We start from the raw sequence: 144,179 nt of genomic DNA, 5'->3' as shown, positions 1-144,179 counted from the left end.
GGGAATGAGAAGCTTTCACAGAAGGGGATACTTTTGAGCTGGGTCTTGAAGGATGATTAGAATCTCAGAAGGCTGACAGCTGAAAGGAAGGACAGTCCAGGCAGAGAAAACAGCCAGGGAGAAACAGCTTGGTGAGCAAGCATGAGCTTTGGGGAAAGCTGGAGAGCTTGTTGGGGGCAGAGAATACAGTGGGGATGGGTAGGAGGTGGCTACAAAGGAGGATCGGATGATGGTGCAGAGATCCAGGAGACCAGGGTCTGGCTTCACCCAAAACGCTATGGGGAGCCTTGAAAGTTGTTGTTGTTTCACTAGAGGCAGGAAAAGACCCATGAAGCATAAAATTTACCATCTTAATTACTCTTAACCATATAGTTTGGTGATATTAAATATATGCATGTTGTTGTGCAAAAAAAAACCTCTAAAACATTTTCATCTTGCAAAACTGAAACTTTATATCCATCAAACAACAAATCCCCGATGTCCTCTCACTAGAACACCAGGTAACCCTCACTCAATTCTGTTTCTATGAGTCTGACTACTTGAGAGGCCTCGTATAAGTGGAATCATACAGCATTTGTCCTTCTGAAACTATTGGTGTTGTTTCCATGGGGGCTCCAAAGAGCTCTAGTACCACACTTGTTTATGTCTCTGTGCGGAGATGAGCTGAGTGAGAGCAAAGTGGTAGCTAAGAAGTGATTTATCAGGATAGGATGCTGTGAGACGTACATGTGGGCGGGCGAGAAATACCACATCCTGAGAACAAGTGGACTACAGCTTTATAATCAAAGGATAAGGCGGGAGGGGGAGAAGACCTTCCTTGTCTTTCCTGAGTAGATGTCATGTTTTTATTGTAGCCACGTGTTCCGGGAAACAAATTCAACTCAGAAGGACAATGCAGCTAGTGGAGTGCAGTTTATTACACGGGAGGGCGCAAGGCAGAGTCTCCTCTTAGCCAAGGACCCTGACCAGTTTTTGTAAAAACCTTATATACCCTAAGTGTATAAGGTTCCCTGAAACTAGTCTAAACAAAGGAAAAAGAAAGATACAATCAAAATTAACCTGCGATCATATGCCTTAAGCCTAGGTAGTTAACAGTGGACAATTATCAATAGGCCTGTGGTCATACCCCAATAAGCATAATAGAATGTATGATTCGATTCTTCTGGGCAACAGAGAGCCCTGGGGCTCTTCCTTCTGGGGGCCTGGTTTTCCAGTTGGGATGTCGTTTCCATAGATACTGGGCATCTAGCTCAAAGTCCACAGTCCGGCCCAAGACAGAGTCCTGCTTTCAAGATACGAGCCTGTTCTATTTCCTCCTTCATTTTCATCCTGAGTTTCTCCTCCAAGTTGAGCAGGGGAGTTTTCTTGTGTCTGTGTGGTCAAGCTACGTCCACAAAGTATTGTTTTCTATGTGTGCAGGGAGCACGTCTTAGGGAGACTTGATTTACTGAGTTCACGGGGCAGGATGTGGGGCTAATGCTACCATTGTTTTATTGTTGTGGGTCATGTCCCATGCTCCAGTTGCATGGCTTTGTCGCTAAGCAAACCTGCTTGGGTTTTGTGGTTAAGAAAGCCTGCTTTCTTGAGTAATCGTTAACTTACAGGGGCCTCCCATACATATATATGTATTTTTTTTTACTTACAATCCCCTAGTCAGATTAACTATTTAATCACCTATTTTGTCCCTTCATTCTGTACCTATTACTTTTGAGACTGGCTTATTTCACTCAAGCTTTATCTGTACTCTCTCAGGTGACAGGTATTTCTTCCTTTTGAAGGCTGAACAATATCCCATTGTATGTATATACTGCATTTTCTTTACTCAGGCATACCTTGGAGGGTTTTAAGGATGGTGACCCAATTTGGTCTGTGATTCAGAACAAAGATCGGTGGTGGGTGATTCTAGAATGGTATGGTGAGCAGCAGGCGGCATCAGGGAGACCAGGGCGGCAGTGGTACAGATGTCCAGGCATAAGAGGAGAGTAGCCTAGTCTCAGATGTGGCCCAGGGCTTGGATTCCAGAGACGTTCTAGAGGAAGAATTGGAGGGATCTAGTAATGGTGACAAGATATGCGTTGTAATTTTAGAAATCCGGAGATGGCTCAGATCTTACCAGCTCTCCCATCACAAAAAGTAGGAAAAGCTGGTCCCCTTCAAGGGTGAGAAGGAGGACAGGGGAATGCTGTGGTGGGTGCAAGACGAATGCCCGCTCTCAGCTCTGTAAACCTTCAGAAGACTCCTTCCCTGAAGACTATAGCCACCACCTCCACCCCCAGTGTGTGACCGGGTTCTTACAGGATGTAAGGGAATACAAATAATCCTAAGAAAAAGATACTCAACCTCTCTAGTAACCCAGGAAATGAGAATTAAAGCAACAAGGAGATGCCTTGGAAGATTCTCAAGAAGGGGCCAATGTGGTCAGATACCTCCAACTAAACTCGTCCCTCCTCGATTTGGAATTTGAATGTACTCGAACACTGTGCAGGCGTGCTCAGTCGCTAAGTCCTGTCCAGCTCTTTGCGACCCCATGGAGCAAGCTCTCTGTCCATGGGATTTTCCAGGCAAGAATGCTGGAGAGTTGCCATTTCCTCCTCCGGGGGATCTTTCCAACCCAAGGATCGAACCTACAACTCCTGCATTTGCAGGTGGATTCTTACTACTTGAGCCACCTGGAAAGTCCACTCAAACACTCAAGAATTAAATTATTCCACTTTTTCTTAAGGGAGTGGGAGTGCACACTATCATATTAGTATTAGATCCCCAGATATCCTGGCATTTGGTTATTTTTTGAAAGGACAGCATACTATCAAACTAAATACCAACAAACAGTTCACTAACCACTTTTCACCATTTTTAACCTAAAGAAGAGCTCAGAAACACTTCTATATGTACACAGGATAAATCTCATAGACAAAGCAGATGAGTGAAAGAGGCCAGACAGAAAAAAACTTTAGATACCAGGTGATTGCATTTATATGAAATTCAAGAATAAAATTAACCTGTGGTGATAAAAGTCAGGATAATGGTTATCTTTGGAGGGTATTGACTAAGAGGGAAACTTCTGAGGGGCTGGAAATATCCTGTGTCTTGACCTAGATGGGGATTAAGGGGATGGACACAAAGTAAAGATTCATTGGGTTATACATTTATAATATATGCACTTTACTGTGTATAACTCAAACCTTAATACAAATGTTTTGAAGAGTTAGATTGTTGTTTCTTCCTGGCGATCCATGTCTTTCACTGAAGTTCAGATGATGAATCAGTACTGACTGAGGGCCTACAGTGTACACAGCCACGCATATGAGAGAAGTAGCAGAAGTAAAGGAAGGTTAGGGATTGACTTTCTATCCCCAAGGAGCTGGCACGTGGCTCTGCAGTTAGAGCAAGGCTCATTGCTACCCAGGACCAATTGTGTCTGATGCCATTGAGAACCTCACTCCCACACACACATGCCTAAGAAGCCACGACCAGGCCTGGGCAGCCTGCTCCATCAGGCAACAGGACCAAACAGAAGGTAGCCCGATGCTGGAGGCCAGGATGACTTAGGGTCACTTTTTTTTTCTGGTCACACCACACAGTGTGTGGGATCCCAGTTCCCCAACTATGGACCAAATCCACACCTCCTGCAGTAGAAGCATGAAGCCCCAGCCACCGGACCACCAGAGAAGTCCAAGGGTCACTTAGGATGGGAATAGGTGAAGCGTTAGTCAACAGATGCTCTGGCCACGGGGACCTTTCTGGATCAAAGACAATAATGGGTCAGTCCCAGTTGGCAATGGTGAGGCCAGAGCAGGCAGGAGAGTTAGAAAGTACATCAGGTCAAGTTGCACAACAGCTCAGAGATAATAGGATTCTCCTCTCCTATTGGGACCACATGCCAGGAGGCAAGAGAGGCAGTTGGTTGGATGGAAGATGCTCAGCTGGCCCAGATAGAGACCAGAAACATCCCGTCCTGCTCAAGCTTACACAGCAAGAGAGGGACTGACCCAGGCTAAGACTCCACACATTCTGTGCCCTATGGGCTTCTCCGAATCACCCTAGCAATACCCCAAGATCATTTCTATTTGACCATTTGGGTGCTCTACGTTCTACATACGCTGTGTTTTCAGCTTTAAAAAAGCCAAAAAGGCTTACTTCCTGATTCATATGACAACTTACATCTTGAAAGTGGCAGAGAAAACTATCCCACACCACCCACTTTTAATACAGATCTTTGCCATATTGAGAAGTATAAGCAAACCTAAAGAGCGATAATTAGCTCTAAACTCAAGCGAGGTTTATGGAACGTGAACCGTTTGGGTAATCGGTTGGGGTGGTGCCATGAAGTGGTAATTAATTTGTTTTTTTCCTTAAAATGTTTTACTTAATTAAGGGAGGAGCTGATTTATATACACCCATCCCCTGGGGATGGTTTGTAAGGCAAGAGAAAATTCCAACTGTCTCCTTGCCATGTTTCTCATCGAATTATTTCATTACATTCAGATACACTTTTGCAACACTGATTGTGACATATCCTGGAGTTACGAGCTCATAAATACTGGGGGGGGTGGGGAGCTGGAGAAGCACACTTAATGGAAAATGTTCTCATAATCAAAAGAATATTTCAAGCTGTGACAATGCAGGCCAAGAAGGGGAGAGGGAGCCACTTTTTCTTCAAAGAATAATGGGATGCAGAAATCAACCCAACACCTGCATCTCTGTCTCTTTCCAAGTCAGCTGGGCTTCAGAATCTCAGCTTGCAGATGGTGGAAGTCAGGAGCATTTGGATCTAGTCCTAGCTCCACCGTAACTTACTTAAAATTTTGTTTTAAATTTATTATTTACTTATTTTTGGCTATTCAGGGTCTTCATTGCAGTGCACAGGCTTTCTCTGGTTGCAGAGAGTGGGGGCTTCTCTCTAGCTGCAGGGCACATGCTTCTCCTTGCAGTGTCTTCTCTTGTTGCAGAGCACAGGCTCTAGAGCCCACAGGGTTCAATGGTTGTGTACTTGGCATGTGATGGTTGTCCCTTGGCATGTGGAATCTGCCTGAACCAGGGATCAAGCCCACGTCCCCTGCATTGGCAGGTGAACTCCCAACCACTGGACCACCAGAGAAGTCCAGCCATTACTTACTTTGAGCTGATGGTAGCTTAGGTTTGTTCTTTCATTTATTCAACAGATTTTGATTGAGCACCTACAATGTGCCAAGCACTGTGCTACACGCTGGGAGTCCAATGGTGAATAAGACAGGCTGTTCCTACCTTCCAGAACTTAGAGTCTAATGGGAGGAAAATAATACAAACAAGTAAAAGAGTAAATAGCTGATAAGCATATTCTTAGTTTATGATCTAGCAATTCCACTCCCAGGCATAACCCAAGAGACACGAGTGCATATCTCCCAAAAGATATGCATAAACATTTTCATAGCAGCGCTTGTTACTCAGGAGTTCCAAAGCAGGAACAACTGTCAGATCTGCCATCGGCAGAATGGGTAAGTAAAATGTGGTCTACTTACATAATGGAATAGAAAAAGAAAAGTAACAGTGAACATCGCTCAGTTGTGTCTGACTCTTTGCCACCCCATGGAATATACCGTCCACTGAATTCTCCAGGCCAGAATACAGGAGTGGGCAGCCTTTCCCTTCTCCAGGGGATCTTCCTGACTCAGGGATTGAACCCAGTTCTCCTGCATTGCAGGCGGATTCTTTACCAGCTGAGCCACAAGGGAAGCCTAATGGAATACTTTATAGCAATAAAAACCAGCAAACTGCCATTGTGTGCATCCATGTACAAAAACATGGATGAATCTCACAGAGATGAATGAAAGAATTTGGACACAAAGAGTGCAAACATCTGATTCCATTAATATGAATTTCAAAACAGGCAAAACTTATCTATGATAAATCAGATGGAAATTAGAATAGTGGTTACCTTTAGGGAGAAGAGGCAGAAGGAACTATCTAGAGTGTTGGAAATAAGCTGTGCCCTGATACGGGAAGGGGTTATTTGTATAACATTTGTAAAAATTCGTTGAGCTGTACACTTGAGATGTGTATGCTTTACCATGTGCGTATCATGCATCAACTAAGACAAACTTTTAAAAGAGAGAATGAGAGAAGAGAAAGAATTTAAATGATAGTTTCAATTAATTTCACATAACAACGAGAGACATGAAGAAAATAAAACCAGATAACACGGAGAATTACTTGAAGGTGGGAGTAAGGTGTGAGCAATAATGGGTGCAGAGACCAGAGGGGGCTTAAATCTGAGACCAGAATGTCAGCAAGGAGGCTGCCCATGAAAATCTGAGGAAAGAACATTTCAGAAGAGCATTCCAGCAAGAGTGAAGGCCCTGAGGTGGGGGGGTCATGGGAAGTCTCAGGAAAAGCATGGAGGGGCCCGGAATGGCTGGAGAGAGAGGGCAATGGAAGCAGGGGCCAGAGGTGCGGTCAGGAGCTGGTCAGGAAGTGCCCTGGAGGCTGAGAAAGGGTTTGGGTTTTATCCTAGGTGTGACATGAGCCGCTGGAGGGTGTAAGTAGAGGAATGACATGACCTTATTTTAAAAATTGAGGCCACACACCTAGCAGAATTGGAAAACAAAAAACAAACCCTGATACTACCAAGTTGGTGAGAATTTCGAGCAATAGCTCACACACGTTGCTGACAGCAATGTAAAGCGGTGGAGCCTCTCTGGAGAACACTTGGACCATTTTTGACAAAAATATACACTTATCAGGGTACCCAGAAATCCCTCTCTTTGGTATTTACCCAAATGAAATGAAAGAGTACTTTAAAGCAAAGCCCCGTATGCAAATGTTTCTATTACCTTTATTTACAATCATGAAAAAACTAGAGGCAACCTAAATACCTAAATGTCCTCAGCTGACGAATGGATAAACAAACTGTAGTATATAGCCACACAATAGACTCAGCACTAAGAAGCAACAAACAATTCATACCTGCAACAACTTGGATGGATCTCAAATGTACTGTGTTAAGTGAAAGAAAAGACACGAATAACCTATTGTGTGATCCCATTTGTAAGACATTCTGGAAAAGGCAAATAGATTCTGGTGATGAAAAACAGTGGTTGTCAGGGGTTGCGGGGAGGGGGAGGATTTGACTACAAGGGGGCAGCTGAGAGAATTGAGGGGGCATAATGGAACTGTTCTGTATCTTGACTGTGGTAGTAGTTGCCAATTGCATATACTTTAAAAAATTCTAAGAGGGACTTCTCTGGTGGGCCAATGGTTAAGACTATGCTTCCAATGCAGGGGGTACAGGTTCAAACCCTGGTCAAGGAACTAAGATTCCACGTCACGTAGTGCAGCCAAAAAATTTTAAAATAAATAAAATAAAAATTAAAAATAAATTTAAAAAGTCTGTGTAAAGTTTTAAAACACAAACAAGTAAATAAATCAATTCTAAGGATGGCATCACCGACTCAATGGACGTGAGTTTGAGGGAACTCCAGGAGTTGGTGATAGACAGGGAGGCCTGGGGTGCTGCAGTCCATGAGGTCGCAAAGAGTTGGACACGACTGAGCGACTGAACTGAACTGAACTGAAGAATTATATGCCAAAAAGAGTGAGTCTAACTTTATGTAAGTTTTAACATAATTTTTAGTTTTATGCGTTTATTATTTTTGGCTGTGTTGGGTCTTTGTTGCTGCAAGGGCTTTTCTCTAGCTGCAGCGAGCAGGCACACTCTGGGTGTGGTGCACAGGTTTCTCACTGCAGTGGCTTCTCTTGTTGCGGAGCACAGGCTCTAGTAGCTGTGGCACATGGGTTCAGCTGTTCCCCAGCTCTAGAGTACAGGCTCAAGAGTTGCGGCACACAGGTTCATTCGCTCCGCAGCATGTGGGATCTTCCTGGATCAGGGATTGAACCCATGTCTCCTGCGCTGGCAGGCAGATTCTTCACCACTGAGCCACCAGGGAAGCCCTAACATAATTTTTAAATGTAAAAAGTAAATACTCAATACATTGGGTTATACTTTCCTATTGAACATAAAGACTATCTGAAAAGTTGAAGCCATATTGATTTAGGGCACCCATCCAAGAGTGGGGCGGGAATCTAGGCTCCCCAAAGCATGAGTTGAAGAAAGAATCAAACGCTAATACCCTACTTTGCTTCTGGATGTTAAATATTGCTACAGCCACTGACCCCTTCATAGAGGACTGTCTTAGAAACAGCTCCAAAGACAAGGATTCCCTGCAAGTAGCTTTTTAAGGAAGTGCTCCTATAGGAGCTGGACAGGTGATGTGGAAGGAAAGAAGGGAGGAGAAAATGGCAAGCAAGAGTGGGATTTCAGGGGAGTCTCAGCATCAGCCTAATCTCACAGGAGCCAAGGAATGTGAGTTACACCTCAGGGTTTGCACCTGGAGGCGTGGGAGCTGGGTTTTCACACTCCTGCACCAGCTGGTCTAAGGCCAAGGGCCACCCAGAGGAAAAACCCCCAGACACTTCTAGATCCCTCCAGGTGAGAAAGTCTTGGTTTCCCTGGAGATCCAGAGGTTGAGACTCCGTGCTTCCATTGTAGAGGGCACGGGTTCAATCCCTGATTGGGGAACTAAAATTCCACGTGTCTTGCAGTGGCACGGCCAAAAAAAAAAAAAGAAAGAAAAGAAAGTCTCACAGTCTTTCTTCTGTCAGAAGAAAGCCCCCAGAAGTTAGGGATGGGTGTGCAGAAAGGGGCAAGTCAGACCTGAGGGCGTTTGGTGGGACACCAACAGCGCCCACTCTGCTAACTGCAGCACCCATGAGATATTTGCTCCCAATAATTGCTTGCTAGAAAATATCAAGCCTGAGAGGATAGCTCTGGAATAAGTAGCCAAACAATCTGGGTTGGAATCCTGGATCGGATTAGCTGTGTCACTTTAGGCAAGTCCCTTTACCGCTCTGAGCCTCAGCTTTTCATTTGTAACATGGGGACGACAATAAATCTCCTTCTCTGGGTTCCTAGAAGAAGTCTTGAAAAGTATCTGGCTTGAGTTTTCCTTCTGTTTTTCAGAAATTATTTGTTCCTGCGCTGGTCCCTACACCTTCAGAGACACAAGAAATCACTGGAACTTGTCGCATGGGTAATGAAGCTGGCACAAGTACTCCAAACCATCTGTGTGTGATTAATTGGCTTACCATTTGGAAAAAAATTTTAATGATCCACTTAGATCCTCTCCTCAAAAAATATACAAAAAAAAAAAAAAAAAAATTCCAGGTAGGATACAATTAATCCACAGTCAAACATTTAAAACCTAGGAGAAAATAGAAATAGATATTCATCAAATGGGGAAAGACATCCTAAATTCGAAAGCAGTTGGGGGAGGGTGGGAAATCGCAAAGGTAAAGACTGATAGATTTGATTCATGAAAAACCACCTTCACAGAAACTCTCAAGTGAAACATACAGGCAAACAACAGATTGGGATGTTGGTGGCAGAAACATCCTTGGTAATTAGAGAGAGTTCTTACAAATCACAAGTAAAACACCAAGACTCCAACAGATACATGGACAAAGAGCATTCACAGTGGATACAAGAAAAAATATAAATGACCAATAAGTAGTGTGTGCATGCTCCATCGTGTCTGACTCTTTGTTAACCCTATGGACTGTAGCCCACCAGGCCCCTCTGTCCATAGGCTTCTCTAGGCAAGAATACTAGAGTGGGTTGTCATTTCCTCCTCCAAGGGATCTTCCCAACCCAGGAATTGAGCCTGAATCTCCTGTGTCTCCTGCACTGCACTGCAGGCAGATTCTTTACCAATGAGCCATCAAGAAAGCATGACCAATAAATATTAGATTTAAAATGTCCAGTCCTACTAAAACATAAGAAATCTGAAGAAAATAAAAAATGTAATAATCCTTTTTACCCATCAAGTTAGAAAATACTTCAAACAAATAACACAATGTTGGAAAAGGTACATATAATGGACGTTCTAATACAATATTAGCGTGAGTAAAAATTTATTTTAAAAAAGTGGATTGCTTGTATAGATTTTTTGACTTTCCCCTCTGTTCTTCATGGGACACCTCAGTCCTAGATGTTACCCTTGGGGTCTCTACAGCTGTTATGTGACTAGTAATAAGTGATGTTATGGTATAGGCTCTTTGTAAAAAAATTGAAAACAAATGCAAAAATTTATAAAAGGAGGCAGTCCAGTGGTTAGGACTCCATGCTTTCACTGTCAAAGACTGGGAGTTTGATACCTGGTCGGGCAACTAAGATCCCATAAACAGTGCAGCCAAAAGAAAAAAAAATTATAAATAGACACTGCATACATTATTATAGCCTGGCCATCAGTCTGACATGCTGAGGCCAATATATTTATCAATCTGCATTTATCATTTCATCAAAAAATTTAATGTCTTCAAAAATAGGAGCTATTATCTCTAAAATGTTTACAACCCTTGGACCCAGTAGTTACACTTCTAGGATGTGAGTCTAAGGAAATAATTTGAAATACAGCAAAAAACACTTTACACACAAGGTTTGTTTTAATCACAGCATTGTGATGCAATGGTAAAAAATGTAAAACAACCCAAATGTCTAATTGGGAATGATCAATACATTTCTTAGACAATGGTGTATTACACAATCATTACAAGTAAAAATCATGTTTGCAAAGAGCTTTTTTAATAGTGTGGAAATATTATATATTCACTCTGCACTCAATTATGGGGAAAAAATGAATAGGAAAGACAGAAGTAAAAGTTAATAGTGGTTGTTTCTAGGAAGAGGAATTATAGGTAATTCTTATCTTCTTTCTACTCTGCTATACATTTCCAAAACCTTCCATAATGTATACGGATTACTTTTCTACTTTTAAAAAGAAGGCATATTTTTAAAAGGGAATTTAAAATAAAGAAATGACAGATACCCTGTCCTACATAAGGAACAAATTTATCCTTGTGGGAGGAGCAGATCACTTCTGGATGATTCCTGGGAGCAGACCAAGGACTGATGTGGTGGATGGGGAGAGAAGCCGGGAGGGGACCTCAGAGAGGCAGATGACAGCTGATTATTAGGAGGAACCCCAGAGGGACAGAGTTGTCCTCTGGTGGAGCAAGCTGTCCCAGGAGCAAGGGAGCACCTCGTGGCTGGGGCATTCAAGCAGAGACTGGATGATTCCTTGTCAGTGGTGTCATAGAAGAGATTCAAGTATCTGAAAGAGGATTAGAACAGATGAGGAATGTCTCCAACCTGAGAAGGTGGGCAAGTGTGAGTGGACAGTGGTAGAATCTCAGGCAGCAGGGCAAGGTGGCCAGGGAGATGTTTTTGCTCAGAATGGGAAACTTGAAGGGTCAGGGTCCTTCCAGCCTGGGAGCAGGAGTGACCTGGGATGCCCAGGTGCTTTAGGCTTTCCATCCTGGAGTCTCTTCTGGCGAGGGGAGGGGCCCTGAGTGTGGGCTCTTAAACTTACTGAGCAGGTTTCAGTAGCAGGTATTTTTTAGGGTAAGCGGCATGACTCTGTCCTGCCTCAACTTCCCCTTGTGCAGAGGGTCTGTTCATCTGAAGCCCAGGTCTCAGGGACAGGATGAATACAGCTCTGTCTTTGGGCTCCATAAGAAGAAGTGTGTGTGTTAAGTTGCTCAGTCATATAAGATGCTTGGTGACCCTGTGGACTGTAGCCCACCAGGCTCCTCTGTCCATGGGACTTCCCAGACAAGGATACTGGAGTGGGTTACCATTTCTTCCTCCAAGGGATCTTCCTGACCCAGGGATTGAACCGAGGTCTCCCATATTGCAGGCAGATTCTTTACCATCTGAGCCACCAGGGAAGCCCATAAGGAGAAGGTCCCAGCAAACAGGGACAGCACACTACAGTTTAGCTAGCACCACCCCTCAGCCCCTTCCTTAGGACCTCACATTCCCCCTCAGCCATAGCCAGTAATGCAAGCAGATAGGTAGGGGGTCCCCAGAGAAAGAGAAATAAGCTTTTTTTTTTTTACTTTGGCTCTGCTGGGTCTTCTTTGTGGCACACAGGGGCTTCTCTAGTTGTGTTACACAGGTTTAGTTGCTCCTTGGCCTGTAGGATCAGTTCCCTGACCAGGGATCGAACCCGCACCTCCTGCATTAGCAGGTGGATTCTTAACCACTGGACCACCAGGGAAATTCCAGGCGTGGCTTTCTTGGCATAACAGAAGGCCCCCCCCACTTTTTTTTGGCCATTTAAACCATTTTGTAATCTAAGCCTGGCCACAACGCTTGCCCTTGAACAGGTCTCAGTAATTACTGATCTTAAGGGAAGTAAGGGAAAACTGTCATGAATCAATAGCTCAGCACAAAACAGTTCCTCCTCTTGGGATAAACATAACAATCTGATACAGTCTTTGAGTTCTGCAGGAACAAAGGCCCCCAGCCAGGTGGAGGATGGAATGATGATATTGACCCTCAGTGACTTCAATCAACTAAAGCTTGGACTCTGTTGACCTTGGCCCCAGTTCTGTGATGAATTCTCTTCTGATCAAGCTTGTTCATGAATATGCATGCATACTTAGCTTAAAACTTCCCCAATTTTGCTGTTCAGGGAGACACAGCTTTGAGAAAGATCCCCTATGTTCTCCTTGCTGCAAGTAATAAGTCCTTCCTTCCTTCTTTCACTCTTTGCCTTGATTGTCTCTTTTGGCACAGCAGCCACCAAGAGGCAAACCAGTTTTTTGGGTAACAGTATGTTTATTACCCAGAAAAATCAACAGAAGCCCAGTCAAGACTGGCTATGACAGTGAGTTTTATGTGTCAGCTTTATTGGACTGGGGCTTCCCTTATAGCTCAGGTGGTAAAGAATCCTCCTGCAATGCAGGAGACGCCAGTTCAATTCCTGGGTCTGGAAGATCGCCTGGAAAAGGGATAGGCTACCCAACTCCAGTATTCTTGGGCTTCCCTTGTGGCTCAGTCAGTAAAGAATCTGCCTGCAATGCAGGAGACCTGGGTTTGATCCCTGGGTTGGGAAGATCCCCTGGAGAAGGGAAAGGCTACCCACTCCAGTGTTCTGGCCTGGAGAATGCCATGGACTGCATGGTCCACGGGGTCACAAAGAGTCGAACACGACTGAGTGACTTTCACTTTCTTGGACTAGGGGATGCCCAGATAACTGATAAAACAGCTTCTGGGGAATTCCCTGAAGGTTCAGTGACTAGGGCTCCACATTTCCATTGCAGAGGGCATGTGTTAGATCCATGGTCAGGAAACTAAGATCCCAAAAGCCACATTAAGTAGCCAAAAAAGAAAAGAAAAGAAAAAAAAATATTGTTGGGGATTCTCTGGCAGTCCAGTGGTTAGGGCTCTGCTTTTACTGATGAGGGAGAGGGTTCAAACCCTGAACCAGAGTTCAATCCCTGGTTGGGTCCCACAAGACACCTGGTAGGGCCAAAATAAAGAAATTAATTAAAATAAAAGAAAAACACTGTTTCTGGGTGTGTCTATCAGAGTGTTTCTGGAAGTGATTAGCATTTGAATTGGTAAACTGAGTAGAGCAGACAGCCCTTCCCAAAGGAGGGCGGGGCATCACCCAATCTGTTGAGGGCCTGGATAAAACAAAAAGGGGGAGGAGGGGTAAATTTCTCTGCTGGAACTGAGACCTGTCCTCACGCATCACCACTCTTGATTCTTAGGCATTCAGACACGTTGGGACTCAGACCATCAGCCACCCGCTCAGTTCTCAGGCCTGAGATTTCACATGGAATTACACCCACAGCTCTCCGCGTCGCTGGGACCTCTTCGCTACCACGCTGTGGGAACCAGGATCGGGTTCTGAAACAGGAGGGAAGGGGACAGGGCACGACCTTTAAAAGAATGATATAGCCCAAGGATGCAACATAAACTTGTTGTCAATCAGTCCCTAAGTCACATTGGACTCTTTGCAACCCCATGGACTGCAGCACACCAGGCTCCTCTGTCCTCCAGTATCTCCCAGAGTTTGCTCAAATTCATGTCATTGAGTCAGTGATGCTATCTAACCATCTCATCCTCTGCTGCTCCCTTCTCCTTTTGCCTTCAATCTTTTCTATCATCAGGGTCTTTTCCAATGAGTTGGCTCTTTGCATCAACTGGCCAAAGTATTGGAGCTTCAGCTTCAGCATCAGTCCTTCCAATGAATATTCAGGGTTGATTTCCTTTGGGGTTGACTGGTTTTCTCTCCTTTAAGTCCAAAGGACTCTCGAGAGTCTTCTCCAACACCACAGTTCGAAAGCGTTAATTCTTCGGCACTCAGCCTTCCTTATGGTCCAACTCTCACATCCATACATGACTACTGGAAAAACCATAGCTTTGACTAGATGGACCTTTGTTGGCAGTGATGTCTCTGTTTTCTAATACACTGTCTAGATTTGTCATTCCAAGGTTTCCTTCCAAGGAGCAAGCATCTTTTAATTTCATGGCTGCAGCCTCCGTCTGCAAGACTGTGGGCAAAGCCTAAATCTGAGGGTAGGGCAAGATCATTGAGGAAAACACCACCCAGCAACCCAGCTCCCATCCTAATGTCAGAGGAATGGGAAGCCTGTGGTGCACTGAAGAGAACTATGGTCACAACAAAACCTAAACCCAGCTCAACTACTGCCCACATAGATCGAACCCTCTATGTTAAAAACTTGGCAAAAGAAAAAGCACAATCATCTCCAGGCATGAATACTACTTCCTTCAACCTCTACTGTACTACATATGATGTCTGCTACTGCTGCTGCTGCTAAGTCACTTCAGTCGTGTCTGACTCTGTGCGACCCCATAGACGGCAGCCCACCAGGCTCCCCCGTCCCTGGGATTCTCCAGGCAAAAATACTGGAGTGGGTTGCCATTTCCTTCTCCAATGCATGAAAGTGAAAAGTGGAAGTGAAGTCACTCAGTCGTGTCCGACTCTCAGCGACCCCATGGACGGCAGCCCATCAGGCTCCTCCGTCCATGGGGTTTTCCCAGCAAGAGTACTGGAGTGGGGTGCCATCGCCTTCTCTGACATATGATGTCTAACTTACAGCAAAAAAAGACACAGGAAGCAAGAGAAAATAACCTACAGTCAAGAGATGAAATAGTCAACAATCAGACTTAGATACCACACAGATATTGGAACTAATTACACAAGGATAAACAATTATGATTCAATAACTATGATTACTCGGTTCAAGTCTCCAGTGGAAAATGTAGGCAATATGCATGAACAGACAGGAAATTTCCACAGAGAGACAGAAACTAGCAAAAGGGTCTAGTGGAAATGCTCCAAGCAGAAGGCACAGTAACAAATTATCTTCAATGGGCACATTAGTAGATTTAATATAGAAAGGAAAGAATCAGTGGACTTGAAGACAGGCCGGTAGGAATTACCCAAATTAAAACACAAAAGGGATGGGAGGTAGGAGGGAGGTTCAAGAGGGAGGGGACGTAGGTACACCTATGGCTGATTCATGTTGACTTTTGGCAGAAACAAATACAAAATTATAAAGCAATTATTCTTCAATTAGAAATAAATATATTTAATTATAAAAAATTAAAACACAAAAAGAAAAGAGTTGGGGAAAAAACTAAAGCAGGATATCCAAAAGGTGTGGGATAATATTATGGAATATGGAACAATATAATATACATATACTCTGAATCCCAGTAAGAGAAAAGAAAGAATGGGACAGAAGAAATATTTGAAGAGATTAATGGTGGAGAATCTTCCAAAATTAATGATGGACACCTAACCACAGATCCAAGAAGTTCAGAGAACAATAAACAAAACTAAAAAGGAAGAAAAGAAGGAAGGAAGGGGGAAGAAAGTAGACAAACAAAAAACACACAACCCTGAACACATCATATTCAAGCTGATGAAAGCCAAAATAAAGAGAAAATCTTGAAATCTTGAAGGCAGCCGAAAAAAAAGGTACCTCACAGTCAGAGGAATAAAAGTAAGAATTGCAGCAGACTTCTTGTCAGAAACTATGCAGAGCAGGTATCTTTCTTTCTTTCTTTTTGGCTGCTTCAGGTCTTAGTTTTGGCACACATGCTCCATTGCCCTTTGGCATGTGGGATCTTAGTTCCTTGACCAGGGGTCAAACCCACGTCCCCAGCACTGGAAGGTGGATTCTTAACCATTGGACCACCAGGGAAGTCCCAGAACAGGTATCTTTAAAGTGCTGAAGAAACTTTCATTTTTTAAGTTTGGAGTGGAGTGGCATCTTTAAAAAGCTGAAAGAAAAAACAATAAACCCATGAACCCCAAATACTATGCCCAAGAAAAATATCTTTCAGATGTGAGACAGAGGGAGTTCTCTGGTGGCCTAATAGTTAGGATTATGGGCTCTCACTGGCATGGCCCAGGTTCAATCCCTGGTTGGGGAAATGCAATTAACTGAGATGAAGTCACAGTGGAGTAGCTGGGACTGCTCATCCAATGTGACTGTGTCCCTGGGAGCCCAGAGCCCTGGCTCTGCTCAAGGTGCTCTCAGCCTCCTGCAGGGCCGCTGGGTCTGTGACTTGGGGATGCATTGCCCAAAGCTGCCACTTGTGTAAAAGGTGTGGGGGATAGACAAATATGACCACTTATCTGGTAGTCATATGTAAAAATGTAAAGAAACCAAATGTTTTTACATTTACATGAAGAAACTCTGGAAAGAGACACAAGAAACTGAGCAATACAGTGGGTGATGAGAGCTGGGTAGTTAAGAGATGTGGGAGTTAGAATTTTTTTCACTGTGCCCTTTTTAATTTGATTTGTGAAATCTGTAATTGTATGTCTCTGGAGTGTTTTTCCAGTATCACCTAGCGATTCTCCAATTCTCAGTGGGCACTGGCCAGTGTCCTAAAATTTAGCTCAACTCTGACACTATGTACCTAGAGATGGCATCAGACCCCACAGGTTAAGAGCTCAGTCACACAAACTGCCCCCAGGTTAGTCACCAGCCTCAAGTTCAGGCTGTCATCTGTGCTTCTGACCAGCTGGCGGTAAAATGGAGGGGCCCATGACTCCCTCCTCAGGTTCCATTAATCTGCTAGAGAAATTGGCTCAGGGAAACATTTACTTGTATTTGCCAGCTTATTATAAAAGATATTAGAAGGGATACACAGAGCGAGGTCCAGGAGGGCGCTGAGCATAGGAGCTTCTGTCCCCATGGAGCTGACCTTCCTCCAGGTATATGAATGCACTCACCAACCTGGAAGATCATCAAATCCTGTGCAAGTGTTTTCAGAGAGCTTAACTTCTGGCTCCATCCACTTCCCAGAGGTCGGTGGGGTGGAGCTGAAAGTTCCAACCCTCTAATCACTTGGCCTTCTGTGACCAGCTCATCCTACGGGACTTTCCAAGTCACCTCATTAATGTAATAAACTCAGGTGTGGTTGAAAGGGGCTTGTTAAAAACAGCAAAAGACACTTTCATTGAGCTTATCACTTAGAAAATTTCAAGAGTTTTAGGAGCTCTGTGCCAGGAATAGCATAAAGACCAAGGAGCTCTGTGCCAAGAACAGGATAAAGACCAAAGATGTATTTCATAACATCACAATAACCCTTTCCAAAAAGTTGAACAGCAAACAGAGCAAAAGTACAGAGAATGAGGGACAAGAGCTGAGGTCAGCAGGGCTGAGTTTACTGTTTTGTTATGCAGGCAGTAGGGAGCCATCAGTTCAGTTCATTTCAGTCGCTCAGTCATATCTGACTCTGCAAGCCCATGGACTGCAGCACGCCAGACCTCCCTGTCCATCACCAACTCCCGGAGTTTACTCAAACTCATGCCCATTGAGTCAGTGATGCCATCCAACCATCTCATCCTCTGTTGTCCCCTTCTCCTTCCACCTTCAATCTTTCCCAGCATCAGGGTCTTTTCCAATGAGTCAGTTCTTCGCATCAGGTGGCCAAAGTACTGGAGTTTCAGCTTCAACATCAGTCCTTCCAATGAATATTCAGGACTGATTTCCTTTAGGATGGACTGGTTGGATCTCCTTGCAGTCCAAGGGACTCTCAAGAGTCTTTTCCGATACCACAGTTCAAAAGCATTGATTCTTCAGCGCTCAGCTTTCTTTATAGTCCAACTCTCACATCCATACATGACTACTGGAAAAACCATAGCCTTGACTAGATGGACCTTTGTTGGCAAAATAATGTTTCCGCTTTTTAATATGCTGTCTAGGTTGGTCATAACTTTTCTGGGAGCCATAGAAGAATGTATAAAAGGAGGAGGAAATGAGTGTGATCCAACCAGACTTGGAAGGGTCAGTCCAGAAGGTGGTTGACAGAGAGCTAGGGGACTTCCCTGGTGGTCCAGTGGTTGAGAATCCACCTTGCAATGCAGGGGACATGGGTTCAATCCCTAGTCTGGAAACTAAGATCTTACATGCTGTGGGACAATGGGGCCTGTGCCAAACAATGACTGAGCCCTTGCTCTAGAGCCTGCGAGCCACAACTGCTGAAGCCCTCACACCCTAGAGCCTATGCTCCACAATGAGAGAAGCCACCACAGTGAGAAGCCTGCGTACCACAGTAGAGAGTAACCCCTGCTCACTGCAGCTAAAGAGAGCCTGCAAGCAGCTAGGAAGAGCCTACACATCACAGTGACGACTCAGCACAGCCAAAAAAAAAAGACCAGAGCTGGAAGATCGGTGCATGGCCACTGATCCAGGGCAGAGATCCAGGGCAGGCAAGGGAGTCCAAGCAGAGAGGGACAATCAGAAATAGGTTGGGCGGGGAGGAACACATGGTAGAAAAACCAAAAGGCGAAGTTAAGGAGGCCTCCCCTGTGGGCCAGGGAGGTGTCAGCCAGCTCCTTCCCTCTCAGAAGAGATGTGAATGTCAAATCCCGAGCTCCCTACAACTGTACTGGCCCCTGATAAACACCCATTCCCTCCCCAGTGGCCAGCATTACTCATCCCCTGTGCGACCCCCTCACTGCTGAGAGATGAAGTGACTGAAGCTGCCCTCTTGCCATGTGACAGATGCCTGTCTGAGCAAGAACTGGGGGAGGGAGGGAACAGGACAGATGGGAGTCCGGTTCAGCTCCCCTTCACCCAGATCCCCGGGCCCTGCTGCTCCTGTGGGCTTTGGAAACCAAAAAAAAAAAAATCAAACCTGTGTTTAATGAGGCTGCCTGGCCATCCGTCATGCATAGCCAGTACATTGTGACCAGGGAAAACCCAGTAGCCAAGATCCAGACCAGGATCTCTGAGTCAGAGCAGGGTGAGAGTGGGGAGGACTCAGAGAAAGACAAAGGGCCCATAACAGTTAATCTGGACTGTGGACATCACATCTCTCTCACCTAAACAAGGATAACATTCTCTGTGGCAGACGTTACAAGTTAGCCACTCCATACCCACTTGCTCTACCACCTTCCTAAGAGAACCACAATTGTTGCATGGTGGGAAGGAAAGGTACTTACTCCTTCAGCTCCCCTTGCAGGTAGAGGTCACCACATGACCCAGTTCTGGACAGTGAGGTGAGAATCCACGGGGGCATTTCGAAGATGGATGCCTGGAAGACAAGGGGGAAAACACCATCCTCTGAGGTGATGCAGTGGGAAAATCTAAGGTGAACGAGGGGCTTCCCTTGTGGTCCAGTGGTTGAGAATCTACCTGCCAATCAGGGGACATGAGTTTTATCCCTGGTCTGGGAAGATCCCACACGTCTCAGAGCAACTAAACCCACATGCCACAACTACTGGAGCTTGAGTTCCCAGAGCCTGTGCTCCACTAGAGAAGCCACCACGATGAGAAACCCCTTGTACCACAACGAACAGTAGCCCCGGTTCACCGCAGCTGGAGAAAGCCCAAGCACAGCAACAAAGACTCAGGGCAGTCAGAAACAAATACATAAAGTTAATTATTTTTTAAAAAGGTGAATGAGTTCCAGCAGCTTCATGGAACTGAAGACCACACAAGACCAGGGCTGCCACATCTGGACTTCCAATTGGAAAGTGTTGGGGTTTTAGGGTTTTAAGGTTTCCACCTCTGTAAGGGTGGAAGATGAAGCTCTAGACTCTGTGAAAGTCTAGGAGCTGGAATTAGGTTTCCCATATAAAGTAGAAGTTGGAAATTAAATTTCTTCCTTGAATGATGACTGGATAAAAACTGCCCAATAGCTCTGCACGAACTGTGATGTCGGAGAGAGTCCCTCAGACTGCAAGGAGATCCAACCAGTCCATCCTAGAGGAAATCAGTCCTGAATATTCGTTGGAAGGACTGATGCTGAAGCTGAAGCTCCAATACTTTGATCACCTGATGCAAAGAACTGACTCATTTGAAAAGACCCTGATGTTGAGAATGATTAAAGGTGGGAAGAGAAGGGGACGACAGAGGATGATGGTTCAATGTCATCACCGACTCGATGGACATGAGTTTGAGTAAGCTCTGGGAGTTGGTGATGAACAGGGAAGCCTGGAGTACTACAGTCCACGGGGTCTCAGTCAGACACGACTGAGCAACTAAACCAAACAGCCTAGAAACAAATTTCCTACCCTGAACCATGGAAGGAAAAAAGTCATCTAAGATAAATTGAAATTAAAGTAAACTTCATAGATGAGTTTGACAGTAGCCTGGGCACAGCTGTTATTTAGATCTAGGTACACTCAGGCTACTGCCCAGAATAAAACACACCGAAGAATAAAGAGATACGGAAAATAAAAGATAAGTTAAGGGAATTCCCTGATGGTCCAGCTGTTAGGACTTGGCACTTTCACTTCAACCCACTCCAGTGTTCTTGCCTGGAGAATTCCAGGGACGGGGGAGCCTGGTGCGCTGCGGTCTATGGGGTTGCACAGAGTCGGACATGACTGAAGTGACTTAGCAGCAGCAGAGCCCAACTGAAGTCTAGGTTTTGAGGATTTGAGCTAGTTGATTATTTCCAGCTCCAGATTCTGTGATTCCACAGAATGCTAAGTGCTCTCCATAGTAGAATCTGGAAATGATTACAGACAGCGATTAATGATAGCTAGTGGGATAAATTGGAGAAGGAAATGGCAACCCACTCCAGTGTTCTTGCCTGGAGAATCCCAGGGACGGGAGCCTGGTGGGCCGCCGTCTATGGGGTCGCACAGAGTTGGACACGACTGACGTGACTTAGCAATAGCAGGGACCTAAGATCCCACAAGCTGTGAGGAAATTCAATGTGAAAAAGACCAGCAAAGAAAAAGCAAGTCCCTCAGCCAACAGCTTCAATCAAACTCCCAGCCAGGGGTGAACACAATTGCCAGTCATGTTAGGGGTAGAGAGGCTTTTTTGTTGTCTCAATACCTCAGTCACCTGAAGCAGAAGAATTGATAATAAATTGTTGTTTTAAGCCACTCATGTGGGATGACTTATGCTGCAAAGGATACCTGAAACAATAAAAATAATACATATGTATATAAACAACTTCCAAACAAATAGACGAAAACAGCTAAATAAAGAAAACTTGATTAGTCCAGAAGGAAGCTCTGAAGAAGAAAATTTAAAGAAGCAGAGAACGGGGACTTCCCTGCTGGTCCAGAGGTTAAGACAGCCTTCCATCACAGGGGATACAGGTTTGCTCCCTGCTCAGGAAGCTAAGATCCCACATGCTTCTTGGTCAAAAAAACAAAACATAAAACAAAAGCAACAGTGTAACAAATTCAACAAAGACCAAAAATGGTCCACATTAAAAAAAAGTTGAGGCTTAAAAAAAAAAAAAAAAAAAAACAGAGAACAGAAACTTTTTACTGGTCCATGTTAACCGCTCACAAACATCCTTTCTAAAAAACAGTGAAGACTGGGGATTTACTCTGATTGGGGTTTTCAGGGAGGCAGGGCCTGGCTGCGAGGATGGCGTTGGAAGAGTGAGGATTTGTGTCCTTTCTCTGCGACTTCCTAGGCTCCCAGCTGCTGGCCACAGCTCTGCCAGCAGAGCCACGAAAACCCTCTGGCCTAATTAAAAAATAAAATCAAAGAGAGAAAGAAAACTTTTTATTATACTTCCCTAATGGTGGAAAATAGTTTCAGGCATAAAAAAGCATTCAGCTGGCATCAAAAATTAACAGCCACTACATTTTATTCTGAGGAATTAATGGAAAATTTTACATGGTGGTGTAAAATGTAGGGGACAAGATGAAGGACATGATTCTTCATTGAAGAGCTCTCTCCCTCACTTGCAGCAAAACACGGGTTGGCCACCAGCTCTCAGTAGGAGCTGTAGGCTCACAGAGGACCAAGTGTCACGTGGGGCCTTGCTGTGATGGCGGGGTGTGTGTGGGGGCGCTGCGGGGGCAGGGGAAGGGGCAGTGACAGGACCAATGGGAAGGTTCCGAAAGCCTTGTTGCACAACATTCGAACCCTGGCCCTGTCAAACTGGCATCTTTCCTGCCTTCCAGCCACTTGCTCTGTGCCACTCAGTCCATCTTCTGCCAAGTGATAGCTGGTGGTGAGCACATCAGACTCGGGGGCAACAGACCTGACTTCTACTGTCCTTTCTGCTGTGGACTTGCTGGGTAACTGCTCTCAGGGCCTCAGTCTCTCCACCTGTGAAATGGGCACAAGAGCTCTGGGATCCCTCTGGATTCACCCAGTGTAAAACAAACTTGGTCTTTGTCTTCACCTACGAATATGGGTAAGAACCTGGGCTCTGGAGCCAGGCAGTGCCGGCTTTGAATCCCAGAGCAGACACTTTTTAGCTTCATGGCCTTAGGCAACTCACCGCTCTGAGCCTCCATCTCTACCTCCGTACAATGGGAACAACAGTACATGGCCCCCAGAGTGACTGTGTAATCTAGATGTCAGGCTGCATCATCTTCTTGGCTCTGGGATCCAAACCCCCGTACCCCACCCAGGTGAACTCCCAGTGCACAGGCCCAGGCTCCTCTTCTTTTTCCACAAATGTGTTTTTTGTTTGTTTTTTTGGCCATGCCAGGCAGCATGAGGGATTGAACCCCATGTTCAGCAGTGGGAGTGCAGAGTCCCAGGGAAGCCCTCCACAAAAGCGTTTACTCTAAAACATCACTGTGAGCAGTGAGACCTCCACGAGGTGGGGAAGGGGGGTTTTATATCACCCACATCGCAGCAAACAACTGAAAATCCCCTTTGGAGCAAATGCCGCTTACTCTCTGGGGAGCAGGATGGAGGTGGTAGGAGCAGCACAGAGAAGGTTTTTCGTTTGTTTTCATTTAAATATATTTGGGGAAAAAACAACGCATAACTGACTGCTATATCGAGTCCTTGTTCTTTATTTGAAATGTTTCTTAATCAAATTTTAAAATTTCAAATATGTTTATCTTAAAAATAAATATTTCTATTTTCAGTAATGTTGATGATTAATTTATCAGAGGAGCAGTAACCCTGAGGCAAAGCCACTCGCCTCCTGGGGGTTCTGTCTGCCTCCCACACAAGGGGCCACATCTGCTCCCATTGTCTACGCCCAACCCCAGCTGCAAGGGCCCGGATCCTGGGGGCTCCTGACTTCCCCTTCTACTCCGACAATGCCAACCACATTGATTCTACCTCTGGAACCATGCTGGAGTCTGTCCCCTGCTATCTAGGTCTGCTGCCCGCTCCCGAGTTCAGGCTCCATCATGGCTCATCCCCTTCCTGGTTGTTGCCCAGCTGGAGTGAGCTTTCTAGACACAACATCTGATCCGCCCTCCCTCCTGCCGCTGAAACACTTTCACTGGCTCTGAGGACCCCAGGACAATATCCACCTGAACACCAACATCAATACTCTCAGACCCCGAGATCCTGGGTCTCTCCAGACCCCTCACTCATGACTCCAAGCCTGGACATAACATAGGGCTTCCCTGGTAGCTCAGAGGTAAAGAATCCGCCTGCCAGTGCAGGAGACACAGGTTCATTTCCTGATCAGGGGAAATCCCACAGGCCCTGGAGCAACTAAGCCCATGTGTCACAACTACTGAACCTGTGCTCTAGAGCCTGGGAACCGCAACTACTGAGCCCATGTGCCTCAGCTACTGAAGGCCACGTGCCTAGAGCCTGTGCTCCACAAGAGAAGCCACAACAGCGAGAAGCCTGCACCCTGCAACTGGAGAGTAGCCCCTGCTTGCCACAACTGAAGTCCAAACAGCAACAAAGACCAAGCACAGTCAAAAATAAAGAAAGAAAATTATTTTTAAAAATACAAAAAAACCCACCTAACGTAGCCAAAGAAATCAAAGAAGGCTTCCTGGGAGAGGCGAGATTTGAGTCAGGCCTAGAAGAGGAGGAGGTGTTCAGCCAGTAGAGACGGAAGGGACAGCATGATGGGCAGAGAGCACAGCCTCCAAAAAGTCCTGGGGGCCTTACGAGATCCTCTCCCGTGGCTCCTTTGCTGTAACTTGGGCTGGGAGTGTTTCCAGGTCTTTGGAGCACTGCCAAGAGGAAAGAACTCTCTGGGGACAGAGATTTATTTATTTGGTTGTAAAGTAAAAGCCAGGTTGGGGTTGGGCATAAAGAGGAAAGAAGGGATAATAAAGAGGCAGGCAGAGGACGGGCATCCTCCAGCCCCGGGGACCTGAGCCAGCAGCTCCCCTGACTTGATGCTCCTCCAAAAGGGTGCTGCCTACAAGCACGCAGTGAGCACTTACTGTTTACCAGCCCTGTGCCCAGCGCTTGGCTGCAGCTGAGTATGAGGGGTAAACAAGTCAATAAAGGCCGCACTGTCAGCCAGAGACAGACACATCCTAGGCAGAGACAGGCCTGAGGGGCTGGTGCTGAGACCCCTGGGGGGGTCCCAGCCTGGTGGGTATGGGGGAAGGGAGAGAGCAAACAGAGACAGCTTCCGGGGACAGAGCGCCAGGAAGAGGAAGAATGAGTGCAAAGATGCTCCCCAGCCAGGTGCTGATCCCTGGGTGGGGGCAGGCCTGCAGGCCTCGGGGGTACTGACGTGGGACGTGGCTTTGGCCCCTTCTGCCCCCCAGCTCCCTGGCAGCCCCTCCCAGACTGCCCGATGCCCCTTGAGTCCTGTCCCAGCAGACAGCTCCAGCCACCCACTCAGGGTCTGCAGTCTGGCCGCAGCCTCCTCTGTACAGCCCTTCCCTACCTGCCTGTATCTTGTTCAGAGTGGAGAAGCCATGTGAATGTCTAGGCAGAAGCCATCCACAACCCCTAACGTGGCACAGGATGCCTGCCTGACCTTCTGATGGGCCCCCTCTCTGCAAGTACTCCCTTAGAGATCCCCTCCCCCCTCCCACAGAGAGAACCTACGAACCCCCCCACCCCCAGGGCTGACAATTTACAATCCAATAATTCTCTTCTCTGTCTCTCGCTAATTTTGTGCTTATAGAGACGGGACAAGGCAGTAGGGGCTGGCGGGGTGGAGAAGCAAGATAACGGAACTTGCTGGACTATCTTTTATAAGTTCTGAAGGTTATATCTGGCCCCAATTTTAACTGCACTCTTTTTGTTGTTGTTGTTATTTTTTTCTTCTTATTTATGTTAAACCGCACTCTTTATTTATTATTATTATTATCGGCCATGCCATGCAGCATGTGGGATCTTAGTTTCCCGACCAGAGATCAAACCTGCACCCCTTGCACTGGAAGCTCGGAGTCTTAACCCCTGGACCACCAGGGAAGTCCCTAAGTGCACTCTTTCTTAAAATGTATTTATTTGGTTGTGCCAGGTCTTAGTTGTGGCACGTGAACTCTTAGTTGCAGCATGAGGGACCTAGTTCCCTGACCAGGGATCGAACCCAGGCCCCCTACATTGGGACCATGGAGTCAACCACTAGACCACCAGGGAAGTCCCTTAACTGCACTCTTGAGGATGTATGAGACTTGCTGCCTTTGTCTGTAGCTATAGTTTCAGTTGGGCTTCCCTAGTGGCTCAGATGGGAAAGAATCTGCCTGCAGTGCACGAGACCCAGGTTCAATCCCTGGGTCAGGAAGATCCCCTAGAGGAGGGCACGGCAACCCACTCCAGTATTCTTGCCTGGAGAATCCCATGGACAGAGGAGCCTAGCAGGCTATCATCCTTAGGGTTGCAAAGAGTCGACATGACTGAAACAACCTAGCACGCATGTTGGTCTCAGTCGTTATTGTTGGGCCAACAGGAAACCCTGTTCCATGCCTCATCCTGGCACATGTGCAAAAGCATTCACTGCACCATTGCTGGCAATTATAAAAACTGGCAACAACTCCAGCGACTATCAGTAGGGGAGGGTCATAAACACAACAAGAGCAGGGGCAACACCTGCCTAACCCTCAGCTGTTATACCCTCAGTGCCTAATGTGGTGCCTGGCACATAGTAGGTGCTCAGCAAACATTTGTGAAAGGAGGAAAGGAAGGAGAGAGCGAGGGGAGCAAAGTGTTCAAAGGGTCTTGCAGGATCCCAGAAAGCAAACCCTTCTCCCTTCAGCCGGGTGAGAAAGACGCACTTTGGGGGCTGTTATTGTTCATTTTAAAAACTTCTATCAAATGACTTCAGAATTCAATTCCCTCTTGAATGTTTCTCTTTTCTCATTTTCATCATCTCCCGTCTTTTTAATACTCGTTGTTGAGTTCCCGTTTGCAGCGGTTGATTGAATTGAGGCTCTGGGGACTTGCGACAGTCACTTTAGACACTTAGAGTTCCAATCACGCTGTTCCATGCTCCCCCGCCTTTAGCACCCAAGAAACCATCTCTTATGAGAGCCGAGAATATCTTTACAGCCCAGAACGCCACACTCTAAAACACAGACGGTAAATGTCAGAATGCTCCGTGACTAATGTGTGTCCAATGAAAGTATTAAAATGCCCATTTAATGGGAGAAGGCTGATTGAAAAAATCCATGTGCTGGTGAAGTTCTGTGACTGATGTCATATGGGGTCCACGCCTGGAAAAGACACGGAGCTCATCAGTCCAGGGGCCAAGCTGTCCAATGTCTCCAGTTCCAGGAGATACCCATAGTCCCCCTCCCACAGGGAGTGGCACCCCATGGAGGCAGACAGAGGGAGGCACTCACGTCAGCTGGTCACTTCCTGGGACACGCCTGGTGGTCCCATGGTTAAGAATCCACCTTCAAAGTCAGGGGACTCAGGTTTAATCCCTGGTCGGGGAGTTAAGATCCCACATGCCGTGGCGAACTAAGCCTGTGTGCCGCAACTACTGAGCCCAAGTACTCTAGAGCCTGTGCTCCACAACGAGAGAAGCCCCTGTTTGCCACAATTAGAGAAAGCCTGTAGGCCACAACAAAGACCCAACACATAGCCAAAAACCCCCCACAAAACACAAACAAAACAAACCACAAAAAACAAACAGGCAAAACTGGGGCATTTCCTGTGTGCCGGGTCTTGTGCAAGGCACAACCTCATGGACTCCTGAGAACAACTCTGAGAGGTGAGATTTATTATCACCCTCTTGCAAAGGGCACTTCCTGTGAGGTCTCAAAGGTGGAAGAGGAGTTAGCTAGGAGAAGAGGAGGGCCCTGGAAAGGAATTACCCAGAGGAAACAGTACGTGCAAGGGCAAGAGGCAGTATATAAAAAGAAAAGCAGTTTGGTATTGCTGAGGCTTAAAGTGCCAACAGTGAGAGGAAAACGATGAGGCTAGAGCTGTGGGTGGGAACAGATGACAGTTTCACGGACCTTGCTGGATGGGGCAGGGACTGGGAGGCAGGAGCCAGAAGCTGGGAGACTCCGGAGTGGCTGTCAGAGTCATCAAGGCAAGAGATGAGGGAGTTAGAGAAACTCACAGAGGCATAGATAGCAGGACTGGGTGGCTGATTGGACTGGATACCTAAGGAGGCTGAGGGGAGGAGAGGACCCAAGGATGATGTCCAGATTTCTGTCTGCAGAGATGATGGTGGGGCTGCCTGACTCAGGGACCCAAGGCAGACCTGGGGAATAATGTAGCAATGCACCGTGGACATGCTCAGCTCTTGGCAATCAAAAGACAAGAGCCCAAGAGGAGAGGGTCTGGCCTATGTGTGGCCTGGGCCCAACTCAGAGGCATAGCTGTTGATTGTCAGCTTGGCAATGATCCCTGAAGCCACAGAGCAGCAGGGCTCACCTAGTTCAGTTTGACCTGCACTGTGTTTAAAATATGAGTCCATGTTTAGAAAACAAGGCATGCTCAGTTAAAACACAAACATTTGTCTTCTCTTGGAAAATCAGAAGATTTGGCCACATGGGCTAGAATCCCATGAGGGCAACCATTGCTGAGAAGTAGCTAAGAAGTTGAGCTTCCCTGGTGGCTCAGTGGTAAAGAATCTGCCTGCCAATGCAGGAGACGCAGGTTCAATCCCTGGGTCGAGAAGATCTCCCACTCCAGTATTCTTGCCTAGGAAATCCCATGGACAGAGAAGAATGGTGGGCTATAGTCTGTGTGGTCTAAGACAGGAGTTAGTGACTACACAACAACAAAGCTAAGAAGTTGGATAGCTAATAGGACTTCCCTGGTGTTCCAGTGGCTAAGACTCTGCTCTCCCAATGCAGGAGGCCCGGGTTCAATCCCTGATCAGAGAACTAGATCCCACATGTCACAACTAAGAGTTTGCATGCTGCAAGATCCTACATACTGCAACTGAAATTACCCTGTATGCTGCAACAAAGATTCCATGTGCCGCAACTACGACCTGGTGCAGCCAGATTAATAAAAATAAATATTAAAAGAAAAGGAGTAGTTCAGAACTAGGTAGTTAAGTCAGAATACATGCTCTTCCATTCACCACAGTCCCCACTATTCCCTATGGTCTCGTAGAATCCGAGGCTAAGTAGTTCTGTTGTCAGTTACTGCGCTTGCAATGACTTCAACATCCCACACTTTTATCATAAAGGATAGTCTCAGAGAGTTGAAGTTCAGTGTTTCAAGTAAAACAGGAGCGCATATATCTTTGCAGACACCAAGACAATTCCTTTGCCTTTAATATGCAAAACGAGTCTGTGTCAAAAGCCTAAGCCAGGCCAGACGCTCTTCTCTCATCCACGGGTCTTGCTAGCAATCCGTGGCCTAGAGGGAAAAGAGAAGAGGGACACAGGGAGAGAGTAATCAGACAGGGAGGGCGACAGGGGGCATCACCAGGAAATAGACTTTTAAGGAGAGAGTGATCAGCAATATCCAGCGCTGACGGAAGTTGAGTTAGACAGGCATGGCTCATTTGTGACAAGAGTTTGTGCACACAAGGCCACACATGCATCCACATGTAAAAATGAGTACACACGCCCATGTGCACACAGGCACATGTATATACACACATACACAAGAGCAAGCACACAGGCCATTTACACTCCTAGTATACCTGCCTCTGCACACACAGAGACACATGTTCAGTTAGTTGCTCAGTTGTGTCTGACTCTTCGTGACCCCATGGACTGCAGCACACCAGGCTTCCCTGTCCATCACCAAGAGTTCCCCAAATTTTGTCAGAACTCTCCACCATGACCCATCGTCTTGGGTGCTACACAGTATGGCTCATAGTTTCATTGAGGTAGACAAGGCTGTGGTCCATGTGGTCAGATTGGTTAGTTTTCCGTGATTGTGGTTTTCATTCTGTCTGCCCTCTGATGGAGAAGGGTAAGAGGCTTATGGAAGCTTCCAGGTGGGAGAGACTGACTGAGGGGGAAAATGGGTCTTGTTCTGAAGGGCAGGGCTATGCTCAGTAAATCTTTAATCCAATTTTCTGTTGATGGGCAGGGTTGTGTTCCCTCCTTGTTTGACCTGAGGCCAAACTATGGTGGAGGTAGTGAAGATAATGGGGACCTCCTTCAAAAGGTCCCATGCAGGCACTGCTGCACTGAGTGCAGCAGGCCACCGCCGACCCATGCCTCTGTCAGAGACCCCTGGACACTCGTGGCAAGTCTGGGTCAGTCTCTTGCGGAGTCACTGCTCCTTTCTCCTGGGTCTTGGTGTGCACAAGGTTTTGTTTGTGCCCTCCAAGAGTCTGTTTCCCCAGTCCTGTGTAAGTTCTGGTGGCTCTATGATGGGGTTAATGGCAACCTCCTCCAAGAGGGCTTATGCCATACCCAGGTCTACTGTACCCAGAGCCCTGCCCCTGCAGCAGGCCACTATAGACCCGTACCTCCACAGTTGAGTCAGTTCAGTTGCTCAGTCGTGTCCGACTCTTCACGACTCCATGAATCGCAGCACTCCAGGCCTCCCTGTCCATCACCAACTCCCGGAGTTCACTCAGACTCATGTCCTTCGAGTTAGTGATGCCATCCAGCCATCTCATCCTCTGTCGTCCCCTTCTCCTCCTGCCCCCAATCCCTCCCAGCATCAGAGTCTTTTCCACTGAGTCAACTCTTCACATGAGGTGGCCAAAGTACTGGAGTTTCAGCCTTAGCATCATTCCTTCCAAAGAAATCCCAGGGCTGATCTCCTTCAGAATGGATTGGTTGGATCTCCTTGCAGTCCAAGGGACTCTCAAGAGTCCAACACCACAGTTCAAAAGCATCAATTCTTCGGCACTCAGCTTTCTTCACAATCCAACTCTCACATCCATACATGACCACAGGAAAAACCATAGCCTTGACTAGAAGGACATTTGTTGCCAAAGTAATCTCTCTGCTCTTCAATATGTTATCTAGGTTGGTCATAACTTTTCTTCCAAGGAGTAAGCGTCTTTTAATTTCATGCTGCAGTCACCATCTGCAGTGATTTTGGAACCTGGAATGTCAGGTCCATGAATCAAGGCAAATTGGAAGTGGTCAAACAGGAGATGGCAAGAGTGAATTTCGACATTCTAGGAATCAGCGAACTAAAATGGACTGGAATGGGTGAATTTAACTCAGATGACCATTATATCTACTACTGCAGGCAGGAATCCCTCAGAAGAAATGGAGTAGCCATCATGGTCAACAAAAGAGTCCGAAATGCAGTACTCGGATGCAATCTCAAAAACGACAGAATGATCTCTGTTCGTTTCCAAGGCAAACCATTCAATATCACAGTAATCCAAGTCTATGCCCCAGCCAGTAACGCTGAAGAAGCTGAAGTTGAATGGTTCTATGAAGACCTATAAGACCTTCTAGAGCTAACACCCAAAAAAGATATCCTTTTCATTATAGGGGACTGGAATGCAAAAGTAGGAAGTCAAGAAACACCTGGAGTAACAGGCAAATTTGGCCTTGGAATACGGAATGAAGCAGGGCAAAGACTAATAGAGTTTTGCCAAGAAAATGCACTGGTCATAGCAAACACCCTCTTCCAACAACACAAGAGAAGACTCTACACATGGACATCACCAGATGGTCAACACCAAAATCAGACTGATATATTCTTTGCAGCCAAAGATGGAGAAGCTCTATACAGTCAACAAAAACAAGACCAGGAGCTGACTGTGGCTCAGATCATGAACTCCTTATTGCCAAATTCAGACTTAAATAGAAGAAAGTAGGAAAACCACTAGACCATTCAGGTATGACCTAAATCAAATCCCTTATGATTATACAGTTGAAATGAGAAATAGATTTAAGGGACTAGATCTGATAGATAGAGTGCCTGATGAATTATGGACAGAGGTTCGTGACATTGTACAGGAGACAGGGATCAAGACCATCCCATGGAAAAGAAATGCAAAAAAGCAAAATGGCTGTCTGGGGAGGCCTTACAAATAGCTGTGAAAAGAAGAGAAGCGAAAAGCTAAGGAGAAAAGGAAAGACATAAGCATCTGAATGCAGAGTTCCAAAGAATAGCAAGAAGAGATAAGAAAGCCTTCTTCAGCCATCAATGCAAAGAAATAGAGGAAAACAACAGAATGGGAAAGACTAGAGATCTCTTCAAGAAAATTAGAGATACCAAGGGAACATTTCATGCAAAGATGGGCTCGATAAAGGACAGAAATGGTATGGACCTAACAGAAGCAGAAGATATTAAGAAGAGATGGCAAGAATACACAGAAGAACTGTACAAAAAAGATCTTCACGACCCAGATAATCACGATGGTGTGATCACTGACCTAGAGCCAGACATCCTGGAATGAGAAGTCAAGTGGGCCTTAGAAAGCATCACTACGAACAAAGCTGGTGGAGGTGATGGAATTCCAGTTGAGCTCTTTCAAATCCTGAAAGATGATGCTGTGAAAGTGCTGCACTCAATATGCCAGCAAATTTGGAAAACTCAGCAGTGGCCACAGGACTGGAAAAGGTCAGTTTTCATTCCAATCCCAAAGAAAGGCAATACCAAAGAATGCTCAAACTACCTTACCTCCACAGGAGACACTCAAACACAGTTCTGGCTCAGTCTCTGTGGGGTCTCTGGGTCCTTTTGCACACAAAGTTTGTTTGCACCCTCTGAGCATCTCTGGTGGGTATGGGGTTTGACTCTAAATGCGATTTCACCCCCCACTACCATTTTGCTGGGGCTCAATGGCACCCCACTCCAGTACTCTTGCCTGGAAAATCCCATGGATGGAGGAGCCTGATAGGCTGCAGTCCATGGGGTCGCTGAGAGTCGGACACGACTGAGCGACTTCACTTTCACTTTTCACTTTCATGCATTGGAGAAGGAAATGGCAACCCACTCCAGTGTTCTTGCCTGGAGAATCCCAGGGACGGAGGAGCCTGGTGGGCTGCCGTCTATGGGGTCACACAGAGTCAGACATGACTGAAGTGACTTAGCAGCAGCAGCAGCACCCTTTGCCCTTGGACCTCCAAGATGGCGGAGTAGAAGGACATGGGCTCATCTTCTTCTGCGAGAACTCCAAAATTACAACTCGCTGCTGAACAACTGTTAACAGGGGAATGTTGGATCCCACCAAAAAAAGATACCCCATGTCCAAGGGCAAAGAGACACATATGCACACACACCAAGAAGAATGTGATGAAGAGGTGTGCACACACAAGCGGGCATGCAAACACACACGTACGCGTGTGGACACACCTACTCAGGCACAAAGACGTAGTGTCTGCACAGACGCAGGCCCACGTACATCCCCACTGCCGCCTGACTCCGGGCACCCTCCCGGGGATCCACGCTCACACCTAATGAAGCCCTGCCAGTTCCAAACCAGCAACTCGTAACTAAATAAATATGATAAACAACTCCCCTCCAGATGGCTCCGCACGCACACCCACTCCTCCCGCTTGGAGGGATGGCACATTCTATGCCAATAAATCCTCCTGTTTGAAAACATTTGCCTTCTTAATTGGCCCGTTTACGGGTAAAATATGTTTCTGGGTAGTGCTCTGCCAGAACGGGGTGCAGAGATGCCCCACCCTGCCTGGGGCTCAGCCAGGAGACAGGCCTTGGAGCTGCAAGTGCACCTCTGCCCCGGCCCAGGAGGACAAGCTTGACCCCTGCCAAGACAAGGCTGAAGGGAAAGGCTCTCCCCATGGCTTTTTTCCTCCCTGTGTCTCGAGTTTTCTTTGGGTTCACATTTATCGAGCTTGCTGCATGCAGCACTGCCATCAGAGACACCCTCTTCTCTCCATGTTTGTGTTTCTGGCCAGGCGCTTGTCAGGTGTGCTGACTGTGCTGACCCCCATAGTGGGGTGAAGGGTGATTCCCCCAAAGATATACCCACATCCAAATCCCCAGAACCTGTGAATGTGACCTTCTTTGGGAAAAGGGTCTTTGCTGGTGTAATTAAATGAAAGACCTTAAGATGATATCCTAGATTACCCAAGTGGGCCCTAAATCCAATGTCTTACAAGAGACCACAGATGACACATGCGGAGAGGAAGGTGATAAAGGGCTGGTCTGTGGCTCAGCAGCCCGGGTCAGAGTGGGTAGATTGTTTGATTCACCCACTGTGTGACCTTGGCCAAGTCACTCTGTACCTCTGAGACTCCATCTTCTCATCTGTGAAATGGGGGACATAATAACAGCCACTCCTAGGGTTATTGAGAGGACTGATGGGAAAAAAAAACCCCAAAAGCACTCCAATAAATAATATAAAATAAAACAAAGTGAATAATTGTTGAAAAAAGACCTCACAGAGCCCTAAGCAGTACACTGATTACTCAGTAAGTGCTGGCTGGTGTTAGGGTGAGCTTAGAGGCCAGAGAGAGGGAGCACATAGCCTCTGGCCACGGAAGGTCACTTTATGGCCAATGTGTGGCCAGGATGACAGCCTAGTGGGCCAAGGCAGGCTGGTGCCCTGACAGATGGGGCCGTGGCTGTGAGCCTATGCTCACCACGAGCATCCTCCCCAGAGCACACCCAGTCCTCTGCTCATGACAGCCCAGCCGCTGTTCTGAGAGCTGAGAGGTAGCAAGGAGGGTCTGCATGGCCAGGGACAGGGAGAAGGCAGGCTCCCCGCACTGACACAAGCCCATCTTTCCTGGCAGTGTGCAGTAGGCGCTCAGAAGAGGCAGCCTCAGTGACTTCCTCTCCGTCCTCATGAGAACATTACCTAGATTTATAACCAATGTGACAGCTAAGAGTTCAGAGTCTGGCCAATATAAACAAACCTTAGTGTTAACCATGAAGGGTTGGCTAAGGTTAAATGCAGGAAGAGAAGGGAAGTGACAACATTGTCACCAAACCAGATCCATTGAATTATCATTGTTCTGCAGAGACTTGATCATGTAGGGTCCAAGGTCAGGGCCCTGGTCCTCCCTGCAGGCTGTTTTGATGAAAGCAAATGTCCACGGATAATTTGATGAAATTATCCTTTTCCTCAAATAATTCATTTCTTCAGCTAGCACGTACTGAGCACCTCTAAGTGCAGGCACACAGGGGTGTTGAGCACAGGAATACAATAGCCTCAGCTGTCATGGAATTTAGGGCCGGGAGAGAGAAACAGACGTCCGACAAGGAAATGGAGGGCCTCTAAGGTGATGAGAATGAGACAGGGCTATGCGTGGAGCTGTGAGAATATGGAGCTGGGGAGTCAGGGATGGGAGAGCAAGCCAGGCAGAAGGGCCTCTCTGCTGTTAAGGATAAAAGGCAGGCAGGGAACCTACAACACCTGGCCTAGATATTAAGAGGTACCCCTGGCAGCTGAGTGGAGAATGGTTTTATAGGGGATCAGGGAGACAGGGAAACTGGTGAGGAGGCCATGACAAGCAAAGGAATGAGGGTGGCCAGAATCAGAGCCAAGGCAAGTTCATGGGTGTGCAACCTGTGCAACCACACAGGGCCTTCATCCAGAAGGGCCCCCACTTGGTTTAATACTTGTCACTGTCTTGAAATTGCTAATAATTTTTGAAGAAGGGGCCCTGTGTTTTCATGTTGCCCTGGCCCCTACAAATTAAATAGAGGGCCGAGGAAAGCAGAGAAAGGATCTTTCTTAAACACTCAAAATCATAAACCTTTTTGCACCGGTGCACTGTAATAGGGCTTGTACCATCTCTGAGAGCCAACTTCGAGGAATTTTGTTGTCTTGTTAGTAGCCTGAAATTGGCCTTGGTGGGAGTACTTACACCATGGAAATCAGCTAACATTACAAGTCAGTCTTATTTTTTCAAAGACATTTATTCATCAGCATTTCCCAGAGTGTGTCCAAGGCCACACTTGAGTAGTGTGCTAAAAATATAGTTTCTAGGTGATGCCAAAGCCCCCTGAGGCTGCAGGGCCAGCGCAGGAAGGCTGGGGCCCACCACAGCGTCTACACGCTTCATAGGAGGGAGGGCTAGAAAAAACCGGATTTGTGGAGTGAGAGTGTGGGGGCGTCCTGCTTGGGGTCAAAAACTGAAGTTCTGGGCCTGGGACCCAACCTCACCCTCCCACGTGGAGGCTGAGCCCATAGGGGAGACATCACCCACAAGGTTGCCCACTTTGCGGGACTCCTGGGGCGAACACGGGACCAATACAGAGCCCTCCTAGACCACGCAGGAGCAGCACACACCAGCCCCCATCTCCTCACCCGCCCAGCCCCTGGCGCTCAGTAGATAATGACTATTACATTACCAATGTTGTGGCTATAATGGCCCCACCTCCTGGCTGGCTTCCCTCCATTCTGTTACAGCCTTACCTCTCATCCCCACTCTGGCAGGAGCCAGGACCTCCACACATACATCAATCTCATCCGGCCCCAAACCCCCTGTCCCTGCCCCCGTGTCTGTCTCCTCAGACCCCAGAAAGCAGGCAAGTTGGGATGGCTGGGGGTGGGGATTCTAAGCCCATTCCTAGCCCATCTTCCCCACCCCTCCTCCTCTCGCCCTTCCCTCCCGGAGCGCAGACCCTCCTGAAGAGCCGCCCCCCCAACCCCCATTCCCCACCCCTCACTCCCCGCCCCGAGGCTCTAGCGCTGCACGGGGCCTCACTTCCGGGGAAATGGCGCCACCTTCAGGCACCCGGGCGCGCTGCGGCGTCGGCTCCTCACCCCCGGGGCCTGGGCTCCCGCCCTGGTCCACAGGGTCACCCCGCCTGCTGGCTGGAGCAGTGGACCGCGTTTCCCATCAAGTGTCCGGTGGAACCTACACACGCTGATGAGATGCTTGGAAAACGCCCCCTGGAGATGCTCCGTGGACATTTGCCCTGAAGTCCGACTTGAGTTAACCCTTCAGTTCCCGGAACATGAATGCTGAGGCCATGGGAAAGTCATTCTTCAGTTTCCTCAAATGCAGCATGGGGGTGAGGGTTAGAAGAGATTATCTCGAAGGCTTGGTGGAATTCTCAAACTTTCATGAAGAGAGAATCATTTGGAGGCGTGTTTAAAATGCAAAATCCAGAACTCCAAGAAATTCTGATCCATGCAGGAGCTTGCGTGTTCAGTCAAAATTAGAGATTCTGATGCAGATGGTCTGTCTACCCCAGCGTGGGAAACACTGCCGAAGGAATGAGCCTCCGGAAGCTGGAAAAGCCGGCAGCGGCCTGCCGGAGCACACCTTGAATGTGGACGCTGTGACTGCACAGAAGGCGGTGGAAGCTGTGTGTGTGCTCAGTTCCTTCCGTGGTGTCCGACTCTTGGCGACCCCATGGACTGTATGTAGCCAGCCAGGCTCCTTTGTCTATGGAATTTTCTGGGCAAGAATACTGGAGTGGGTTGCCATTTCCCCATCTAGGGCATCTTCCCAACCCAGGGATCGAACCCATGTCTTCTGCATCTCCTGCCTAACAGGCAAATTCTTTACCGCTGAGTCACCTGGGAAGCCAAATAGAAGCCATGAGAGCTATTGTAAGCCATGGGAGCTTGCTACATTCTGTGCAGCAAGGCATGCAAGAGTGACAGCTTTTTAGAATGATCACACTGGCTCTGGCTACTATGAAGAGAGAGTTGGTAAGGGTCCATCATGGTGGTGGCAACGACCTCAGAGAGGTAACTGCTGAAGTTGCCCAGATGAGATTCAGTGGTGTCCTGGACCAAGTGGAGGGGAGGAAAGGGGGACAGATTTCAGAGGTAAATCTTTTGCCTCCTTTTGAACACAAGAAGAATAGATTAGAATTGCTGATTATATTCTTATCCCAGCGTTTTAAAACTTCAAGGGGTTGTGTATGTATTATGTGCACAATATACCACTCTGTGTGAGTGTGTATATATAGATATACAGATGGTAGAGATACAGATTCAGATATAGACGTGGCATGGATTCAAAAAATTTCTCTGGATGGTGTATCAGAGACCAGATGAGTTAATTCAATACCTGGCACATACTAAGCATTCTGTGTCGGCTCTCACGGCAGATTGTGCCTCCCAAATATGGCCCAAATGATATCTCCTGTCCCCCATGCTCTTTTTTCTTTTCTTTTAAAAAAAGTTTTATTGGAGTACAGTTGATTTGAAGTTTTGTGTTAGTTTCAGGTGTATGGCAAAGTGAATCAGTTATACATACACATATATCCACTCTTTTTTAGATTCTTTTCCCATATAGGTCTTTACGGAGTATTGAGTAGAGTTCCCTGTACTATACAGTAGGTCCTTATTTGTTATCTATTTTATATCAGATCAGATCAGATCAGTTGCTCAGTTGTGTCCAACTCTTTGCGACCCCATGAATCGCAGCACGCCAGGCCTCCCTGTCCATCACCAACTCCCGGAGTTCACTCAGACTCACGTCCATCGAGTCAGTGATGCCATCCAGCCATCTCATCCTCTGTCGTCCCCTTCTCCTCCTGCCCCCAATCCCTCCCAGCATCAGAGTCTTTTCCACTGAGTCAACTCTTCGCATGAGGTGGCCAAACTACTGGAGTTTCAGCTTTAGCATCATTCCTTCCAAAGAAATCCCAGGGCTGATCTCCTTCAGAATGGACTGGTTGGATCTCCTTGCACTGTGCATGTGTCTTCTTTATGTCAATAAGTGAGTGAGTGTTAGTCACTCAGTGAAAGGTTGTTGTTGAATCACGCGAATACAGCAGGATTCTTGGCCCCCGGAGGAGAAGAATTCAATCCAGGGCCAGAGACGAGGCTTGATCGCTCAGAGCTTTTGTGTAATAAAGTTTTATTAAAGTATAAAGGAGATAGAGAAAGCTTCTGACATAGGCATCAGAAGGGGGCAGGAAGAGTACCCCCCTGCTAGTCTTTAGCTGGATGTTATATAGTCACTAGCAGTCTGTTAATGAAAGAAAGGAATGTCTTAAAATTCAGAATGGCACCAGGCCCTCACCCATAAGATGCATTTTGGGATAATCTTGGCACCAAATGGTTTATCCTGGGCCATAAAATGATTAACTTGAATCTTGAAGAAGGGCAGACCACCATACAAATAGTTTCATTTACATAGATTAGGGGAACAATATCTATACTGGTTTGTCAAGTAGGTTCTGGGCCAAGAGGTGGAACCGACTTGGAGACAGAGTTTGGGTAAAGGCATAGTACATTAGCATAGCTTAAGACAAACATTTCCATAAGAAAAAGGCATTGGTTATCTCTAGACTCGAGAATAGCTAACTTCAGGCGAAGCCGGGTGTCATTATGGCAACACAATATTTTAAGAGAAACCTCCCTTTAAATTTGTATAGAGAAGGAAAAAATATTGCTAGTTTGTTTCCTCCTGCCGCTTAAGAGAGATAAAAATGTCTGACACTTGCAGGCTATTTCCTCTATTTGGAGACCCCTGGCCTTCCTGCTGTTACCCTCTCATCAGTCATATCCAACTCTTTGAGACCTCATGGACTGTAGCCCACCAAGCTCCTCTGTCCATAGGATTTTCCAAGCAAGATTACTGGAGTGGATTGCCATGTCTTCCTCCAGGGGATATTCCCGACCCAGGGATCAAACCCATGTCTCCTGTGTCTCCTGCCATTCGGGTGGATTCCTTACCTGCTTAGCCAATGGTTAAGCCCACTATATGTCTAAAGTAGTGTGTATATGTCAGTCCCAATCTCCCAATTTATCCTTCCCCACATCCCATGCTCTTTTAGAACTAACCCTGCCCTCATCAGGAGGTGGAGTCTAATTCCCCTCCCCTTGAATCTGCAACTAATATAACCAGTAAAACACAGCAGTGTGACTTCACATGACTTCCAAGGCTAGGTCATAAAGGTGATAGATACATCATCAACAATATTGGCTGGAACCATCAATTTTAGAGCCCTGACCTTGGACAACACCAAGGGCTGCATGCTGTGAGGAGGCTCAAGCCACATGGAGAAGTCATGTGTTCCTGCTGAGCCCCCACGGGAGGTCCCAGCCCCCACCAGCACCCATAGCCACACATAGCACGCAACTGAAGAGGTCTCCGAATGTTCCAACTGATGACGTCACCAGCCTTCCAGGGCTTGGCAGGGGAGGCCCTAATTACCATGGAACAGAGATAAGTCATACCCTCTGGGTCCTTTCTGAGTTTCTGAACACAGAATCTATGAGCATAAGGAAATAGTTGCATTTCACAACTAAGTTTCAGGGCGGTTTATTGTGAAGCAATAGGTAAGCGGAACTGCCGTAGTGTATACCACTGTGTCTTTGTCCACGCTTTCTGCGAGGGAACCAAGTGCCCACATGTAGCTGCCCAAGCAGAGGAGGGAGAGAAGGAAACCAGGTAGTCCCCGTGAGATGGTCTAGGGGAAAAAGGTCAGGCCTTCGGGTGGGAAGGGGAAACCAGCCCCAAAGGAGTCCCATCTTCAAAGCCCCTGTGGGAACCTACTTTGTAGCTCAGGGAACTCTATACTCAGTGCTCTGTGGTGACCTACGTGGGAAGGAAATCCACTCAAAAAAGAAGGGGTATGTGTATTCGTACAGCTGACTCACTTTTCTGGGCAGTAGAAACTAATACAACATTGTAAAGCAACTATACTCCTATAAAAATTAATTAAAAAAAAGCCCATTGGGGAAGGAGTGAGGAGCCCAACTCCACTGTATGACTCTGACTCATAGCTCCATTCCAGGTCAGCTGGATGATTCCAGATCCTGTTGCCTGTGGCCTTTCTACTCTCAGTAGGATTTCCAAGAGAGTTGGCCTCCTCTTTGGGCCTCCGCACTTGGTCACATTCAGGGTTGGCACCTTCTAAGGGAGACAGGAGTCTGTGAACCTAGCCCTCCCGCCATCACCACAGCAGGGAAGGGCTTGGGGCTGGATTCTCGTGGCTCTGCTGCTCACCAGTTCAGTGACCTGGGCCCCCAGTCACTTTATCCCTCTGAACCTGTTTTCTCAGCTGTAAAATAGGGCAGTGAGTGGTCCACCCCTGAAACAGTTCTTGTGTGGATTAAATGAGATGAGATGAATGCAGATTAAGCGCCTGGTCTTAGTAAATGCTCCCTTAACGTTTGCCATTCTTTTGAGACTGTTGTTCTTGTTGAAAACCAAAAAGTCCAGGCAAGTAACATCACTGTGAGCAAGCGTACACATATTTGCTTTCTCCTGCTGTGGCCTACATTGCCCTGTGGGAATTTGGGCCCAGGTTAGCCAGAGCCTCACAGAAATCTAGCCTGGGCTTGGTGCAGAGCCTGGGCTGCAGGACCCAAAGGTTTATGTGTCTCTCCCAGCTCCACCTGCTTCCTCTGTTTACTGGGTAAGGTCAGAATGCAGCTTAGCAGGAAGGAGGGAAGCTCTTTCTGCAAGGTGGGTACCCAGGGCAGACAAGAAGAGATCTGGTTGGAGAGACAGGGACTCAAGCTCGGCCTCTACTTACTATGGGACTTGACGTACCTTGGCACCTCAGTTTCCTCACCTGTCATTCACTGAATAAATACTTATCAAAGGTCTATTGATTCTGTGTCATTGTCCTGCTCAGACCCACAAGAAAGCCCAAGATGGCCTCCAGGCCTTTGCACGTGCTGTTGAAAACTATCCTCCTAGTTCCAAGTCTTTCACAACTTTTCCCTTGCTGAGTCCTTAGCACCCCTCAATCTTGGTTGAGAGAGCACTTCTTCCCACAAGCCCTCCTCAATCGGGTGCCTCCTTTTTTAAAAATTCTGACCACACTTCAAGGCACATGGGACCTTAGTTCCTGACCAGGGATTGAACCCATGCCCCCTGCATTGGAAGGTAGTGTCTTAACCATTGGACCGCCAAAGTCCAGTCTCCTTAACTGGTTTAACTGCATTGATTACCCAGCCTGTGGTGGCAATGATGATGATGAGGAGGATGGCAATGGCCTAATTTCCTCACCAAGAGCCTTGTGAGAGCTGGCACAAAGCTGCCCAAAATACAGATGTTGGATAAATGGCCTTCATAGGACAAGAAACTCATTAGCTGCTTCTGTCGCTTATTAGCATGGAACCAGAAGCTTGTCTAAGCCATAGTTTTCACCTCTAGCAAATGGGGCTCATAATAACCTGTTCTTCCCACCTCTACCCACCTCACAGAGCTGCCAAAGCCCTGATGGGTGCTTGCAGGCCTTGACCTCACAGCTGTGTGAGGCACCATTGTGCACTGACTAGTGTCCCCCAAACTAATGTCCACCTGGAACCCTACAATGTCACTTTGCTTGGAAATGGGGGTCGTTGCAGATGTAATTAAGGATCAAGATGAGATCACATTGAATTAGGGACCCTAACACATAATGAGAGGTGTCTTTATAAGTGACAGAAAAGGACACACAGAGACAGGGAAGAAAGTCATGTGAAGATGGAGGTATAGACTGAAGTGATGGAGCTACAAGCCAAGGAATGCTAGGAGCTCCCTGAAGATAGAAGAGGCAAGGAAGGATCCTCCCTACTAGGCCTCTGGAGTGTGGCCCTGCTGATACCTCGATTTTGTACTTATGACTTCTTGAACTGTAAGAGAATAAATTTCTATAGTTTTAAGGTACCTGTGCACTCAATAAATATTTGTTGAGTAAGTTTTGAATGGTTAAGTCAATGTCTTTACTGTTTGTACCAGTTGAAATCTTCTGGAGCTTATAGCCAAGGAATCCTGACATGGTCACTTCTCTCTCCATCCTGAGAACCTCCAGAGAGCAGGAAGGGGGCTGGGCATTACTGAACACAGCATCCCACAGGCCTGGCACAAAGCCCACATCAAGTAGGAATAAGCAGCTGTTTCTCACAGGGGCCCCAGACACTGCCCAGGAATTAGCTGCAGGCCTGCCAGAGCTGGATGCTTGGGTCTGCCAGCTCCTCTCTCCAAATCCCAGGGTGAGATGCCCCTGAAGCAGCTGATGAGAAAAGTGTAATGTCCACTGTGCATTTCCCACACCAGATGATGCCTGCCAAACACCAACTGCAGCTGAGAAGGGGGAATCTGGCAGCAAACACTGCCATTAGATTCTTCTTAAGGTGGAAAGAACTTCTGAGAACACCACAGGCAACATCCACTCGAGCCATAAATCTTCAAGCCACCGTGGTGAAGTCCCGATTCTAAGTGTGGCGGCTTGGGTGGAGGAGCAGTGAAGGGTGAGGAGCAGGGCAGGAATAGCTTCGCAGACGGGACATCTGAAATGATCTGGTCCAGCCTGGCTGTTTCACAGGTGGGAAAATGACATTTAGGACAGGTGGGCAGCTTGCCACAGGGCACCCAGTGAGCAATGGCATGTTTAACTGTGAACTCAGATTGAGGTTTTTAATGACATTTAAAAAAATTTTTTTTTAATTGAAGTATAGTTGATTTACAATGCTGTGCAAATTTCTGCTCTGCAGTTAAGTGATTCATTCACACACATATATACATTTTTTTAGTCTTTTCCATTACAGTTTACCCAAGGATACTGTGCTACCCAGTATATCCTATACATATATATACTGCATGTGCTATACAGTATATGCTATGCAGATATCCCTGTGCTATATGCAGGACCTTGTTTATCAGGTTGGTTTTAATCTCAAAAGGTGTAGGGATGGGCACTGGAAGGGGATCCTCTTGACTCTGCCAATTTGCATGCAGAATAAAGGATTAACGTGCATAGATCAAATTTTTTGAAGGAGAGGGTCCATAGTGTTTATCAGATTCTTTTTTTGATTGATTGATTTTTGGCTGGGCTGGTCTTCATTGCTGCATGGGCTTTTCTCTAGTTGGGGCGAGCCGGGGGCTGCTCTCTAGCTGCGGTGTGCAGACTTCTCATTGCCGTGGCTTCCCTCGTTGCGGAGCACGGGCTCTAGAGCACAGACTCAATAGTTGTGGTGCACAGGCTTCGTTGCTCCGCAGCATGTGGGATTTTCCCGGACCAAGGATTGAACCCGTGTTTCCTGCATTGGCAGGTGGATTCTTTACCACTGAGCCATCAGGGAAGCCCTTCATCAGATTCTTAAGACAGCGTAAGACTACAGAAGACCAGCAACAGTGGAAGAGGCCGGGTCAAAATCACAGGGCAGGTCACAGCGGACCTGAGACTAGCATCTGTGTCCTCAATTCTCGGTCACTGCCCTACACCTTCCACCCCACAGGAAAGACTATTTTCTTCAATACACAGATGGGCCTCGTCAGTGGGCACACCAATGCTTCCAACAGGTGGAGGGTCTGTGGTCCTGCGGGCACTGCCCATGGACGTGACAGAGAAGAACGAGAGAAGATCCTGGAGCCCCACAAGCACCAACTACTCCTGAACTGTGCCCAGGGGGTCCCCAAACAAGGTGAGGGCTTCTGGAACCTAAACATGTTTCCAGTAAGACACACTCTGCTCTCAGTTCAGATTGTTGATACACATCACGCTTGGGTCTTCCATGTTTCCAGACTCCCCTGGACACCACACTGGCCCGGAAAGGGTCACCTCCCAAAGCCAATGATCGATTGATTAAAGACAAAGGCAAAGTATGAAAATTAATCGAGATATTTAATAGACAGTGCAAACCATAATTTCATCTGAATATAAATGTATGCACATGTTGCCAATGGGTTATCTATCAGTTATCACAAACAGCAACAAGGACCTTAGAGCTATGTTAGAAAAATGTATAGCTGGAATTTAACTCAAACAATCTCACACACTCTCAAGAGAACACCATCCATTTCAAATCAGTGTCACAAACTCCAGAAAGACCAGGGGGGTGGGAGTGAGGAGTGGGCCAGGGTGGGGAACACAGGGGCCAGTACACAGGTGATGGACAGAAATACAGCTCTCGAGGAAACCAAAATAGATGCATTATTACAGCTAAGGACAAGGAAAAGCCTATGGCTTTTAAAAAACGACTCTTCTGCCAGTACCATACACGTCTTACAAAGAGATGTGCGACAAGTCAGCTGACTTAAAAAGACAGAGGCTACATTTTCAGGTCATTCTGACTGCAAACGGTCGACCCTTGCCATTGAGGTTCAGCAGTGGAGTTAGCGTAGTCCAGAAGCTCAATGTTGGATTTGCAAATACAGTTTATTTTACAGAAATTCAACATTATAAACAGCAGGCACCTCCCCCCCACCCCACCCCACCCCCTCCCCCCCACCTGTCCCGCTGGGTGCAGACCATGCTATGCGGAGTGAGCAGTGATGCGGCCCTACTGCTTTGGAGGGAGATTTGAGAGCGATGGAACCTGCCTGCACCACATCCGGCCTGCCCCGCACACGCACGCGCCTGCCCGCTGCGCAGGCCACCAGAGTCTGTCTGGGCTCAGCCCGCACTGGACCGGTTAAATGGTTCCAGCCCAGGTCTCTAATTCCTTCATGTCCTCGTCTTCCTCTTCCTTCTTCTTGGCTGTGTGAAGACAGAAAAGGCTGTTTAGGAAGGCTGGTCGCTGTGTTCTCCACACGTTCTGGCTGGATGCCAGGGCTGTGCTACCCCGTGTCTACAAAACGGCCCTGCCCGTGCAGCCCGCCGCGTCTCCAGGCTATCAGCAGACTGCCCCTCTGTGCCTAAAAGCTGCAACGCAGAACTCCAGGTAACCAGGCACAGCTTTTCCAGCACCTCCCCTCCCCGACACCAGAGCCAGACAAAACGGGGAGGATTCAACACTGAGTCCATCAGGATCCACGCGTGGCCTCCGGCCAGAGCATCCAACGTGGGAGAGAGTGGGAAGAACCCAGAAGAGCTCTAGTCTAAGCCACTCCTCTCCACCTCAAGGGCCTAAGCCGCCTCTCCACCACAGGCAGTTGGCCGGACAGCTTTCAGACCCGCAACCCACCCTGGGCAGCAGACTCAACCAGAGGATCCACTTCCCCTTGACCTATGGGAGGATGAGAGGACACAGCCTGGTCACACCCTGCTCCCTGGGTTCTCTCTCCGTGCCAAATCAAGCTGCTTCACCTTTTCTAGAAGTTCTGGGTGGAATACTTCTACCCAAAGGTAAAATAATGGGGGAGGAGGGGCTCAAAGAAGGAAATGAAGGATTTATAAACAAGGTCTCTAAAAAACCCAAAGCTGTTTTGGCTACCTATGAGCCCCAGCTGTGCACTGCACGAGACACCAGACGGGGAGAAAGCGCCGTCCTGGACGTGGACTCTCACCTTGCTTGGTGACAACAGGGAAAGCGATTCTAAAATAGCGGCTCTCAACCGGATGAGATTTCTCCCCTCCCCCACCCCACAGCCCTCAGACATCTTGCAAAATCCGGTGACATGTTTGGTTGTTAAAACTTGTGGAGGCGGATGCCACTGGCATCTAGAGGGCAGAGGCCATAGGTGCTGCTCACCATCCACAGGGCACAGCACAGGCTCCCTCCTAGTCCCCACTAAAAGAATGATTTGGCTATGTCAATAGCGCCAAGGTTAGGAGACGAGGAAAGAGCGGGTGGCACTGTCTTCAGGGCTGTCACAACAGATGCCACCTGGCTCTCAACTCTGGGCAACTCAGGACCCACACTGAAGCCAACTGACCACAGGATCACCTACCCCATGGGTCGTGGCTGTGTCATGACCATGGATAAGAAGTACTCACCGGGTTTTGATGGTAGGGATATAGAGGGAACACTCGGTAGAGGGACTGTTTCCGGTCCACTGATTTCCAGCAAATTCTTGTCTAGTTCCTCCTGTTCTAGTTCTTCTAATTCTGCCATGAGCTCATCCTGGGAAACACAAACACAAAAATGAGAGCGACACCCTGGGGAACCCTAGCCCCTCCTGTGGTGCCTCCTACCCGATGGCTCAGGGGACACATATCCCTTCTGAGAAGGTCAGGGCTGATGGACTCCAAGTGCACACTCTGTGACTCATCCTAAACACACTTCTATGGTGAACGGAGCACACTATCGAGCAATTACTGATGTCTATGTGGGGTCCCTGCACCAGGCAGGGAGCATCTTGAGAAAAGGGGTCGTATGTTTTCATTTCTATCTCTATCTCAGAACTGGGTGCACTGAGTGAATGTTCAGGAACATCTGCTGAATTGAAATGAACTTGAATAGTCCATCGAACTCCAGTCTGAAAACATGGAAACTCTGGCACTGGGAGCCAAGGGAGCTACAGGCTGCTTTCTCAGCTATACGGTGGCAATCAGCACAAAGAATTAGGTTCGGTGGAGAGGCCCTGACCTTCAGTGGACTCAAATCTAAGGCAGAATGAGGTACAGAGCCTGTAACTGTATTTTAAAAACCTAAGAGCTTCAAGGTTCCAATTGCTATGGCAGAAATTGGTAGCTGACCAAGTTCCAGATGAATCCTTCAGGGATCAGTTGCAAACATTCCTTCCTTGGTTTTACCTTTATCTCCCAGCAGAGCTGTCTGAGGGCAAACCCTGTAAATTCCTCAGGGCATGGTGACCTCGGCTGCCCCAGCTCTGAGCCCAGGGGCCCACCATGGAAGGGTGCAGGGTCATTGCTTGCTGAAATCAGTATTGACCTGAAGTCTGCTGAGATGTCCTGACGAAGGTCCCTTTACTCCACCTTAGCTCCCCCCAAAACTGAAAGCATCCCTCAAAACCCAGAATTCGGGAGGGTGCATGCCATACCTTATGTCTACATTCAGGTTTCTGGAGGGAGGAGACCTGGTGATTTCCAGACCACATACTCCCTGCTGGAGAAGACTCAACTGCACATCAGAGGCAGCCTGGGCATCAGCTGAGAAGCTGGTGTGGTCGGCATGAAATCACTCACCTCGTCAAACTCTTCTCCAAACCCTACGGGTTTTGAAATAGCTGTTGAAATCTCTTCTGCAAGTTCCTGCTGGTCAGCAATGTCCTGCATTAACTCATCAACTTTGTCGATGTCCCTTTAAATGAAACGAGTGTTGTGTTAAGTCTATGTACACAGGCTCTGTGAGGCAGAAAAAAGGATCTGCTGCCCAGCCCCAGCCCCACAATCACTCCCTCTGAGGAATTCCATTTTTTTTTTTGGCTGCGCTGAGTGGCGTGTGGAATCTTAGTTCCCCGACCAGGTGTCGAACCCAAGCCCCCTGCAGTGGAAGCATGGTGTCTTAACCACTGGACCACCAGGGAAGTCTCGTGGAATTCCTTTTTTGTCTTTGTCTTCTTCCCCCTCTTTTAAACTAGAGAATCACAGAATCAAGAGGACAAAAGCATCCCTAGACGTCACCCGGTCTAACACCCTGAGGAAATAAAGCTGGCAAAGTTAGATGCCATCGTGAGAGTCTCTCATGCAAGCTGGTAAACATATTAGATGAGACCGTGGGACTTGGGAACTCCTGGATCAACAGCTCTTCAAGTTCAAGGGCAACTCTGCACAGCAATAGGTAAAATCACAAATCCTACAACAGAACCATGCAACGTGACCAGCCCTTCCCATCTACACAAATCCACTATGGCTCCTGCACGAGGCCCCAAAGGAAAAGCAAACAATGCAGAGTATTCCCTATGCGCTGTCACTAATGCCAAAACACTTACAGTCGGTCAATATCATATACACACGTTATCTCCAAGCACAGTATTTACTAGGAGGTGTTGTGCTGTGGAGAGCATGGCCCGAAGGGGACACGCACCTCTCTCAGGAAGCTCAGTCTGATGAACATCCCCTCAGACAGTAGCTCAGTTATCTGAAGGCTGCTTTTCCCACAATCCCACACTTCTAGGGCAGGGATCAGCAAGCTTTTCCCGTAAAGGGCCCCAAAGAGTAATAAATGTTTTAGAATCTGTGGGCCACACGATCTCTGTTGCAAAAATTCAAGCCTGCTGTGTGCCACAAAAGCAGCCACAGACAGTATGTATTAAGGGACACAACTGTGTTTCAACAAAATTTTATTCACAGAAATTGGCAGCAGGAGACTTGCCTGGGGCCCACAGGCCACATTCTGCCAACCCGTTTTAGAGCATGGCTGAGGAACCAAAAGGAGCAAAAAGGGGCTCCAGCACCCCCAAATATATGATGCCAAGTTCAAGCACTAAAACAAATGCAGAATTCTGTTCTATTTGGAAGAAGTCCTCATTTGGGGCTTAATGTCAACCTGGCCTTTAATTACAAATGTAACAGCTCAGTTATCTGGTTTTTTAGGCCACAGGATATGAGAGCAGCTACATAAAGGAAGTAATGCAGAGGTCAAGAACACTTGTCAGTATGAGAGCCAAAGCCCAAGAGTGACGAGGAGGGAAAATTCCATCAAAAACAGACCCAGGAAGAGAAAGAGCTAAAGCCCTCAACTGTACCACACCTTTCAGGGCCCCGGACAGCTTCAGGAGAAAGTCACGGGAACTGATTCTAATCCCAGTTCTATTCAAGTTTCCCCATAGCCCAGGGCAAGTCACCTCCCCTCCCTGGGACAAACTTCTCCACCTAGATGATCAGAGGCCTGGGTAAGAGAACCTTCTAAGAAGCCAAAGCTTTCCAGCTTAAAACTCTACATTCATTCCAATAACCCTGAATTACTCAGAAAACAGTTTCATTCCATCAGATCTGCTTCTAGGGGTAGCAGGGCACCATAATCCATTTAAGAAGAGTTCCAGAAAAGATGAAAATTAGAACAAACTTGGGTGCCTGAATGGATAAGTGGAGGGGTCTGGGACTGAGGCCTTGCACAGCCAGCATGCCCTTGCGCGTGTGTGCCCCTCCACCAGCGGGCGCCACGTACATGTTGTCGTGGGCAGCCTTCATGGCCTTGGCGGCATAGCCCATGTTCTTGAGCACCTCGGTGTTGGTGTTGGCATTCTCCAGGGCCTCTCGCTGGAACTCGATTGTTGACAGCGTGCCGTCGATCTGCGCCAGCTGCTTTTCATACCTCTTCTTGCGCTTCAGGGCCTGGAGTGCCGCTGCATTGGGGGAAGAAAACAGGGTTTCAGAGAGCCCGGACACAGGGCAGCGTCCTAGAGTTCACTGAGTCGTCTTCCTAATTGGGATGGATGCACTTCAGTTTCTGCTTCACTACAACAGAGGGCTAATACTCTCTTCTTCACAAACAGCATATTCAATATTCTGGGAAAACTATACAAAATTCACATTCTTCAAAATGCAGCCAGGCACTAAGCCAAAATTCACTCTCTCTGGTAACCACACGCATAAACCAAAGCATGGAAGGCACCCCAAACAAGAGACTGCTTTGAAGTCAAACTGCCTTAGGTTGAAACCCCAGCTCTCAGCCGCAGTGAGCTGCTGAACCTCCCTGATAGGTTGATATGAATGAGATAACATATATGCAAACGCTTAGCACAGCATTTAACATGGTGGACACCCCCAAACCCCTCTAATTATTATAAAGCAGCTTTAAGGTATCATTTTATGTCAACTAAATTACAAAATAATAAATAATGACTATAGCAAATACTGGATCATTCGGGGTTAAAATGCTATCTCACACACAGCCCACAACTGTACATTGTTATAGTGCTTCTGAAAAGTAACGTGGCAACACACAGCAACAGCCAGAATGCTGTTCCTGCCCTCTGACCCAGTAATTTCCTTCTGGAAATGTATTCAACAAGAGCAAAGACCCCATGCCTGAAGATGGTAACTACAGCATTCTCTATCATAGAAAGGACTGAGCAACTGAAATAAAGACAGAATTCCCTGTCGGGGCCTCATCTAGAGTCTGACCACTGGGTCAAATCAATGCCACCACCTCTCTTGGCCTCCCAGCGTGTTAAGGCTGCAGCGATCACCTTGTCTTAAGATCCAGTCAGGGTGAGCACTTTGGTCAAGGCAAACTGGTAGCAGAGCAAGGGCCAAACCACACCTCCCTACTCAAAGCCCAGGCTTCCCTCTCCTTACTATTTTAGTTCCCCTCTTTACGCTGAAAAGTATCTTAGCGGAGCATAAAGCGCAGGAAGGAGGCTCTGCACAGACTCAAGCAGACGGAATGATGGGTCAGGGAAGCTGCCTGGCACCTGCCTTGGCCTGGACAGCACCAGCCTCACATATGTATGTAGACACATACACTCGTGCACTTGTGCCCGCTGTGTCCCCAAGCTCTGCAGGCTGCTGGCCACGGCTAATCACCTGCCCAACAGGGCTGTGGTTTCTCCACATGTCACCTGAATTGGTCCTGCACTCCTTCCACTAAAGTGCCCTGTGAGCCTAGGACTGCCCCCTGAAAACCATCTGCCAAGGGAAAAGGGCCTTGGTTTGCATGTAAGCAATCCTTAAGTCCACAGTTCTTCCAAAAGCAGCAGACAAAACCCCCAGGAAAATTCCTCCAGCCAAAGGATAAAGCAGGCTAAAGAAACACTGCAAAAAATCCAAAGAACAATGAAATGTGCCTCATTAAAAGCTGAAAAGCCATTCCACTTGTTACTTCTCTATCCTGGTGTGAATGGTCAGAACAGCCTATGACGGTAAGAAATTCAACCTGCAGTCACATCTAGATGTCCCCAAGACCCTTTACTGAATGCCTGCGCCTTCTGCTAGTACTAAGCCACGCCTGCCAAGTAATTACCTCACAACAGCAACCCTTTAAAGCAGAAATGACCACTCTTTATCAGAGGAGGAAACAGGTTCAGAGAGGTAACTCAGGTTACCAGGTGGTAGTCGGCAGAGAGTAGATTAAGCCAGGTATGGAACTCCACAGTCATGGGCTGCCACGCTAACTGCTACGCCCCCACTGAACAAACCGGGCAGGACCCTGCCGCGGAGGCGCAGTCCAGTCTAGCAGGGAGCGTCAAGGGAACTGGGGATCACAGAAGAGGGAACACAAATCCAATCATGTCATTCCTCTGCTTAAGAACCCTCAATCGCTCCCTCTGCCTGCAGGACAAAGCCTCTGAGTGGTTTAACGAGGCCGGCAATGGACTTGGATGCTCGCCTTGGAACAGGTTCTGGAAGCCCCAGACCCAGGTTCGGATCCCTTTGCCACTGACCATCGAGGCACAGGGACGATACCCTGGGAGTGTCCTGTTGTACAATGCCAGGTCAGGGCCTGTCATTGCTTCCTCCTGACTCCCTGGTGCTGAAACTGGCTCAGACACACCCCAATCAACAAGTGATTCTCAAACCTTCTCAGGTCAACACCCCATACGTGCCCCCTTCCCAGGCCCTCCTCAGCTGCCCTCACCACCTTCACATAGCCCAGCCTAGAACTTGTTCATCAGTTGAAATTCAACAGGTGTTCTGAGCGCCTGCTGTGTAATACCATCCGCCTCCTCATTTAATCCTTCCGCAAAGTCCTGGGACACAGATCAGACAGATCAGAAAGGTGGAGTGGCTCAACCGAGTCAGCCGGCTGGTATGAGAGGAGCAGAGAGCTCAACCACTGGCCTGTGTGAACCCCCAGGACCCTGCTTCCCACACAGGCTCCGGACAATGGTAAGCGACACGGGGATGGTTCTTAAGAACAAACAGCGAGATGACATCTGCTCTGTTTCTCAGTGTCCTGAGTACAGTAGGAGCCGTGATTTTACAGTCAGCTGTGTTCTGACTTTTAAAACCAAATTTATTCTTTCCCTGTTAACATCACAGCATATTTAGAACTGCTTTAACTTTTTCTCTAATACATTTTCAATTGGCAGGGACTCCTTGTAAGCCAGTCTTCCGTTTCTCTGATCTGCACCCCACTGCTAAAATCCCCCAGGCAATAAATTATCTGGAAGCAAATACCCAAACATATCAGGGGGCTAAGCCAGAGACCCCCATGAATGAAATAATGTTTATATTACGCATCTTTACAAGCCATCATCCAGCACAATGCCTGGGACACACTATGCTTAATTATATTAAACTGAATCTCTAATTTCATCTATTTTAAGTTCTTCATATATTCTCTGCAAGGTTCCTCATATAGGGTACACCCATATTTTATCTCCTGTGAATCTCTGATTCAACAGAGAAAAGATAACAGTCATCTGGCAGGATTCTTTCCCTGCATTTGTCCTGACCCATGAAACAGGAAATTTGGCAAGTGCTTGCCCTTCCCCTCTGTCCTTGCCAAGAGGTGTGCCCTGAAAGGAGGAAAAGGTTCTGAGCTAGAAGCCTCTAGGGCTCCCCCTCCAACCTGCAGGGTTCACATGGTCTCTCCACCTCTTTGCACAGAAATCTCCAGAATGGTTTCTGGCAGAGACAGTCCATTTGTTTACCCCAATGTAACTCCTGTTCTATTTCTCAACCCTAAAAAGAAAGGGTATGTGATTAATTTCCCCCTCCATACATGGTTCACCAGCAGAGTAACCTTGAAATGAGACATGGGGCCAGCCTTTGGGCTGCAAGATTATGTGTAAACATAAATATTCACAGCACTCGACCCAGCCCTCCTTCACCATCTGCCCCATGTCTAAACGTGTGGCACATGGTGAAGTGTAACTCAGGGCAAAATAAACGAGTAACATGCCACACTTCCTGCACACCGTTCCACTTCAAGTAAACAATCTCCACTCCAAGCTTATTGCTGACCACAAAAATTTGCTTCTATAGAGCCAAAGCCTAAAGGGTCAGACTCAATGTTTTACATATGTCTTGCCTTACTTATACTTCTCCAAATTCCTGAGTTAAAAAAACAAGTACTGAGTTCTCATTACGAGGTTTAAAAAAACGTAATCATGTGAGGTGATGCACGTTAACTAAGTGTATTTTGATAATTATTTCACAATATACACATATATTAAATCATTGGGTTGTGCACCTAAAAATAACATAATATTATATGTCAATTATATCTCAATAAAACTGGGGTAAAAGGGGAAAAAAAGATAAAAACAAGTACAGGGAGTTAACAAGGTCAACATCCAAACCAAGTGTTCAAAGAAGAGGTATCCAAATAGACCCTTTTCTGCCAAAGAACCCGCACCCCATGTCATTCATAAACACGATGCTTTAATGACTGAAATCTAACCCAGGCCAACAGAAGTTTAAAAGGCTGCTTTTAGCTGGAAAAAAATAGTCTTTGGAATCTCCATATTTAATTATGCCTTTGCTGGTTCCAAGAGAGTAATTACAGCAGCAATTACAGAATCTAATAACCAGCTTTATTGGCTCTGAAAGCTGAAGCAAAAACAACTCCAACCATGTTGAAATAAACATTGGTCTCCAGACAGTTGCTTCATTAGACACTCTAAAGACAGCTATTTGAAGAAAAAATACAGAAGAGATACCCAAAGAAGCAGAGATCAGTGGAAAAGACATTCACCCAGGACAAGAAACTCCTTCTGCAAGGCATCTGTTAGTGACTGGACAGAAACCATTCTCAAAGAACACATCAGTTCAACACAACCACCAGGTGGGATGTTCCTTTCTCCTCAACAAAGGCAGACACGACTTCTCTTTGAAGAGTTGCCAAGGAGGGAAAGTTTGCCTGCCCTGATCTGGGGGCATTCAGAATCGGGGCCATTAGCCCAGGGTATCTCAACAGATGCTAAGATGTCACAACTGTATACTAATGACTGAGATTAGTACACTGAGATTCAGGCATTGGGGAGAAGGAGGGTGCGGTGATAGCCTCTCACTGAATGAATGATGATGTTTAGAGTCCTTTCAAAGACTCAAAATTCTACAACTGAATTCATGCAGCAGAAGGTCCAAGAGCTGGGAGAGGAGGCGAGGGCTGGTCCTTTCCCACTCTCAGCATGAACTACACAAAAAACACAAACGTAAACCAGTAGCCACACACGTAATGCTAAGTGAGAATTCTGAAGAACCCTCAGCCGCTCGGTCATGGCAGGGCTACTGGTGGGCAGCGAGCTGGTGAAGCTGAAGAAACCCTGCCTTGCCCACCTCCAGCAATTAGTCAGATGCTCACTCCCTGCTCTTTTTGCCCATGAGTAAACCTCATACGTTCAAGGTACCCTCAGCCAAGAGAAGCACACCCAGCCCTCAAGCCACTAGTTGCTTTGCTGGGGTTGCCTGTCATCCGCCCTGTGTATGTGGGCAAGAAAAGACCCAAGTCAAAACTACAAGCCCACCAATGTCAAAGAAACCATCCTCCTGGAGGGATGGCTATTCACACGCATCCTTGCACCACATGGCACTGGACGTCCCACCAAATCCTGACCAAATAAGAGTTACAATCTTAGCATCAAAGGCTGAGGGGCCCGAAGGACTCTCAGAGACCCTAAACTCCAATCTATTTCATTAGAAACTGAGAAAAAACGATGCCCAGAAAAGGCGACACAGCCTGCCAGGACCCCACAGTGAGTTAGAGGAAGAATCAGGACTAGAACCCCGGTCTGCAGCCCAGGGCTCTTTCCACCACCTCAACTCTGTTATCTCCAAAGTAAGTCATTATAAAGAAACCAGCGGTTCATTTGCCATTAGGAAAACAGTCTCCTAATGCTCTTTCAGCCAATCTCAAACTCTCCCTTTTGCAAACTCCATTAAAAGCTCACACTAATGCACAAAAGAACCAGGAAGCTACCCAATATGCTTTCCTAAGTCCCCAGATGGAAGAAAAAAATGAATGGAAAAGAGGTGCTTTTGTTCCAGAGAACATTCCCTAGAACAGTTGCCTGCAGCTTCAGAAGGCAGGGGTGGGCTGGGCTCTCAGTTTTCTACTCTGTATAAAGGTGGCAGGAACCTACAGGAAGGGCTTCCAAACTACAAAGGACCTTTAAGCCCAGACGGTTGGTCTTGTGCTCACCGTTACTCAGTGTCCCAGGCTCACCTGCAGAAGAGAGGGCCTCACCTGCCGCAGCCTTGGACTGCGGTCCCTGACGTGCTGTGTTCACCCCCCACAGCTGGAGCGTTCAGGCTGGAGGTGCAGAACGGCATTTTTCAGAGCAGCCTCCTTCTCTGTGATCTATCTCCCAGTTCCTCTAATTTGCTCTCCGTGGCCTGGAGCTAATGCACTCCATTTAGCGATGGTAAAATAAGTACTTGTGTATGACCAGGAAAGCAGAGTCTGAAACCCTGCTGACTTCATCAGCAAACACACAGGGAGTACAGCACTCCTCGTGAGGGAAAATGCTAGAGAGAAAGAAAAAAAAAGCCTCTTATCTGTTAACATGGACAAAGCTGAAAGAAATAAGCCCCCACTCAGTTAACAATCTAACAGAATGACAAACTGCTCCAATATCATTTAAACAACACACAGGATGTACGTTCTGTAAAAGGAAGATAAGACAAGTTCATATAAGCCCAGGAAACGCAAGGTCACATCAAATTACAGTGGTCACTAAGGGAGTCCCAGTTGTCCAGCTATGAGTTTCAGCTCCACTATCAAGTAAACCCTAAGCAAATCCACCTCATTAATCCTCAGATAATAATAAACTCACCTCACAGTTACTGTGAGGATGAAAATGAGACACGTATGTGAAGCTCCTGGCACTGGGCCAGACATGTGTACATGTTTAGTCCATGTCCATCGCTGGTATTACTAACTGCAGGACTTCTCAGAGCCTATCTTAGTAGAAAAAGAATCAATACCATTATGACTCCCTGCCCTCCGCCCCAAAAACAGCTTGGGAAAAAAACAGTTTCAAGCCACCTTGATGATGCAGTCAACACAAATATCAACAACCTTGGTTGACTTGTACCAGCACCGAGGCACAGAGGAAAGAGCACAGGGCTTGGTGTCAGAATCCTGGCCGTGGGTAAGTTATTTCACCTCTTCATCAAACATTAATAAACAGGAGCAATATGGCTACCCCAAGGACAGGTAAGAAAGATAAACCCTTTGAAACTACTTGAGGGACTTCCCTGGTGGTCCAGTGGCTAAGACTCCTCGCTCCCCACACAGGGGTCTGGATTCAATCCCTGGTCAGGGAACTAGATCCCACACGCAACAATTAAGAGTTAGTGTGGTGCAAGAAAGAGCGAAGATCCCCCGTGCTGCAACTAAGATCTGGTGCAAACAAACAAACATTTTTTAAAAGAAGAAAAGGAAATGCTTGACAATTGTGAGCATTCTCTCCATCTTGCCCATTTTTTCCTCATTGGCTCCCCTCTCTCCTTGCCTGTGTCCTGAATTCTGACGAGCTCTGTATCTTCGTGTCCTTCCCCCAGCCCAGCATGTCTCTTCAAGAAAGAGTATACAGCTGTGGCCCAGTGAGAGAGATACATAACAGCAGCTAACACTTATAAGAGGTTTCTTGGCCGCCAGGCACCACAGCTTGTGCTTTACGTGTTGACTGGCCTCCCCCCAGAAAACCCTACGCCATAGGTAGGTACAGTAGTGTCCCATCTCAGGATCAGGAAATTGAGGCTCAAAGAGTTTATCGCCTGCTGGAGTTATAGTTAAGCAGTGGCAAGCATGGGATCAGTGCCAGGCAGCCTATCTGCAGAGGGCATGTTTTTACTCCACGGAGGAAAGTCGACCCTGCTCCAGCTGGCCTGCTCCTGCCTGAGTCTGGGGATCTGAGTGCCTCTGTGCCTCCTCACCCAACTGAGGCTCCAAGCCAGCAGTCTGGCACCACGGGGCAGCTCAGTCTGCCCAGAAACTCTTGACTAATTGGTAATCCATGCAAGCAGGCAGTAAAAGCCTCTGACTAAAAAAAAAAAAAAAAATTTTCTAGTGGATTTTAAATTGGCTAGACGTACAAGTGATAAAACATAACCATTTAATCGGCCCCTCTGCATTTAGGATGACAGTTCTACACAGTTAGGGAGTTTGTAGTTAAAGAATAAATGCCTTCTTTCCTTGTGTCTGCCCTATCTCTTCGCTAGACCACAAGGTTCTCAAGGGTGGAATCTGCATCTCTGAGGCCCTAACAGTACTGAGATAAGGCGAGCAGGGAGCACTCCAAAATACCCAGTCATTTCTTCTGAGGCCAGTGGGCTGAGCCCTCTGTCTTCTCCCTCTGTAATGGCCTCCAGATCTTTTCCAAGACCTAAAATGACCTTCCCTCTTTTTCTAGAAGACCTAGAGGCCACATCTATAAGAACTTGGTAAAGCTTCTCAAATTCCTGTCACTTGTCCACTTTTTTTGTCCATGTTAACTAATCCCCATTGGAATGCCTAGGACTTTAAAACCAAAGGGTCCAGGACTTGTCTGGCAGTCATTAAGACTCTGCTTCCACTGTAATCCCTGGCCGAGGTCAATCCCTGGTTGGGGAACTAAGATCCCACATGCCACGTGGCATGGCTGAAAAAAATACAGACACACACACACAAAACCCAAGGGGTCTGGGGCTTGTTTAAGGGACAATGAGCCTAGGACCTCCCTGTGACTATGTAAGGAAGTGACAGAGATCAACAGATTATTCCAGAGTGAGCCAGTCTGAGTGGCCAGAGCCATAGCAGGAAAAGGAAATGGCCAAGGGGACTTGGGCTCACCCAGGGGAACAGTGCAAAGGCCTGTGTGGCTCTGTCCTCGTTCCCGAAAGGGCAGATGATGGCTTTCCCTGGCTCTACTTAAGCTGGCTTCAACTCAGGAAGGAAGAAGAGATGTTTCACCTCTCACGAACAGCAGGCATCCAGGAATTACCTCTTTGTGATAAGGGAACTCAAGGCCAGGCTGGGGCCCTAGGATCCCAGGAGGGAAAGTGATCTGCCCTTGGTTACTGAGGGCCACAGTCAGATAACCTATGTTCTGGGATTTAGGCCAGACTCTTTCCTGTATGGCACCAGGTCACAGAACTTCCCTTAAACAATTATCAGAGGCTAAAATTGCACACACATACAGCCCACAGATGGAGAAGGCAATGGCACCCCACTCCAGTACTTTGCCTGGAAAGTCCCATGGATGGAGGAGCCTGGTAGGCTGCAGTCCATGGGGTCGCTAAGAGTCGGACACAACTGAGCGACTTCACTTTCACTTTTCACTTTCATGCACCGGAGAAGGAAATGGCAATCCACTCCAGTGTTCTTGCCTGGAGAATCCCAGGGACGGGGGAGCCTCGTGGCTGCAGTCTATGGGATCACACAGAGTCGGACACGACTGAAGTGACTTAGCAGCAGCAGCAGCACAGCCCACAGATTTGTCTTAGTTGTACCATGTCGTAATGCATAAATCTGATTTGAATGCACATTTCACACAGAAGTCCCGATTTCTGGCTTCCTTTTGAAAATGCAGATTATCTGGCAACACAGCCCACACTGCTGTCTGGCAACAATCGAGTGGAGCCAAGGAGCAGCCGTCCTTTTAGAAGGGGCACATACTGACCTCAGAACCCACAACGACCCACCACCTTACACCTGACCACACCATAACATCTTAGTTCTGGAGAACAATCCTTTGCCTTCGGCCAGGTGGCACTAGTGGTCACGAATTCACTTGCCCATACAGGAGACGTGGATTTAATCCCTGAGTCAGGAAGACGCCCTGGAGGAGGGCAACCCGCTCCAGTATTCTTGCCTGGAGAATCCCATGGACAGAGGAGGCTGGAGGGCTTCCGTTCATGGGATCACAAAGAGTCGGACACAACTGAGTGACTGACCACGCAAAATTTGAAGACAGGCAATGGAAGTCACAAAGGTTCAAAACTGCTCAAGGTCACGTGGTTAGAGGTAACAGGAAAGGAAGAACCCAAGCCAGGCGCCCTACTCCTGGGCCACGCCCCTTCGACTTCCTAGGGAAACTCCTAACTAGGCAGAACTGCAACCCGGGTCCTGTGATCTAACTCTGCCAAGACCAAGTTACGTCACTTAGCAAGGACCTTCCTTTTTTAGGGCCTCAGACTCCTCATCAAGGATATGAGAAGAATGGATCCTAAGGTCTTCCTAACCAGATCTCTGGTTCCTCTGCCTTTTCTAAATTCACCTTGTACATCTGGAAATTCTCAGTTCATGTACTGTTGAAGCCTAGCTTGAAGAATTTTGAGCATGGCACCCCACTCCAGTACTCTTGCCTGGAAAATCCCATGGATGGAGGAGTCTGGAAGGCTGCAGTCCATGGGGTTGCTGAGGGTTGGACACGACTGAGCGACTTCACTTTCACTTTTCACTTTCATGCACTGGTGAAGGAAATGGCAACCCACTCCACACGACTGAAGTGACTTAGCTTAGCTTAGCTTAACTTACTAGCATATGAAATGATCGCAACTGTATGGTGGTTTGAACAGTCTTTTGGCACTGCCTTTCTTTGGGACTGGAAACTAAATAACTATTGCTAAATAACCCATGGGTCAAAAAAGAAATAAAACAAGAAATTACAAAGTATTTTGAACTGAATGAAAATGAAAACACAACATATCAAGATTCATGGGATGCCATGAAAGCAGCACTTAGGAGAAATTTTATAGCACTAAATGCCTATGTTAGAAAAGAAGAAAGACCTCAAATCAGCTACCTCAGCTTCAACCTTAAGAAATCAGAAACTGAAGAACAAGTGAAAATCCAAAGAAAGTAGAAAAAAGAGAGTGAAAATCACTAAAAAAGAAAATAGATGTTATCTAGACTAGTATTTCAGAGAAGGCAATGGCACCCCACTCCAGTACTCTTGCCTGGAAGAGGCTCCCATGGATGGAGAGCCTGGAAGGCTGCAGTCCATGGGGTCGCTGAGGGTCAGACACGACCGACCGAGCGACTTCACTTTCACTTTTCACTTTCATGCATTGGAGAAGGAAATGGCAATCCACTCCAGTGTTTTTGCCTGGAGAATCCCAGGGATGGGGGAGCCTGGTGGGCTGCCGTCTATGGGGTCGCAAAGAGTCGGACACGACTGAAGCGACTTAGCAGCAGCAGCAGGCTAGTATTTGCTGCGTACTGCGCTAATTCTTCAAGCTAGGTTTCAACAGCACATGAACTGAGAATTTCCACATGTACAGGGTGGATTTAGAAAAGGCAGAGGAACCAGAGATCAAATTGCCAACATCCATTTGACCTCCTCCAGGGGATCTTCCCAACTCAGGGATCAAACTCACCTCTTTTAGGTCTCCTGCAATGGCAGGCAGGTTCGTTACCATTAGCTCCACCCTGGGAAGACTTGGTATAGTGATTATTTATTGGGTCACCACTTATTATGGTGATTATATATACACACCAATCAGTATGCTGTACACCTAAAACTAATGTAATGTTATATGACAATTACATCTCAATTAAAAATTAAATAAAACAGAAACAGTAGATATCAATGAAAAACCTTGGCTCTTTGAGATGAATAAAACTGAACTTCTAGCCAGACTAGGGAAAAAAAGTTACCAACATCAGGAGTGACAGGTGTAACGTCACTATAGATTCCACAGATATTAAAAGGAAAAGAAGGGAATATGAACAAATTCATGCCAATAATTCTGACAGCTCAGAATGACGAATACCTTGTACAACCCAAATCTACGCTCCTTCTACTATGCCAAGAATTACACTTTGTAAATGACGCTTTGCTCTGAAAGCAGGGACAAAAATGATATAGCCCCAAGGCTGAGGGCGCTCACAACCCGAAAGACAGATGGACAATGTGATATGGTAAGAAATAAGCACTGTGGGAGCCCCAGGGAGGAGAACCCAACCTTTGGAGTTATTGAATTTTAAAGAATGATAAGAGATAGCCAGGAGGGACATATCCCAGCCAGGCAAGGGGAAGGGAGGGCCGGAGAGAATGAGGGAGGAAGAGAAACACCCAAGAGAGAAACTCAAGAACAGGCTTTATGTCTTATTAAGGAATTGCTGGACTTTATTCCAGAGTTAGAGGAAAGCCATTGAAAGATTCAAAGCAGACCAGGAACGTGATCAGATTTGCATTTCAGAGAGGCCAGCCCAGGCTGCTGGGGGAAAAAGGACTAGCAACCCACTATAATAATGTAGAGGGTTTGGATTTCAGGGCCTGAACTAAGGCCACAGCTGAGGGACTGACTAGGAGAGGATGAACTTGAGAGATGACAGGAATGAAGACTCCATGGGCCTTTAACACTTGTTTGAATGTACAGGGGAAGGACTTGGAGAAGGAGTCAGGAATGACTTTCAGGCTCCTGGCAGGGGCAACCAGGTGACTCAGATACCATTTCTCAGGGAATCTAGTAACTCAGGGAAGAGAAGATGAGGCAGGAAGGGAAGGATCATTCTCAGTAAGTCTTTCTGTGGAGATATGAACTTAAATTCAAATTAGCACCTGAAATTTGAATAACATTCTCTAAATCCTTATGATGAAGGGAAAAAAGTTCAGGGGCACCTGGGTGGGTCAAATCTAAGTCATTTTCTACAAAATTGTAAAGAGCACAAGATTCCAAGGTAACCTGAATTGCTACCATTTGTGCATATGTGTCAGGAAAATTATAAATACAGGTATATGCTTATAATTTGCCCAGACTATTTCTGGGCTTTTTTTATATCAGATGCCTCATGGAGGGGCACTGCATGGCTGGGGCAGAGGATGCACTTTAAAAACTATATACCATTTACATGACTATCTAATCAAAATAAACAAAAAGAAGTAACTTAAATAAAATGGCCAGTTTCCTCCTCACCCGCAGATGTGGAAAGGCAGTTATATTTAAAATAGTAGACACTTACTAAGAACAACTTCATGATGCCCAGCACTGCCACTGTGGTCTGGTCCAGTCAGTGGAGTGAAGGCACTCACTGTGGAGCTCCTCCCAGTATCCACCAGGTGGGCTTACTCTGGTGGACCAGGTTCTTGGCTGGGACAGAGGGGAAGCAGAGTCTGCCCTTGGTTTCCTTTCCCAGGCCAGAATGAAATGTTTCTTTTCCAGCTGGCTTTTTTCCCTTTGCTTCCAGCTGGACCCATGCCAACAAGAGCCCCTTCTGTTGGAGCAAGCATGATGGCACCCTGGCAACTGAGATGACAACAGAGGGCTGGGGGCTTTAGTGGGGCAGTGAGGGGGCTGTGTGGGGAGGGAGGGAATGCCAACAGAAAACCACTTTTCAGGGTTTCTCCCAAGCAAGAGAGAACACCAAACCAGCCTTTTCTCCTTTTAGAATCAGAGGCACACGAGACGGTTATAAAGACAAACCACTTTTCTTACCCAAATGACAGCAAGGGATGGAGGGCAAGGGGAGCCACAGGAAGCTGATGCCTTTCTGGAAAAAGACAATCTCAGGGGCACAGAACCTCAGAGTCCTGGAACCCTATGAAAATATCTCCATTTGTATGCTCCCTGTAATTTTTTTGGGGGGGCTGCGCTGGGTCTTCACTGTGGCACGCAGGCTCTGCCTTGTGACACGCGGCCTTCTCTCGTTGTGGCACACAGCCTTAGTTGCCTGAGGCCTGTGGGATCTTAGTTTTCCAAGCAGGGATCGAGCCCAAGTCCCCTGCATTGGAGGGCGGATTCTCCACCTCTGAACCACCAAGGAAGTCCCTCAAACTGCCTGTTATTCAACTAGAATGTGACCTCCTGGGAGGAGGGACTGTCTCTCGTCACCTCAGTATTCTTGGTACACAGTAGGTGTTCAGTGAGGGATTGATGGCTGGACAAACACATTCTTGGGGAATAAATCCAACCTTGTTTGCACAGAGGAGGAAACTAAGGCCAAGGGATATTTAGGCACAGAGTAAGTACTTAGTAAACCCCTACTGAACCCAAGCCTGGTGCAGGGGCGGGCCTAGGACCAGAACCCAGGTCTTCAGTCCTCCACAAGCCCTACTGGGGCTGGGGAAAAAATGGATGAGGACCAGCAGTGAGCTCTACCAGGGACAGCAAGAAAAGTGCAGGTGTGGTTATTTTCCTAAAGACCAACCCCCTCAAACTCCAAGCCTTTGCAAACAGACCCTGCCTCCCTGGCCATAGGCATGGCATAGGTTTGTGATGCAAGCTGGGCTACAGAACAGCCCCGGCCTCCAAAACAGAGATTGATCTAGTCATGAGCACATGACCCAAGCAGCCAATCAGATTCCTTCTCCAAAATCTGCTAAGAGATTCCAAAGGAGAGAAACAAAGGTAGAATGCAGGTAGAGATTCTTTTACACCCAGGATCCAGAGATAAGCCAGAGCAGCCTTCGGCCATGGCCCAGATTCACAGAAAATCAGTCAGTAAATCAATAATCAGCAGAAAGAGACCAGGTCCATCCTGCCCTTCCCCACAGTCATAACTCAACAAGCTCCCCCTCACCAGCAACTAAAAACCGACTGGCCCATTCAAGAAATGAAGTAGAACAGAAAAAAAGCAAGGGGAGAGAAGCTGGAACAGGGATTCTATTCTCAACCTAGATTCCAGAATCCCTAACACAACATGCAAAATTTCCCATATATATTGTATGCACAGTTTTCTGAGGCACTTACTATATTTTTGAAAGGACCCATGACTCCCAAAGAGTTAATATGAGGGAGCTAGAGCAAAAAGAGACAGATATTCCCAAAGCAGAACCCCTGGGCCACCAAGTTCTGGAGGTCAACTTCCTTACTATTTCACCTCCCAGCCCTACTGCCCTGAATTTCCTCCATGCCTTTACCACTGCAATAGTCTCTGCACAGATCTTATTGCCTCCATAAAGATAACAACAGAACTGACATTTTCTTCTAGCTCTCCTCTGCCCTCAGGAACATATGTGTGTGTGTGTGTGTGTGAGAGAGAGAGGGAGAGAGAGAGAGAGAGAGAGAGAGAACTAGGTTATCATAAGTTTCTGGCTTTCCTGGGACAGTCCCAGTTTATATCTGTTGTACCAGAGTAAATATTAATGGCATCCCCTTCCACTCTCATAAGTGTTCTGTTTGGATGATATAAGGTCACCCACTCCAGTATTCTTGCCTGGAAAATCCCATGGATGGCGGAGCCTGGTAGGCTATTGTTCATGGGGTTGCAAAGAGTCGGACACGACTGAGCGACTTCACTTTCACCTTACCTTCCAGGATGGGAACCTCCCTCCTCTCTTTTCTTTCAATCACAGATCCTGTCCTATGGTGGGGAGATGCATACAGTGAAGATTCTGAGGATCTCAGGGCAAAAGGGAAGTGGAGTTGAAGTGCATCTCAAGAAGACAGGGCCATTTCTTCCCCTACATGCAACCTGCCAGCCACCTGGGTCACAGGGATATGGCTAGAATTTGATTAAAGACCTGTCTCCTGCCTCTTATTTCTACACTCACTCTCCCTAACTAAGAAGCTAGTTGGTCAGCAGTCCCCACCTCCTCTCCCATAGTCACTTGCCACCACTCCCAATTCGAGCCAACCTGAATCAAGGCCAGAACACAGAAGGCAACTTCAGCTTCTCCCTCCTTAGGGACTCAGAAAGCCCCTCTGCCCACAACAGATCATTGGCCTAAGCCACAGCTCCTGGCTCCTCAGCATACCGAGGGAAGGCCCTCACCCCCATCCCCGTCCCCAGCAGCTGGAGCAATGAAGACCCAAGAGCAAGAGCACTGTGTCCAGGGCAGGACCCTGTGGGATTAGGGGTTGCCAGGCTGTGCCCCCCACTGGTCCCTTCATCACTTGTCACCAGTGGTCTTTCCAAACACAGACTCTAACATTTCACTCCCCTGCCAAGAAAACATGATACTGACTTTCATTCTCTGCAGCCTCCTTAGGCTTCCAGTTCTCCCCAGATGCTCTTCTCATGCATCATCTGGCTATCCTCCACTGGTCTTACAGTACTGTCCAGGCAGCAGCAGCTTCTTTCTTTTTTTAATTAATTAATTAATTTATTTTTGGCTGTACTGGGTCTTCATTGCTCTGTGGGCTTTCCTTTGGTTGCAGTGAGCAGGAGCTACTCTCTAGTTGCGGCATGCAGGCTTCTCACTGCGGTGGCTTCTCTTGTTGCAGAGTATGGGCTCTAGGGCGCGTGGGCTCCAGCAGTTGTGGCTCCCGGGCTCTAGAGCGCAGGCTCAGTAGTTGTGGCACATGGGCTTAGCTGCTCTGCAGCATATGGGATCTTCCCAGACCAGGGATCAAACCCATGTCTCCTGCATTGGCAGGAGGATTCTTTACCACTGAGCCACCAGGGAAGCCCCCAGGCACTAGTTTGTCACCCAACCACCAATGCCCCCATGCCCTCGCCCCAGCCAGGCTAGGACCCTTCCCCTGCATGCTCCTGCACAGACTCTTGCTGAAGGCTGCTCAAAATCCCTAACACTGTGCTATAGCTGACATGCCCCTAGACAGCCCAATGAACCTCCTGGGCACAGCCCCTGGCATAGGAGAGGTATTCAAGCCCATGTGTCATTTCAATGAATGACGAGGAAGCAATGCCTGCAGTCTGGGCAGTTACTCTGCCTCCGTCAGTGGTTTTCTAGGACCCCTGGGCTTAAGGAAAATGTTTAGAAGCTTGTCAAACAACCAAATATTTTCTACCAAGCCAGGATTTAAACTGCCCAAGGACCTGCCATCATTGCTTCTCCATAAGAGTTTATTTGAATGATGTCCAGTTGCTAAAAACAAATTGAGAACTACCTCAAAGGACTCAGTGAAGTGAAGTGAAAGTCACTCAGTCATGTTCGACTCATTGTGACCCCATGGACTATAGAGTCCATGGAATTCTCCAGCCCAGAATACTGGAGTGGGTAGCCTTTCCCTTCTCCAGGGGATCTGCCCAACCCAGGCATCAAACCCAGGTCTCCAGCATTGCAGGTGGATTCTTTACCAGCTGAGTCACAAGGGAAGCCCTAAAACCCCTAACGACAGCCTGAGATCTTGAAAACTTTGGGAGCAAGCTCTAATAAGAATTTTATCCTTGCCAGACCCCCAGAGGTTTACCTCCCAAGGTCAGTGAGAGAGGAAAGAAGGAATCTGTCTCTAGTTCCAACCTCCTGAGAATATAAGACAAAGAATGATAGCTTCTCTACTTCTGTTCTTTGCAAAGCTCCTGAACAGACACGCTAATAACGGCTGAGAAGGCCTCTTCCTTATATCCAGCCCCACTCCAACACCTTTTATTATTTTGTGACTCAAGTCAAATCTCATTGCAATTAACTTCTTGGGACAAGCCAATTTCTAATGCTGGAATGAAATTCACTTTTATCGACAACTGCTTGAAGCAACTGGGCCACAGTCAGGCCATCCTGAGTACAGGCTTCATCACTTTCTCTCTCGCTCTTTTTTTTTAGACATATTTATTTATTTATTTTTGGCTGTGCCTGGTCTTCATTGCTGTGTGGGCTTTTCAGAGAGTGGGGGACTATTCTCTACTTGCAGTACTCGAGCTTTTTGTTGTAGTGGCTTCTCTTGTAGAGCACAGGCTCTAGGGTGCATAGACTTCAGTAGATGCGGCCCATGGGCTCGTAGTAGGAGTAAGGCATGGCTCCATCATTTACAGTCTGAGTGACCCTGGGTGAGCCTTCACTTCCTCATTTATAAAATGGTAATAAGACAATAAAATAATCCTGGCATGAACCAACCATGCCTATCACCTGAGAGAGACTCAGCAAAAATGAACTGAATCGGAATCTGTATGAGGAAAAAAAATCCCATTTCAGAAAGTACCATGACAATCACTTCTAAAAGGCTCTTTCTAAGACTGATTAAGCAGGTGACCTTGGGCAAGTCACTTAACCTCTCTGAGGTTCACAGTCCATATGCGTCAAATGAGAATAGTAACATGTGCATCTAACTGGGCACCGAGGCAGCACATACAAGATACTTGTGTAGCATGATACTTTATAGTGGATGTTCAGTAAACCTTCCTTCCTTTCCCCTTCAAAATGGACAGAGTGGAAACAAGAGACTCAGAAAGCTAAGTACCTTCCCCAAGACTGCACTTAGAAAATAAGGGAACCTGAGGGCTTCCATGGTAGTCCAAGGGTTGAGTCCCCCTGCCAATGCAGGGGACACAGACTCAATCCCTGTTCCAGGAGGATCCCACATGCCACAGAGCAACTGGGCCCCTGCATCACAACTACGAGCCCACGGGCTGCATCTACAGAAGTCTATAAGCCTTAGAGCCCATGTTGTACAACAAGAGAAGCCATCGCAATGAAAAGCCCGAGTAATGCAAGGAGAGAGTACCCGCCACTCTCCGAAAATAGAGAAAAGCCTGCACAGCAATGAAGACCCAGCAGAGCCAAAATAAACAAATAACTGTATTAAAAAAAAAAAAAAGAAAGACAGTAATGAAGCCTGAATTGAAACACAGTTTGTCTGACTCCAAAGTTCTTATTACTATCATTATTCCTTCAATTTTATAGATAAGGACACAGATACTCAGAGAGCTTCTCTTAATGGCAGACATCAAATTTGAGCACCTTTCTGTTGAATGGTTAATCCTGGCCAACCAAAATTTGAAAAGTAAAAACAGACCTGCCGCAACAAAGTCAATGTACTTAATGCCACAAATCAGTACACTTGAAAATGGTCTACATGGTAAATTTTATGTTACGTATAATTTACCACCAAAAAAGGTTCCTGGGTTTGCTATCTGGTCTTCTCTCTTCAACACTGTAGCTTGTAACCATACATATGACTGAGAATAACAAAACTGGAGGATCTACTCTAAAGTGCACAGAATTAGCAGAACCTGAAGATCATTTCTATTCCCTGAAAAATATATGACAGTTCTAGATTATAGTCTGATTATTTAGAAAAGAATGCAAAGAAAGGAATGTCAAAAAGCAAGCTTCCTGTCAAGGAAAGCAATATGTACCTCAAGTGTCCCCAAGCAGTCACTCAGAAAACAAAAAGGTAAGAAGGAGAAACACTAGAGATTCTCCAGCCAATTAATATCCTTAATCACGACCACCATAGCCCCAAGTCCCCATGCTATGGGGCTCCTGGGCCCTCCCCAGAGATGGCTGGCTGCCTCTTCACTCTTACCCCCCATCGGCCTCGGCACTTTGGTTCTCTGACTCCAAATGTGGGGAACCACCCAATGCTCCTGCCACTCTGTTCACTGCATCACTGCCACCCTCTTTCAGCCAAGCTTTCTTTCAAGTCCTGCTGAACACTCATTCCTCGAGAACATCTTCGTATGCCACCAGATATGAAACCTGGCTCTGGTTCCAGCTCTGGTCAAATTAGTTTCTCCATCTTTAAAATGAGGGTGCGGAAAAGACACAAATGATCTAAGTCAAAGGTTCCTAACCTTTTTGGCACCAGGAACTGGTTTCACGGAAGGCAATTTTTCCATGGACAGTAGGGTGGGGTGGTTTTGGGATGATTCAAGTACAGTAGGGTTTGTGCTTCAATGAGAATCCAATGCCCACGACACTGATCTGACCAGAGGCAGAGCTCAGGTGGTAATGCAAGCAATGGGGAGTGGCTGTATACACAGATGGAGCTTCGTTTGCTTGCTCTCCTCCCGCTGTGTGGCCTGGTTCCTAACAGACCTCGGACTGGTACCAGGTCCGTGGCCTGGGGGCTGGGGATCCCTGATCCAAGTCTCTTATATTTCCAAGACACAGTAATTCATCAGAACCTGAACAAGTTTCAGTCAGACTAAGGCTTCTGCCCTCCTTCTTCCCTACTGTTTACACATGGACCAAGATACAGCCCCGTCACATGCAGATGTCCTAACGTGTTATCTCGTCATGATGACCATGTCTCAGGTGTTGGTCTTCACTGCTTCAAGAACTCTTTAAAGAAAAGAATCACCTTGTGTCTACTTTGGAATGACCTTCTGCCCTCCTGTCAACCAGAGCCATACGCCTTTACTAATAATTAAGACAGAACAAAAACTTGTTCCTCACACATGAAAAAAGATCAGAAAAGTCTGTTTAAGAGACAGAAAATGTCTATGTTTTAACTATTCAACCAAAGTGGGCAGAGAAATTCAGGTCAAAATCAACATTAACTCACGTAAGACTTGTGGCCTTACGAGTCTTAAAACCAAAGAGAGAAGGGAAGTCAGCTCCTAAAGAGCCTAAGGCCAAAGAAGTCAGCGGGCAGGGGTGGGGGTCCCTCTTGGTTTTGCTTTCTTCCACACTGCTGAACTCTCCCCTGCTTCTCAGCAGAGAAGGTAAAGCTGAGCAAACCCCACAGACGGGGATTTTCAGCTGAGCCTGCACCTCTCCAAGTTCCCAGCATGGCCTGAGAATGTAAACAACTGGGTGAGAAGAGACTGAAAGTCTATAATCTGGCCCCTTTCCTGTATTTCTAGATAGTAAGGGAAGTGGGTAAACATCTGCATCTACAGAATACACACAACCTCTCCCCCCGCAGCAAGCGTCAGCCTCCCTCCTCCACTGTCTCTCACAGCCTTTCTCTCTGTCCCTTGGATTCTATAACCCCTGACGGGTTGTGAGCCGAGACAGGACCACACTTACTGCTGTCTATACTCCCAGCACAGAACCCTGCCCTACCAGGCGCTTAGGAAAACAGACGCCGAGTGAGCAGCAGAAGGAAAACAGAACGGCCTCCGAGACTCCTGCAGGTAAACAGACACCGCTCTCGTCTCAGGTCCTGAGACCCTATGAGAGCGAGACTGCCTGAGTGCTGAGTGTTCAGTATCTTGATCTGGGTGGTGGTCACATGGGCACATACGTGTGTAAAAATTCACTAAGCAGTCCACTTCAGACCTGTCACTTCACCATAAATAAATTATACCTCAATCAAAAGAAAAAAAAATCAAGAAGCACCGAAAATTGCTATTTATACGCCAACTCTTTCCTAGGTCTCTTTCTAGACTTCCTAGTCCTCCAGAGTCCGCAAAATGGGCCAGAGGTAGGGACTGTTCAGACCCCTTGCACAGGAGCACCCTGAGAGGCAGGAAAGACAGCGGGGCTACACAGAGTGTCAGGAATGTAGCAACAAGACCCTGAGATCTGGATCCTCCAGGCAGCCCACAAAACCACCAACAGCCAGTTATAACTCAAAAGAAAAAAACCCTTCAAAATAGCAGCTGTCTGCTCCACCGTGCCTGTTAGCTGGCTTTCTTGCATGGCAACTTTATTTTCAGGATCATTCTGGCAGGGCTGGGCACATGCCACCACAGCATTTGCTGAGAAGCAGTGAGGCACAACTCACTGCAACGAGGAGACAGGAGCTGTGGATTCCAGTCCCGGGTGGGCTTTCAAGAGCGACATCACTTTCAACTGGTCACCAAACTCTCTGGGCCTGGGACGCCCCTCTGTATACAAGACAGAAGAGTTCTAAAGTTGTGTGATCCTCCAGAGCTGTTTAGGAGACAGGAACGTAGTGTGGAAGTTAATAAAAGGGAGAGAACTGTTTTAATGGGCACTAGTAGAGACTTGAGGTTTTGAAGGCCTTAATTTAGAACCAGGTAAGTAAATGTCTTCCATATTCCTAAGAGGCGTAGCTGCTTGTGGCGGTAGCAGATTTACACTAAGCACAGAACGCCTTTGCAGAGAAGGCCATGGCTCTTCCCAAGACCCCCAGCATCATCTACAACTGCAATCCTCAAGAGCAGATTTAATTTAAGTGAGTCAAGTCAGGCCACTCTTGGTAGCTGGTTCTTCTCTCCACTCCCCTCACACAGGAGACAAGTCCCCTACATTCCATGGCCTCAAAGCTGGGTCAGTGAGGAAGTCAAGTCCTACTGCAAGGGAGCACTCTCAATATGCTTAACTGGTCAGCGCCGAGTTTTTGTCCAGCCGAACTTGAACCTGCTTAAGCCCCAGAAGAAACCTGTGGCTCTGATTTGCCCAAAAGCTGGCAGTCTAGTCAGAGGGAGGCTACTGATCCAGACGAGGAGAGATGCCCTCCGGCGTCTGTGCCTATTGCCTGGATGGAGTCTCAGGGGAGCAGCTAAATGCCATTATGCAGCTCTGGTCTCTGAACTAGAGAACTGAAATGGAAAATGACCTTTTACAAAATAGTCTATAGCTTCCCCAACTTTTACAATGAGCAGGGAGGAACGCACGCTGTTAACACATGAAACGAATGCTGAGCTACTCCATCTTTTTACACAGCAAAACTGCTTGGAACATCTGGTTCTCTGGAGGATTGCTATAAAACGGCACTTGTTGACTCAGAGAATGTCAGAGCAGGAAAGAACCTTAGCATTCATTTAATCTGTCCTTCTCATTTTATTGTTGAGAAAACAAAGGCCGAGAGTTGGGCAGGACTCGCCCAAAGATACCAGCTGACAGAGTCAAAACTAGAACCAGGCTGCTTTAAGTCCTAGGGCTCAGTTCGACCATCCTGCACGAAGGCAGCACCCAGGGAACAGGAAAACTAACGGAAGTCCAGGAGCTCAGCAAACAAAGGGGGAAAAAAAAGAGTTAGTTCTCAGATTTTTGTGACTAGGAGAGAAGAGTCCAGGCTGAACTTGAAGTATATGGCCTCATAAACAGAGGTCCTTGTCATCAGCCAAGGGAGTCACCAGCTCTCTTTTAGCTCAAAGATAAATATAAAGAGAAGATTAAATAATAGCAAAGATCACAACTAACTGAGTGAGCCAGCCAGGCAGCTAGGGTGAAATGCACTATATGAAGCAGCAAACGACCTGATTAAATAAAGGAGGCTTGGTTGAGCTAGTTTAGGCAGGAAATATTTATGTGCCTGCTTACCTTCGGCATGTAACCTGAGATTCGCTCAGAGTGGAAAAAAAAGTTGCTATTCTGCCTCTATCCAGCTGCCTAGGGTGTGCTGGGCTTCGGGAAAAGCAGAAGGGGAACCAGGAAGAAGTTAACGGAGAAAAAGGGTGGTGAGCCATGTGTCCCCTGCTATAAGGCAACAGCCGCTCTACCTGCCTCATTCTCTCAAGTAATAATGGGCAGAAAGTCTACTGGGGGGAAACCTCGCCAGGTGCTGGGGAAACATGGCCGCTCAGTTCTCAGTTCAGTTGCTCAGTCGTGTCTGACTCTTTGCAACCCCACGGACTGCTAGGCCCCACCAAAATGCTCTCCAGACAGAATGTGTCTCTCGGGTATCTGCCCCACTAAAATCAATAACACAGATTCCTCAGCTTGGCATCCAGGGTCTCCTCAGGGAAGCCACAGCTTACCTTTCCAACTCTTACTCCACCCGGGGCCACCCCCACCCCCCACCCATACCCCATAATCCTCCTACCCCTCCCATAATCCCCTCTCCCCCTCCCACCCCTCACATGGCATAGGCTAATCTCAGGACCCTGGCTCCCACAATCCCCTCTGCCTGGAATGACCCTAACCCCCTCCCTGTCCCCAATCCCTTCATCTGTGCCCCATTCAGCTGGGTCCTGTAGAGTCCCTTCACATGGAGTCTTTCACAGAACACTCAAAATGTTGGCCAAATTGGGTGGAACTTAATTTAACTACCCTTTTCCATCATCATCTGACAGAAACAAACAGCTACATCCTGGGATGCCAACTAGAGTGCCAGCTCCTAAATCTGGGAGTAGGGACCATTTGTGTGGCCTGGCCTCTCTGCCTCTTATCTCTGAAATAAGAGCAATAGTGCTTGTCAGAGAAGCTGAGTGCCTGAGATGAGAGGCTTTGGAAACACACATTCTCAAGTACAAGGCCATTATTTTAAAGGCCCCTTAGGCCCACGCCCCATTGACCAACTAATGCTAAGAACTTAAAGCTTGTCTCCAGCCAAAGCCCCTTCTAGTGTCACCAATGCCCCACGGACAGCTGTGAGAGGGCTGCAATGAGGACACTGGGTAGCCGCTCGCTTTTTATTTCCGCAGAGTGTGAGATTTCCAGCTCAAGTGTGGCTATCAACTCATGGTTTCAGAAGAGCCTGGAGTCTGAGGCCTGCTGTTTTCTCAAATCGCACAGTATAATGCGTCAACTGGCTCCCGGCCTACGGGTGTGGGCCCGTGGGGTTGACAGGTATCACTCCGCTGCTCTGTGAATGCGCCGACCCAGCACTCTCTGCACACTGAACGATGGATATATTGCACAATAACTAAAGCAACCACCACCTCCCCACCTTCTACCATTCATCTCAGACACAGTCCTAGGATAAAGACACAAAACAGCCGGTATTCAATAAATACTAGTTGAAGGGAATAATGTACCTTCTTAATTAATGGGTACTAAAAGCACAACTATTATCACATGACCGTACCAAATATTTTTTGGAACTAGATAAGGGTCTTCCAATCTGAAAAGACTGAGGGTCTCTGGGATGATGAAAGAGTCCTGGTGGGGAAGGATTCAGGTCCAGATCCTGATACTAACTACACTCCCAGAAAGCAGAGCCAGGAGGCCCTGAGCCATCTCCAAACCTTGGTTTCCTCAGCAGAACAACAAAAAGATAGTCTAACAGGAAAGGCAAACGAAAACTACAATGATTCAGAATGACCATTGTTAAAAATCTACAGACACACACACACATACACACACATCTACAAACAACAAGTGCTGGACAGAATGCGGAGAAAAGGAAAGCCTCCTGCACTGTTGGTGGGAATGTAAATTGGTGCAGCCACTAATGCAAACAGTTCGGTTGTTTCTCGAAAAACTACAAATAGAGGGGCCATATGATCCAGGAATCCCACTCCTGGGTATATACCCAGACCAGACTATAATCCAAAAAGATACACGCACCCCTGTGTTCAACAGCACTATTTACAATAGCCAAGACAAGGATGCAACCTAAAGGTCTGTCAACAGATGAATGGGTAAAGATGTGGTATATACATATACACAACAACATGGACGGACCTAGGGATCATCATAGGAAATGAAGCAGGACGAAGACAAATACCATACAGTATCACTCATACGTGGGACCTAAAATATGACCCAAAGGAACTTATCTACGAAACAAAAAAGACTTACGGACCTAGAGAACAGACTTACGGGTGCCAAAACAGTGCAGGGTTGGGGGGGGGAAGGCAAGGACTGGGAGTTGGAACTAGTGGACGCGAAGTATTGTATACAGGATGCATAAACAAGATCCTACTGCATAGCACAGGGAACTACATTCAATACCCTGTGAAAAGACATAATGGAAAAGAATATAAAAAAGAATGTATGTATAAATGTATCAATCACTTTTCTGTACAGCAGAAACTAATAAACGCTGTAAATCAACTATCACAAACCAACTCTTTGTGACCCCATGGACTGTAGCCCACCAGGCTCCTCTATCCATGGGATTTTCTAGGCAAGAATCCTGGAGTGGGTTGACATTTCCTTCTCCAGGGGATGTTCCTGACCAGGGATTGAACCCGTGTCTCCTGTGGCTCCTTCACTGCAGGCAGATTCTTTACCCACTGAGACACCTGGGAAGCCCTCCCTTCATTCAATACCCTGTGATAAAGCATAATGGAAAAGAATATGAAAAGGAATGTATATAGGTATCAATCACTTTGCTGTACAGCAGAAACGAATAAACACTGTAAATCAACCATACTTCAACAAAATAAATTTTAAAATGAAAAAAAAAACACTCTAACAGGTGTTCCCGGCTCTGCTCTTTAAGATCCCTCCCCCTAGGCCAACCTCTAAAGCTTTAGAGCTGTACCTGTGTGGCTTCACCAGTCCTAGAATAGTGGTCCTCAACTCTAGGAGCTTTTGTCTCTTAGGACATTCAGCAGTGTTTGCAGAGATTTTTGGTGGCCACAATTTGGGGTGGGGGTGTGCTATGGACATCTAGTGAGCAGAAGCCAAGGGTGCTACTAACCAGCCTGCAATGCACAGGACCACTCCCCATCCAGCCCAAAATGTCAACAGTGCTGAGGCAGAGAAACTAGAGACCACTGAGAGAAGGAGCTTACTGCTGTAGAAGAAATGGAAACCAGGCTGGGAAATGCACAATGCTGATGTTGTAGCAGACTGGGAATGAATGAATACAGTGAACAAAAAAGCTCTCAAACCATTCCAGACACGTAAGAACAATCTCCTGTCCATCTTCTCTCTGGCACTAGTCCCACTGTGTTAAGATGATTCAGTCACTCTGCTGCTGCTGCTGCTAAGTTGCTTCAGTCATGTCCGACTCTGTGCGACCCCAGAGATGGCAGCCCACCAGGCTCCCCCGTCCCTGGGATTCTCCAGGCAAGAACACTGGAGTGGGTTGCCATTTCCTTCTCCAATGCATGAAAGTGAGAAGTGAAAGTGAAGTCGCTCAGTCGTGTCTGACTCTCAGCGACCCCATGGACAGCAGCCTACCAGGCTCCTCCATCCATGGGATTTTCCAGGCAAGAGTACTGGAGAGGGGTGCCATTGCCTTCTCTGTCAGTCACTCTAAGAACCCACAACCTTGTTCCTCCTCAACCTGACCCATGCCCATTACTGACACACAGCTTTCGAGATTGAGCATAAATGAAAGGGAGTCAGGATGGTGCGAGATGTGGCAGGAAAGCACGAGACTTGGGGCGTCATGAAGGCTAGCCTTGGCTCAAGCCCTAAAGAAGCCACTTAATTGCTTTGAGCTTTTAGTTTCTCTCTCTGCAAAACGGGTTAAAATCACTTTGTCCCATCCGCCTTATAGAATTTTCTCTGGGTTCAAAATAAGATCATGGATGTGGAAAGGGTTTTGGAAGCCACAGACCCAGCACAAATGTGAAGCACTCTCCTGCAGAGTAACAGGTGCTCATACTCTAGAGGGAATATTGTAAAAATTAATTTCCAATGACAAGACTTTATCCACTGGTAAGTTATAAGCACTCAAGGTTAGAGTCCTGGTCCTATGGAACACCAAAGATACTACAGCCCACCATAATGCAGCCCATCTCAGGATGCCCAAGGTTCCTGGGTCAGCCCAGTGATTCAAGTACTCTGAACTTTGGCTTTCTCATCTCTAAAAGTGGGAAGGTAATACCACTTCATATACAAGGTTGTTTGAAAAGGTCAAATGTGATCAAGTTTGTAGAGTCCATGCCATTTCCCAAAGATGGGGGGAATATTTTCATTTTCTGATTTTTCCCCTGAAAAAATAATTTTTTGCTTCAAAAAATTTTTTTTAGAATGACGAAAATAACTTAAGGTGTTTTTATAGTGTTATTTGTCCTTTACACCTCTGAAATTACCTCTAAAATCTAAGCATAAGAAGAGTGGTCAGGGACTTCCCTGGTGGTCCTGTGGTTAAAACGCCACGCTTCCACTGCAGTGAGCATAGTCTGGATCCCTGGTTGAGAACTAAGATCCCACATGCCGATGATGTGGCCAAAAGAAGGGGATGGGGTGGGGTGGGGGGTTGTCGCAGCTGCAAGCCCAGCAGCCCTGACTCCTAAGAGCAACAAGCTGAATGCCAGTTTGATACCAACTCCCTCCTGGGACATGGCCACACAGGGCTATCAGCACCCACTACAACTCAACACCTAAATCTTTTAACTCCAGACCTGCCAAGCAATCTACAACCACTGACTGCCCTTGTGCAAGATTCTAAAAGGAGAAAATGCTCTGGGGAGGTGAAAGCAACTGATCCAGCTAACGGAAAATTAAGAAACTAGTCTCGTGAACTCTGGGGACACTGAGCTAATCAAACTCCTCACCCAAATGGGGAGCCTTTCAGATGGCTTCATCTGAGTGGCAGCTCCTCTGCAAGCCTCTGCAGAGAACAGCAGCCAGGCTACTCATGTGTACACGTCTTATGTTTGGTTTTACAACTACCAAATCTACACATATTACAGGTCTTACACAGATTACAAAGAACTTACAGTTCCTGCTTTAGCAGACAGTAAAGAAGCCATTCCTCAAGTTTATTAGTCATTATTTCCTTTTATAGGAAGAATAAGCTACACTTCAGTATTCTAAAGCCAATTATTTTTATCACCCAACTAAGTTAAACATTTATCCATTCTTACGTCCCCGCCAAAGGGGCTTCTGATTCAAATAAGGTACTTTTTCAAAGTACTACATATATTACTATAGGACTTCCCTGATGGCTCAGTGGGTAAAGAATCCGCCTGCAATGCAGGAGCCACGGGAGATACAGGTTCAGTCCCTGGGTCAGAAAGATCCCCTGGAGGAGGAAATGACAACCCACTCCAGTGTTCCTGCCTGGAAAATCCCATGGACAGAGGAGCCTAGTGGGCTACAGTCCCTGGGGTCACAAAGAACTGGACACGACTGAGCACATGGCACATTATTATATATTACCATGCTCCTGGTTTTCCCTTCTCAAAACTTTTCCATTTAATTCAAAGTTTCAAGCACTCATACGATTTGAGTTCCCTACTGCTTTAACATTCTACTACTCTCCAAAATAACTATTTAATAAAACACAGATTCAAGTAACACACACACAGAGCTGTTTTGACTCCCTCCACTGCATATCCTGTACTGTGAAATCTAAATATGCTTCTAGAACAGATCACACTGTACCTTGATTACATCTGTTTACTTGTCTGTCACTCTGGCTAGATTGTGAGCACTTCATTGGCAATGACCTGACTCCATCTGCATTTACCCAGTAAACTAGGACAGTATCTAGCACAAAGCTCAAGTTCACATATATTTATCAAATGGGTACATGAATGAAACAAAAGTTTCTAGCAACCTTCTTTCATAATGGACTATCTCAGGACTTGCCTGGCAGTCAAGATTCCACACTGCTAATGCAAGGGATACAGGTTTGATCCCCGGTCAGGGAACTAAGATCCACATGCCTGCCATGTGGTACGATCAGTAAATAAATAAAAATAAATTAAAAAAAATAAAACGGACCATCTGAAACAAAATGCAAATGTCTTACCTATGCAGAACGAAGACAGAAAAGATTTGGGGTCTCAACAGCAGAGTCCCGAAACAGTGCACAATCTCTAAGTTCATTTCAAAACCCCCTTCCTCAAATACACTCTCCTCAAAAAGCCAGATGAAAGCAAAAGTTCTCTCCGTTGTAACTGAGGTGGTGTCATATACCAAACATGAAAGGCTTACACCCAACCCCCACCTCACCCTGCCCCACCTCGCAGCTACCTACTCCTTTACAGTGCAAGTCGCTTGGTCGTGTCCGACTCTTTGCGACACTATGGAATATACAGTAAATGGAATTCTCTAGCCCAGAATACTGGAGTGGGTAGCCGTTCCCTTCTCCAGGGGATCTTCCCAACCCAGGGATCAAACCCAGGTCTCCCACATTGCAGGAGGCTTCTTACCGTCTGAGCCACCAGCCTAATGCAAAAGATCACATTGCCATCCCCAATCCTAAACTGGGGCCAGTCTCCCAAACTCAAATCTCCACCAAGCTACATTTAGGGTGTTCTCATGGGTGGTACCCATGGCCAATTTTGGACTTTAATTACTGCTGTCCAGGGTTTATCCCTTCACCAGGAGTTGGGCTTCCTGGGAGCAGGACTATAAGGCAGGACGCCACATTTCAGCAGGAAACCTTGATTGGGTGAAGGCCTGAACTCCTGCTTTGGGACCACAGAGCCTCCTGGCTCTGAGCAAACTCAACTGCCCTGATTGTTCAATGGGAAAAAACTTACCTCAGCAGGTTGTGCCAAGCTCCAGGCCAAGACTCCTAAACACCCTGATGCTTGACGCTGGGGCTTTCTGTTTTGTTGTGTTGTGTTTTTTAGTATGTTGTTGTTTTATTTTGAGGGTGAAAAAGAGATGACAAAGCTTTTTGCTGGATTTTAAACCCAATCAGGAATCCCTGCTCAAAAACTCACTAACGCCTTAAAATCTAGAAAAGATGTCATTTTACAGAATCAAATAGGGCAAGTTTAATGCTGGAATTCCCCATTTCATCATCCCACCTCACTCCCTCTCGCCTAGCTGAGAAACTCCTTGGATTTTTCTAGCTTTACTTTATCCAAAAACTCCTGAAAAAGACACTTTACCTAGGATGGTTCTAAGACTCCAGTCAGAAAACGTATGCGCTATTTAGTTGTGATAACTTCTTTCTCTGAGAAAGCCACAGATCTGTCCAATGCTAGGATCCACTGGGCCAGGCTGTGTCTTTTTCACTGCCTGGAAATCCACACGGCATCTCAGACGGCTCCCAACACAGAACAGGCACTCGGAGAACATCTGTTCCTCCTGATGCAGAAAACTGGTGGACCAGAACAGTATCAGTGCCAGATGAACAGAAGAGGAAACAGTCATAAAGCCACTGAACCAAGAAATCAGAACTCACTGAAAAATAATTTCTGGTGGAAAAAAAATATGACTTTAAAAAACTCACTTCCTAACCCACTCCAGGTGGAGTTATCTCTGCACCTGGGGTCCTTCTAGTGCTCTACACAAGCTCACTGGGCGAAAGAGTGTTCTTTCTTTACCCCCTGGTCCTCCATCCGGGGAGTGATGCTCACTGAGGAAGGGAACTACCTTTAACGTATCAGCAACTACCTCTAACTTATGAGCAACACCAGCCGGGGTTGCTGGCGCCTGCTAGTCAGTGGGTCCTCATGGCCAACAGCTTTACTGAATGCATGTCAGTTATCTAGATGGCAGGCTTCTGACTGAAGGTAGCTGGGACAGGCTGAGCTGGATAAGAGTTCAATCATTAAGCCGCAGAACGAGTGAGCAAATTAGCCAGGTACACAGAATTCTTGAGTGTCCAGGAAAAGAAAGAATACTGGCATGGACATGTGAAAAGTGCCCAACATTCTCACGTAATCACTACAACGTGAGGAAGAGGGAGGAGGGAAAGCTATGTAACTATAGAGAGGCGTCTCTTTTACGAGCATACACACCACCTGAAGATCTCATAAAAAAAAAAAATTAAAAAAAATTAAAAAAATAAAATAAAATAAAAGTGCAGGCTCAGCTTCACTGGGTGGGGCTTTCGCATCAGCAGGTCTAACAGTTTCACGGTGTGCCCACAGACCACACTTTCAGTAGCAAAGTTCTGTTGTTATTGCTATTGTTTTCAACTTTTTAAAAACTGAAGCATAGTCAATTTACAACACTGGTGTTTTCTGTTTTGATTGAAGTATAACTGACCCACAGCACTATGTTAATTTCAGGTGCCCACAGAATGACTCAACATTTCCATACAAAACAAGCACCCTGATAAGCTGAGCTAGCATCTGTCACTATACAAAGTTATTACACTATTACTGACTATACTCCCCATGCTGTGTACATTTCCTCTTTTTTTTTTTAATATTGTTTTATTTTGGGCTGCACTGGGTCTTTGATGCTGTGCTCGGGCTTTCTCTAGTTGTGCTGTGCAGGCTTCTCATGGCGGTGGCTTCTCTTGTGGAGCACGGGCTCTAGGAGCGCAGGCTTCAGTCATTGCCGCGTGTGGGCTCAGTAGTGGTGGCACAGGCTTGGCTGTCCTGTGGCACGTGGAACCTTCCCAGGCCAGGGATCAAACCCGTGTCCCCTGCATTGGCAGGTGGGTTCCTAACTCTGGACCACCGGGGAAGTCTAACTCATTTATTTTTAGAACTAAAAGTCTGTACCTCCTAATCTCCCTCACCTATGTCATTCACATCCCCACACTCCTGCCCTCCTCCAGCAACCACCTGTTTATTCTCTGCATGCGAAGCAAAGTTGTATAGTAAATACTGTATCCTGTGTTTGCAGCTGAAGAAGCTGATGGTCAGGGACAGGAGGATACTTTTACCAGCAAGCAGAGGTGGAATGTGAAATCAGGTCACCTGATCCCAAACTTAGAGCTTTTTTTTACTAGACCATATCACTATCCTCCTGAACTAAATATCCAGGACCATGAAGACATATAGCTTTCCCGCATCCCTCAAGTTAGCCCTCCCGCCAGCTCTGCCATGTAACGTAGAGGGAAGAGGGAAAGCTAGAAATAGAAGCTATGGGAGAATCAAGCCAGCCAGATGCTCGTGTTAAGAACTTAAACCATTCAATCCTTCAGCTAAGGCTCCTTAAGAAGGATCAAACAAACTGTGTGTGAGTGAGTGTGTGAGTGTGTGTGTGTGTGTGTCCTACTCTTTGCGAACCCATGGAGCATAGCCCACCAGGCTCCTCTCTCCATGGAATTTCCCAGGCAAGAATACTGGAGGGAACTTCCCTGGCAGTTTAGGGGCTAAGACTCTGTACTCCTAATGCAGGTGGCCCTGGTTCGATCCCTGGTGGGGAAACTAGATCCCATATGCTGCAACTAAGAGTTCACATGCCACAGCTAAAGATCCTGCATGCTGCAATGAACATGGAAGATTCCAAAGCTGCAACCCAGACCCAGTGCACCCAAATAAATAAAACTAATAAATATTAAAAAAAAAAAAAAAAGAAGAAGAAGAATACTGGCATGGGTTCCATTTCCTCTTCCAAAGGATCTTTCTGACCCAGGGATCAAACCAGTGTCTCTTGGGATTCTTTACCACTGTGCCACCTGGAACAAATTTTAGGGGCTCCTAGATGCTTGCTCCTTCACTAATGAAAGACCACGGGAAAGTGTAATCAATCAAGTGTAAAAAAAAAAAAAACAAGAAAAATTCTCAGTGATATGGGAATTATCAGGGCCATACAGCACACAGAACTAAATTAATTCCTAACAGACAGCCAGTCCTCCGTGTTCTGGGCTGCAGTGCTCAGACCTCAGCTGGCAAAGTCATTGAGTGGTCAGCTCTGCCCACTTCACACCTTAAGAGCGACACTGATGAACAGGAGCCCACCTACAGGAGGGTAACAAGGAAAGAACAAAAACACCAGGCCAGGAACAGTCAATGGAACACAGAAGACCTGTCCAAGAGAGGTGCAGGTTGAGACGTAAGCCCCATTTGCCTTGATCTATCTTCCCAAAGGGGGATGAGACCTGTTTTCTGAGGCAGAATTCACCACCTGTTCTTCCAGCTGAAGCAAACAGTTCACCGCTGACAAGCGTCAGGGGTGGCATTCGCCCCTAAACCTTCTAACTCCAGATCCCACATTCTTTCCACCAGCCGAAGCTGCTTCCCTGTGGAGCCACCACCCCGGCCTGTACCGGAGGTCGGCACTAGAGGAAGACAGATCTCAGTTTCAAATAAGAAAGGTGGTTTTCTAGTCAGAGCCATCCAAAGGCAGACTATGCAGTAGCGTGAGAGGACAGGGCACCTAATACAAATCCTGTCGGCAGAGAGGTTCAATCAGAGGCTAATCGCTCAGCAGGAACACTGCGAAGGGAATCTGGGTACTGGATGGGTGTCTGTGTGAGATGAACCTGCCAACCCTCAGAAATGAGTTCATCTCTTCCTGCTGGATTTTTCTCTAACGCTTCATTTGTACACGGCTTGCCTTTTATCAGCTACTTGTACGTGTGCGTGTCATCTGCACTGAACTGTGTGCCCTTGTAGCGTCTCATCCATCTTTCTACCTCTTAGTGTGCCTGAGACTATAGCCGGGAAACCAAGGAAATGTACGTGCCTTCTCTGTGCTGGGCGCTCTGCTAGGCACTTTACATGTGTCGCTTTATTCTACAGCCTCACAAGAACCCTAAGAGGTATTGTTCTTACTCTGTGTTTATAGATGGGGAAACGGACTCAGGGAGGATAACTGCCAAGGTATTGCTGGTGAGTGGTGAACCGGCACTCAGTTTGGAAATCTTCTACCTACACCATCATGCTACCTTCCTCCTAAAAGGAACTCAACAAACGTCTGCTGACTTGAGCCAGACACCTTAAAAACAGGCCAGTACTATATCCAGCTAGGTCTCTTGTTGTTTCCTGTTGCTATGCTCAAATTTGCCTTCTAATTATAACCATCCATCCTCAAAGGAGGAAAGGAAATGGCAACCCACTCCAGTATTCTTGCCTGGAAAATCTCAATCCATGGGGTTGCAGAAGAGTCGGACACGACTTGGGTGACTAAGCAACAAATCCTCAAAGTGACCAATATAAAGTTGTCAATTTTTGGATATCCTCTTTCTTTTTTTAAAGACAGTGGCAGAGCACAAAACAACTCTGGGTAAGAGGATCAAGTTTTCACAAACTTCTCCTATGCAAAGAAATCTCTCAAGGCCCCAAGAACCCCAGTCTCCTCCCCGCAGGCCAGAACTCCATCTCAGGACTCTGGACCACTGCAAACATCAGGCCCTGGCTTTCTGCCCCAGAAGTATATGGCTCAAACACATCTTCACAAGCTCCTCTCCAGAACCTAGCTCTCTACACTCACACCCAACTCAGAACAACTCAGAACTTCCTTGAGCAAAATACTCCAGCTCAAAGGTCCTCACGTTTAGCTAAACTTCCAAACAAAATCTATCTTGAATTTCAAATCACACTAGAAACCCACTGGCAGGCACTTTAAAAATATTTAATCTTCCTGCCCAATAGGGAAAAAAAAATTTTTTTTGTAATTTGAATCAAAGGCGCCAGCATGTTTGAAGAGCCAATGCCTAAGGCCTCTCTGACACTCCATCTGTCTTAAGAAATAAACCAAAGCCAATCTGGCCAACCATCTCTTTAAACAAGAAACTTAAGCAGCACCAGGGGAAATCCCCATTGCTCAATTCCCTGGGTGGGTTTCAGGTTTTCCATCCCTGGCCCTCTGGGATAGGCGCTCCTGCTGGCACATGTACCATTAAGACGCTGTACTTTTCAACCTGACATCTTGATTACAGAGGACCAAAAAGCCATGATCACTATAAATTTAACTTATGAAGATGTCTTCCCACGTGCTAACATTTCAGAGCAACTTTATTAAACATGAGAGAGCCACCTTGGCTCCAGCAATGAACAGGACTTAATGAAGATCTACTTCCCATGAGCGTCTGGCCTATCTGCCTCCAGACATTTTCAACTGAACCCAAATGAACCTATAAATGAACTGATTTGCATCCATAAATCCAAGAGAAATATACCAGTGTAGGCGGAGGTATCCAACCTGCCATTTCCCAATCTCATGTAAGTCTCTTGTTAAACTAAAAATATGATCCTTTCAACAGTCAGGTTTCATTTTTATTAAAAGGGGAAAACAGAGAAATCTGAGCCACATAGGGTAGCTTATTTCATAACTAGTTACAATGTCTTAAGAAGAAAACAATGTTTGCTATATGATCATCTTTCTTAAGGAGAAAACCAACCAGGCACTGTTTAAAAAAGATCTAAGCTGGGGAGATTTCTGTCAGTTCACCCGCACCGCAATTCTGGTTCCCATCCAGTTCTCAGTGAAAGAACTTTTCCACTTGACAACTGAACCCAAGAAGTTTGATCAAGGGGTTGGATGGGGTGGGAGATGGGAGGGAGGTTCAGGAAGGAGAGGACATATGTGACCTATGGCTGATTCATATTGATGTATGGCAGAAACCAACACAACAATGTAAAGCAATTATCCTCCAATTAAAAATAAAATTTTTAAAAAGTTTGATCAATAACAACTTTATCAGTAAAGGATAGTTTACTTACTCAATATTTACAATGTGCCACACTCTTTCTTATATTATCTTAGCTAATCCACACCATAGTCATGTAAGATGAATACTATTTCCACTTAATAGAAAAGGAAAAATGACAATATTTAAGTGCCTTGGATGTATCTGTTTTCTCTATATTCCCAGTACTAAGCTCCTCATGTTAAGCATGGGACCTAAGACACAGTTTAAGAGCCTGCCACATGCCTAAGAATCAATACATAACTAAAGAAAACGAAAAGAAATTTGGAAAAAAAAAAAAAATGTAATCCAAACTTTGCTCTATGCCCCTAACTAAAACCACTTATTGGAACATACTTGCCTGATGCAAATTATTGACTTGAACTGCAGAGGTTTGTTTCAAAGAACCATTTGTCATCTTTCTAATATGTACGTCACAAAAATAACATCCACGTTTGGTTACACACTTCACAGGGCAGGGCCTAGTCCTGTCTCACTTCTTTTTCCCCCGATTCAGCACCACACCTTGCACAGGTGGGTGTTTAATGAGCTAAGCGATGACAAAGGTCATGATGAGGCCTGCAGCCAGCACAGGAGTAAACAGAACACAAGATACCCATGGCCACCGGCAGACCTGGTCTCTGCGGCGAGTTACATCCTCTCTCCAGCCTCGGTTTCCTCTCCAGACAATAGGATTAACAGAACATACCCCCAAGGCTGTTTGCATTCATTAAACAAATACTTACTGAGCATAAATACTACCTGCAAGCACCGTGCAGTCCAGTGGACACAGTAATGAACATGACTAACATATCCTGTCTCATGGAGCTCAGTCTCAAGGAAATATCATGAGACTCATGAGGAAAAAGGAGTTTCACAAATGTCAAAGGACTCAGTTAGGAAGTACTGCCCCTCCTCTGTGTTTCCAAACTTGATTAATGGCATCACCATCCACCCACTGTCTGAGCTGTCAACTTAGGAATCACCTTCAACTCCTCCCTCTCCTTCATCGTGCCCACAGTTGTGATCAAGCACCAGCCTTCTGATTCTCCTTCAGAAAAGTCTCTGATGTTTATTACTTCCTGTCAGGTCCTCCATGCTTCTCTAGGCCCTTTGTTCCCACATGGAGTCTCCTTGTAATAATGGCTGCCATTGATTGGTCACTGTATGGCAGGCATTCTACTAAGAACTTTACATGCATATCATAAATTAATCCAATAAGGTAGATACTAGTACCCCTACTGATAAGAGGAGGAATCTGAGGTACAGAGTGACCTGCCCAAGACACGGTTCATGATGAAGCTAGCTCAAATGCACTGTCCATGAGATTCACCCTGACCCTTTACTGGACTCCTGCCCCCGGTCCCTTCCTGGTCAGCGGACATTCCTTCCTTTATTGATACTGCTCTTTCAGAAATCCAAGCTGACCGATCTCTTCTGCTTTAAGACAGCCAATGCTCCTGACCATCTCCAGGCTCAAGGCTACAGGTCACTCCCAAGGGTTACCCATCTGCTCTCCTGCCCCACAGACTCCCACTAGGGGATGCTCTCACTTGGGGCTCCCCAATCCCCTTGCTGATCACTTCACATTTCCGTCCTCAACCAAGCTGCTTTTGCCCTTTGCCCTCCAGACAAGAGTCTTCGGTGTTCTTTCCTCCTTCCTTTCCCACTCTTCCTCCTCTCTCCTCCTCATCCTCTCTCTCACACACAAACTAAAAAAAAAAAAAAAACCACACATACACACACCACCACACACAACTTCCAAAAGGAGGGCAGGCACAGTGTATTTTCATCTCTTCCAAGTCCCAGCTCAGTTCGAGTCAATCAGTGACTAAATGAATGACAGGTTGTGGTGTTAACACCTCATAGCACTGCCCCTATAAGCAAATACAACCTTTCCCCCGGAGGACACTAAAAAGAAGGGGAGATAGCTCCTGTCCTCTCAGGTAAACTCAAGAAAGCAGACTGCTTTCCAAAATGTTCTCACAGCTGGCTGAGCCTGGTAGTCTCATAGTTGGCTGGCAATCTCTCTCCAAGCCTCCTGCAAGCCAATTCAATCACCTCTAAAACTGCAGAAACAAAACTAGCTCCAGACCGAAAGACCACAGGAGACCTGCCCTCTCAGATGGGAGATGATGTAAACTAATGCCCTCCTCCGCCCAGCAATGGGCAAAGCCCTCCCCAAATGCAGACTGGTCAAAACACCGACTCACTACCTCTGTGAACAACAGAGGATCCTGAATGAGGGAGAGTCATGAAAGAAAAATGCTAAAGACAGCAAAATCTAACCCTGCTTTCCAACTCCGGAACTACAACTGGAGTCCAAGCTGCAAATGCCCAGCTGCCTCTGCCCTCACCCGTCTCCCCTCTCCCATTCTCACCCGCCCCCCCCCCCTCCACCAACAGGTCTATTTTCCAAAGAGAGAGGCCCGATGGTGTTTTTAAAATGATGTGAATGATTAGGACAGCCATAATTACCCTCCAACAGTTTTCCATCCACTTGGAATAAAATCTAAACTCTTCACCAGGAAGTTCAGTCCACTCCACACCCACTTGCATTATACCACTCTCTTCAGTCACTGTATTCCATAAACAGAGGTCTTCTGTTGCTTAAAAGAGGCTGATCTCTGGGCCTTTTCCACTGCTGTCTGCTTGCCTGGAAGGCTTCTCCCCTAGACTTCTACAGAACTAGTAACTTCTCAAGGTTCAGTTCAAACTTGACCTTTTCCAAGAGGACTTCCCTGACCACCTTATCTGAAGTGGCACCCCTTCCTACCCATCACTCCCAATCCCTTTTGGTTTTTTTTTTAGCACTTTCCACCACTAGACAATATTTACTTCACCTATATTCCTGTCTTCTCCCTCATGAGAGTGGAAGCTGGTTCTGTTCACCCTCTGAATACCATGCATGTAGTAAGCCCCCCAAAAGAATTTCCAGACTATCTGTTGACTATCATCAGCAAAGGAGTATCCTCAGGATACGTTATTCTGCTCCTCTGTTAGAATGATGAAAACATCTAATTAACCCCTACTATATGCTGGGCACTGTAAATCCACGATCTTCCTTTCAGAGGTAAATTCACTAGCTCAAGGTCACAAAGCTAGTGACTTGCAGATTTCTCAGTTAAATACTTGTTTGTAAAGCTCCTAAACCCCTCTCACCTTTCCCGCTTCTCAGGGGAAGGGTTGTCATGCTATGGTTCATCCTCCTATTGCCATAACAACGACAAAAATCAAATATTTCTAAATTGCTTCATAGTTATTAAAGCATTTTTACATTCACTTGACTTAAGAGGAATACAAACCACTTGCCCAGAAAGCCACACAACAGTAAGTAAAGTGCCTCAGAGTTCAACAGCCCCGCCCAGAACCACAGTAGTGGGGACTGGGGGAGGAGTCAGGGCCAATGGAGGCAAGGAATCCTTATTTCTGGCACACAGGGATCGCGAAGCGGTGAGTCACCGGGTGAAGGCTTGCGCTACGTGAAACTCTGATAAAGCAACAAGAAGTGAATCACAAGAGCTGGAAGGCACTTTAGGCCTACAGAGGGCAAACCCTGGCTGATGGATGGGGGAAATGAGGCTCAAGAAGAAAAGTAACTTGCTCAAGTTCACTCAGCAAGTGAACAGAACTGGAACCAGGGAGTCTCTTCTCCCCCAGTTCCCTTTCCTCTCCATTTAGGCTTCTCAAGGAGAATTCCGAGTCAGGAGATGGGGAGAGACCAGGGACAGCTCATGGACTCCACAGAGGAATCGGGAGAGAGCAGGGGTGGGACCAGGAAGGACACAAGTGTTGGCATGGAGGGCTGAAAGGCGCCAAGGAGGCGACGGCAGTATCTGCGAAGGGGGGGGGTGAGGGCAGGCAAGAGGGAGGAGGAAAAGGCGGAAGAGAAAGAACAGAGTGCAAGCGGAAGAAGAGGAAGAAGAGCTGTGAAATTAGGGTCTGAAGGGGCCTGGCAGAGTGCGGAGAGCCTGAGACGAGAGGGCTGGAATGACAGTGTGATGATGCAGGAGTCCAAGGCTCCGGGAGACACTGAAGGCAATCGGATGGGGAGGGGTCCCGGAACCAGAAAGGCAAGGAAGGGAGTCTGACAAGGTAAGAAAGAGTTCCAGGATCCGAGCAAACACTGGAGCAAGTCTGACGAAGGTGGAGTCCGGCCAAGGGAGTCTGAGGGGGCCCGGCCGACTCACCGCGCTTGTTTTTAGTGCCGTGCTTCTTGGCAGCCGTCAGCTCCTGCTCGATCTTCTTCTCCAGGAATTCCTGCTTCTTACTTAGCATCTCCTCTGTGTCCCGAAGCCTCTGGATGGCCTCCTGGGGGGTCGGGCCGCCCTTGCCGGCCTTACCCCCTCCAGCCCCGAACAGCTTCCCGAACACCGACATGGTTGCTGCTAGCCGCGCCGGCCTACGCCGTCCGCTCCGGCTCGGCTCGGCTCGGGCGCCCGCTCCTCTCCCCGCCGCTCCCTGCCGTCGCAGGCCTCTCCTCCACCTCCGCCCCGCAGCTGGGCCCGGCCGCGCCACCTCCCACAGGCCCCCACGCCCGGCCCGGCAGGCGTCAGGGAAACACGCCGCTGACTACAACTCCCGGTGGGCAACGCGCCGGCCGTGCTTCAAAGCTAATGGAAGGAGGCGCGCTGCATGCCGGGAGGCTATAGTCTTCCGGCTGAAGACACTCGGCGGCGCGTCTTTTTGGTCTAGCTAGGATCAAAGGGCGGGGTGGCATGCTGGGAAATGTAGTCTTCTTGCAACTAATTTTGTTGGGAGGGGGTAGAAAAATAGGAAGAAAAGTAAGAATATTTTATAAAACAGTAATTAACGTTATGCACTTTCTATGATCCAAGCATTGTGAAGTGCTTTACTTGGATTATCACATTTAATTATCACAAGCTTGTGTGAGATAATACTCTTACTATTTTCAGTTCAGTTCAGTTCAGTCGCTTAGTCTCTTTGCGACCCCATGAAGGGCAGCACACCAGGCCTCCCTGTCCATCACCAACTCCCGGAGGCCACCCAAACCCATGTCCATTGTGTCGGTGATGCCATCCAACCGTCTCATCCTCTGTCGTACCCTTCTCCTGCCCTCAATCTTTCCCAGCATCAGGGTCTTTTCAAATGAATCAGCTCTCCGCATCAGGTGGCCAAAGTATTGGGATTTCAGCTTCAACATCAGTCCCTCCAATGAACACCCAGGACTGATCTCCTTTAGGACTTACTATTTTGTAGGTGGGTAACAGTGTTGGCACCCCACTCCAGTACTCTTGCCTGGAAAATCCCATGGACGGAGGAGCCTGGTAGGCCGCACTCTATGGGGTCACTAAGAGTCGGACACGACTGAGTGACTTCACTTTCACTTTTCACTTTCATGCATTGGAGAAGGAAATGGCAACCTACTCCAGTGTTCTTGCCTGGAGAGTCCCAGGGACGGGGGAGCCTGGTGGGCTGCCATCTACGGGGTCACACAGAGTTGGACACGACTGAAGCAACTTAGCAGCAGCAGCAGCAGCAAGACTCACATTTCCCTGATGCCTCAGTAGTAAAGAATCCACCTGCTAAACAACAGACAAGGCCGATCACTGGTTAGAGAAGATCCCCTGGAGGAGGAAATGGCAACCTACTCTAGCATTCTTGCCTGGAGAATCCCATGGACAGAAGATCCTGGTGGGCTACGGTCCAAGGAGTTCGCAAACATTTGGGTACAACTTAGCAACTGAACAGCAACAACCAAGACTCAGAAATTGAGTGACTGACTAGTTTAACTTACTAGCCATGTCTTCACGTATGCTGTTCCTCTACCTGCAATGCCTTTCTATGCTTTATTCACCTAAGTGATTCTTTGAAACCTAGTAGAGGCTAACAGCAAAGCTGGACTGCAAAGGTTCAGAACCCTCCTTGAATACTTACTTGGACACTTTACCTCCCTTCCTCTGTGTGCGTGCCTTTCCAAAACTGTTAACTGGAGATAACAACAGGACCACCTCTGAGCTTGTGTAAGATAGGGTGTGTTAGATGCTTACTTAGCATAGGCCTAGCACAGTACATGCTCAGAAATGTGTATTTTATTCTAGGTCATCATTATGCTGCTGCTGCTGCTACTAAGTCGCTTCAGTCGTGTCTGACTCTGTGCGACCCCAGAGATGGCAGCCCACCAGGCTCCCCTGTCCCTGGGATTCTCCAGGCAAGAACACTGGAGTGGGTTGCCATTTCCTTCTCTAATGCATGAAAGTGAAAAGTGAAAGTGAAGTCGCTCAGTCGTGTCCGACTCTTCGTGAACCCATGGACTGCAGCCTACAGGCTCCTCTGTCCATGGGATTTGCCAGGCAAGAGTACTGTTATGCACAATAGCAATTAAACCAGAAGAAGACTCAAAACTTTCAAAAGTAGCAGAAGTATTGAGGGTTGTTTTTATTTTTTTTGCCCATTCATTACAAAGGCCAACTGGTTATGGGTTCACATATCATTGTTTTCCTCTGTCTGTTGCTGTCAAGAATCACTTCTCTGTGTATTAGCAGTGAGTCTAGTAGCCAATATTTCCCTCAAGCCCACCAATCTAATTTGCTGCTTCCAGTCTTTTGCATTAGTAAACCAGTTCTGAGTAAACCTGTTCTGAATGAGGAACTGAAGTGCTCGCCTATGAAGAAAAACTTCTTTTTTTTTTTTTAATCACTTGCTGGACTCTGTTGCCTAGGAACAGAGTTTCAGATAAATGAGAGCTTAATGGAACTTCTCCTCTATTATTTCACATATGAGTCTTGTCTCCTCCCCAGACTATTATCTACATATAGACAAAAACAAGCTTTGAATGTGGTCCTTGATGTTTTGTTGCTGTAATCTGCTACAACCCCAGCCTCCACCTACAGGTAACTATTCCCAGAGGATGAGAAAGTCCATCTCACCCAACTTTCTAGGTTGGAAACACTTTTTCAAATGTAAGAGACATGCTAGAATTGTCAAGAATTCTCAGCAACATAAATTGTGAAACATAAGCCAGACTTGAGTTTGTTTTGTAATTGAGACATTGCAGTATTTTAACGAGCTTTGCCAGTTGTAAAGAATCTGCCAGCAATTCAGGTGACATGGGTTTGATCCCTGGGTCTGGAAGATCCCCTGCAGAAGGAAATGGCAACACACTCGAGTATTCTTGCCTGGGAAACCCCAGGGACAGAGGAGCCTAGTGGGCTACAGTGCATCAGGTCACAAAAGAGTCAGACACTATTGAGCGACTAAACAACAACGACAATATTTTTATCAAAATAAAAAACAGAAACAGGGAAGTTTCCGTCAAGTCATCTAATGAGTAGAGCAACCCCTCCATATCTAAGCAATCAGCCTCTCCCCTCTTAGCTAAGTCATGCTGTAACCAGACACACAGGTAGCAAACACTTGCTGGGTTTGAGCCATGACCCAGAGAATATATGAACGAGCAGACTCTGTAGACCTCACCACCACCAGTCTCATATTGCTGTGGGGAAAACCATGGATGCTATCAGAGCCCCTCATGTCATAACTCTGGGAGCCCAGAAAAACATCTTGGGGATATGATAGCAGAACACTTAATCTTTAATACCAACCACAATCAATTGGTGTGGGTCACTCAGGTTATTGGGTTGAGAAGAAGTCTGAGTCTGCTTCAGGATATTTTGTAAAAATATGCTGAGATCAATTCATTATGTCTGCCTAGTGTGTTTGAGATGGGAGGTGGTGACATGGGCAAGGTAGCTGCCATCATGGCTGAGGATTCAGCTGCCTTGGTAGAGATTCTCAGGGCAATACTGGGCTTCCCTAGTCTTCATTTTTTCTGGTCTCTGGTCTCTTGGGCAAATGCATAGCTTTTTCAAACTGAGGCCGACTGTTATTGATCTCAGAGGGAGAGCAGTGAGCAGTGAGCAGTCCTGAAGAGAGATCTTAGTTCCCTGCCCAGAAACTGAACTGGGTAACCTGGATGAAAACCCAGGAATCCTATCCATTAGACCACCAGGGACTAGAGGCTAGAAGCAAAGGGCCCTAACTCTTTACCAAGCTTGAAAGCAAGACTATTTCAAGGAGGCAAAAAACTGTGAAAATAGGAAAGTTTATTATTAGAGACATAGCATAACATGTGGGAGAGCGCACAGAGAAACAGTTTGTTTAAGACAGAAGCAAGGCAGAAATACGTACCCAGAGAGAAAGGATATGGGCCTTCTCTCCAAAGAGGAGGAGCACAGTAAGTCAGAAGCTAGGCAGGTACATACACCCACAGGTGTCCGGAACGAGGAGCGCAGTAAAAAGGTCATTTAAATCACTCATATAGGGAAGGTCCCTGGTGGTCCAGTGGCTAAGATTCTGTGCTCCCAATGCAGGGAGCGTAAGTTGGATCCCTGATCAGGGAACTAGATCCCACATTGCCATAACTAAGAGTACGCATGCCGTAACTAAAGATCATGGCATGCCACAATGTAGACCCGGCACAGCCAAATAAATATTCAAGTCACTTATATAAGACGGTGCTTCAAGGTCTTTGTTTACATTTGGCCAATTATCTTGTTTCCTTCTTCACACCTAACTGGTTGACGCACCCTCCCCAAGATGCATACACAAATTTTCTCTAAGATGTATCCTACCTCAAAACACTTTGGGCACATGCCCACATTTATTATGGGTGGGATTGCCTCCCTTTTCAACCCCCCAAAAGCCTTCCTGCGCATGTGCAGATAGGGAAGTCTTCTTTGACCTCAGGAGTGGGCACTCTATCTCTACTTAAGCAAAGCTCAGCTTCTGACACTAGCTTTGTCCTTGGAGTGTCTGGCTGAGAACAAACTTTGAATTTAACTCTGCTTAACAAACACCAACTGTCCAGCCCAGGGGCCCATCCACCTCCTACCTCAGTATTAGCTCATTAAGAACTATGTGAAAAGAATGGGCCACCTGACTTGCAATCACTTGAATAGCTTGCATATATTATGCTAACTGAAAGAAATTAGACACAAAAGCCTGCGTGATTCCATTTACACAAAGTAGAAAAACAGGCAAAGCAAAACCTACACTTGGCCTTTTCAAGATGGCCACCAGAGATAGAGCCATCCTCCTTCCATGCCCCTCTCCGGGCTCCTTTGTTGGAACCTCTGACCTACGGTGACATTGTGTGTCTGGTGCATAAGGCCCTGGATCTCACAGACCAGAGGGACACACATTCCCATGCCTCGTGCTGGCGACACTGTCTCCCTGAGGGTCTCTGCCTTCAGCCTCGGAGCCCACCTTTTAGTCCCATGTTCTGGATGCCTGCGCTGGCCCTCAGTGCTCCTGAAGCTCCCGAACGTCCCATGACCAGTGGCAGCTCTTGGGTCATTAATATTCACACGAACGATGCCTTGGCAGCCACTCTGCCAAGCAGGTTGCCCTGTGGGTCTCCTTCCCGAAGAGAATCTGTTTTAAAGTTCAAGTGTACATTCCTCAATTCAGAGTGGGAGTCAAGCGACCGCTATGGTGAGCTGCCAGCGTGGTTTCAGGTGGTTCGGGGGGACTAGGTGCCCATGAATAACAATGTGAGGGAGTCAGATTTAGGTCAGGGTTTTTTTTTGGGGGGTCTGGGATTGCTCTTTGAAAATATCTTCAGCACAAGAAAAAAAACAATTTGTGACTACGTATGGTGACATATACTGCGGATGGTGACTGCAGCCATGAAATTAAAAGATTATTGCTCCTTAGAAGAAAAGCTATGACGAACCTAGACAGCGTATTAAAAAGCAGAGACATCACTTTGCTGACAAAGATCCGTCTAGTCAAAGTTATGTTTTTCCCAGTAGTCATGTATGGATGTGAGAGTTGGACCATAAAGAAGATGGAGCACCGGAGACTTGATGCCTTTGAATTGTGGTGCTGAAGAAGACTCTTGAGAGTCCCTTGGACTGCAAGGAGATCAAACCAGTCAATCCTAAAGGAAATCAGTCCTGAATATTCATTGGAAGGACTGGTGCTGAAGCTGAAACTCCAATACTTTGGCCACCTGCTGCAAAGAGCCAACTCATTAGAAAAGACCCTGATGCTGGGAAAGACTGAGGCAGGATGAGAAGGAGGCGACAGAGTATGAGATGGTTGGATGGCATCACCAACCATGAAAGTCAGGGAAGCCAACCCCCAAACTCCTCCTTCCCCAGTGAATATTCCACCCCTTCACTTGTAGGCCCCTCGTAACCAGATTGCCAAAGAGGCTTAGGGCAGCAGTTCTTCACCTGTCTGCCCCCTCTGCCTCTGAGAGTATATTTTTGCTTAAATAAACTTTCACTTTACTTTCTTAACTTCTCTGCTTGTCTCCGAATTCTTTCCCAACAAAGAACCTCAGGCTCGCCGGAGTCACTATGATCCTTCAGGTCAGGAGAGCTGGATCTGAACTTAGTGAGCCTGAGAAGACCCTTCCCCTCTCTGGGCTTCAGTTCACCTCTGTGATTCAACACAATGAAGTTGGGCCTTGACCTCCTGCCTCAGCTTCTGTGACGAACCATACGCCAGCCACCCTTGGCCAGTCAAGGGGGTCACCCCCACCCCTGATGCAGAACTGCTAAACTCCGTGACACCAACCCCCTCCAGGTCCTGAGAACCCGCAGGGCACTTGCTGGCAACCCTGGGGGTTGGGAGCATCTGCAGCTGCTACTGTCACTCCCTCCTCCCCAGGGGTGATAAAATCAGTCCAACCGGTTCTCCTGGGCCAGGCAGGATACCTGCTCTGTCAACTGAGACTTCCAAGCCACCGCCTTTTCATTTGTCCCAGATATTCTCAGCTCCCTTTTAAGACAAAGGAAAGAGCCCTTCATATCAGACATTACCTCCCAGCTCTCTCTCAGCCTACATGGAGGATTCTTACTGGGGAAACTTGGCCTCTGTGAGGTGGGAGGAGGGGATTGTGGAGGGGACCTTGTTTTCTCAGAGTATCTCAACAAATATTGATCAAGCAATTCCAGGGAAGTTCTGGGCACTGTAGATATACCAGTGAACAAAACAGACAAAAGTCCTTGAACTTGTGGGCTTCTAATGAGGGGAACAGACAATAAAGGAATGTCTAATATAATGTCAAAGATGAATAAAAATGAAGCAGGGTAAGGGACCAGAGAATAATGGGAGTGGGTGGGGTTTATTTTAAACAGATTGGCCAGGGAAGACCTCTCTGCAGAAATGACTTTCGGACAACAGTGAATAGAGGGAAGGAGCCAGCTATAGGAAAATCTGGGGAAAGAGCATTCTAGAAAGAGGCCCCAAGGCAGAAACTGTTAGGGGAAGCACACTGACTGAAACCACTCACTCTGGCCAGGCACCATAGTAACCATTTGCATGAGTTGTTTTATGACAGGAGGTGCTGATAAGGAACACGGAACTAATAAGCCACCACCAACTGGAGAGTTGTCACTCTGCTTATTTAACTTATATGCAGAGTACATCATGAGAAACTCTGGGCTGGAGGAAGCACAAGCTGGAATCAAGATTGCCAGGAGAAATATCAATAACCTCAGATATGCAGATGACACCACCCTTAGGCAGACAGTGAAGAGGAACTAAAAAGCCTCTTGATGAAAGTGAAAGAGGAGAGTGAACAAGTTGACTTAAAGCTCAACATTCAGAAAACGAAGATCATGGCATCTGGTCCCATCAATTCATGGGAAATAGATGGGGGAACAGTGGAAACAGTGTTAGACTTTATTTTTCTGGGCTCCAAAATCACTACAGATGGTGACTGCAGCCATGAAATTAAAAGATGCTTACTCCTTGGAAAGAAAGTTATGACCAACATAGACAGCATATTGAAAAGCAGAGACATTACTTTGCCAACAAAGGTCCGTCTAGTCAAGGCTATGGTTTTTCCAGTGGTCATGTATGGATGTGAGAGTTGGACTGTGAAGAAAGTTGAGTGCTGAAGAATTGATGCTTTTGAACTGTGGTGTTGGAGAAGAGTCTTGAGAGTCCCTTGGACTGCAAGGAGATCCAACCAGTCCATTCTGAAGGAGATCAGCCCTGGGATTTCTTTGGAAGGAATGATGCTAAAGCTGAAACTCCAGTACTTTGGCCACCTCATGCGAAGAGTTGACTCATTGGAAAAGACTCTGATGCTGGGAGGGATTGGGGGCAAGAGGAGAAGGGGACGACAGAGGATGAGATGGCTGGATGGCATCACCGACTCGATGAACATGAGTTTGAGTAGACTCCGGGAGTTGGTGATGGACAGGGAGGCTGCAATTCACGGGGTCGCAAAGAGTCAGACACGACTGAGCAAATGAACTGAACTGAACCGGAGAGTTCAGGAAAGATCAAAAGGAGACACCGCATGTCCGACCATATCCCAGAATCCTTCTCTCTGGCATCTATCTAGGCTGAACAAGGCGTGCACCACCAGGAAGGGCTCTGAGTCAGAACGATTGGCTAAAGACAACCTGGAAATGAATCCCATCATAAAATCCGAGATTGCAAGTGGCAAAGCTGTTCTCCTGGGTTCCCTTACCCTACTGCTCTCCACCCGGGAGTCCTTTCCCAATAAAATCTCTTGTTTTGTCAGCACATGTGTCTCCTTGGACAATTCATTTCCGAGTGTTAGACAAGAGCCCAGTTTTTGGGCCCTGGAAGGGGTCCACCTTCCTGCAACAAAACCAGTTTATATGAGAGAGGAACAGCTAGAGGGCAGGTGTGGCTGGAGTGGAGTGAAAGAAGAAGAGTGGTAGGGGACAAGGTCTGCATCATAGAACCTGGAAATCTACAGGGAAAACCATAGAGTTCATTCTGGATGGGATTGGAAGCCATTGGAGGGTTTTCAACAGGAAAGCGCCATAATCTGATCAGGCTCTAGAAAGATCACTTGGGCTCTTGTGGTCAAACTGGTGGGGATCGTGGTGGGGAAAGAGAGAAAGCAGATGATGCCAGAGAGAAGGCTGATGATACAGTCATCCATGCAGGAGAGGCTGGTGGCCTGGAGAGGATAGTGTGGCTGAGCTCTGATTGGAGCCTCAGAGAAGTGGTTCTAAAAATAATCATCTCATCAGAGCTGGCAAGACCTTTAGAAATCCTCAGACTAGGCAGGAGCTCTGGAGTCTATCAGTCCTAGACTGGAGACCCAGCTCTACACATTCCAGCAGTGAGTCCTTGGGCAAGCTGCTATACCTCTCTGAGCCTTTGTTTCCCCACCTGTAAAATGGATATGACAGGAGAGCTTGCTTCCAAGGGGTGTCTTAAGGACTCCAGTAACATGCAAATAAGGTACAGAGCACAGGGTGTGGCGCTTAGTAACCAGTCAGTAAAGCCATGACTGAACTCCCCACGTTTATTGATAGAGAAACTGAGGGTAGCTCTGGCTTAGAGAAAACTGGAAGAGGAAGAAAGATTTCCAGGGTTCCTCAAAGTCACATGTGTGTGTGCTTAGTCGTCTAGTCGTGTCTGACTCTTTTTGACCCCATGGACTGTAGCCCGCAAGGCTCCTCTGTCCACGGAATTCTCCAGGCAAGAATACTGGAGTGGGTTGCCATTCCCTTCTCCAGGGGATCTTTCCAACCCAGGGATCAAACCTAGGTCTCCTGCATTGCAGGCAGATTCTTTACATCTGAGCCACCAGGGTCAAAGTCATATACCCAGAGTCTATAAATAAGATGAATGAGTAAAGTGGGCCAGGAACATGAAAAATCATGTGGCCCTGCCTGGCCATCTTGCTTTTCCACTTTTGAGACACATGTAACATAAGTGCTCACCTGAAAGGGTGAGCTCCACTTGACTGCTGCCCCTTAGGGCCAGATACCCCATTTTTCTTTTCTTTTCTTTTTTTGGCTGTGCTTTGCAGCTTGAGGGCTCTTAGTTCCCCAACCAGGGATTGAACCCACATCCTCAGCAGTGAAAGTGCAGAGTCCGTTAACCAGTGGGTTTCAGGGGAATTCCCTCCCATTTTTTAAAAGAACTCAGAAACTTGGATTTTTATGTAAAATCTCCCAAATTTAAATTATATTTTCTAATCACTTCTGGAGTACAGGAATGCAGTAAATTTTTATATTATTTGTCTTGCTGTTGGCTAGGCCTCCTACATAATGTTGAAGTCATGACAGCAGGCACCATGGTCTTGTTCCTGACACAGAGGGAATGCCTCTTACTTTTCATGATTGTAGGTCTCGAATTTCATAACATTTTTTCCAAACACTGTGAAAGTCAAAGTCTATCAGCCTTTAGGCTGCCAATTTGTGATCTCTGTTTTAGCTCAATTTTCTGAGTTGCAACAAAAATCTCATTGGGTAGGTGCTATTAATACCATTCTTCCCATTTGACATATGAGGACCCCAAGGTTCAGAGAGGTGAAGTAACTTGCCAGTTACACAGCTGGGAAGAGGCAGCGCCAGGATTCAAACCCAGATCTGCCTGATGCCACAATCTGGATTTGACAACCCTGGATGCCAAGGTTAGTTCCTCTTTCTACTACACCCTGTCCTACAGAAGCTCTGTCATCAACTTTGAGTGACCCTTGACCGTGGGCCTTCCCCTCTCTGGGCCCCAGTCTCCCATATGCCAACCTAGGACAGATTTAGCTACGAGAACCCCAATATTGCCCCAGCCTCCTCACCTGCAGTCCAACTCCACATCTTTTAAGTATTAGACCTGATCTTAATATGGCCCTTGTTTGGGGGCCTGGCTCTGCCACTTACTGCTGTGTGACTTGGGGCTGCTTAACCTTGCCTCATCCTAGCTGTAAAATGTGATTAAAAGTAGCACTCACCTTAAAGTGCTTAGGGCACACCAGGCATGACGTAAGTGCCTAGTCAACTTTAGTCCTCATGATTATTGATAAGTGCATGCGTGTGTACATTGACAGGAAAAAAAGGGAAGTATAATTAAACAGTTGTATTAAGATGGAGATGTGGTTGTTCACATTTTTTACTATAACTGTTACAATTTTTTAAAAAATGTTTAATGCCACCCATGATGCTTTCATTATAGAGAATAGAGAATATATTCATTGTAGAGAGTAAAATTCCTTAAGCCAACATCCAAGGCTCTCTCTGATTTGACATTGACCCATATTTCAATTGACCCATCAGTAGAGCAGAGTGGCTAAGCATACATGGAAGCAGGCCCCCCAGCTTGAATCCCAACTCTGACTTCCTGTGTGTGTTTGGGCACGAAACTCTGCCTCTCTGGACCTTTGTTACCTCATCTGTGAAATAAGGAAAGTGACAATTCTCACCTGATGGGGCTGAACTGATGTGACACAGAAGGGTTACAACACAGCTTCCATCACATGGAGGTTTGAAGCAATTAGTGATTATCGTGACTGACCCATTTCCCCCAAATCTCTGTCACCCTGGACCACACACCAGCCCCAGGCCTCAATCACTGTCACACCTCAATGTCTTTGCTCATGCCCTGCTCTGCCTGACATGCCTTCTTCTATCTACCCATACATCAAACACTCTGTGTCAAAGGCTACTTCCTCCTCTGAGACTTCCTATCCCCACCAGTCCCTCCCCTGGCCCTTCTGACGGCTGGGCCAGGTACACTTACTGCCCTCACCCCCTCTGCTGTGCAAGGCTGCCTCACTCATCCCTCCCACCGCATCACACCCTCTCCTGAGGATGTGGGGAAGTCAGCCCTGCTCTGAGCTCCAGCCGCAGGCCCACACACAGATGTCTGAGGGATGTCCTCTTCAGGGAAACTCCGTAATTAGATTGTGCCCGACAGTCGTCTCGAATCCCGTCCTGTCTCATCTCGAGCCTCAGAGGCCTCTCCTGCACCTGAGGCAATGTGGCCCAGCAAGCTGGTGGTGAAGATAAATAAGAAAGCACCGGTCAAGGCCCCTTTTCTCCCCACTGCCTCCCAGGGAGCCTGGTGTGCTTACCCCCTGCTAGCTGGAGACGGGGAAGGCAATGCTGGACGCGAGGGTGAAGTGAAGCTGCTCAGTCGTGTCCGACTCTTTGTGACCCCATGGAGCCCTACCAGGGTCCCTACCCGGATCCTCTGTCCATGGGACTTTCCAGGCAATAGTACTGGAGTGGATTGCCATTTCCTTCTCCAGGGGATCTTCCCGACCCAGGGATCGAACCCAGGTCTCCCGCATTGTAGACAGACGCTTTACTGTCTAAGCCACCAGGGAAGATGGTCCTCTGGCTCTGGTTAGAGTTTCTGATCACAGAGGGTTTTGGGCTAAGACCCAGGATTCTGCGTTTTCAAAAGTGAGTTATAAACCCCTTCCTCAGGGGGGTTTCCATGGGTCATGATCTAAAATAACTGTTCTGGATGCATCAAACCTCTCTGTGGCTATTGGGGCAGGATAGTTGTGAGTGAGGAGCCAAGGGACCCCTCAGCCCCTACGTGCTTTGGAGGGGGCGCTGCTGCCACCTAGGAGCTAAGAAATAAACTGCCAAAGGTAGGGCCTGAGTCACTTTTGATAAAAAAACATTTATTGAGCACTTGTTCAGTGCTGAGCACTATGTCAAATTCTTTGCACACTTCATCATACTGGATCCTGATGACAGCCCTATGAGGTAGTACTGTCATAAGCCCCATTGTACAGACACGGAATGTGGGGCTCGGAGAGGGGAAGTGACTTACCCAAGGTCACACAGCAAGTAAGTGTCAGTGCTTGGATCTGAAGCCAGATCTGGCTGATAGCTCCACTCTAACCATGACACTCGAGTGCCTCCTACATGCCTACATTACAGAGTCATCTGGGGATGCTGGGAGGAACTGCATGTGAAAAGGTTCACCAGATAAGGGCTCTAATCATCTCAGGCCTCAGCGGCTTAGTTAGAGGCTGCCCCTTGGCAGCCTAGAGGAAGGGTGGATGGGACGGCCCCGTCTTCCCTCTTAGGCAGCCCGACCACCAGCCTGGACCAGCCAGACCCTGGGCCGCTCAGGCTCAGCTGCCTCGGATCCCAGAATGGTGCAGGGCTTCCCAGCAGGACAGGGGACACAGAGAGGCGGCCTTGGGCCGGGGTTTACAGATGATGTTCCAAAAGGACTTTGACCAATGGCTCACTTCCACTGGGAAGGCTCTCTGGTCTGCTCCCAGTGGCTCTGGACCTAAAGATGAGCATCAGGCAGGACGCAGGAGCAAACATCATAGGCCCATCACTCCGAGGCCTGGATGTAGACAGGTACAGCGAGCATGGCACACGAGCCCTCAGCCCCTGCCTGCAGCTCTGCCAGCGCCAGGTTGGAGCCCAGGCCCTCGGCATGCCCAGGCACTACCAGTTCAGGTTCGCCCCCCACCGTACCCCCCACTACGATAGACAGCACGGCATCTGGCTCTGAGAAGGGCGGCTTGCCTGGGGCGGCCTCGGGCATGGGCCCGGCCCCTGTGTCCTTCAGCTCCTCCAGCCCGAGCGGGTCAGGCAGGGGGGTCACCACCTTGTGCCCACCGCCGCTGCCGCTGCGGGGGGCTGCCCGCCTCCGGGGGGGCCGCCGGGCTTGCAGGTCCTTGTCCTTTTGGGGGCCGAGGCGGCAGCGGTGGTCCTTGAGGTATTTGTGGCGGGAAAAGCCCTTGGCGCAGCCAGCGCAGCGGAACTTGTAGTTGCCCGTGTGGGCACGCTGGTGCTCAGCGAGGTGGGCGCGGCGGCTGAAGGACTTACTGCACAGGGCGCACTTGTGGAGCTTCATGCCTGGGGAGAGAGGGGAAGGCCGTGAGAGGCGCCCAGACTCTTCACCCTACACGGCTGCCTCGGCACTTGGGAGTAAAACCCGGTTTCTCAGCTTGCCCTGTGAGCAGGGGTGTGACCTGGGCCCTGCTCCCACCAGTTGTAGCTCCCACCTTCCCCCCGCCACTTCTCCTGTGCTAGCCTCCTGCCTCTGAGCCTCTCCGTGTGCTGTTTCCCTCTGCCAGAACAGCAAGCTCAGCCCCCACACTGTGGCTGACTTTGCCAGGTCGCCATCATCTCTCCCCTCTCTGGCTGGCCTGCCTCACCCTGGCCCCCTCACACCACTCACTCCCCACAGAGCACCTAGAGAGGTCTTGGTAAAACTCCTCCATGACACTCCCCTGCTCCAGACCCTCCAGTGATTCCTCAAGTTTCCCACGGAGCTGCGTGTGGCTGACCAGCCCCTTCTCCTCTCAGCCCCTTCCACTCCTCTCACTTGCTCTCTGAGCTCTAGGACCCCTGCCCACCGTTCCTCATCTCAAACACTCCCCAATCTCTTCCCTGCCTCAAGGCTTCACCCCTGCTGCTCTCTCACCCTGGAAGCCATTTCCTGGCTCTTTTCATCTCTCAGACTCAGCTTTTCTGTCACCTCCTCCAAGAAGTCCTCCCTGACACCCACTTCTTTTATTCTCTGCCCTCTCACTCTGCTTATTTCCATCTTTGAACTCAGCATATTTTAGTGTAATATACTTATCTGTTTGCTGTTCATTTTTTATCTCTGCCACTAAATACTAAGCTTCCCAGGAGAGTGGGGTGTGGCTCTGCCTGGCTCCCTCATGGCACCCCCAGTGCCTGACACGTGGTAGATTCTCAGCTATCACTCACTGGGTCAATCACTGGTGCCTCCATGGCCACTGTGAAGTCAACTCCATCCCACACACAGCTTGTGCCACAGCCCCCTCAGTTTCCCTAGAATGCCGGCTCAGAGAGGGGGCAGAAACTTGCCTGAGGTCACCCAGCAGGACAGTGGTAATGCCAAGAATCCAACCTAGCCTCTTTGTCTCTAAATCCTCAATCTACTCTCCCAGATTTCAAACTAGATCCTTTCTGGAAACCAGTGGCTGTTCATCAGGGGTGACTTTACTACCCAGGGATTTCTTGGCTTGTCCCCTGGAGGCAGAAATGCTGCTAAACAATCTACAGTGCCCAGGGCAGATATCCACGACAAAGAATTATTCAAAAGAGCAATAGTGCTGACACTGAGAAACTGTGTTCTAGACCAAATGGTACATGGATGTGGGAAGCCGGCCAAGCTGCTCCAGGGCAGCAGCAATCTTATGGGGAGCTCCGTGGAGCCCCTTGGAAACTGAGGAGTGACGTGAAGACCCCTACTCCACATCCCAGCTGCCCTTCTCTGCTGAGGGGACCAAGGAACCCGTCTGGCCTTATCTTGGACCCACTGAGAATCGGATCTCCCTCCCACATGACCCCATCTCTATCACAGTGGGTGCTTCTCTGATACAGTCATCTCATGAGTCAGCTCCCTTCTCCACCTGGAGGCTGTGGCTGACTCACCTCTGTGCACCCTGAGGACCCAAACGTAGGCGGGGCTCATGGGAGCAAGAGTCTGCTGGCTAGAAGGTGTCAGGCAGGGATACTAAGTCTCATGAGGCATGCCCGCTCTTTCCAGGGTCCTGCCCAGGGGGCTCGAGCTGAACCAGACTTTCCCAGCAGGTGCAGGAGCAACTTACCGGAGTGAGAGAGGATATGAGCCTTCAGCTTGTCTGGCCGATTGAACTCCTTACTGCAGCCCGTGTGTGTCCTAGAACCCCAAACATTGGTCAGGGGAGCGCGCTAAGCCCAGGCCTCTCCTGTTGGCCACTCTGCTAGCCCTCATACCCTGGGGGCTGGGCAGGGAAGCAGGGCGGGAAGTGAGGCAGCCAGGCAGGACCCGGGACAGGACAAAAGGGGAGTGGGCCTCGCGCCCTCAGCCCCGGCCCCCTTCCACCCCACAGCTGGTAAACCTGCCCCTCCTACCCAGGGTCGTCTCTACTCACGAGAAGGGGCATTTGTATTTCTTGAATGGCTCATGGATCAACATGTGTCTCTTCAGTTTGTCCTTGCGGTTGAATGCAGACTCGCACACTGAGCATTTGTAGGGCTTCTCACCTGCAGGAGGAAACCCCGTTGGGGGGACCCAGGGTGCCCTGAGAGGGAGTCTGAATTTGGGGCACAGGGGTCCCCACCAGATGGCAGCAACTCCTTTAGAGAGGTGGCCTGGGGAAGACCTCTCTCTCCTTCCTCAGGACTTTGCTTTGCCAAGGAGACGAGGGGGCTGCTTCAGTTAGGAGGGGCAGGAAAGGCCTCTCCGATGAGACAACACCTGAGGTGAGCCCTGAGGTGGTGAAGGAGTGAGCCCGGCAGACACTGGGAGTGAGTCCAGGCAGGAGGAGAGGCAGGGTGCGGGGTGTGTCTGAGGAACAAAGTGGAAGGAGCAGGGAAGGGAACATGAGGCAGAAGAGGAAGTCAAGGCAGCGAGGCTCGACAGGGAGGGCCTGAAAGCCAAGGTTTCTACCCTGAGCCGAATGAGAAGCCACAGCGGGGCCGCGCGGAGGAGGGCCAGGATCTGACTGCGCTAGGAGAGCAGACTGAGGGCGGTGTGGGCTCAGGCAGGAAGGAGGCTGGTACAAGAAATGGGAAGTGGCCAAGCACAGGTGATGCTGAGAAAGCAGAACTGGCAGCCCTTGCCAATGGACTGGCTGTGGGGCAGGAGAGGAAGAGAGTCAAGGATGAGCCTGAGGCACGGGTGACAAGGCGGACGGTCCTGACGTTTACTGAAATGGGGTCCGACGGGAAGGGAGAAAGTGAAAAATGAAAGTGAAAGTTGCTCAGTCGTGTCCAACTCTTTGTGACCCCGTGGACTTCTCCAGGCCAGAATACTGGAGTGGGGTAGCCTTTTCCCTTCTCCAGGGGATCTTCCCAACCCAGAGATCGAACCCAGGTCTCCTGCATTGCAGGCGGGTTCTTTACCAGCTGAGTCACAAGGGAAGCCCACAGGAGGGGACGATTACATCTTATCTGACTGAATCCTCACAACAAACCATAAGGTAAGTCCTTGATCAGAAAACTGAGGTTCATGGTGTACACTCAGTGTTTGGGGGAACTAAGATTCCATAGCTCAGCAGTATGGCCCACTTGAGTCACCTCAAATCATCTGCTGCAGATTTCATGGGTGGGGCTGGTGGGGGTGGGGCATGGAGAGCAGCTCTCATCTGACAGGGGTCGGGGGTCACAACCTACCCTTTGGAAAAGGTCTATGATTGGGCTGTTTTATTTCCTGCCATTATTTCCTCTCTGTCCTCCTCTCTAAGATGAATAAGTACTTTTGAAAAATGCCAATCCAATGACTGAGGTAATTTTGATCATTACAACGGAACGGTCTGTAGTCATTAAAAAGGTTAAGGTGTGGGAAGGAATTCTGTATCGAGAACAGCGGGCCCAGTCCCAGGGGCTCAGAGTGGTCTCAAGGGGATGATTCCTAGAGGCAGAGCCAGGAGTCCCTCCACCAGCCTCCATAGGCTTGTCTCTACTACAGTGTTGGTGGGAACCTCTTGTTCCCTTGAGATGGCAGATGGGTAGGGGGCCAGGAAGGAGATGGGGTGGGGAATGAAGAGAAGGAAGGGGTTGGGCTGGAGGATGCTGAGGAAGCAGGCTGAAGGAGCTGGAAAGGAAGGCCAGAGGGGGATGGAAAGGGGAGCTGAAAGGGTGTCTAGGGGAGGGAGTTGGGGATTGAGCGGAAGTTGCCGGGGGGCGGGTACCCACCTGAGTGGATGTGAGCATGCAGTTTGAGGTAGTGCTCCCGCCGGAAGAACTTCTTGCACACCTGGCACTTGAACCTGCCCCCGCTGCCATGGGTGGGCAGATGACGCCGCAGGTACCGTTCACAAGGAAATACCTGGCAGGACAAAGGAGTCGGCGTCAGGTCTGACCACTCGCACCACATTATGAGCTCAAGGGGCCCCTCATTACCAGCTCTTATGGAAACACCATTCTTTCTGCCCACTAGGGGTCAAGGCTCACAGGGCCCAGCTTAGTCATTAGAAGCTCATGGCTCCCACTACTCACCCATAAGACCAGTCAAGACAGGCTGGCTCAGCTTCTGCCCACACTGTTGTTTCTACCCAGAGAGACTTTCTCTCTTAGCAGGACAAACTCCTACTCAACCTTTAAGACCCAACTCAGGTCACTGCTTCCATGAAGCCCTCCGTGACTTCTCAATGCCACACATTCAATGCCTCGAAAGTCCACCCACACTTTTAAAGTTAGCATCTAACCTATTTGAATAACAGCTCTTTGCTCACACAAGATCTCCCAGAGGGCAGAGAGGAGCTCTCATTTCCCAGCACAGGGCCTGAGTTAAATGACTGACAAGCAGGGGAATGAATGAAGAAATGAACACGTAACTGAAGAAATAAATGGAAAGGTAAAAAAAAGCCAGAAAACACGGAAGCCAAATTCTTCTTCCTCCCCAGGCATAGGAAGGGTACTCATTCATTTTTTCATTCATCTGATACAGATTCGTGGTCAAGGACACAGACCTAACTACTTACTCACTCCATTATCTCCTAGCTGGATGATCTTTCAGTGCCTTAGTTTCCCTGTCTGTAAAATAGTATGCCAGCCTCCTAGGGTTAAATGAGTCAGTTTCAGATAGAATGCTCAGAACCACATCTGGCACAGGGTTCTTGCTAATTCATGATACCTTTTATTCAGACCACAAATTCCAAATCCCCAAATTAGGCTGTAAAATTAGAAACATGTACAATGAGGCCGAAGTGAAACCAGGACTGTCTGTCCTGGGAAATCTGCCATGAAAGGTGGTAAGAAAATGAGAAGAACAAAGAAACCAGTTAGATACACCAGGGGGTGCAATCAGCAAAATCCAGACTTCAGGCAACTCCACAGGACCAAAGGCCCAGCTTCTTCAACAAACACATTTAAAGAAAAAAAAAAAAGAGCACTGATGGGGCAATCTGTAGATTAATAGAAACTTTGGTCGGATCAGTCAATCACAGTATATGGACCTGATTCAAACAAACTCGACAAAAATTATGTTTCGGGGAAAAGTGAAAAATGGAACCCTGACTGGATTTTTGATGGGTGTGAACGGCTTTAGTGAGAGATTCCAGATCCACTGTAAAAAAGGAACTGGTAATAACCAGGATAATAAGATGTCAGGAAGTTGAAGGCTGCTGTTTGCATGCTGGGCCTGGGCCCAGGAGAGTCCTCACTCCACAGCCTGGCCGGCCCGCCTGGCCCCAATAGCAACCCCGGGCCAGCCAGGGTGGGTGACCAACTGGTAAGACAGGCCAGGTAGAGCTCTCACCCCTCAAGAAGAAGTGCTGTCTGCAGAGATAACCCCAAGCTTGGCCTGCACGTGCTGAGGCAGGAGAGGAGGAGACAGTGGGGTCTTCGCTCCACCACCTCTTGCCCCCTACTTTCATCTCGCCAGAAAGGGCAGGGGTCCCCACCTTTTGGCAGTGCGGGCAGGGGAAGTTGTGAGTGGCGGTCTGCAGGTGATGGTCCAGCGCTTCAGGTGTGGAGTACTTGTTGACGCATTTGACACACCTAAAAGGGGAGGAGCAGAGAGGTGAGAGAGCTTGCACGGGGCTGGAGGTAACCAGCCACACCCCTCCTCCACCATCACTGGTTAACATACCCGCAAAACAGCAGTTTCAGGCCACAAGCCACACTAAAGAAAAGACCCCACTGTCTTCTCACCACGAAAACATTGGCCAGCAAATGGGCCCATTTACAGTGCAGTACCAATGAGCAAAGCTAGAGGCAGGTGGGCAATTCACGCTAAAAACGGAACTGTGGGCCCTGCCATCTGTACACCAGGGCCATGGTGGGAAACCCACAGGCAGGCTGCACCTGTGGTGGGTCCAGGGGACTCCCCCTCGGGCCACGGCCTGAAAACCACAAGCTAAATGCCTGCAGATGGCAAGAAAGAAGGAAGGGGTGGGGTGGGAGCCGTGCTACCAGGAGGGCAGAGACTTTGTGAGCTGGTGGGAGAAAGATGGGAATGGCTCAGGCTCTGGTGGCAGGAGGCACAGGTTTGCTGGGGAGGCAGTTTCGCAAGACCATTAAAATGAAAGCTCCCTGCCAGAAATGCCACCCTAACTAAGTCATGCAAGGTAACACGCCCAGCAATAGGGCAAACCCACGTCATGTGTCTCCTGATACAATGTGCTGAGAAAGACACAACATCGCTTCGTGATGCTCCTGCCAAAAGTGTCGATCCTGGACCAACCCTGAGGTCAAATCAGACAAATCCAAACTGAGCACATTCTACAAAATACCTGGCTTCTACTCTCTCAAAATATTAAGGTCATAAAGACAAAGACAGAAAGACTGTTTCAGCAAAAAGGGGACTGAAGAGACAAGGACAACCGCATGCAACGTGTGATCCTGGATTGGACCCTGGGACCAGAAAAAGTTTTTTTTTTTTTTTTTTAAAGTTTTTTCTTCATCTATAAAAGATGCTATTGGAACCATTGGAAATTTCTGCATAAGGTCTATAAATGCGATAATAGAATTGTATTGATTTAACTTCCTGATTTTGATAACTACACTATGCTTTTATGGAAGAGGTTATCCTTGTTTTTAGAAAATACACATGAAAGAGAAAAGGTAAGGAGCATGGTGTCTGCAGATTATTCTCAAAAAGCTCAGAAAGTGATACAGCCAGTGTGGTTAGTATTATAATACCTGGGAAACGTGGGTGAAGGATATGTATGGGAATTCTTTGTACTAGTCATATAACTTTCTTAGAAGTCTGAGATTATGTCGAAGTAAGGGTTTTTTTTAATATTATTTATTTGGCCGCAAAAGGTCTTAGTCGCAGCATGCGGGATCTCTAGTTACGGCATATAGGATCTAGTTCCCTGACCAAGGATTGGAGCCCTTGCATTGGGAGCTTGGACTTTGAGCCACTGGAACACCGGGGAAGTCCCTCAAAGTAAGTTTAAAAGAAACGCTTCGTGAAAGTGATTGCCTGTGGGATGCGGAAGTAGGTCAGGATGGACAGGGAATTCCTTTTCATTCTATGCACTTCTGTAGTTTTAAAATACTGCATTGTATGCACATAAATTTATTTTTTCAGGTAGTAATTAATCTTTTGTAAACCCTTCTTTGATCTCTGACCTGCAAAATTACTTCTAGGAACTTATTTACAAATGAGCAAAGATACAGGTCCAAAGTTGTTCCCTGTAATGTTGTTTATAATAATGACAAACTGGAAATAACCCAATTAACCTGTAGTACGGGACATGTTAAATAAATTACAGCCTATCCATGTATAATGGAATGCTAATGTCTCCTCTCTGAGCCTCAATGTCCTCATCTTTGCAATGGGGAGAATACCACAGCTATGGGCTGAACTAGGTTCCTCCAAAATCCATATGGTGAAGCCCTGATCCCCAATGTAATGGTATTTGCAGATGGAGCCTCCGGGAGGTGCTTAGGTCTAGCTGAGATCATGAGAGTGGGAGCCTCCAGATGAGATTGGTGCCCTTATAAGAAAAGAGCAGGGACTTCCTTGGTGGTCCAGTGGTTAAGAATCTGCCTTCCAACGCGGGGAATGTGGGTTCAGTCCCTGGTCAGGGAACTAAGATCCCACATGCTGAGGGGTAACTAAGCCCACGCCCTGCAACTACTGAGCCCCCGTGCTCTGGAGCCCACCTGCCACAGCTAGAGAGAGGTCCACGCCACTAGAGAGAGGCCTACATGGCACCATGAAGAACCCTCAAGCTGCAACAGAAGATTCTGATGCCACAACCAGGACCCACTGCAGCTAAAGAAGGAAAGAAAGAAAACAAAAGACCAGAGAGAAAGGGCACCCTCTCTCTCTCATGTGTCTATAATATTTTGTTACAGCCACCTGAACTGACTGATGCCACCTACCTCCCAGGAAGGCAGGGCTCAATGTCACTAAGTCAGGTCAAGCCACCTTGTAGGTAACTCACTTCTTTTTACTTGGCATCTCGCTCCAGAGAGCCACACAGCTACAGGGACTCCTAGAAATTCCACAGATTGGAAGGGCAAAAGCAAATGCTCTCTACAAATGGGAATTATGCACCGTTATCCAGAAATCACCCCTTAGCTGGTCAGAGTTCACCTGGCTTTCCTGCCCCTGGGGTCCCATTTCCCAATCTCCCCCAGGGTTGGATGCCCTTTACCCCACTTCTTGAGCCCAGTTCCCCTGCCAGCTTCTCAAAGCTCCTGTGGCTTCTACAAGATCCTCAGGCTCCGGCCCCCACTTTCTCTCCCAGGCCCCATCTAAACATCTCCTCCTACTTCCATTCTATAGAACAGTTATTCTAAACCACTTGCTATTTTATTTCCCATCTTTACAGTTGCAAACTCCTACTCATCCTTCAAAACCCAGTTCAGATATCATTGCTCCTGGGATCCTGTCCCTTGCCCTACTTCTCACCATGGGTATATATGTCTATGACAGCATTTTATTACAGCATACAGTAAGAATATATACACTCCTGTCTCCCTAAGCAGTCCATGCATTCTAGACTCAAAGTCTGTATTTACTTATTTCTGAACCCCAGAAGCCTCCCCCAAGAGCTAGAGGTGGGACAGGGTTGGGGTGGGGGGCATGCATTAACAGAGGTCATCAGCCAACTCCCTGCAGATACAAGTCTGAACAGAGAAGCAAAACCATTCTAACATGAAAATATTCACTAATGAACTGGAAGTCCCTGGACAAAAACTCCTATTTTTTTTTCCCCCACTAATACCTATCCCCATGTGCTAGATTTTGTGAGGCAGCTGCTCCCAAATGACATAAGGCTAATGCACAGCAAAATGAATGGAGAGCAACAGTGAGGGGTTCCTCCAAGTCATGGAAGTGATGCTGGACAATACCATCAGCAAATGGGATTCTGGAGGAGGAGCCAGAAAGCTCTTGAGGAAGGGAAACTCTACAAGGATGAACACAGGCTCAGTAGCTCCAACAAGAATGACAAGGACAATTACATGATCAATGGATCCAAAGAGAATGATCGGAAGTTCTAAGGACTAAAAGCATATGGCAAAACAGAGGGAGCCCTTCATCATTTCTGCTAAAGGGACCTTCTTTATGACTGAAACAGAAGACTACAGCCATGTAAAGGTTGTCAGAAAAATTATCCCCAATAAAATACACATTTAATTCATTCCTTGTCCCATTCTAAGAATCAGCATATAGCTCCAACTTTAACCTAAATTTTATAATTATAAAACATACCAATCTTATTTTTATGATTTTTGCTTTCAAATACACACTTGTGCATTTTTTCATTTAAGAATCGATGTAGCATTTCCCTGACGGTCTTGTGGTTAAGAATCCATCTGCCAATGAATGCAGGGACTCAGGTTCAATTCTTGGTCCAGGAAGATCCCACATGCCGTGGGACAACTAAGCCCATGAGCCACGACTATTGAAGCCCGCACCCCAGAGCCCATGCTCTGCAACAAGAAAAACCACCACAATGAGAAGCCTGAACACCGCAACTAGAGAGTAGCCCCCATTTGCCACAGCTAGAGAAAGCCTGTGCTCAGCAACCAAGACCAGGTGCAGCCAAAAAAAAAAATCAGTGTACCGTTCTACATGTAATCTAAATTGTGTAGATTATCAGACAAAATACTATTTTCATAATATTTTACTTTAGGGAAAAACAAATCTTTTTTCCACTATGAACAAGGAAAAATTGGCTTCCCTTTTTTAAGATTTTATTTTTTTAGGTTGCATGTCTGCCAAGTTGAAGAATGATACAAGGAGGGCCCACCTTTTCTTCCCCCTCAGTGCCAAAGCACAGAACCCACTCCCCCAGACTGGGCCCTGAAGCCTCAGATTCCCCTTTGAGATGTCCCACTGGACCTGAGCAGTTGGAACCACCAAGGGAATGGACCCCTGGGCTTCCTGCGGGGAGAGGGAAGGGGGATCATGTACTTGTAGACGGCGCTGTCCTTCTTGGGGCTGTTCTGTGACAGGAGGCTGTGCGAGTACTGATGCACGCCCAGGTCGTACAGCGAGGGGAAGTCCTTGCCACAGAGGTGGCAGCGGTAGCTCAGCTCCTCCTGGTGGCTCTTGATGTGCTCCAGGAACGTGTCCAGCTTCGGGAAGGTCTGCGCACAGCTCTTGACCACACATTTGTACACCTTGGGGGAAGAGGCAGGGCAGGTGAGGGCAGGCTGGAGAGCCGCCTCCACTGTGGTCCCCTGCCCTGCGGTATCCACCTCCAACACTGCTCATAGAAGACTCAACTGCTGTTCCCCTGCTCCCCTGCTGCGGGAGCCCTGGATTTATTATTATTTTTTCTTCATTCATTTATTTTTAATTGAAGGATAATTACAATATTGTGTTGGCTTCTACCATACATATTATTTTTTTTTAATTTAGTTATTGTTTAACTGGAGCATAATTGCTACAATGCTGTGTTCATTTCTGCTGTACAACAATGTGAATCGGCTATACGTATGTCAACCACAAATTGGCACTTGCCACGGGCACTTGCCATCTACTTCTAATAAGGATTAAATCATGTGCTGCTACAGCTGACCCACCCCCTGAAAGGAGTTCAGGGTGGAAAGCAGAAATGAGGCACTTTATGCTCGAGGAAAAACTAGTAGGACAGTCTTCAGGTATTTTTAGGAGCTGATTTTATGAGCCTAATTCTTGTATCTCCCTATATCTAGAAAAGCACTAAAATCCTTCATGGTGATGACTATTCCTCGTGACTAGCAAAAGCTTCACAAGCCTAGCAGAAACCTTCTGGGAAAAAATATGTGCTTGACTGCATGTACTCTCTCTTCACCAAAATCTCATATATACCGACCTTTCCCTCCCTGCCTCTTTGGAGCAGTTTCTCAAAGCTATGTGAGGTGCTGCCTCCCGGACTGCCCTCGTTTTGCCCCTAATAAAACTTAACTCTCAAATTGTGCATTTCTTTTTAAGTCATCATGTATATATCCATGTGTTCCCTCCCTCTTAAGCCTCCCTCCCACCCCACCCCCATACCCCTAAGTCATCACAGAGCACCGAGCTGAGCTCCCTGTGCTTCCCACTAGCTGTCTATTTCACACACTGCAGCGTATACATGTTAGTGCTACCCTCTCGATTTGTCCTACCCTCCTCTTCCCCTGCTGTGTCTACAAGCCCGTTCTCTACGTTTGCGTCTATATTCTGCCCTGCAAATAAGTTCATCTGCACCATTTTTCTAGATTCCAAAAAACACAAATTAAAACCACAATGAAGTACCACTTCACACTGGTCAGAATGGCTATCATCAAAAAAATATACAAACAAATTCTGGAAAAGGTGTGGAGAAAAGGGAACCCTCTTGTACTGTATGTACTGGGCATATTTAAGAAAAATTATCCAAAACTTGGAATGATAACATCTTGAAAAGATGTGAAAAGATGGCATCCCATCCTTTCAATGTTATGCGAGAATGGTGGCTCTCCAACTGGAGCCTGCATCACAGTAGCAGACTGGCCACTTCCAGGGAATCTGACGCAGCAGGTCTGGGTGGCCTGAACACGTGCATTCCTGCCAAGCACCCAGGTGACACTGAAGCTACTGGGCTGGGGACCTCACTTTGAGAAGTGCTGTCTGGCAAGCAGTTAGGTGAAGACAGTTAAGCTGCTAAGGGTCACCTCACTCTCTGGGTGATGTCACTTGTTTTGACTGTTTATTACTGATCAGAACCTAGACTCTCTAAAGTTAAATGTTAACTTGAAAACTAATCCAATATAAATTATTTTTGTCATGTAGAAAAGATAACTCCAGAGGGTTTTTTTTTTTTTTTTTAAACTCCAGAGGTTTTATTGCCCTGAAGGACATAAACCAGATTTGTATCTAACTTAGTAATTTATTTCAGGATTCCTTTTTTTTACTGACACAGTTACACAGAGATATAGGTATTAGTGTTCCGCACCATCTTTTGACCGGCTTTGTCATTTTTCCAGTTCCGCCATTAATGAATTAAGCAAAATTCTGATTCAAGTTCACTAAGTTATTTGTATGAAAGATATGCTTTTAACATTTTAAAAGGTATACATTAATAAGTAGTACACACTCCTCATGGGGCTTCCCAGGTGGTACTAGTGGTAAAGAAGCCGTCTGCCAAAGCAGGAGATGTAAGAGATGCGCGTTTGATCCCTGGGTTGGGAGATCCCCTTGGAGGAGGGCATTGCAACCCACTCCAATATTCTTGCCTGGAGAATCCCATGGACAGGGAGCCTGGCAGGTTACAGTCCACAGGGTCGCAAAGAGTTGGACATGACTGAGGTGACTTAGCACATATGCACTCACACACTCTTCCTCATAGGGTTGTGAAACAGTCACAGTGGCATGACACACTCAGGGCTGCCTATAAATTCCAACCCTTCTTCCTAACAAAGCAGGAAGAAGGCTTCTTCTTCCTAACAAAGTGAATTCTGATTTGCTCAGAGTGGGAAGATGCCCAGCTGATCCCCTGGCTCCCTTACATCGAACATCAGTCATGCGACCATTTCTTGCCAATGGTATGTAGGCAGTAATGTTTGGGGAGGGCATCACTCCCTGGACACAAAGGCAAAAGCTTCCTAGGAGAAGTTCCCTCTGTTCTTTGCATTTATCCTAATTGGAATACAGATGTGATGACTGAAGGTGTGACAGCCATTCCGCAACCTTGAGGATGAAAGCCACATGCTAAAGACAGCAGAGCAGAAAGCCAGGAGAATCCTACTAGATAAGCCCAGTACTACCTACTTATGGACCTCTTATGATGTGAGAGAGAAAAGAAATCCTAACCAGTAAGCCAGTTATCTATTATTTGCAGCCTATGCATTTCTAAATGACAGAGCAGGTGCATGGGCTCTGACCAATGAGAGCGCTACAGAAGGCTTCTGGGCAAGGTTTCCTTGCTCCTAAAGAAGACACAGAAGGTATTATTAATATAACCCCTTTATGCTCATGGATAATACTGTGTCTGGTCTTTTGCCTAGAAAAAGTGACCACCATCACAGGACCACAGGTGAACCACCAGCAGAGGACAGGGCCATGCCCTGTCGAGACAGAATTAGAAAGACATAGGGCCCTTGATGCGGGGTTGAGTCAACTGACTGTCTCAGGCCTGAGTTGCCCTATCTTGGGTTTTAGTGAGATAACAAACTTCCTAATTGTTTAAGCGAGTGTGAGTAAAAGTTTTTGGTGATTTTTCCCCCCAAGGATAGTCTAACTTAACTCCATCAATCTCTCTGCTAAGAATCTATAATAAGGAAAAAATCAGAAATGTGGACAAAGATTTGATTACAACAATATTCATCATGGTTTTGTTTATAATAGCAAAACTCAGGAAATAACCTAACTGTTTAATAATAGGGGATTTAAAGAATCCAGCCATTGGGACTTCTCTGGTGGTTCAGTGATGGGACTCTATGCTTCCACTGCAAGGGGCACGAGTTTGATCCCTGGTCAGAGAACTAACAACACACAAGCCGTGTGGCATAGTGAAAAAAGAGAAGGAAGGAAAGGAAATCTACAAAATGTACTGCACTGAGTGCTGGATTCCTGGGACGATATATTGTAACCTGGTTATGACAAGGGGTTTGGAGTCAAATGAACTGGCTTTGAATCCTGCCTCAGTTACTTAACTGGCATCGTGACTCTGGATGGATTGCTCATCTCTCTCAGCCTCAGTTTCTTCATCTGGATACACTGAAAATGCCTATCTCTAGGGTTGCTATAAGAAGTAAGTAAAGTACTGAATGCGAGGAACCTTAGTAGCGTTGTTACTCGGTCCTAAGTTGCGTCTGACTCTGCCACCCCATAGACTGTAGCCCACCAGGCCCCTCTGTCCATGGGATTTCCCAGGCAAGAAGACTACAGAGGATTGCTATTTCCTTTTCCAGGGATCTTCCTGACCCAGGAATCCAACCAGCATCTCCTGCATTGCAGGCAGGTTCTGTACTATTGAGCCACCAGGGAAGCCCTCTAGCAGGATACTTAGCATATAATAAATAGTAAATGTGAATCTATATATTTTTCAGACTTTTCTGAATTTCCAATTTCTATATTGGGTATACGATACTTTAATAGGGAGAAAAAATAACTAACAAAAATTACTTTTAAAAAATAAACAGTGGAATAGAGTTACCATATAACCTAGTAATTCCACTCCTAGGTTTATACCCAAGAGTACTGAAAACACATGTTCATACAGAAACTTGTACACAATGATCACTAAAGTATTATTCATAATACCTAAAAAGTAGAAAGAACCTAAATGTCTATGAACTGATAAAAAGATTCAAAAATAAAAAGGAATAAAGTACTGATACCTGTTATAACATGAATGCAAATATTATCTCAAAAGGCCACATACTAGATGATTCCAATATTAAATGTCCAGAATAGGCAAATCGATAGAGACAGAAAACAGGTTAGTGGTTGCCTGAGTCTGGGAGTAGGGGCGAGTGAACACTAATGGGTATAAAGTTTCTGGGGTGATAAAAATGTTTTGGAAAAAAAAATGTTCTAGAAATACAGGGATGATGGCTGTATAACATTATGAATAGATTAAAAACTACTGAAGCATACACTTTAAAACGGGTGAATTTTATGGTATGTAAATCACACCTCAATGGAAAAAAATAAAAAATAGGCTGTAGTCTCAAATCCCCATAGGCGGGTTTTTACATACTAGATCTTCTCAAAGTGGCAAGAATTCTTCCTGTGTCTGATTCCTTCATTATATGACCCTTGAGAGGTGGACTTCCTCCCTCAGGCAAGCACCGTAATGGCCCAAAAAGCTGGCACCACCCAGGGAGGACAGAGGGGGAAGCTTAGCCCATCATGGTCACATGGCCGCTCAGAGCAACCGAGGCCCACTCCTGTCCCCTTCTAGGCCGTGTTCAAGACCCCAGCATCAGCCAAGGCTCATGACTTGGGTGGTTGTGCCCCACCCCGGCTCCCGCCCCCTCACCTACCTGCTCATTCTTGTGCTGGGTCATGTGGGACTTGAGCTGGAAGTAGGTACTGAACTTGCTGGGGCAGAACTGGCACAGGTAGGAGCTATCGATGAGGACCACCTGCTTGGCCTCCAGCTTGTCCCCCTCCCCCTCGCCGGCTGTGGGCAAGGCCTGGGGCTGCGGGGCACTGGACAGGGTCTGGCCCAACCCTGTGGAGAAAGCCAGGGAGGAAAGTCACTGAGAAAGACAGAGGAAGGGTCAGGGCAGAGGGCCACGCCACCCGGGAAAGATGCCCATGACACCTCCCCGTGCTGTGCTGCATTCACCCGCCACCAACCATGGGCTCAGTGCGGGACGTGGTACCGAGGCCCTGCACTCACGCTCAGCTGGGGCACAGGGACACAGCCACTCCAGGGGCCAAACTACTGAGCACTGACATTCTGATGGATGAAGAGCCCCTGCACCGAGTCTCCCCTTGCAGGCCTTCCCTTCAGACACGCTAGACCGCTCTGCGGTTGTTAACGACCCGACTGCCACCCCCGGCTGAACTCACGATGCCTCCCAGCTCCTTGTACAATCATGTGTTTAGCTGTTCCTCCCTCACTCTCCCCGAGGACAGGGGCCTCTGACCTCAAGTTTGTAGGCCCAGGGGCCTGGCACACAGTGGTCGTGCTGGTTTAGTCGCTAAGACGTATCCAACTCTTTGTGATCCCACAGACTGTAGCCCACCAGGCTCCTCTGTTCATGGGATTTCTCAGGCAAGAATACTGGAGTGGGTTGCCATTTCCTTCTCCAGGGGATCTTCCCAACTCAGGGATCGAACCTGAGTCCCCTGCTTGGCAGGCAGATTCTTTACCATTGAGCCACCTGGGAAGACCTCTGGCACACAGTAAGCCTCCATAAATGTTTGCTCAATGGTTGAACCCTAGGTGCTAGGCACTACAAGAGTTTTGAAAGAAATGGGTTCTTCTCCAGAGCTCACAAGAGTTCAGAAGGCACGCACAGAATAGCTCAACACAGTAGGGCCAGTTCCCACTGGCAGGCCAGAGAAAAGTGGGCATATGTTACTTGCACAGAACACCCCCTCCATGAGCTGCCTGTGGCCAGCTCTGCTCATCCCCAGGGCTGCACAGGGAGGCTCCAGCCAGACGCTGCCCAGTACAGTGGTCACCTCTACCCACCGGTGTTATCCTCGTCCTCCTGCCTGCTGGGGTTCAGAGCCATGACCTGCACCGTCACAGAGTTGCGAGAGACGGTGCCACCGCTGCGTCCTGGGGGCCACACCTTGTGGGTTTGCATGTGTTTCTTGACGTTAGACTTCTGGGCAAAGGCACGGCCACATGCAATGCACTGGAAGGGCTTCTCACCAGTGTGGCTGCGGAAAACAAGGCTTGTCAGCACCCGCGTGTAGGGACCGTGACCTCAGTTCTGGAGCTCAGAACCACCAGGAAGGCCCAGGCAGAGCATCTGGAGGCTGTGGGCCACCATCCTGAGACCGTGAGGACAAGCCCTCTTACTGAGGCAGGCAAGCACAGACACACCCTGGGCTTCTGGTGACAAGACTGAGTGGCTGAATCAACCAGCCCTGGAGCAGACCTTCTCTGTGGCCATCTCAAGCTGTGAGATAAAACAGTTTCAAAGAATTGATGCTTTCGAACTGTGGTGCTAGAAAAGACTCTTGAGAGTCCCTTGGACAGCAAGGAGACCAAACCAGTCAATCCTAAAGGAAATCAACTCTGAATATTCATTGGAAGGACTGATGCTGAAGCTGAATCTCCAATACTTTGGCCACCTGATGCGAAAAGACCCTGATGCTGGGAAAGACTGACGGCAGGAGGAGAAGGGGACGATAGAAGATGAGATGGTTGGATGGCATCATTAACTCAGTGAACATGAGTTTGAGCAAACTCTGGGAGATGGTGAAGGACAGGAAAGCCTGGCGTTCTGCAGTCCATGGGGTTGCAAAGAGTTCGACACAACTGAGAGACTGAACAACAACAATTGTTTAAGTGGAGAATTTTCTGTTACTTGAAGGAGAAAATGTCCTAGCCGTCACAGCACAGCACTTGTATAACTATTTAAAACTTTCCTTCAAATCAATGCACTTTTTAAGAACTGAAAATAATTAAAAATGAAGCTTCCTGTTGTTATTATATATGCAAAACTGCTTGTCGTAAACACAAGTAACAAAAAACACAATTATTCATAAAACAATCTTATTAAGATCTATAGATGCATCATCCTTATGGCAGACATAAACCACGTGGGACTATTTAAATTTAAATTCATTAAAATAAAATCAAGTTAAAAACTCAGTTTCTCAGGCTTTCCTGGTGGCTCAGTAGTAAAGAACTGCCCACCAGTGCAAGAGACACGGGTTTGATCCCCGATCTAGGAGGATCCCACATGCTGCGGAACAACCAAGCCTGGGTGCCACAGCTATTGAGCCTGTGCTCTAGAGCTCGGGAGCTGCAACTACCGAACCCCGGGTGCCCTAGAGAGCCTGTGCTCTGCAACAAGAGAAACCACTGCAAGGAGAAGCCAGTGCACCTGCGCAGCAACAAAACCCAGCATGGCCAAAAATAAATCAAGTTACCAAAATGCAGTTTCTCAGTCATACCAGTCACATTTCAAGTACTCAACAGCCATATGTCCACTTCCCTGTGGACAGCGCCTATTGGGGTCTCCCCATCTTTGCAGAAAGTTCTACTGACAAGCACTGGTTGTAGACCAGTGGTTTTCAACAGAGATCGATTTTCCCTCCTGGGACATCTGGAAATGTTTGGAGACATTTTGGGATGTCACAGCTGAGCAGTGAGGAGAGGCTATTGGCATCTACTGGTTAGAGGTCAGGGATACTGCTGAACATTCTTCTAGGCACAGGGCAGCCCCCACAGAGAATCTCAATAGGCTGGAAGACCCTGGTCTACAGAGAAGCTATTGCCTGCCATGGCTGGAATCTTGGGCACTATCTCTCCCTCCCTTCCCCCCTCTCTCTCTGTAATAAAAGATGAGCAAAACTGTGCGAGGTGTTAAAGACAGACCACACCTAATTGAGGCTTTCTCCTCTGACTGAAAGAAATTGAAAAAAATTTTCTCACTCTATCTTTCAGAAATTTTCAATAGCCATATTTAAAAACCACCTAAAATCATCTTATGTCCCAGTGTTCCACTCCATGAGAAACATCGAACGAGACCATCCCTCCACTTCACAATGGAAAACCTGAGGCCCAGAGGGGCTCCTTGCATGTTCTTGGGACAAGGGGTGTCATGGTTAGTACTGAGCGAGCAGAGAACTTGCAGAGGCACGTTCATAGAGCATCACTAACCCCGAGGTCAGGCCTTTCTACAGAAGTGAGCGCTGAGGCACGCCTCCCACCAATAAAGCCCTCCCCCTAGCCATTCAAGTCAATTCCGCCTCCTCCATTCCCACCTTGGACCTTCCTCATCAGGGCAGGCAGGCTCCACAGATCCTTCCCACTGAGGAAGCAAAGGGCAAAATCATCCTGAGCTGGACAGAGGAACCATGACAGACCAGTTGGGGCCTTGGTCACCAGGCGAAGGGGGAGGGGAAAGGAGCACTGCTTCCACTGTGGACTCCCCATCCCACCTCCCCACCAGGGCTGCCCAGGGGCCACCTGCCCCACCACGCCCAGTTACCTTCGGATGTGCTGCTGCAGGTCAAAGTTTTTGGTGAATGACTTGTCACAATATGAGCACTTGAGTTTCTGAGCCTTTGGCTTCCCTGCAGCTGATGAAAAATTAAAAAAGACACACACACAGAAAAAGACAAAGAAGGGGACGGTGAGGCTGGCGACACAACTGTAGGCACCAATGGCAACTTCCAGCCCTAGACCCAGGGCCAGACAGCCCAGATCCTAGGAGGTCTACATCCATGGGCAGGCTGGGGAAGAAGCACAGGTCAGTCTCTCACAGGGCCTGGGAGAAGAAATTCCAGGACATGCTCTGGCTGGGAAAGCAGGGCAAATCCCTCAAAGACTCCCTTCTGCCGGAGGATAAAATCCACCCTCTCTGCTGTGGCCTATGGGGCTCTGCATCCTCTACTTCCTACCATCCCTATTATTCTTATGATCTAGTTGCAGTGGTCACCTGGCTAACCTCGAAAGACCTCAAACATGGTCCCACCTCAGGGCCTTTGCACCTGCTGTCCTCCTTGCCTAAAATGCTTGTCCCTCAGACAGTCACGAGACCATTTCCTTCTCATCCCCAGACAGATAGGCAGCAGCATTTTCCAGTCTCTATCCAGTATTCTCAATCACAGTACTCTGTTAATCTCCTTTCTAGAGTGACCCATAAATATTTATTTATTCCCTGTCTCTCCCATTAAACTGTGAGTAATTAAGGGTAAGGAAATCATGACCCAAGATGCTAGATTTCCAGTTCTGACACCAAGCCTGGCACACAGATGCTCAACACATTTGCGAAAGGAAGGAAGGGGCTGGAAGCCCCTGAAAACTCTCAGTTCTTCTGCCCTTCCCTACTACCACTACTTTCTGACATTGTCCCCAACCATATACTTAGCATCTCTAACAGGGTGGCAGACATCGCTGCTTGCCTGCCTAATACCCACTCTTCCCTTTTTCTTTCTTCACAAATCCCCTACATAATGGGAGCATCAATGTTCCTGGCTAAAAGAGACATTTCCCAGCCTCCTTTGGAGATAGATATGGTCATGTGAAATGTAATGAAATGTAAGCAAAAGCATCATGCTTAGAACTTCTGGGAGCTGGGAGATGCTTCTTTTATCTTTCTTCCAGATGCTTGGAATATGAAATTTGATGACTGGAGCTTCAGCAGCCATCTTACACAATGAGGCACCTAAGAACAAAAGTCATGTTTTAGGAATGATGGAGCAGAAAAATAGAAGAAATGTGGGTGCCTGGTGATTACATAGGCATACAAACTCCAGATTGCCTGTCTCTGGACTTGTTTTGCACAGAACAACAAAATTCTACCATTTTGAGTCATTCCTATTCTGGATTTTCCACTACATGCAACCAAACTTAATCCTAACTCTCACAAAATGGAAGACTGGAACTAAGCAGCCTGTGGACAGGTACATCCATGCTGAGGAGAGATGCCACGACAGGCTGTGTGCCCACCTTCTGGGAGTCCACTGGGACCTTTGGTCCGTCGGGTCTTCAGTGATGGTGGGGAGTCAAAGCTGGCCACTGTGCCCCCGGTGGCGCTGGTCATAGGGGCAGCAGGGTTTGGTCCTTTTGGTTTGAATCCTTGTTTGCCAGGACTGTACACCTGGGGTGTGGGGTATACTGGAGCCTCCACACACTGGTTTGGCACCTACAAGGACAGCAGAGTCAGGGAGAGTGCCCTGGGAAGGGAGGGGAAGAGCTGCCCCAGGTAGTGGGACCTTCACTGTGGCCCTGGCTGATCTCAGCCACCACAGCTACATCACCACCCTAACTCCTCCACCTCACTCAGTCCCCCCAGTCACTCCCAAGACCCCTTTGAATAGAACTCCATGAAGCCAGCAGGCCAGATGCAGCTTTGGAGCCAGCTGCTTGGGTTCAAATCCTGATTCTGCCACTTATCATTTAAGTGACCTTGGGCAAGTCTTTTAACTTGTTTCAGTTTCTGCATCTGTAAAATGGGTTGCTAATTATAGCAACCCCATATGAGGATAGACCTTAGAAGAGGGCCTGGCAAGTAGTAAGTACCCAATCAACATCAGCTGTTGTGACGGCCATTATTATTGTTGTTAGTAGTAGACTTCTTGCACAGGAGAACTAGGAAGTCAGAAGGGTCTATGCCCTCACCAGCAACTCCACTTCTTAACCAACTCTGCCTGATGCCACAACAGCAGGCATCCCTTGACTAGGAATCGACACTGAAGCCATGAGAAATTACCAAAGGAATTCTGAGCCACCCAAATTCAGTGACCACTAAGCTCACATCATGACACTGGGTATTGTAAAGAATTCACTTATTCCTTCATCTACTTATCATTCATTGGTCTTCCTGGGCTGCTCTACCCAAAATTCCACTTCCTCTCCTCTGTTTCATTTTCCTCCTTAGATGCATCATTATCTAATAAATTATGCATTTTACTTACTTACCCTATTATCTGCCTAGTTTCATGCAGGCAGGGACTTCTGCTCTGCTTTTGTTTCTTCCTCTATTCCCAGGCCTAGAGCAATGCCTGGCACAGAGTGGGCACTCAATAAACACTTGCTGAATGAATGAATTCAATTTTGGAGGTCTCAGGCATCTAATACAGCACCACTAGGTGCTTCTGCCAGGTCTTGCCTGTTGGCCCCTGGCACTTCCTATACCCACCCGTGCTCTCCCCTGAAATGCAGAGGTGGCAAGCTTGAAACCACATTCTCAAGTACTCCTGCCAGCACAGTTCTGAACACAAATTAAGTTCTGCCCATGAGAAGCATCTGCATGAGATTTGAAGGCGGAAGGGAGGTAGAAACTGTTCTCCTTGGCAGCCATGCTGGGAGACAGGCAGGTTAGCAGTCATGAGTTTTGGAGTGGCAAGCTGAACCCTACATTCCCCTCCTGATTACCAGCCCCGAGGACGGCAGGGCAGCTGAAACCTCAGCAACAGAATCCTACAGTTTTCTCACCAAGTACAGTGTCCTGGTTACAAGGGCCAAGCCACAACAGTGACCCTGAAAACGAGTGGTTCTTGCCAACCCTGCCTTTTACTCCTCCAGCCCTTCCATCAGCCCTACAGATTTAACTTCCTGTATGAAATCCCTCTGTTAGAAATACCTAGAGTGAAAAAAAAAAAAATACCTAGAGTGGTTTCAATTTTCCTGACCAATACAGCACTCAATATTTGTCACAGTGAATGAATTCATCCACCATCCAGGTCATTCCTGAGCAATGATATGACTGCCACTGGGTTAGTTCTCATTAACCTCACAGCTCTACAAGTGGAGTTCCCATTCTAGAGTCTCTTCTCTGAAACTGAGGTCAAAGCACCGTGTTTCAGATACCAACTGTGGGTGTCCCACAGGCCAGGTCTCTGCTAGGTGCCAAGGATGCAAAATCAAAGACGGTTTAGGCTGTTTTCAGAGAGCACTTTTTGTCTACATGAAAAATCAGTAACAGCAGCTATCCCTATGCTGGCCCCTCTGTCTATGAGGCCACCGTCATCCTTGCAGCATCTCATTAGCTAAATTATTTTTAAATTTTAAAATAATATTTATTTAAATATTTAAATACAAAATTTACAAGTCATTTTTACTGATCAATTGGTGACTCAATTAGATTCTTAACTTTTTATTTTGTATTTGGGTATAGCTGATCAACAAACAATGTTGTGAGGGTTTCAGGTGAACAGCAAAGGGACTCAGCCATACATACACATATATTAATTTTTTAAAAATTCAGCCAAGTCCTTGCTTTATTCTCCCAGGGTAGGGAAAATCCTCCTGCAGGGTATAACATTACAGGGCTGGTGGTGGAATTTTCCTCCAGTCTAGTTCTCTTTTCAGAGAGACTACCTAACAGAATGTCTGTACGACTGGATTCTAGAGTGAGTCTGAGATAATGTGACCTCAGATGCAGGTAGGCTCCTTCTGTCATAACCATGCCCCCTAGCACTTGAGCATGGCATGGTTCTGAAGTCTCAGTGCCTTGAGAGTACACTGCTTATAGTTCGAAACTCTTCAGCTGGGAATTAATATAGTATATATGACACAGGCACACCTTGAAGATATTGTGGGTTCAGTTATAGACCACTGCAATAAGGTGAATATCACAATAAAGCAAGTCACACAAGGTTTTTTTTTTTATTTTCCAGTGCATAAAAAAGTTATGTTTATGAAAAAAAGTTGTTTACAAAAAAAGGTTATGTTTACTCTATCTTGTAATCTGTTAAGTATGCAATAGCATTACATCCTAAAAAAAGTATGTATCTTAATTAAAGAAAAATTTTTTGACTTTATTGCCAAAAAAATGCCCACCACATCTGAGCCTTCAGCAAGTAATAGTAATAACATCAAAAATCACAGATCATCATGACAAATACAATAACAATGAAAAAGGTTGAAATGTTGTAAAGATTACCAAAATTTTGACACAGAGACACAAAGGGAACTGATACACTTGCTCGACAAAAAACACAATATCTGCAAAGTGCAATGAAGCAAGGTATCCTGTACGCTGACTGAATGGCCTCGACTCTTTACTTCTTCTGGTACCCAGGCCCTTTCCAGTGTGACCTGCAGTTTTTCCCATCGAGAGGTGGCAACTATTTCCGTACTCCTTCAACCTAAGCTGGCCTTGTGACCTGCTTTCACCAGCAGAAGTGACACTGTGTCACTTACAAGCCTAAGCCTCAAGAAGTCTTGAGCATTTCTGCTTGCATTACTGCACGTCCACCACTGTGGTGAGGCTATGCCTGGGGAACCTGCTTGAGAAGGAAAGATGCATGGAGGAGAGCTGGGTCACCCCACCTGATTATTCCACCCTAGGCCACTCTAGTGGAGAAGGCAATGGCACTTCACTCCAGTACTCTTGCCTGGAAAATCCCATGGATGGAGGAGCCTGGTAGGCTGTAGTCCATGGGGTCGCTGAGAGTTGGACACGACTGAGCGACTTCACTTTCACTTTTCACTTTCATGCATTGGAGAAGGAAATGGCAACCCACTGCAGTGTTCTTGCCTGGAGAATCCCAGGGATGTGGGATCCTGGTGGGCTGCCGTCTATGGGGTTGCGCAGAGTCAGACACGACTGAAGTGACTTAGCAGCAGCAGCAGGCCACTCTAGAGCAGCAGCCAGTCAGCCAACCTCCAGACGTGTGGGAGCACCCGGCCAAGATCAGCAGTTGCCAAGCTGACCACCATAGACGTGAGAACAATAAACACCTTTCCCCATATACTGTATTTCTTACACAGCCATAGCTAACTGATACACCTAGCTTGCTAAAACATATGAGACACTCACATATATAATTTTGGAATCCTTTCCCCAAAGGCAGGTATTTTCTTGACTGTCCTGAGCTCCCTGAGGGCAGCTTGTATTTCTGCTACAACCCCTGCTTCATTCCACCTTCTCATGGGGTGCATTTTACTTTTACACGTATGATAGCTTGAGCTGGTTTTGCCCCACAGTATCTCTGGCATCAGAAAAGGCTCAGGTTATCCATGACGACTATGACCAGCTTTCCCCTCTTCACCCTGAGCCCCAGCGTCTGCTCACCTCCAAGGGTGGGTAGGGCTGCATTCCCAGTGCTTGGATCTCTACCGTTCCACTCCCGGTGAGGGGTGCTGTGGCGCTGTACACCTCCACGACGCCATTCCCGCCAGGGTTGGGACGCCCAGCGGGGCCCAGGCTCTGGGGTGGGGGTGGTGGGGGTTGAGGGGGTGGGGGCGGAGGCAGCGGTGGAGGGGGCGGAGGAGGAGGTGGAGGCTGGGCCAGGTAGTTTGGTGCAGGATGCATATTCAGGTTACTCTGAAATCACAAGAGAAAATTAAATTGTCACAGCCTCCTGAGACCAGCTGTCTGATTTATCAGCAGGGAAGGACACTTGCCTTAGCCAGCCATGTGGGAAGAAGAGAGGAAAAGGCAGAGAGCAGGCATGGAAACCAAATCATGGGAGAATTCCAAGGAGCCATCAGTCTGGTATTGCTGTCTTTTTTCTCTATGAAAGTCAGCAAAAATGGCCCAGCTAGTACAGAAATGAGTTCATAGAGCGGGCCTAATGTTGCTGTCTTTAGAAGGGCTTGCTTGTAGGTCTGGCTCTGAACTGGCATCTGAGAACCTGCCTTGTAGAAGGTTCCCCGGTTTTTTGTTTGTTTGTTTGTTTTGCTGCACTGTGCGTCATGTGGACCAGGGATTAAACCCACGCTCCCTGTCTTGGAAGTTCGGAGTCTTACTCACTGGACTGTAGGGAAGTCCTGCAGGTTCCCTATGTTGCTAAGGCTGTTCTGCCCACCTGGGGCACTGGCCCTAGTGTCCAACTACCTAGACAGTTTGCACAACAATGTGATTTATGGTGAACAGCTCCTTCCCACCTGGGTATCTGGAATTGTGCTCTGTGGCTGGAAGCCTACATGACATCCTCAACAGAAGCCCTGGCCTTAGAGTCAGAGGTGTTCTTTCCTGGCAGAAACTCTGGGCACTCTTGACTGCTGGAGGATGCCGTATGCCCCCGAGCAGCCTCTCCCCACTTTCCTGAGGCAAAGAAAGCTGGAGACTTGGAAGAATGCTGATTTCCTGCAGACTCCAGTTGCTGGGTCTTTCTTCCTTGCTGGTCCTGCTATGTACCCTTCTACATTAAACCAGCCAAGAGCACAAGCATCCTGAGTCCTGGGAGTCTTTCTAGAGAGTCACGAAATGTGTGGGTGGCTGTGGATCCTTGAAACACAGCCACTGACTTCTAGCAATTGATTCTACAAAAAAAATCAACCAGGTAGGCAAAGATAACCATACACAGATGTTACTTGTCATTTTTATAATAGCAAAAACTGGCAACGACTACATGTCCTCCCACTGGAAGTTTGGCTAAAGACAGGATGGTCCACCCACCTGGAATGGAACAGAATCCTTTGTGGCTGTTACAGTGATGGTGCTGATCAGTATTCAATAAAGGGTGCTTCTCTTAATTGCTGTTCCTTGGGTTCCATGGTCAAATATGTCGGGGGAAAAATCAGGGTTGACAAAATCAAAAGTATTTCTGAAGTATTTACTGAAGGAAAAACCCAGGGACACAGCAAGGGAAGAAGTGCAATGCTTCCACCTCAGGCTGCTTGGACCAATGATCCTTTTTCTACTGGAAAATCCCAGGGAGCCACTGTTCCGAGGAACACCTCAGTAAATACTGATGCAGGGTTGTAGGCATAGATAGAAAATGATGTTAAACAAAAAGCAAAGTAAGAAAGGGCTTCCCAGGTGGTGCAGTGGTAAAGAATCCGCCTGCTAACGCAAGAGATAGAAGAGACTCAGGTTCAATCACTGGGCCAGGAAGACCTCCTGGAGTAGAAAGTGGCGACCGGCTCCAGTATTCTTGCCTGGAAAAATTCCATGGACAGAGGCGCCTGGTGGGCTACAGTCCATGGGATCACAAAGAGTCAGATACAACTGAGTGCACAAACAAAGTGAGAAAAGCAAGTTCCAGAACAGTGCATATAAATCCATTTATATAGATGGGTATATTTTAAACATATTTATATAAAAAGCTATTTCTATCTCTATTTGCATTCGAAGGTCAGGAAATCCAGACACCAAAATTTTGGTAGTGTTTTCTCTCAGTGGAGGGAGTAAGAGTGCTTGTTTGACTTTCCAATTTTTATTCTGTAGAATTTCAAACCTACAGAAAGGCTGCAAACAGAATACAATGAATGCTCTTTCTACCTCATTTAAGTCACCAGTTGTTACCATCTTGCCGCATCTGCAGTACACATGTGTGTGTACATATACACACATATATTCCTGCGTTCTGTTAAGCCCCTTGAAAGTTAGCTACAAACATCATGACACTTGATTCCTTAAAACTACTCAGATGCATCTCCTAAGAACAAGGACATCCTCCTATGTAACATTTGATGAACACACACAGGAAATTGAACAGATATAATACTATTATCTAAAATATTCAAATTCCTCCATATTCTTATCTCCCTAAGTGTCCCAGTAAGGCCTTTAAGGCTTCCCTCACTGCAAACCCCCACACCCTATCTAGAATCCAACCAAGAATTGCAAATTCAGTCGGTTGCCCTGTCTCTTTCGATATTAAGAATAAACTTAAAAAAAAAAAACCTTTTCTTTTGTGTACTTTCTAGTGTTTTTCTAATGGACATGGAACACTTCCACAAAGAATAAAAATAGAAGGGCTTCCCTAGTAGCTCAGTGGTAAAGAATCCACCTGCTAACGCAGGGGACACGGGTTTGATCCCTTATCCAGGGAGATCTTACATACCGCTTAGCAACTAAACCCATGTGCCCCAATTATTGAGCCTGTGCTCTAGAGCCCAGGAGCCTTGACTACTGAGTCCTCGAGCCACATCTACTGAAACCTGCTCACCCTAGAGCCTGTGCTCTTCAGCAAGAGAAGCCACTGCAATGAGAAGCCTGTACACAGCGACTAAAGAGTAGCCCCCAATCTCCCAAACTGGAGAAAAGCCTGTGCGCACAACAATGAAGACCCAACACAGACAAAATTTTTAAAAATATAGTAATTTTTAAAAAAAAGAATAAAAGTACGAGTCAAAAGAACTGGACTATGGCTATGAAACCCCAAAGTCAGGCTATGGGTCCCAGCTGAACACATCAGCTTCCCCATCCACAGAAGGGCTGGCCAAGGGAGAGCAGACAGTCCTCCTTAGCTTGAAGAAGAGCTGGGGTCAAGCCCCTTTCTTTCTATGAGAGTCTGAATCTGCAGGAATCAACCTGCTGACCAAAAATCAAGATCCTGTGAGAAACTGGCCACCTCCTTACCTGCACAGGCTGGGGGCCTTGGGGCATGGGCTGGTCCAGGGACGTGAAGGCTGACATGGCGGACATGAGCACGTCATCGCTTACCAAGATGTTCCCCTGCACCAGGGTCTGGATCAGCGGGGACGGGGGCACTGTGATGTACGTGGAGATCTGGACAGTGAGAGAGACATGGAAAGAACATGTCTGACGTTCTGGAAGGAAGCAGACGGCATGGTAGAAAAGATCTGGGTCTGGAGTCCCACAGACCTAGAGTCCATCTCCACCTCTGCTACTGCTCCCTGTCACATGACCCTGGGAAAGTCACACCACCTCTCTCAATCTGCATTTCCTCATCTATCAAACGAGGAGAATAAGTTACACCTCCCTGCAACGTCTATAACCTATGATCCAGCAACAATCTTTCCTGACCTCTGTCCTAGAGAAACATTCATACCTGTCCACAAGGAGTCCACACAAAAAAGAGTACCCTGCACAGCCTTTTTTCTAATAGTGAAAAACTGGAAATAACCTTGATGTCCATCAATAGGAGGCTAGATTTAAAAACATGTAATATAGTCATGGATAGAATACTACAGAAGGCAAGTAAGAGGTACTGCATGGAAAATTAAATTTTATAATAATAGGTACATTATATATTCTCATCTTTAAAAATCCAAACAATACTACTATGTAACTCCTGTGGGTACTTCAGTAAGTATGTGAAAATATATTAATACGCTCTCAGGTTAACAGCAAAGATGAATGGCAGACCTTACAAGAGGGTGTCAAACATGCAGTGACTTTCCCGTTGTAAATGCAAAGGGTGTTGTGTTTATTTGTTGCCATTCTTTTCTGGCATCTTCTTAAGTCACCTGTCTATAGGACCCCTGGGGACAGCAGCAAATGAGTCCCCAATTCCAACAGAAGTCCTTGCCCTCAACCAAGCAAGGACAGCCTGGGCAGGTTAGGGACGCACCCCATGTCACCGCCAGGAAAGACAGTGACACGTATTTTTACAATGCTATATGCATTAGCCTGAGACAAAAAAAATGGGAAATCATTTCCATGTCCATCCAGCTCACTTAGGCAGAGGGATTTGGGTTTGCCCCTAACCAATTGATTGTGTGCAAAGGTTTTCTCCTTGCCCAGGACTGGAAGAATTTCCCTCTCTTCTATTGAAAATAGAAAGGGAGTCAGGAAAGAAGGAACATCTTCTACTAAATGAAACTCATAATCAAGAAGTGAGAAAAACGACTATGTTCTGTGTTAGAAAGCGTCTGTGGTAACTTGAAAAGTTTCAGTGCACACTGTCCTAGGGATCTAGGGGTGAGAATGTTTATCCTGATGGCAAGAATTATGTGTATACAACCACGGGGGAAAGATTAATGTTTTAGAGCAGCAGTCCCCAACCTTTTTGGCACTAGGGACCAGTTTCATGGAAGACAATTTTTCCACAGACTAGGTACGGAGCAGGGGGGTGGTTTCGGATGATTCAAGAGCCTTAAATTTATTGTGCACTTTATTTCTATTATTATTAATCAGATCATCAGGCATTAGATCCCGGAAGTTGGAGACCCCTCATTTTAGAGGAAGAAAGAGATAAGAGGAAGTTAAAGGGAAATCTAACCCCATGACCTGGCATCCTGGGACAAGCCCAGCCTCCTTTATGGGGATTCTTTACTCCCTCTGAGCTCCCATCCATGGTGTCTTTGCTCTAGAACTGTGTTCCTGACTGAGGACTCTGGAAGCTTCTCCAGATACCCCCAGCGTGGTTACCTGACCTCTAGATTTGTCTATCTGTCTGCATTTTCATCACCTCTACTTAAAGGTCCAGTGGGCATCTCAAATTCAACATGAGCAGCTGAACTCCAAATCTCCTCCACGTTCTCCCCACTTCAGTTAATGGCAACTCCAACTCTGGGCACACTTGCCTCCTCTTAATCTCACCCCCTACATCCAATCCAGCCACTGCCTCGGCCAGTTCCACTTTCAAAATATTTCTAAAGTCTCATCCCTTCTCTCCACTCCACTGCTACTATCCTGGTAAAGCCACCCACCACCGCCCACTGCTGGATTTATACAGTAGTCTCCCAGTGGGTCTCTGGACTTTTCTCTTGACTCTCATCAAAATCTGTTGGGGTAAGGGTTGGGGACAGTTAAGGAGTTTGGGATTGACACGTACACACTGCTACATTTAAAATGGATAACCAAAAAGGACCTATCCTATAGCACAGGGAACTCTGCAAAGTACTACGTAACAGCCTAAATGGGGAAAGACTTTGAAAAGAATAGATAAATGTATATGTAAAACTGAATCACTTTGCTGTATTGAAAGTAACACAATGTTGTTAATCAACTGGACTCCAATATAAAATAAAAAGTTATTTCCTGAACAACAAAAAAAATCTGGTCTCTACAGCAGCTGCAGTTATCTAACTGAAGTATTTGTTGCTGTTGTTGTCAGTCGCTCAGTCGTGTCCGACTCCTTGTGACCCCATGGACTGTAGTCTGCCAGGTTCCTCTGTCCATGGGATTCTCCAGGCAAGAATACTGAACTGGGTTGCCATTTCCTTCTCCGTAAATCAGACTATATCCCTCTCCTGCTCAAAACCCTCCCATGGCTCGGATCTCATGCAGAGTAAAAGCCACACGATTTGCCAGGGTCTCCCTCTTGCCTCTCTGACCATATCACTTCTTACCCTCCTCCTCACTCACTCAGCTCCAGCCCCTCTCACCTCCTTGCTGTTCCTGGAATAAATCCAGCACACTCCCGCCTCAGGGCTTTTGCACTTGCTGATCTGCCCCCAGAACACTCTTTCCCCAAGATGCTGCATGACTATTTCTCACCTCCCAAGGTCTCTGCACAAATGTCACCTTTTCTCAGAGCTCATCCCATTGAGCATCACAGACAAAAGGGCAAAACCTCCCAGCCCTGTCCTGGTATCCCCCCTCTGCACTTGTCCTGGGAGAAGTCCATCTCCACATGTGTTTTGGGTGGTGTCTATCTTACCTTTTGCCACGGCAGCAGTGACCTGGTCTCTCTGTCCACTCCTGTACCCCTGGTGCCCACAAAGCGCATGACACACAGTGGGTGCTCAAAAAAGACTTCAAAGCTGAATGAACGAAACGAATGAATGAATACCTGGCGATTGGGAGGAGGCGGGGCCTGCTGGATGGCTGAGGGTGCTGCCGAAGGTGTGTAGATGCTGTTGGTGGCCAGTGAGACTGTGGCCAGGGGCAGGGCACTCCCTTGGCACTGTTCCCTCTTGTGGGTCATAAACGCTGGAAGCGAGTTGAACTGCTTCTTACACTTCCCGCAGAGAAAGACATCCTCATCATCTAAGGATCACACCCGCAGAGTAGCAGAAGGAGAGAAATAACGGAAAAAAGCAACAAAAAAGGAGAGGGCATCAGTGAGAAATGGGAGGCCCATGGCTGGACCATGAGAAAGGCAAACTAACGGCATTCCATCACTCAGTGCTTGAGGGTCAAGCATCAACTCTGTGCTTCCCATGAGCTTTCAAATCACATCAGCACCTTCAGGAATATCCAGCCAGGTTCACACAGGTATCAAAAAAATGAGAAATCAGGAAATAGTAAGGTGGCTTCGCTTCAAGGTTGAGACAGTCAGAATCTTTATCCTGCCTGAATTTATTTATTCACCAGTCCCCAAATGGGCTGCATGATCACACTCCTGGGTGCCTCTGTATCCCCTGCTCCCCCTGCCAAGCTGCCTCTCCCAGAATGACTCATTCTGCAAGGCTCAGCCTAGATGTCACCTCCTCCAGGCAGCCCTCCTAAAGCAATGTTCACAGTTCCTTCCTCTGAGCAAACCTCTCATCACATTTTCCCCATCACCACCATATTTTGCAAGGGAAGGAAATACATCTTATTTACCACCATAACTACAATATTTTCTGGGCACATAGGAAGACTTCAGTGGATGTCTGTTGAATGCATGCAAAACTAAATGAAAGATTAGCTACAGTTAACACCACCCATAACAGAAGGCCCACTACAGGCTATGTACTGTGCCAAAATTTTCAGTATTCACTCTTCCTTCTTAAACAATATAAATTTTAGTGAGAAACATGGCCATCTAGTTAAAGAACTTATTTCCTAGACTTCTTTGCAGCTAGACATATCATGTGACTAAACTCCGACCAATAGGATAAGAGAAGAAGTATTCTGTCCCTACAATTTTCTCTTAAAAGGAAGGGGTGTGACTTCCACTTCCTTCTTTCCTCCCTTCCTATTGGCTGGAGTGTGGAAATGAAAGTGGGAGGTTGGAGCAGCCATCTTGGAACCCATGCTGAGAGCAGCAGAGCCATACAGAAGAAGGGGTCTGAGTCACTGGGACTTCATACCACAGAGAAACGTTAATCGTGCACAAATTACAAGAAACTTGCATTTCTTATTTACAACAGCTAAAACCAAATCCCAAGTACCCTCACAAGATTACTATGAGGTGGACTACCATCCTCATTGTACATACGTGGAAACTGAGGCTCAGAGAGGTTAACTCATTTGCCCAAGGTCACAGAGCCAAACTTCAGGAGCATGGATTCAAACTAGGTGCATATCTCTCTTTCCCCAGCATGGTTCCCAAGTACTCAAAAATCTTTGTAGCATGAATAGATGAACACACAGACTCATACAGGGCTCTAACAAAAGCCCTCTTCTTGTCTCAAGAGCCTGAGTTGTAAATTGGAGAGACTCATGTTTAGTGTCATAGTGAGGAGGCTGAGGAACTACTTTGGGTCAAACGCACAAACATCAGGGCTCCTAGTCATTCTCTGTCATGATCCCCACACTTACTAGGGGATTGAGGACCAGTGGCCTCAGAGCTAAGCAGAGAAAGGTCTGAGCCTGAAGATCCAGGCTGGGAGGAAAGGGAGAGGGTTCAGACATCGGAGGACAACCTGCGGACCACAGTGGGCAGTTCACTCCCACACCCCCCATCAGCCCCACCTGTTTTCCACAGGAAGCCCCTTACCCTTCCCACTGATGAACCTGAGCAGATACTTACCCAGTGGCTGGATAGCAGGGGGTGCACTGACACTCTGGCCAGTTGGATCAGGAACTGCTCCTTGGCCATCCAACAATGACTGGACGGCCAGGACAGTCTGATTGTCCATTCCTGAAGAAAGAAAAGCAGTCTTTTTGGAAGGTGAACCCAGCATCCTGCTGTGACTTCACCCTTAAAAGCCAGACCCGCTGCAAGGCTCCGATGGCAAAAGTGGTTGGCCATGCCCTGATATGCATTCTCTCCTGCTTCTACTACAACAGAACCCAATATTTGGGACTAGAAACATGGCCCCAAAAGAAAGATCACATTTCTCAGCCACTCTTGCAGCTAGAGAATGTCTAAGTTCTGGCCAATAGGAGTTTTGGGGAAGTTTTCTTAAAAACTACCTGGTAGGAGACCTCCTTCTTTGTCTGATCCTCCATCCTGCTTCCTAGAACAAGAAGATGATGGTGGGAAGTCCAGCCGCCATCCCAGATCATGAGGACAAGGGCCAGGCCCTAGCCACTGCAGGGCAAAAAACTGGCTAGATCCTGGGCCTTTGGGGACTGGTAGAACACGGCCACTGTCACAGCTGTAGGGGGCCTTTTTCTGGACTCCCACACGAGAGAAATAAACTTCTAGCCTGTTTAAGCCAGTGCTAGGTTGGGCTTCTCTCTTACTCATGGATGAATCTAATCCAAAGGGCAATAACCCCTCTGGAAATCATGTTACTGAGTCTTCCCCAACCACACCCCACAATGCCACAAGTCTGTTTGTACTTGGGCTTCTCCTGTTTTCTAATGTGTGCTTATTTTTTCAGGTCCTCAATAAACAGCGCAATCTGGGTTTGGGTCAGGGGTTGGGGGCAGTTCTTGAGAAGTTGACTACACTTACGTTTTCCAATCAGCTGTCACTGTTGCGATTCTCAGTAGTACGCTGTCCAGCCAAGTCACAAGCTGGAGGACAGGCCCCCTCACACCTAAGTGGCCCCCAAGGCATACTACCTCCCTCCCAAATAACCCAGAGGGCTGCCTCTTTCTCTCCATCCTCACAGTCAACCTCTCAGCTCTGACCTGGACACCTACCCCAGCCCCTCACTGAAAACCATTTGATCCTGCGGTCAGACTGAATCCATACTTCTCCCTGTGACAGTACGGGCTGTGCACCTCCTGAGGCCAGCCTTCTCTCCATCCTCTCCGGCTCCTGCAGAAGCCACTCTCCACCAGCTGGCCCCTCTCACACTGTGCCCACAACCTCTCCTTCTCATCAGCGGCTACACACATTCAGGTCTCTCTAGACAGACTCCATCGAACCCATGTTCTCATCTCTCTTCCCTTCAACATCAAGCATCCACTGAGAGTTGTCTACACCCTCCATCTTCTCTGGCCACTTTGCAATCCTCCTCCACCCACTCCAGGGGGGGCTTAAGCCCCCAACAGTCCACCAGAATCACCAAAGAGCAGCCGGCAGCACTGGACATTCCTTCTTGAAACACCCTCTTCCAAGGCTCCAGGGCGCCAGTTTCCTGGGTCTTCGCCCATCTTTCCACTTGCTACTTCCCTGCCTCCTTCACTTTCTTCTCCTGTCTGTCTCCTACATATTTCTGTTTTGAAGGGTTCCTTCTGTCTGGCTCTCTCTCGCCTCTCACTCTTCCACTCTCCCTGAGAATCCTCACTCACCCTCATCTAGTTCTCCCTATTATCTTGAGTGTCAAACCATTTTGGGGTCCATCCTCCCCAGAACGAGGTTCAGTAAATCTTCGATCATGATGCGAAATTGCACATCAGCATTTGTGTGCAAACCTGTACCTGAACGTTTATAGCGGTTTTATTCATAACAGTAAAAAACTGGAAACAAGTCAGATGTCCTTCAGGGGGTGAATAGTTAAACAAACTGCAGTTCATCCACACCACAGAGCCTCGCTCAGTAAAAAGGGCCAAACTATTGATATAAGACACAACTTGGGTGAATCCCAGGGAATTACAATGTGTGAAAAAAGCCATTCTCAGAGGTTATATACTTTATGATTTTAATTACATGACACTCTTGAAATGATAGTATTTTAGAAACGGAGATATATGTATAATCATGGCTGATTTGTGTTGTCACAGGGCAGAAACCAACGCAACACTGTAAAGCAATTTTCCCCCAATTTAAAAAAGAAAGAAATGGAGAACAGAGAACAACAGATCAGGGTGCCAGACATGGGGGATGGGGAGCAGGGGAAGAGGTGGATGTGGCTACAAAAAGAGCAACATCTTGCAGTGAAAGGATGGTTCTGTAGAGCCACTGGTTGTAATATTATAGGATAGCTTTACAGGATGTTACATTGGGGGAAACCAAGTAAAGGATAAACAGAATCTCCGGTATTATTTCTACATCTGCATGTGAAGCTACAGAAACAAAAAGATTTCAAAATAAAAAGTTTAATTTAAAAAAGTACTGCCTGGGACGTCTCTGGTGGACCAGAGGTTAAGAATCCCTCTTCCAATGCAGGGGATGTGGGTTCAATCCCTGGTTGGGGAACTAACATCCCACAGGCGGCAACTAGAGGAGCCCACACATTGCAATGAAGATCCGTGTAGCCAAAATTTAAAAAATTAAATGAAAAATACTGCCTGTCAAAACTGTGGAGACAATAAAAAGATCAGTGGTTGCGGGGGTGGGGGGACTGATGAACAGGCAGAATACAGAGAATTTTTAGTGCAGTGAAAATATTCTATATGCTAATAGAACAATGGTAGATATGTCATTATACAGTTGTGCAGTAGAATGTACAACACGAAGAGTGAAACTCAAGATAAATGATGGGAACTTCCCTGGTGGTCCAGTGGGTAAGACTCTGCCAATGAGGGAGACATGGGTTTAATCCCTGGTCCGGGAAGATCCCACAAGCCAAGGGGAAATCAAGCCTGTGGGCCACAACTACTGAGCCGGAGCTCTAGAGGCCATGACCCACAACTACTGAAGCCTGAGAGCCTAGAGCCTGTGCTGGCAACAAGAGAAGCCAACACGATAAGAAGCCTGTACACCACAACGAAGAGCAGCCCCCACTCGCCGCAACTAGAGAAAGCCCACGTGCAGCAATGAAGACCCAGCAGAACCAAAAATAAATAATTTAAAAAAAAAAAAGATAAATGATGGACTTTGAGTGCTTACGATGTATCAGTGCAGGTTCACTCTTGGTAACAACTGTACCACTCTGGTGAGTTATGTTGATTAAAGGGGAAGTTATGAATGTGTAAGATCAAAGAAGTCTCTGCATCTTCCTCTCAACTGTGTAAACCTAAAAGTGCCCTAAAAAAATAAAGTGCTTGATAAAAATGCTGCCTACCTATGCCTCTATAACTCATGCTTTCGAACTACCGTGCTGGAGAAGACTCTTCAGATTCCCTTGGACAACGAGGAGATCAAATGAGTCAATCTTAAAGGAAATCAACCCTGAATATTCATTGGAAGGACTGATGCTGAAGCTGAAGTTCCAATACTATGGCCACTTGGTGCGAAGAGCTGACTCATTAGAAAAGACCCTGATGCTGGGAAAGATTGAGGGCAGGAGAGGAAGAGGGCAGAGGATGAGCTGGTTGGATGGCATTACTGACTTAATGGACATGAGTTTAAACAAACTTCAGAAGATACTGAAAGAGATGGAAGCCTGGTATGCTGCAGTCCATGGGGTTGCAAAGAGTCCGACACAACTTAGCAACTGAAGAACAACAAATCTAAAACTCAAACTAAATGTGTGGTTCCTCACCCCTAAGTCTGTTCCTCTCCTAGTAATCCTCATCAGTAAGAATAGGGTACCACCGCCCACCCTGTCAAAGCCCCTGGGACAACCCCTGATTCTTTCCTTAACCTATTTCCCTTCCCACCTTGATTTCTAGCCCTTCAGGAAGTCTAGCCTAGTCTGTCTCCCAAAGATCTCTCAGATCCACTTTCTCTCCATCCCCCAGCTGTCCTCGGGGCCCAGGCCACCATTAGTTCTCAGCAGGACGGGGCTGTGGTCTCAGCTCCCTGCTGCCACTCTGGCCCCTCCTGTCTGTTCTCAGGGCAGCCAGGGTGAACTTTATAAAACATACATTAGCTTGTGCAGCCCCCCTGCTGAAAACTCCTTCTTAGCTCCATACTGACGCCAAGATAAAGTTCAGAAGCATCATCTCCAGCTGCTCACATGAACCTGTGAACCCCAGACCTCTCTTACCCCAAGGCGTTTTGGACTTGCAGCTCCCACTGCCTGGGTCACTTCTGGATCCCCACAGTTCTGCTCCCCTTCTCCAACCCCAGCATAATCACACAGTCCAAGGAACTGATTTTTCCTTTATTTTTTTTATTACTCAGTACACACACACAAACAGGACTTCCCTGGTGGTCCAGTGGTTAAGAATCCACCTGCCAATGCAGGGGACACAGGGTCAACCCCTGGTCTGGGAAGATTCCATATGCTCTGGAGCAGCTAAGTCGGTAAGCCACAGCTACTGAGCCCTAGAGCTGCAACTCCTGAAGCCTGAACACTCTAGAGCCTGTGCTCTGCAACAAGAGAAGCCACGGCAATGAGAAGCATGTGCACCACAGCTAGAGTGGCCCCTGCTTGCTGCAACGGGAGAAAGCCTGTGCAGCAACAAAGACCCAGCGCAAAGGTAAAGTAATAAATAACAAAGCCAAAAGCAAAATTGTTTTTTTAAAAACACACACAAAAATACACACATTCTTATAGTGAAAATTCAAACACTGAGGGAGTCCCTGAACCTAAAGAGGAAGTAGACCTCACCTCATCCTACTGGCCTCTCATCCACTGACTTGGTCCTCCCATCACAGCACTGAAGGCCAGCTGAGGTTGTCCTCTTTTACTGATTATCTTTTCTATAATTATATAATTTCTGGGTCCCTCACCAATGAGTATTCCTAAAACTTAACTTTTAGGGAGGTTTCGGGGAAAGAATTCTGATCCTCCAAAAGTTAAAAGACACGCGACTGAGACTTCCTGAGGAGTTGTAGGACTCAAAGCCTCAGCCATACACCAAGAGTCCAGCCTACTTTCAGTTTGCACTCTGATTACACACACGCTCATCCCATTCCTCTAAGAGCATTCTTGGATCTGTATCGCCCCTGCATCAACTCTGTGACCGGCTCTGAGTTCCCCAAGACTTCCTTTCCAGCTCCCAGCAAGTACACATGGAGGTCCTTTACCTTTGTGCTGTGTGGAGTTGCTCAGTCCTGTCTGATTTTTTGCGACCCCATGGACTGTAGCCCGCCAAGGCTCCTCTGTCCATGGGGAGTCTCCAAGCAAGAATACCAGAATGTGTTGCCATGTTTTCCTCCAGGGGATCTTCCCAGCCTAGGGAGTGAACCCAGGTCTCCCGCATTGCAAGCGGATTCTTTATGGTCTGAGACCTCTGCCTTTGCCTGGCTCCAAAGCTCACAATTCCCAGAGCCTGAGGGCCATTCACATGCTAGGATCTGACAGAGCACAGGATAACCAGCAGGTGCCCAGTGTTTGCTGGTTTGGGTCTGGGAACTCGGTAACCCGGCCAACCACACCGTTGGCATCCATCCTTTCTTGATGTGGGTTTTTAAGACCCTGCACCCCAGAAAGGTACACAAAGTAGGCACCCAATGTTTGCTGCTTTCGGGTGGCATCAATCCTTTTCTGGCCCGAATTAGAGACACTATGCCAAAGCACAAAGCACACAGTTGGTGCTCAACGCAAGTTCTTCAGGTGCTTCCCTAATGGCTCAGTCGGTAAAGAATCTGCCCACAATCTCTGCGACCCAGATTAGATCCCTGGGTGGGGAAGATCCCCCGGAGAAGGGTGTTAGTCACGCACTCCAGTATTCTTGCCTGGAAAATCCCCATGTTCCCACTGGGTGCAGCCCTTCCCAAGCCTCGCATCCACGGGGCAGCCTAGCTCACCCCACACAGTTCCAGGCCTGGTTGCACCCCACCCCCGGCTCTTCCCTCCAGGACACTGCTCCCCGCGCCCAGCTCGCCGGGGACCTGGCGGCTGCAGCTGTTCCGGTCCGGGCCGCCCCTCCCCGCGGCTCCAGCCCTCCCAGGCTGTTCCGGTCTCGGTGCCCCCCCCCCCCCCGGCCTTCCCTCTCCCGCTGTTCTTGTCCCGTGGCCCCCCACTCCGCTGGGCCTCGGCTCCCGCGGCTGTTCCATTCCCGAGACGCCCCCCTCCCGCCCCACTGAGCCTCAATTCCGCGGCTGTTCAGGCCCCTCGGTCCCCCACCCGCGCCGGGCCTCGGCTCCCGCGGCTGTTCCCGTCCCTGCCCCTCCCGCTCCGCGGCTGTTCCGGTCCCGATGCCCTCCGCCCCGCGGCCGCCACGCGCCCTGGGCCCGGCGCGGCGGGTTCGCGGCGGGAGGGGGCACAACGCGGAACAGCCGCCTCCCCCGGCCCCGCCGCCGCTCACCCTCCAGGGCCTCGAAGATAGTCTGCGCCATTTTGGAGCCGCCGCTGCTGCTGAAGCCCGAAGCCGGGCTACGCAAGCATTGTGGGAGCGGCGGCGGCGGGATCGGATCCGCCAGGGGGCGCCCGGTAGCCGCCGCCGAGCCCCCTCACCATCCCGGAAAGCCGAGAATGACCCGTGGGACCCCCAGGATACCAGGACTCTCCCAGCCCCGCCTTGATGACCCTGTCAGCGGTGCACATGGACTTCTCTCCCGGCCTCACTTGATCCCCCCCAATCCCATCTCTGCCGCAGAGAGGCGCCACCAAACCTTGTTTTCTAGACCCCTGTCCCCCTCACTGGACTGACTCCCAGCTCTCATGACACAGACCTCTGTCCCACTGCGTGCCACCTCACAACTCTGCAACATGGACCGAACACTTGCATAGTACACGGTATCCCCACCTTTGCAACACCAACCCCTATTCCTATCCCATCTGGACCACCCAACTTGGTTGCAACATGGAGTCCCGTCCCTTGTCATAGACTTCTCATTCCCCTTCCCACACTAACCACCATCTCTACGTATTGGGAGCCACTGGCCTCTCCCCACATGAATCTCCTCTCTGCCTGGTCTTAAGCCCCCATCATCTCAGAGATTCCCCTTGGCTGATACATAACCCCCTGCTTCCACTTTTTGGGAACCTCCATTTTCTCTTCACACAGGCCTCCATCCCTGGCTCTGGAGGATCCCATTTCTGTTATAGAAACCCCCAATACCCACCTCAGCAACCCTCCCAGCCCAACCTCACAGGAAACCCATCCTGGTCTCCCAGGGATCCTCCTGCCTCCTTTGGATCCCCCATCACACACACAGACCTCTCTATCATCTTCCTTTATGTTCCATCAGCCCCTCCTTGGAGACTTATTATGTACCAAGTTCTCCAATACTTTGGCCACCTGATGCGAAGAACTGACCCATTGGAAAAGACCCTGATTCTGGGAAAGATTGATGGCGGGAGAAGAAGGGGACGACAGAGGATGAGATGGTTGGATGCCATCACCGACTCAATGGACATAGTTTGAGTAAACTCCTGGAGTTGGTGATGGACAGGGAGGCCTGGCGTGCTGCAGTCCATGGGGTGGCAAAGAGTCAGACACGACTGAGCAACTGAACTGAAGTGAACTGAACTGAAGTTCTATAATTGCTCGGGGAATACAGTGGTCCTTTCCCTTAAGTTGGTGGAGGGGGTGCAAACCGACACTAAATCTTTTAAAAGATTATTTAATTACAAGGTATGATGTTTCAAAGAAGTATACTTGGGTCACAATAAAGAGTTGGGATGTGCTTGGGAGGGAGAGGCGAACCATGGAGGTGGCCAAGAATCATGATCTCTCTCCCATGGGATTTCCCTGGTGGTCTAGAGGTTAAGAATCCACCTGCCAATGAGGGGAACACAGGTTCAATCCCTGGTTTAGGAAGATTCTACATACCAAGGAGCAACTAAGAGCCTGCGCCACAACTGCTGAGCCTGTGCTCTGGAGCCTGTGAGCCACAGCTACTGAGCCCCCTCTCCCTAGAGCCTGTGCTGTGCAACAAGACACCACAATGAGAAGCCCTCGCAGGACAGGTAGAGAGTAATCCCCGCTCACCGCAACTGCAGAAAGCCCACACATAGCAACAAAGCCCCAGAACAGCCAAAAATTAATTTAAAAAATGATCTCTCCCATGAACATGGTCATATGTTCCTACAAGTGGACTACCATAGATTTCACTTTAAATATTCTCCTTGTTTTTTCTTAAATACCTATGTTAGCCTCATCCAAAGCAATCATCACAAAAATCACAGTTTTCATTTTCTTATATTCACTAAATATTGTTGTTCAGTTGCTAAGTCATGTCTGATTCTTTGCAACCCCATGGACTGCAGCATGCCAGACTTCCCTGTCCTTCACTATCTCCTGGCGTTTGCTCAACTCATGTCCATTAAGTCAGTGATGCCATCCAACCATCTCATCCTCTGTCGCCCTCTTCTTCTCCTGCCCTCAGTCTTTCCCAGGTTCAGGGTCTTTTCCAATGTGTCAGTTCTTTGCGTCGGGTGGCCAAAGTATAGGAGCTTCAGCTTCAGTATCAATCCTTCCAATGAATATTCAGGGTTGACTTCCTTAAAGCTAGTGGAGGTGATGGAATTCCAGTTGAGCTATTTCAAATCCTGAAAGATGATGCTGTGAAAGTGCTGCACTCAATATGCCAGCAAATTTGGAAAACTCAGCAGTGGCCACAGGACTGGAAAAGGTCAGTTTTCATTCCAATCCCAAAGAAAGGCAATGCCAAAGAATGCTCAAACTACCGCACAATTGCACTCATCTGACACACTAGTAAAGTAATGCTCAAAATTCTCCAATCTTGGCTTCAACAGTACATGAACCGTGAACTTCCCGATGTTCAAGCTGGTTTTAGAAAAGGCAGAGGAACCAGAGATCAAATTGCCAGAAAAGACCCAGCATCAGGGTCTTTTCCAACGAGTTGGTTCTTTACATCAGGTGGCTTAAGTATTGGAGTTTCAGCTTCAGCGTCAGTCCTTCCAATGAACACCCAGGACTGATCTCATTTAGGATGGACTGGTTGGACATTCGTGCAGTCCAAGGGATTCTCAAGAGTCTTCTCCAACACCACAGTTCAAAAGCATCAATTCTTCAGTGCTCAGCTCTCTTTATAGTCCAACTCTCACATCCATACATGACCACTGGAAAAACCATAGCTTTGACTAGAACTTTGTCAGCAATGTAATGTCTATGCTTTTTAATATGCTGTCTAGGTTGTCGTAGCTTTTCTTCCAAGCAGCAAGTGTCTTTTAATTTCATGGTGGCAGTCACCATCTGCAGTGATTTTGGAGCCCCCCAAATAAAGTCAGCCACTGTTTCCATTGTTTCCCCATTTGTTTGCCATGAAGTGATGGGACTGGATGCCATGATCCCAGTTTTTTGAATGTTGCATTTTAAGCATTTTCACTCTCCTCTTTTACTTTCATCAAGAGGCTCTTTAGTTCTTCTTCGTTTTCTGCCATAAGGATGGTGTCATCTGCATATCTGAGGTTATTGCTATTTCTCCCGGCAATCTTGATTCCAGCTTGTGCTTCTTCCAGCCCAGCGTTTCTCATGATGTACTCTGCATATAAGTTAAATCAGCAGGGTGACAGTATACAGCTTTGATGTACTCCTTTCCCGATTTGGAACCAGTCTGTTGTTCCATGTCTGGTTCTAACTGTTGCTTCTTGACCTGCATACAGGTTTCTCAAGAGTGAGGTGGTCTGGTATTCCCATCTCTTGAAGAATTTTCCACAATTTGTTGTGATGTACACAGTTAAGGGCTTTGGCATAATCAGTAAAGCAGAAGTAGATGTTTTTCTGGAATTCTCTTGCTTTTTTGATGATCCAACGGATGTTGGCAATTTGATCTCTGATTCCTCTGCCTTTTCTAAATCCAGCTTGAACATCTGGAAGTGCATGGTTCACATACTGTTGAAGACTGGCTTCAACAAGAATTTTGAGCATTACTTTGCTATCATGTGAGATGAGTGCAATTGTGCAGTAGTTTGAACATTCTTTGGCATTGCTTTTCTTTGGGATTGGAATGAAAACTGACCTTTTCCAGTCCTGTGGCCACTGCTGAGTTTTCCAAATTTGCTGGCATACTGAATTCAGGAAAGGAAAGAGGCCTTGAAAGAAAGGAAATCTAAAGACACCTTGATCTTGGACTTGCAGCCTCCAAATTTGTGAGAAAATAAA

General features: G+C 47.4%; 2 protein-coding genes and 1 non-coding gene across 6 annotated transcripts; all 3 read right to left on the bottom strand.

Moving 5' to 3' along the window:
- Positions 1 to 44,161: 44,161 nt before the first annotated feature.
- Positions 44,162 to 88,629, bottom strand: CHMP4B (charged multivesicular body protein 4B). Of its 2 annotated transcripts, XM_005896927.2 has the most exons (5): positions 88,209 to 88,629; positions 48,929 to 49,106; positions 47,005 to 47,119; positions 45,853 to 45,979; positions 44,162 to 44,673 (listed from the first exon to the last, which is right to left on the bottom strand). In XM_005896927.2, exons 1-5 carry the CDS (start codon positions 88,396 to 88,398, stop codon positions 44,609 to 44,611), a joined length of 675 nt encoding a protein of 224 aa, XP_005896989.1. In that variant the 5' UTR covers positions 88,399 to 88,629; the 3' UTR covers positions 44,162 to 44,608. The 2 variants fall into 2 exon arrangements, 1 of the variants encoding a protein (XP_005896989.1); XR_011466588.1 differs by lacking the exon at positions 44,162 to 44,673 and having other exon boundaries at positions 46,860 to 47,119; positions 88,209 to 88,619.
- An 11,176-nt stretch (positions 88,630 to 99,805) lies between these two features.
- On the bottom strand, positions 99,806 to 140,513 carry ZNF341 (zinc finger protein 341). Of its 3 annotated transcripts, none has more exons than XM_014478585.2 (15): positions 140,415 to 140,513; positions 134,026 to 134,136; positions 132,139 to 132,335; positions 129,018 to 129,167; positions 125,781 to 126,032; positions 121,709 to 121,904; positions 120,246 to 120,336; positions 117,767 to 117,960; positions 116,604 to 116,794; positions 111,583 to 111,791; positions 107,108 to 107,204; positions 105,399 to 105,531; positions 103,634 to 103,745; positions 103,328 to 103,398; positions 99,806 to 101,600 (listed from the first exon to the last, which is right to left on the bottom strand). In XM_014478585.2, exons 1-15 carry the CDS (start codon positions 140,443 to 140,445, stop codon positions 101,071 to 101,073), a joined length of 2,565 nt encoding a protein of 854 aa, XP_014334071.2. In that variant the 5' UTR covers positions 140,446 to 140,513; the 3' UTR covers positions 99,806 to 101,070. The 3 variants fall into 3 exon arrangements, with proteins under 3 accessions (XP_014334071.2, XP_070237700.1, XP_070237701.1); XM_070381599.1 differs by lacking the exon at positions 140,415 to 140,513 and adding an exon at positions 134,412 to 138,746; XM_070381600.1 differs by lacking the exons at positions 129,018 to 129,167; positions 132,139 to 132,335; positions 134,026 to 134,136; positions 140,415 to 140,513 and adding an exon at positions 127,110 to 127,195.
- TRNAG-GCC (transfer RNA glycine (anticodon GCC)) lies at positions 117,388 to 117,458 on the bottom strand. Its single transcript has one exon. It is a non-coding gene; the product is annotated as a tRNA-Gly (tRNA).
- Positions 140,514 to 144,179: the final 3,666 nt, after the last annotated feature.

This window comes from Bos mutus, chromosome 13 (genome assembly GCF_027580195.1).
Source record: "Bos mutus isolate GX-2022 chromosome 13, NWIPB_WYAK_1.1, whole genome shotgun sequence".
In the NCBI taxonomy this organism is placed as follows: domain Eukaryota; kingdom Metazoa; phylum Chordata; class Mammalia; order Artiodactyla; family Bovidae; genus Bos; species Bos mutus.
Note: the sequence above shows the minus strand (reverse complement) of the source record. Positions and strands in the feature narration are given on the sequence as shown.

Coding starts and splice junctions, on each gene's coding strand:
- CHMP4B (XM_005896927.2), bottom strand. CDS start 88,398: ATGTCGGTGTTCGGGAAGCTGTTCGGGGCTGGAGGGGGTAAGGCCGGC. Junction 47,120..48,928: donor AAGGCTGCCCACGACAACAT/GTACGTGGCGCC, acceptor TTTCATTTAAAG/GGACATCGACAAAGTTGATG. Junction 44,674..45,852: donor ATCCCTACCATCAAAACCCG/GTGAGTACTTCT, acceptor GTCTTCACACAG/CCAAGAAGAAGGAAGAGGAA.
- ZNF341 (XM_070381599.1), bottom strand. CDS start 134,688: ATGAGTAAGAGAGAAGCCCAACCTAGCACTGGCTTAAACAGGCTAGAA. Junction 129,168..132,138: donor CGCCTCCTCCCAATCGCCAG/GTATTCATTCAT, acceptor CTCACTGTCCAG/ATCTCCACGTACATCACAGT. Junction 120,337..121,708: donor TCCCAGTGGACTCCCAGAAG/GTGGGCACACAG, acceptor ATTTTTCATCAG/CTGCAGGGAAGCCAAAGGCT.